The sequence below is a fragment of the Staurois parvus genome, unplaced genomic scaffold (assembly GCF_062004578.1).
Source record: "Staurois parvus isolate SC_StPar_1 unplaced genomic scaffold, SC_StPar_1.0 ptg001152l, whole genome shotgun sequence".
In the NCBI taxonomy this organism is placed as follows: Eukaryota; Metazoa; Chordata; class Amphibia; order Anura; family Ranidae; genus Staurois; species Staurois parvus.
The window spans coordinates 116,450-260,628 of NW_028318948.1; the positions used below are offsets into that span (position 1 = coordinate 116,450).

General features: G+C 44.3%; 1 protein-coding gene and 1 long non-coding RNA gene across 2 annotated transcripts; one reads left to right on the forward strand and one right to left on the reverse strand.

The window, feature by feature from the left end:
- Nucleotides 1–47,099: 47,099 nt before the first annotated feature.
- LOC149439145 (pyruvate dehydrogenase (acetyl-transferring) kinase isozyme 2, mitochondrial-like) lies at nucleotides 47,100–104,954 on the reverse strand. The gene is made up of 13 exons (XM_089659403.1): nucleotides 104,760–104,954; nucleotides 101,712–101,857; nucleotides 81,342–81,483; nucleotides 72,386–72,457; nucleotides 70,170–70,354; nucleotides 65,286–65,375; nucleotides 64,879–64,956; nucleotides 63,932–64,008; nucleotides 60,635–60,733; nucleotides 57,361–57,471; nucleotides 54,777–54,890; nucleotides 49,164–52,645; nucleotides 47,100–48,916 (listed from the first exon to the last, which is right to left on the reverse strand). Exons 2-12 carry the CDS (start codon nucleotides 101,827–101,829, stop codon nucleotides 52,517–52,519), a joined length of 1,215 nt encoding a protein of 404 aa, XP_089515529.1. The 5' UTR covers nucleotides 101,830–101,857; nucleotides 104,760–104,954; the 3' UTR covers nucleotides 47,100–48,916; nucleotides 49,164–52,516.
- Nucleotides 53,076–73,278, forward strand: LOC149439146 (uncharacterized). The gene is made up of 2 exons (XR_016307853.1): nucleotides 53,076–53,199; nucleotides 73,009–73,278. It is a non-coding gene; the product is annotated as an uncharacterized LOC149439146 (long non-coding RNA).
- Nucleotides 104,955–144,179: the final 39,225 nt, after the last annotated feature.

A 144,179-nucleotide genomic window follows, 5' to 3' on the forward strand; every position in this document is an offset into this window, starting at 1 on the left:
CCAAAGACATGCTGGTAGGTTAATTGGATCCTGTCTACATTGGCCCTAGTGTATGTATGTATGAATGTGAGTTAGGGACCTTAGATTGTACACTCCTTGAGGGTTAGGGACTGAGTGAATGTACAATATATATGTAAAGCGCTGCGTAAATTGACGGCACTTTATAAGTACCTGTAATAAATAAATACAATTGTTACCCTGGTGCAGACTATAATCAGCTACTGCAACTCACATTATGCAGGCATGAACCACTATTGTGACCATCAGAAAGCCGATCCAGAGCAGTAATGTGCAACTGACAATAAAAAAAGTGCATGTAGATGTGAAGTGGCTGTAAAGAGGCAGAACTGAGCTGGGAAAAATAATTAGAAGGGTAAAAACAAACATTTTTATGATCAACATGGCACTTGTTTACTATACACAGTGTTTTGGCAAACTAAGTATCATCAACTTTTTAAAATATATATTGAATAACTCAATAGCTAACTATGGTGAAAAAAACAAAAATACAATATATTGCTGTAGCCGCTAGTGCACACAACCCATGTCTCAGTGGGGCAAATATACAATCAAAAAAATTAAATAAAAAAATGCTGTGCTACATAAACCAATGGTACCATTACCAAAAAACAAGGTGCAAAAATGAATCATTAATTAGTAGAAGAGAGATAGTAGTAGAAAAAATATTGCTATTAATATTGAAATATATATATATATAATAACCACAAACAAAATAAATATATAGAGAAATTTCAAATCAAATGACAGTATGAATCAAATGAAAGTCAATCAAAAATCAAGTTCAATCAATAAAGTGTTCATTCAGTGAACCCTCCTTTGGATAACGAAAATATGTGTCATCAATTCCCGTGCACAGACATCCTCCACCATGTATCTGCTCACCTCACGCAGTGTGACATCACATTATACAGTGTTACGGTCTAACTGCACTTTTGGTCCCATATGGACTCAGAAGATCAGCTTGCTGAATGAAGACTCCAAATGAAGCTCCCTCCTGATGAGCATCTTTGTATCAGCCGTATTCCTCATTAATAAGAACTTGACATAGTGCTTTATCCTTATAAACTTTTATTCATCAATTAAAACATATAAAATACACTCACGTTCCGGAGGTGTATTTTGCACCAGGTATGATGAAGATCCAGTGATGTGCTGAGTAAACACAAGATGGCAGTATCATCTCAGCAGAGTCCTGTACATGCTCAAAACTGACACAATCCATAATATAATGCAAGGCAGAGCACCCCCACTAAATGAATGCTATTGCCTGCTGTAATGCCATTTCAAGAACAATTTGTAGAGTACTACAGGCTGCTATCCCGATGAACAGCAATGTCATGACGTCATCCGCACACTCCTCCCCAAAGCGTTTCGTCACTGGTCACGTGACTTTATCAAGGGGATACAATTGGACCGTCCGACAATCAATCAATTTATATAGTAAACCGGCGCCATTTTGTTGCGGACAAGCGCAGGGGGGAAAAGCTGATCAGCGCAATTTTAATGAAGACCAAACAGGGAAAAAAGAAGAACAAACGTCGTTCATTAATAAATAACATGGGATCTATATTGCATGAGCTGTGGAAACGTCACCCTTTAACTATCCACATCCCTCAGTACAAATCATACAGGATGCTCATCAAACTAGCTGTAAAGCTTCACACTAATAAAATATATCATTAATACAACAAAAAAGGAACTATAACATATAAAAAAAAATTAAAATATTGTGCTCTGCCTTGCAATTTATTATGGATGGAGTCTGTTTTAAGCTTGAACAGGACTCTGTTGCTGAGATGATACTGCCATCTTGTGTTTAATCAGTACATCGCTGGATCTTCATCATACCTGGTGCACAATACACCTCCGGAACGTGAGTGTATTTCATATGTTTTAATTGATGAATAAACGTTTATAAGAATAAAGCACTATGTCAAGTTCTTTTTAATGAGGAATACGGCTGATTCAAAGACGCTCATCAGGAGGGAGCTTCATTTGGAGTCTTCATTCAGCAAGCTGCTCTTCTGAGTCCATATGGGACCAAAAGTGCAGTTAGACCGTAACACTGTATAATGTGAGGTCACACTGCGTGAGGTGAGCAGATATATAGTGGAGGATGTCTTTGCTTTGCACGGGAATTGATAAAAGGAGGGTTTACTGAATGAACACTTTATTGATTGAATTAGATCTTTGATTGGCTTTCACTTGATTCATACTTAAAATATTTTTGATTTTTTATATATTTTTTATTTTGTGTGTGGTTATATATATATTCATACATCTGTGTTTCTATTTCAGTATTAATATTTTTTATACTACTATTTTTCTTCTAATAATTATTGATTTATTTTTACACTTTGTTTTTTGGTAATGGTTTGCACCATTGGTTTATGTAGCGCAGCATTTTTTAATTTAATTTTTTGACTGTATCATCAACTTTTTGTTTGAATGCATTTATTTTGCTCATTTTTATTGTACAGACGTTCCACAACTCTTCAAAGAGAACACTGCAATATTCACACTAGGCCTTTAGGAGTTCGCTATCTAACATCCCCTACCCCAGACATATTATGTGCACACACACACTTAAATGTTGCATGATGCAGCTGTGAATAAATTTGAGGGTTGATGTGATTGTACTATATGTACTACTGTATAGATATATATATATATATATATATATATATATATATATATACACACACACACATACACAGTGGGGCAAAAAAGTATTTAGTCAGCCACCGATTGTGCAAGTTCTCCCACTTAAAAAGATGAGAGAGGCCTGTAATTGGCATCATAGATAGACCTCAACTGTGAGAGACAAAATGAGAAAAAAAATCCAGACAATCACATTGGCTGATTTGGAAAGAATTTATTTGCAAATTATGGTGGAAAATAAGTATTTGGTCAATATCAAAAGTTCATCTCAATACTTTGTTATATATCCTTTGTTGGCAATGACAGAGGTCAAACGTTTCCTGGAAGTCTTCACAAGGTTGGCACACACTGCTGCTGGTATGTTGGCCCATCCTCCATGCAGATCTCCTCTAGAGCAGTGATGTTTTGGGGCTGTCGCTGGGCAACACGGACTTTCAACTCCCTCCAAAGGTTTTCTATGGGGTTGAGATCTGGAGACTGGCTAGGCCACTCCAGGACCTTGAAATGCTTCTTACGAAGCCACTCCTTCATTGCCCGGGCGGTATGTTTGGGATCATTGTCATGTTGGAAGACGCAGCCACGTTTCATCTGCAATGCCCTTGCTGATGGAAGGAGGTTTGCACTCAAAATCTAATGATACATGGCCCCATTCATTCTGTCCTGTACATGGATCAGTCGTCCTGGTCCCTTTGCGGAGAAACAGCCCCAAAGCATGATGTTTCCACCCCCATGCTTCACAGTAGGTATGGTGTTCTTTGGATGCAACTCAGCATTCTCTCTCCTCCAAACACGACGAGTTGTGTTTCTACCAAACAGTTCTATTTTGGTTTCATCTGACCATATGACATTCTCCCAATCCTCTTCTGGATCATCCAAATGCTCTCTAGCAAACTTCAGACGGGCCCGGGTATGTACTGGCTTAAGCAGGGGGACACGTCTGGCACTGCAGGATCTGAGTCCCTGGCGGCGTAGTGTGTTACTGATGGTAGCCTTTGTTACGCTGGTCCCAGCTCTCTGCAGGTCATTCACTAGGTCCCCCCGTGTGGTCCTGGGATTTTTGCTCACCGTTCTTGTGATTATTTTGACCCCACGGGGTGAGATCTTGGGTGGAGCCCCAGATCGAGGGAGATTATCAGTGGTCTTGTATGTCTTCCATTTTCTAATTATTGCTCCCACAGTTGATTTGTTCACACCAAGCTGCTTGCCTATTGCAGATTCAGTCTTCCCAGCCTGGTACAGGTCTACAATTTTGTTTCTGGTGTCCTTCGACAGCTCTTTGGTCTTCACCTTAGTGGAGTTTGGAGTGTGACTGTTTGAGGTTGTGGACAGGTGTCTTTTATACTGATAAGAAGTTCAAACAGGTGCCATTGATACAGGTAATGAGTGCAGGACAGAGGAGCCTCTTAAAGAAGAAGGTACAAGTCTGTGAGAGCCAGAAAGCTTGCTTGTTTGTAGGTAACCAAATACTTATTTTCCACCATAATTTGCAAATAAATTCTTTCCAAATCAGCCAATGTGATTGTCTGGATTTTTTTTTCGCATTTTGTCTCTCATAGTTGAGGTCTACCTATGATGCCAATTACAGGCCTCTCTCATCTTTTTAAGTGGGAGAACTTGCACAATTGGTGGCTGACTAAATACTTTTTTGCCCCAGTATATATATATATATATATATATATATATATATATATCTGTGTGTATGTGTGTGTGTAAAGTGCTGCTTAATTGACGGCACTATATAAGTAACTGAAATAAACAAAATAAGTCGCAGAGTTTCTAAACATCCTTTCACAATTAAGCACACAATTATATATTAATCCACTAGGTGGCAGTGTGGTAGAGCTGGTCTACTTGTCTTCCAGCCGCATTAATTACCATCCCCAGTTACATTTTATTTCACTTTGTATTTTATATATTTATTACAGGTATTTATATTAAAGCGGAATCACTGCATCTGAGCACCACAGACCAAAATTGCTGTTTAATTTTTTTATTTTCAAAGCAAACTCACCCATCTATCCACGTCTCCATGATTTAGTTTGCTGATAAATAATGTTGAAAAACACCCTCTAGCATTTCTGGTCATGGCCATCTTGAGTAAAGGGACATAATTCATGCAGCATTTACTTCCTGGATTCTATCTGCCCTTAGCTCAGGCATGCAGACAGGAGGGAGTGCTTAGTTGAGAAAATCCCTCCTCCCCTCCCAAACACTCCTGGGATGTATGGCATCATTTGCTTAGACATGGAAATTAGAAAGTAACTGAAAAACTGTCTCAAACAGGTAAATATAATATACTTTCCTATCTATTTACTAAGGCTAACAGTATAAGGATTAAAAATAGTCAGTGTTGGAGTGTGAAGTTCCGCTTTAAGCTGACAATATAACAGCATTTTTCATACTTTTCCAGTCACATCAGTCCCTGCCTTCAAATATCTTACAATCGAAATTTCCTGTCTCATAGGCATATCATTATATATAAGTAATACAAAATTGTGCGCTTGCAAATGATTAACCCCCCTGGCGGTATTCCCGAGTGTAGCTCGGGGTAAAGTTTCAGTACCAAAAGCGGTAACCCCGAGCTACACTCGGGCTTACCATGCGACGTTGCTCAGGAGTCCCTGCAGCACTTACCTTGTCCTTCGCTCCCACGATGTGTCCCCTGCAGAGTCCCCGGCCATCTCCTCCGGCCGATGCCGGCATCCGGCTTCCATGTTCCGGTCCCTGTGACATCGGGACGTACGGCGGGCGTAACTGGCGGCAAATTTAAAAATTTTAAAAAGTCATTTTTTTGTAAACTAATATTTCATAGTAAAACATTGCTGTTTCAAACCATTTCACATATATTTTATCCCGAGTGCTTTGTCCGGCGCCCTGTCTGCATTTTCACTATTCTTTCTGCCTGGAAACTTAGAAATGTCCATGGCGTCCAAAAAGCGTCCCTTTAGGTCAAAAGTGGTTTTAGACCGGCTAGAGAACAGCGATATTAAATCAGAACCACTTGCAGAATTGTGTGATAATGATTTGTGGGGGAAATTCATCATCAGACACTGAAAACAATTTTGTGACTTTGCTTAGTGATGTGCGAACTTGGCGCTATATTTCAAATTTCAGTGTTTTTGGTTTGATTATATTATTGATATAAATTTATTATTCTATTATTTTTTATGATTATTTATTAAATTATAATTTATGATTTCAAGTTTTATCATACCCGGGATGTTTACTAGACTCTTGTTCAGACAGATTTCAGTGAGTTATTCCTAAAAATTACAGCCTACAATAAAAAAAACAAAAATTTCCATGCAAAACAATGGTACCGCTTTCAGCACCAAAAATCTGAAATAATCATACCGCCAGGGAGGTTAAATAAATGGTGAAATAATGTATACAAGTTGCTGCTGCAAACACATGAAGTGTGTGCTCATCACATATGAAATACCAAACAAGTGTGTAGTGCTGCGCTGCTCAAAGACACTGAAGCATAAAATAAATCCAAAAACATGCAAAAAACTAAACAATATAAGTCCAAAGGGGAGAAGATGAGGAAGTCTCTACAAAAATGTTAGTGGGAAGAACGTATTCCTGCTGGAGAGTATCCCTGATGAAGTCACGTGGTTCGTGATGAAACGTGTGGGGGCGAGCCAGGTGACATCAGAGCCAGAACACCGCCAGCATGGTTGGAGATGCTGCATAGTGTCTATTACAGCTTTTGTCACACTGCAGTTTTTTTACTACTGTAATATGTGAGTGCATTTTTTAATAAACTGAGGCTTTAAGAAACATGACTATGGTCGCTTTATATGGTAGTGAGTTCTACCCACAGAGCCAGCTATACCGGTAAAGGGTTTACCTGGACGATACAGTGGCCATGTGAGAGGCGGACTTTCCACAGAGGAGAGGATAATAGTTTACCCCAAATAGGAGGGGAGATGCCTATCTGACCTGTCTTCCATACGTGAGGGTCCAACTTTTTAACTCCTTGCCCTCCTGAGGATTTCCCCCCTTCCTGACCAGGCCAGTTTTTGCGTTATGGCGCTGCGTTACTTCAACTGACAATTGCGCAGTCATGCAACGTTGTACATAAATGAAATGTTCTTTTTTTCTCACGAATTGAGATTTCTTTCGGTGGTGTTTGATCGCCTGTGCGGTTTTTATTTTTTTTGCTATAAGCAAACAAAAAGACCGACAATTTTGAGAAAAAAAAACAATATTTTGGACTTTTTGCTGTTAAACATGTCCAGTAAAAAAATGAAAAAAAAATCAAATTTCGGCATAAATTTAGACCAACATGTATTAACACGGCAATAACGCATTAAAAATGCAAGTGCAAAAATGCTTCAAATGCAACCTGCATAGGTGTGAACCTAAGGTTAGGTTAGCCCCAGGGACTCCTATGTGAAAAAAAAGTTTGCATTGTAATTAGCTGTACCTGACAGACGGAACAGCTAAAACTCCCAGGAGTCAGGAATTATATCAGGGAGATCTTACTGTTTCAGTGCTAAAGATATATGAGAGCTGACTCGGCTTGTTTACACTGGCATTACACTGGTATTGCTCACTGAAGAGCAATCCACATTCAGATCGCTCTTCAGAGAGCATTTGACAAGCTGTGACTAAGCATTGTATTGCATCCTCATTACTTGCTTTAACCCCTTGAACTCTGCACTAGTGTGCTGCAACCACCACATCCATTGCACGCTGTTGTAGGATGCCCCCATGCAGTTGAAGCGGGGCCTATTTTTTTGCCTCACGGCGATGCGAAGCATCCTGTCTGCAGAGCATTTACACACCTCTCCGCTGCCTTTGCTGTGTAAGATCCCGTAAATGTTTCTAGCTGATTATGGGGTCTTTAACTGCACCCCGCAGATATACTGTGACACGGCCGCACGGGTGTGTAAAATCACGTATATATAAGTGATTTTGAATTTCTGGGTAGGGGGTACACGCGAGCCCCTACCCGTGCTGCCATTCGCGGCTGCGGATGTCAATCACCGGGTCCCGGCCCATGATTACCCTCCGGCGCCTGGTGATTACCGACAATCACCAATGGGGAGGAATCTTCCTCCCTGTCAGCTCGGGCACACTGCTCTGGATGGCAGAAGCACACCCCGCCCCCTAGTAAAACACAGTTAACCCCTTGATCGCCCCTCACATTAACCCCTTCCTGGCCAGTGCCATTAGTACAGTGTCAGTGCTGTTTTTCAGTACTGATCACTGTATTGGTGTCACTGAGGATGTCAGTGACACCAAGTTAGTCTCCCCCCCCCAGTGTCAGAATGCCCACCGCAGTCCCGCTATAAGGCGCTGATTGCTGCCATTACTGGTAGGAAAAACAAAATCCCAGTATCTATACCGCCATTTGTAAGCGCTATAACCTTCATGTAAACCAATTATTTTACCTGTATTGGGATTTTTTTTTAGCAAAGACATGGAGCAGAATACATTTTGGTGTAAATTTATGATGAAATTTGATTTTTAAAATTTTTTTACTGGACATGTTTAATAGCAAAAAGTCCAAAATATTGTTTTTTTCTCAAAATGGTCAGTCTTTTTTTGCTTATAGCGCAAAAATAAAAACTGCACAGGCGATCAAATACCACCGAAAGAAATCTCAATTTGTGGGAAAAAAGGACGTAAATTTAATTTGGGTGCAGCGTTGCATGACCACAGAATTGTCAGTTAACCACATGCCACCCAGCCACTGTATAAATATGGCGGCAGGGCGGCACAGCTGGGCAAAAGCACGTTTTAAAACGTGTGTTTTGTAAACAGGTAGGAGGCGCGCTGCCGCCCTACCTGTCCCGCCGATCACAGCTGCAGATGTCAGTCGCCGGGTCACAGCCGGTTGTTACCGGCTATGTCCCAGCGATCGGCGGCAATCGCTGACAGAGAGCACAGCTGCAGTAGCTGTGCTTTCTGTCAGTTCCCCGACAGCTCCAGGTCACGCTGATTGGGACAGAAGAGTTTCTCTCTCCCGATCAGCGGTGTTCCCTGCAGTACACACCCCCGCCCCCTAGTAAAACACTCCCCTCACACAGTTAACCCTTTCCTTGAAAAATAAAGTTAACCCCTTCCTCCCCAGTGCCATTAGTACAGTGTCAGTGTTTTTTTTTTGCACTGATCACTGTATTGGTGTCACTGGGGATGTCAGTGACCCCAAGTTAGTACCCCCCAATGTCAGAATGTCTGCCGCAGTCCCGCCATAATTCGCTGATTGCCGCCATAAGTCGCTGATCGCCGCCATAAGTCACTGATCGCCGCCATAAGTCACTGATCGCCGCCATAAGTCGCTGATTGCCGCCATTATTAGTATAAAAAAAAAACTAAAAATCCCAGTATCTTTCCCGCCATTTGTAAACGCTATAACTTTCACGTAAACCAATTAATTTACACGTATTGGGTTTTTTTTTAGCAAAGACATGTCGCAGAATGCATTTTGGCAGAAATGTATGACTAAATTTTATTTTTTTATTTTTTTTTACTGGACATGTTTTATAGCAAAATGTCCAAAATATTGTTTTTTTACCTCAAAATTGTCAGCCTTTTTTTTTAGCGCAAAAAATAAAAACTGCACAGGCAATCAAATACCACTGAAAGAAAGCTCAATTTGTGGGGAAAAAAGGATGTAAATTTCATTTATGTACCGTATTGCATGACCGCGCAATTGTCCGTTAAACTAGTGTAGCGCTGTAAGCAAAAAAATGGCGTAAATTGCAGTATCTATACCATAGCTGGTAGACGCTATAACTTCCACACAAAGCAAATCTCTATACACTTATTGGGATTTTTTTTAACAAAAACATGGAGCAGAATACATTTTGGCCTAAATTTACAACTAACTTTGAGTTTACTATATATTTTTTATAGCTGAAAGCAAAAAATATTGTTATTCTTCAAAATTTTTGGCCTTTTTTTGTTTATAGCGTGAAAAATAAAAAGCGCACAGGTGATCAAATACCACCGAAAGAAAGCTCTGTTTGTGGGAAAAAAAGGACGTAAATTTTGTTTGGGTGCAGCATTGCATGACCGCGCAATTATCAGTTGAATTAGTGCAGCGCCGAGTAGCAAAAAGAGGCCTGGTCATTAAGGGGGGTAAATCCTCTGCAGGTCAAGTGGTTAAAGTAACACAGCGCCGTATCGCAAAAAATGGCCTGGTCAGGAAGGGGGGTAAATCCTCTGGAATTCGAGGGGTTAAAATGTTGAGCACTTCTGTAGTAGGTGTACTCTTACAGGCACAGTAACAAACTGTCAATACTGAGTAAAGCCACTAGATGGCGGTAAGAGCTTTGATTACTCAAAGCTTCTATATTTTCAGCAAATAAAACACACAGAGCAGACCTCTTCAATGATTCTTACCTGTGATTTCAAGGATTATTATTATTATTATTATTATTATACAGTATTTATAAAGCGCCAATAGTTCACTTAGCGCTGTACATTACAAAGGGGGACAGAACATGTGACAGAACAATACCAATACAATGCAAAACATGAGGGGATCGAGGGCCCTGCTCTTTCGAGCTTACAATCTAGAAGGGATGGGATAGTGGTACAGGAGGAGATAGCTGTGGGGGATGGAGTGGTAGGAAGAGTGGAGGAGGTCAGCAAGTTAGCAGGGGGTGAGGTAGGCTTCCCTGAAGAGATGGGTTTTCAGGGTGCGCCTAAAGGAGGAGAGAGTAGGTGATAATCTGATGGGTTGGGGAAGGGAGTTACAGAGGATGGGTGACACCCTGGAGAAGTCCTGGAGGCGGGCATGGGAGGAGGAGACCAGGGAACTAGAGAGAAGGAGGTCTTGTGAGGAGCGGAGTGTGCGTGTTGGGTGGTACTTGGATATTAGGTCGGTGATGTAGTTCGGGGCAGTATGGTGGACAGCTTTGTACGTCAGTGTTAGGATTTTAAATTTGATCCGTTGCGCAATCGGAAGCCAGTGGAGGGATTGGCAGAGGAGGGTGGCGGAAATGGAGCGGTTGGAAAGGTGAATGAGTCTGGCAGCCGTATTCAGGATGGACTGAAGCGGGGATAGCCAGCGGCGAGGCAGGCCAGTGAGGAGGGAGTTGCAGTAGTCGAGTCGTGATATGATGAGGGAGTGGATGAGCTGTTTAGTGGTTTCTGGGGTTAGGAACGTGCGGATTTTGGCGATGTTGCGGAGGTGGAGTCTGCACGAGTTTGTTAAAGATTGGACTTGGGGCTGGAAGGATAGGTTGGAGTCCAGAATGACACCAAGTACTCTGACCTGCGGGGCGGGTTTGATGGTGGCGTTGTTGGATGTGACGGAGAAGTCAATGGGGGGTGGTGTCCGGGCTGGGGGGAAGACAAGGAGCTCGGTTTTGGAGAGATTCAGTTTAAGGAAGTGGAGCGACATCCAATCTGATATGTCGCTCAGTAGGTGTGTGATTTGGGCAGAGACCGAGGTGGTGAGGTGGGGGGTTGAGAGATAGATTTGTGTGTCGTCGGCATAGAGGTGGTAGTTGAAGCCGTGAGAGTGTATGAGTTGGCCAAGGGAGGAGGTATAGATGGAGAAGAGAAGGGGCCCAAGGACAGAGCCTTGAGGGACCCCAACAGAGAGGGGGAGTGAGGGGGAGGTGGTAGCATTATAGGTAACGCTGAAAGAGCGTTGTGACAGGTAGGATGAGAGCCAGGAGAGAGCAGAATCTCTGAGGCCGAGGGAGTGTAGTATTTTGAGGAGGAGGGGGTGGTCAAGGATAAGTTCACATTTAAAAAAAAAAAAGCATGTTTTGCAGTTAAAAAAAAATAAACACAACAAACACTTTTCTCCTGCGCTAGGAAAAGACTCAGTAGACCCAATAGGAGTGTTCTGGAATTTTCTGGAATATGCGCTGCTTGCTGCCCTCAACAGTCCGGAGTGGTCCAAATACACTGGATGCAAATGGAGAAACATTTGCATCCAAAAAAAAATAAACGCAGGTAAAAAGATGTGAATTTACTCATTTTATTTGTAGGAGCCCAGAAAGCATTGCCCCAGCCATCAGCAGATCGCTGTTGTCATGTAGGACTCGGTGTCAGTGTAAGCTGGCTGCCTGTACATCGTATGGACAGGCAGTTTCACAATGACAGGGAGAATCAATGCATTACCAGAGCGTCTAACAGCGCCAACAGCCGCAAACGCTGTCAGTAGTTGTAGTTTCCCACCCACAGAACTCTGTGAATGAATTATGTGTCTGGCCGTCGGAGCCCCACATTTTATTAAATTGTGACAGGGAGCAGGGGGAGAAGATCCTCCACTAGCTGTCAAAAGGACGTATCGAGGGTGTAAGGGGGCCGGAGCTACAGTAACATGTTGCATGTTACACAGTGAAAATGGGTGTAGCATGTAACGTGTTATGAAAGGTGAACTTATCCTTCAACTTGTTTTGCGGTTTATGCTGCAGGTGTGACGTGATTTTTTACTGCTTCTTAAGGTGGGAATACACGATTAGAAAATCGACTGATTGGTCATCCGACGACTGAGAGGCGTTCGTTCGTTGGTCGAAATCATGGCCCACATTAACTAATCATAAAAAATCGTTCGTAATACGTAGTGTTGGCGTCTTCCGTACAAGTGGAAGTGATGTGCGCGTGACCTTGTAGCCACGCCCTTCCAGCCAGAAGGAGCGATATACACAACAATGACCAGCAATGAGTATAATATCGTTTATTACATGACCTATATACATAAATATTGATACATAAAATATAATACGCAGAATTCTGGGTTCATTATCTCATTAGGCCAATCTAATTTCTGTTGGTTATGTGTTAGAGAAGACACTAGTAGCTTGTGATGAGGCAGAACTTGGTTTACTTGTGTGGCTTAAGTTGCAAACATACAAAACATTTCAGCAGACTGTAACAGCAGACATCTTGGTTTTGAAGAGAGAGAGAAGAAAGAGAGAACCAACAAGTTTTCAGATAAGCACAACTGGTAACCTTAGTGTACAGTGCCATCTACTGGTCAAGTGATACTAACACACAATACTGTATATAGTACATGCTGTTGCATTCCCAACAATTTCAACATTTGGATTTTTCGTTCGTAATTACGAAGATTCCTTGGACATAAACATCCGGGTCATCTTCTGTTTCCGCTCATAGATAGATTTTTTTTGTACGATCGTCATACCATCACATAGAAAATCGGTCGTTCGTATGCGAAACGACATTTTTCACTGTTGTTCAACTGGATTTTTCCATTCACAATATCATTATCGGTTAAAACATCCTGCTCATCAATGAAGAGAAAATCGTTCGATCAATGGTTTCGCAAAATTTTTTGTACGATTTTCTTATCGTGTGTACGAGGCATTAGTCTGAACTGAGGGTGGCCTGCCGAAATAAATACATTCAGCACTGGTATACTAGGGAAATTTCCATTTTTACCATTATCACTTTCACACTCCAGAAAAGATATAAAAATGAAGCTTTCAGAAGCATACAAGGATCACAGCCTACTTGTAGAGTCTTTCTTCACAAATAGCTATAATGAATCAATCCACCATACTGCCTTTTATAGGTAATTTGGTGATTCGGCACCCACTGCAGCCACAAATCACATAGGGGGTTATTTATTACAACTGCACGGTGCAAAATCTGGTGCAGCTCTGCATAGAAACCAATCAGCTTCCAGGTTTTATTGTCAAAACTTAATTGAACAAACTGAAGTTAGAAGCTGATTGGCTACCTTGCACAGCTGCACCAGATTCTGAGCGTTCCAGTTTTAGTAAATCTCCCCCTGTGTATCATAATGTGAATACAAGAAATTGCTCACAGCCACCAATCTGATTCAACCTTCTTGTGAAAGCTTCAGTCTAACCATACCCATTCATTAGAGACCAGTGACATCAGTGACAATGTAGCCTATCCAGTCACTGGAAACAGGTGCATCCCTAAGAATGCAGCCTATCCCTTCACTAGAGATCAATGACCTCACTGAAAATATTGCCTGTACAATGTAGCCCAACCATTCACCAAGAAAGAACCAAGGACACTTAGATTTCGGTCTATTCATTGATCAGAGACCAGAGGTCGTCACTGATGATGCATAATTCTCAACAGACCATTGACATAGCTTAGAATACAATCTATCCCATGGCGTAACTAAAGCCATAGCATCCCACATGGCTGCTATAGGACCCGAGGGTGGGAAGGGGGCCACTAGTGAAGTTGTTTGAGGTCTCCATTCCAGAACAGCTGACGTCAGATGCTTTAGGATCATGATGTCTCCTTTGCATCCTCCCTACCTGTAAGTAGAATTATTGACCTTAGAGCTTTCAGTCATCCCGGCCAGGATTCCCGGGACCAAAAAAATCCCAGAGTGTCTTCTCAACTAAGGGATAACATCTGAGGTTTGTAATTCTGAAACAAAATACAATTTGAAGAGGTTTGTATTATGTTTATGGAGTTATTGTGCATAGAAGCATGTAATAATACAAAAAATAAAATAATATATGTAGAGCTCACTCCCGAAAGGGCTGCTGGATTGCACAAGCTCTTCTCCCAAATGAGTGCAAAGACAGCCAGGCACACTGCAGAGGTCCACTCACTCTGGCTCAATGATCAGTCTGGGTATTGGAGATGTCTTTTGCAGTTTTATTACAGAAACTGGAAACTGGGGAGGATAGTGGAGTATGGGATGCTCTAAAATATCTGAGCACAAAATTGCAGAGGACACTTCTCTAATTCTAAACAACTGCAACCACAGTCTTTCACTCCCAGCTGTGGACCATGAGAATTGTAGAACCTGAGTAGAGCACAGAGGTAGGTAGACTGAAACAATCTAAGTTTCCTGAGCTGAGGACCACAAGATAGAATAGCACACGGGGCACACAGGAGAAGGTTTGAACATCCACAGCTGGAGACTATAGATAAACTGCAGCTCCGGAGGTTGGGCTCTACTGACAAACAAACAACCTCCTGCACTTGACAGTGGTACTTAGATGATGTAGGCTCTTATTTCTATATTTTCATCCCGGCTTGTACAGATATACCACGCTTTGCTGCCTTCTCAAGATTGGGTTAGTCTGGACAAACTGCAACCATAAAACAAACAGAGGGCACACCAGCCTAGTGCATTATCCTTAGATATCCTCTAATAATAAAATCTAGTCATAGGTGATATACACACACACCAACATGAGCATGAGCTTTTAAGAAGTAATCTAGCTTCAGACACTCGATACATCTTATCACACAGAGGAGCAATGTAGATCCGTAAGGTGGACATGTTTCGACCAACTTGCCTTCTTCTGCAGAGCCGTGAGACCTATCCTTTAACATGTCATTTAAATACCTAAATGGTATGACAAATGGAAACCCAACTCTCCTCCCACCTACCAGGTGGGCAAAGACTGGCATATTAGATCCTAAGGTGTGACCAATAGCAACCATATCATAACAAATAAATACACATGTGCACGGTTGAAATCATCTTTATACAATGCATGTGGTCTAATACAAATACGCATGGTAGCAATGTCCAAATATGACCTAACATTTTAATACTCACATGTGGATCCAAAAAAACCTTACTTTGCTCATCATACTATGGGGCAATTTTACAGAGGCACTTCCACCCTAGAGACCCATGGGATTGCTATAACATGTAAAGTGGGGAAAATTGTGGCCAACAATGTAAGGAGTGCACACCAGAGGAGCCATACTGGAAGTGCGGCTATTCCTGCAACTAATACTAATGATAGGGCACTATTCTTCCCACTGATACCAATGATGGGGCACTATTTCTCCCACTGATACCAATGATGGGACACTATTCTTCCCACTGATACCAATGATGGGGCACTATTTCTCCCACTGATACCAATGATGGGGCACTATTCCTTGCACTGATACCAATGATGGGGCACTATTTCTCCCACTAATACCAATGATGGGGCACTATTCCTCCCACTGATACCAATGATGGGGCACTATTTCTCCCACTGACACCAAGGATGGGGCACTATTCTTCCCACTGATACCAATGAGGAGGCACTATTACTCCCACTGACACCAATGATGGGGCACTATTCCTCCCACTGATACCAATGATGGGGCACTATTCCTCCCACTGATACCAATGATGGGGCACTATTCTTCCTACTGATACCAATGATGGGGCACTATTTCTCCCACTGACACCAAGGATGGGGCACTATTCTTCCCACTGATACCAATGATAAGGCACTATTCATCCCACTGATACCAATGATGGGGCACTATTCCCCCCACTGATACCAATGATGGGGCACTATTCCTCCCACTAATACCAATGATGGGGCACTATTCCTCCCACTGACACCAAGGATGGGGCACTATTCCTCCCCACTGATACCAATAATGGGGCACTATCCCCCCTCTGATACCAATGATGGGGTGCTATTCCTCCCACTGACACCAATGATGGGGCACTATTCTTCCCAGTGATATCAATGATGGGCCACTATTCCCCACACTGATACCAATGATGGGGCACTATTCTTCCCACTGATACCAATGATAGGGCACTATTCCTCTCACTGATACCAATGATGGGGCACTACTCCTCCCACTGATACCAATGATGGGGCACTATTCCTCCCACTGATATCAATGATGGGGCACTATTCCTCTCACTGATACCAATGATAGAGCACTATTCCTCCCACTAACACCAATGATGGGGCACTGTCCCCTCTCTGATACCAATGATGGGGCTCTATTCCTCCCACTGATAACAATGACGGGGCACTATTCTTTCCAATGACACCAATGGTTGGGCACTATCACTTCCACTGATAACAACAATGGGGCACTATTCCTCCCACTGACACCAATGGTTGGGCACTATCACTTCCACTGATAACAACAATGGGGCACTATTCCTCCCACTGACACCAACTATGGGGCACTATTTCTTGCACTGACACTAAGACATTTTCTACTCTGGCTGGCCACATTACGGCCCACCCTAAAGTTTGAAGGAGATTAAACTGGCCCTTTGTTTAGAAATTTTGGAGACCCTTGCACTAGAGACATGAAAAATACAGCCTATCCATTTTCTGAAGACTATGACATAAATGAGAATACAGACTCTTAGTCTTACTGCTGCAGAGCGGACATAGACACAGCCCATTGTCCTTTTTAGGGTGGTTAGATGAAAAAGGATCGCCTGTCCATTTCCATTCGACTACCATCCCATCCGATCTGATGAATGGAAGGGGAATGGATCCCCATCTGTCTCTTTTCGACGGATCGCATTGGATGTTGGCGGGAGTAAATGGACACATATCTGTTTACACCCGCCACTCCATAGAGGAGAATAGAGGTTCCAATCATGTCCATCTTAAAACAGGCTGGCAGACCCGATCAGAAGGTACATGTGAGAGGGGCCCTATTTTGAGAAATACTCCCTGAAAGCTGGCTTCTTCTCCTCCCGCTGGTTTTCATCTGCTGGAAAGAGAGCCATACAGGGGACAGGTTCCAGTAATTCCTCCCTGGCCGCACCTATCACCCTCTCTGTGCACTCTACATTTCCCTCTGCTGCCCATGTTCCCCCGTGTGCCGCCACCCCTGCAGTGCTGCCGGCTTACCTCTTCTCCTTTCCACCGGCAACTGCAGTCACGCAATAGGATCCTTCAGCATGGAGAGGGAAGAGTCCGGTAAATATGTCACATTTACCAACCCCTTCCTTTTCTGAGTAAACACAATGAGTGATTGGAACCAATCACTCGTTGTGTTCATTCATGACTGAAGCATAGTAAACTGTTTTTTTTTTTTTTTTTTATGGGGCCCTGTCAGGTTGGCTGTATGGGGCCCCGTGCTTTCTAACAGCAGCCCTGCGCCCAAACACCCTGCAATTGCATGCAATGTACATAGTTGCGACACGGTGGTGCAGGCTTTTGAGGGTTAACACAGGCAGTGCAGCAGTGACTTATCACCTCCTAGCCGCCATTTAACAGCCCTTTGAAAATAGATCCATCACCACATGTGTAAGTGAGCCCTAAAATGTCTTGATTAGTGGCCAAGTTAACAAATAATGGCTGTCTAGTCGTCATGTCAAAGTTTTTTTTTTCCTGTAACTCTGTAAACTAAACATTGGCAATTAGAATGAAAAAAGGCACCATGGGAAAGTTTGTAATTCTGCTTAAAGTTTCAGGCAAGCAGCTGTTGGATTACAGGGGAGGTGGACTGTGATAATGTGTTATCCTGGGTTGATAGTAATTATAGTGATGCGATCCACAGGCTGAAAGACCGGCGCGCAGAGCTGTCACTAATGCTTCACACTCCACCGCATGTTGAGTACACACCATTGTCTGTCTCTATCTCTTCTCCCACATGCAGAATGCTCTGTGAAGGCTCAATCCTGCCCTCCACACCTGGCATGGAAATCTCTGCAAAGCAAGCCAAGCAACAGTTTAAAAAGCAGAATTTTTTAAAATTAAACCCAAAGTGTTCAATTTTTTGTACCCAATGGAGCCACTGATGTTTGGTGTCCCCTGTTCCTGGTTAATGACCCATTAGTCAGGCCCATTCTCCCTGACACCCCGAGGCTGGAAGAACAATTGTTTACTTGGCCATTATACAAAGCAGGGTAAAACTGTGGCAACAATACTGATAAGCAGTGTATATAATAATACAACTTGCAAACAAGATAGTGCCAGAATCCTGCATAATGGGTACATTCCGTCCAAACAGTCCCGATTTGTGCGGGACTATTCTGCATTTCAGCTTAGTCCCACTGTCCTTTATAAAAGGGATTTGTCCCTCTGTACATTGTGCCCACTGTGCGTTCATATGCAAGTTGCAGTGGGATTTGGATATGAATATGGTTGTAATTCAACTGGCATATAGCTATAGTGGCTCTTTCATACAAATCCAGCCTCCGGTTCATACATATGCTGAGTCCAGGGAGGCTACCTGGGGTCAATTCCATATTGAGGAGATGACTTTCTTCTGCCACTGCACGTCAGGTTTCCAACATCTAATGAGTGAATTTAGGGGGGAAGGGTATGGACTAAGAGGTGGTCTGTACTGGGGGTCTGTACTGAGAAGGGACTAGGAGGATGGTCTGTACTGAGGATTTGGATTAAGGGGGAGGTCTGCTTTGGAGGGCTCTGTACTGAAAGGGTGGGCTGAGAAGAGTGTTGTGCTGAGGGGGATTGAGGCTGGGAGGGGGAAAACTGAATTGGTGGGGAATTGGGGCTGTTGAGGAAGATCTGTATTGTGGGGGATATGGGTTTGGGGGGAAATTTGTACTGGGAGGAGGGGGTAATATTTAGTTGTACTCCCTGTGCATTCCATACTTCTGACCCCTGCACTCTGTATGGTACACACTCCAGGCCCCTGCACTGTGCCACACAGTCCTGACCCTGGGACATTGTGTCATAAGCACTCCTAACACCTGCACTGTGTGCAATATACACTCTTGCTCCCTACACTGTGTGCCATGAACACTCCTAAATCCTGCATTCTGTGTGTCATGCACTCCTGACCCATACACTCAGCATAACACACTCCTGAGCCCTCCTCTCTGTGTTACACACTTCTGAGCCCTACAGATTGTCTGATAGCTACTCCTGATCCCTGCACTTTGTGCACCATGGACTCTTGATCTCTGAACTCTATGTGTCACACACTCCTGACCCCTGCACTCTATGCATCATGGGTGGGGGGGTCTGTATTGAGAAGGAATCAGAAGAGAATCTTTACTGAGGTTATAAGCTGAGGGGTGGTCTGTTTTGGAGGGGTCTGTAGTAAGGGATTGAGCTGGGGAGGGGATTTGTGCTGAGGGGTTGGGCTGGGAAGGGGATTTGTGCTGGGAAGGGGATTTGTGCTGAGGGGTTGGGCTGGGAAGGGGATTTGTGCTGAGGGATTTAGGGCTGTGGGGTGGAATATGTATTAGGTGGGGAATTAGGGCTGTTGGGAGAAGATCTTTACTGTGGAGGATATGGGCTTGGAGGGAAATTTGTGCTGTACTATACCAATGTAATTTGATTTTTGATGAGTGTGCTGAGGTTTGTATGTGCCTATTAGAATTTCATTTGTGGCATATTTTTTGAGTAAAAGGACTGTGGCATATGTATGCTGTGTATACAGGGATCAGGCTCAACAGGTGTCACGGTACTCAGCAAAAAGGTCAGTGTCAAAGTCAGATTATGTTTTATATATATTTTATGCCAAATTTGTTTGACGTGTTTTGTTTTGCACATGCCTCTTTATTACATGCAGTGCCTTATCCCACTCTGTGATATACAGCTTCTCAAAGCTTTCAGCTACATTCAGTTATACGGACAAGTTGTTCCTTATAACTCTATTTCAAGCATCCTCATCCCTGTCTATGACTCTAAGTGCCTGATAGGTGTGTATTACATGCAGTTTCCCATGCTTCTCTATTACACACAGTGCCTCATTCCACTTTATTTAGTACTTTATCCTTCCCTATATAACACAGTGTCTCATTAGTGTATAATACATGCAATGCCTTATAATGCTTCATTACACACAGCGTCATATGCATCTTTATTACATGCAGTGCTTCATACCTCTATTTTACTTATAGTGCATCATAATGCCCTATTACTTTTTATGCAAAGTAGAGATGGAGCCAGGGGCGGACTGAGAACTCATGGGGCCCCTGGGCAATAGGGGATCATGGGGCCCCTGTGTCCTTGCCCAAACTCAAAAAAGCCTATGAAAAAGGTACCAGGGGCATCTCATGGGGCACCCTACTGACTCCGGGCCCTCAGGTAGTGCCCGAGTTTCCAAATGGTCAGTCCGCCCCTGGACAGAGCCATCTAAATTAGTCAGGGTCAAGGATATAACCTATATTAAAGTGTTACTAAACCCCGGACCTTGCATTCACTATATCTGTTCTTCCAGGACCCTGCATTCACTATATCTGGTCTCCCCGGACCCTGCATTCACTATATCTGTTCTTCCAGGACCCTTCATTCACTATATCTGGTCTCCCAGGACCCTGCATTCACTATATCTGGTCTCCCAGGACCCTTCATTCACTATATCTGGTCTCCCCGGACCCTGCATTCACTATATCTGGTCTCCCCGGACCCTGCATTCACTATATCTGGTCTCCCCGGACCTTGCATTCACTATATCTGGTCTCCCCGGACCCTGCATTCACTATATCTGGTCTCCCCGGACTCTGCATTCACTATATCTGGTCTCCCCGGACCCTGCATTCACTATATCTGGTCTCCCGGGATCCTGCATTCACTATATCTGGTCTCCCGGGATCCTGCATTCACTATATCTGGTCTCCCCGGATCCTGTAATTCACTATATATGGTCTCCCCGGACCCTGCATTCACTATATCTGTTCTTCTAGGATCCTGCATTCATTATATCTGGTCTCCCACAGTACACAGAACATGGAAATACAATTATTTTAGTAAATACAAACACCTTTTCTCATCAAAAGTTAGAGCAGTCTTGTGGCTTCTATCAGTGTTCAGCCATGCACTAGCTAAAGCTTGTAGGAGGAATTTTCTTTCTGCTCTAGGAGGTTGCAAAACCCCTGACCTCTGTCTGACTAGTGCCGATTGACCCTGTGCTAATCACATGCACTCTCTCAAGAAAAAAAAAACCCTCTCTAGCAATACACACCAAACTGAGCAGGTGCAAAATGCCTACGGTTCAGTCTGTCTTATCAGGAGATAAGAGGTGGTCGCTTAAACAAGGGGAGGAACAGAGCAATCAGGATCAAACTACCTTTTTACACAATGCAGAGGATTAACCCCTTAGGTCTCACAGTGACTATAACAAGCATGCTTTACTACATATACAGACTGATTTTACTGCTGTGGGTTTAGTAACACTTTAAATGTTTACTTGTAAATACTTGATACAAATATAGTGCTACCCCCAAAGGAGCTGCTATTCTTTTGGTCTATTTCCCCCTTACAATACCCACAGCCAGGCAAAGGTCATTCTCCACACACTTCCAATTGGCTCAGTAAACAGTCTAGGGGTTTGGGTTTTTGGTGTTTTTATTGTAGAATGTTGAACTTGGATGGGGAATGGAGAGCATGGGATACAGCTGAACTAGGTACAAAAAGCTGAGGACTTGCTAAGGCTTTGGCTGCTCTGTTTCAGGATGCAAGCTCTGTATCTCACAACTGTGGGAGTAGTAGTGCAGAAAAAGGAATAACAGCTCCAAACAATGTTGCAGTAAAGACACAGCACCTGGCTGTATTGCACGGCACCTGGCTGTATTGCACGGCACCTGGCTGTATTGCACGGCACCTGGCTGCCATAGTACCAATGTTGGAGAAATAGTCCTGCACTGTACTGGACCACACTTAGTTCCAACATGTGAGGTATTGCACTCCACTGTTGTCTACCTCCCTTAGGGGTGATGGCTGGCTTGATACTCACGCATTCCCACTCAAGGTTCCCAGACTCCAGAACAGCTGCTGTTTTGGCCTCTGCTTGACAGTCTGGCTTCTAGCTTTGCTGCTGGTCTTCACCTTTACTCACCTGGGACCTAAAGCTGAGCTAACTCCTGAGCTTCGGCTCCATGCACACTGGGGGGCATTTTAATAACACTGGTAACATTAGCTGTGTAAAGTCACGTTAAAAACATGCATTTTTCAGTGGTTTTTAGCTTTTTTGTAGCGTTTAGCGGCATTTTTTTGGATCTTGCGTTTGTGTTTTTTAGAGTTCTTTTTGGTCAAAAAAAATCCAGTTTGCCGCGTTTTACCACGTTTTGCCACATTAGATTGCTTTTACAGCTAAAAAACTCCTCTAGAAACCTACTAGTTTTAGTTTCCAACCAAAAAACATTGATTCCAGTTTATGTGTGCATGGACACATAGGATAACATGCTGGGGGGTTTACTGGCTGTAGAAAAAACTGTCAATAGCCAAAAACAGGGTGTGTCCACTCTAGTTGGAGGAGCATTGGAGACACTTATGGGCAGCAGCATTGTCAGTCTTTGGGAAGGGTAGGGTTAGACAAGCAGATTTATATGGACTTGACTAATAGTACAGTTGCTTGCTCTCACTCTCTTCTCTGTACCAGGGGCACAGCCCCCAGCACGGGGGTCCCACCCAGATGACCGGACCCTGGACCAGTGGCATCCCTAGGCAGGTGCGGGGGGTGCGTGCCGCACCGGGTGACACCTATCGCAAGGGGTGACACCGGACCCTTTCCACGAGCTCCACGAAAAGTTTTAAAGCAAGCCGACGATCCCCTGCGGATTGAGCATAATAGATTGGAGTCCGACCCATTATGCTCCCCAATCCGTAGATCCGATCCATTTTACGGGGATCGTTGGCTTGCAACCTATACGGGTTAACTGATCTAGGTAAGGCTGTGCAAGATCCGGGACTTGTCTGTAACCAGGAAATGCGGCCGTGATAGCAGGAACCTCCTCCATCTGACATCACTTCTCAAGCATGTGCAGACCAGACCGGTCAGTTAACCCCGTATAGGTTGCAAGCCAACGATCTCCGCAAGATGGATCGGATCTGCGGATTGGGGAGCATAATGGATCGGACTCCGATCCATTATGCTCAATCCGCAGATCTGATCCATCCTTCGGGGATCATCGGAGGGATGACACCAAGTGTTACCGAAGCGGGTGACACCAACCCTAGGGACGCCCCTGCCCTGGACTCTGCTCTCAGACCGCCAGGCTTCTGAGTATTTATGGATTGTTTCCCCATCCCCACCTTCCGGGCATGCCTTTCCAGAACAGCTGCTGTTTTGGCCTCTGCTTGACAATTTGGCTTCTAGCTTGGCTGCTGGTCTTCAACTTTACTCACCTGGGACCTAAAGCTGAGCTAACTCCTGAGCTTCGGCTCCATGCACACTGGGGGGCATTTTAATAACACTGGTAACGTTAGCTGTGTAAAGTCACGTTAAAAACTTGCATTTTTCAGCGGTTTTTAGCTTTTTTGTAGCGTTTAGCGGCATTTTTTGGGATTTTTCGTGTTTGTGTTTTTTAGAGTTCTTTTTGGTCAAAAAAACATCCAAAAACGCCAGTTTGCCGCGTTTTACCACATTTTGCCACGTTAGATTGTTTTTACAGCTAAAAAACTCCTCTTGTTTGTACTTGTTTGTAGGTGACAAAATACTTATTTTCCATCATAATTTGCAAATAAATTCTTTCCAAATCAGCCAATGTGATTGTCTGGATTTTTTTTCTCATTTTGTCTCTCATAGTTGAGGTCTACCTATGATGCCAATTACAGGTCTCTCTCATCTTTTTAAGAGGGAGAACTTGCACAATTGGTGGCTGACTAAATACTTTTTTGCCCCACTGTATGTGGATTCGAAGAGTCAGATGTCCTTACATACATACTTGTTCCAGGTCAGAAAAACTAATTAGCCAGGCAAGGTTGGTAACGGCAACTTCTATGTTTTACTATTAAAGGATTCCTTTAAAGCAAAGCTGAAGCTAAAAGTTTTTTTATAAATCATTTTTGGATAGAGTAGATAAGGGTTAAAATGTGTATCAAGGTTTATTTTTCACCATCTGTGTCCCAGTTTGGAAATTTTGTCCCATACGTGATGAAAAAAAGAAAAAAAAAAGTTGAGTAAAAAAAATGTTTTGTTTAAATTGTAAAAAATTAAAGCTACACCCAAGCATATAACCCCCCCCCCAAACAAAAGTTGAGTTCCCCCCCAAACCCCACATACGCACGTACAAACGTAAAAGCACACACTGGGGCGCCTATGCATGATACATATCACCGCGCACGCCAAAATGAGAGTGATAATTCTAGCACCTGATCTCCTCTGTAATGCTAAACTGATGACCTGTAGGGGTTTTAAAAGCACCACCTATAGAAAATATAGGGTACTAAAGTTTGTCGCAATTTCAAAAGTGTACGCAAATTTAAGGTTTGACATGTTGGATATCTGTTTACTCGGTGAAAACTCATCTTTTATATTTTACAAAAAAAAATAGGTAATTTTATTACTTTTTTGTGCCCTAAAAGTGTACTTTTAACTGAAATTTTGCATATTTTTGAAGTTTGACATAAAAAATTGGAACTACCATTGGTTTATTCTCTAGGGTCTCTGCTTTTATAAACTATAAAATGTTTGGGGGGTTTTTGTGTAATCTTCAGGCCTAAAATTATTTTTTAACTGTGTGCAAAAACGCAAAAACAGATCTGACAGTGAAAGGGATAAAGGATAAGCCTGACACTCCCCTTTCCTGACGGGCACTCAATTGGTGCTCATTAACCTGCAAGGTCTCTCTCCTCCCTTTTAGTCTCGGTGTGCGGTACTGGAGAAAGGCAGGGAGGTGAGGAGATGATAAACAGCGCAATGTTAAAAATATTAAATGTTTTAGTCGCCATGAAGCCCCTTTTGTTTTCAAAAGCCCCAGACATCCCTAAAAGCACCTCAGATTTAAATTTTGCTGAAAATGGGTCACAGGAGTGCAGAACGAACTGCACTCCTGTGATCCACAGGAGAAGTACAGCCAAAAGAGCTTTGACTGTACTTCTCTTTTAAGATAATTTGTGTGGCCCTGTTCAGGGGTGAACTGACAACTCATGGGGCCCCTGGGCAATAGGGAATCATGGGGCCCCTGTGTCCTTCCCCAAACTCAAAAAAGCCTATGAAAAAGGTACCAGGGGCATCTCATGGGGCCCCCTACTGACCCCGGGCCCTCGGGCAGTGCCCAAGTTTCCAAATGGTCAGTCCGCCCCTGGCCCTGTTACAGTTTAAGCTGATTGGTAAAACCTGGGCCCAGTTACTTGTAATTATCCTGTACTTTAAGTGTATCACTACCATTGTTTTCATTTCACCCCTTATCTCTGTCTACCATTACATACTTTATTTTATGACAATACCTTTAGTTTGTTTTACTAAATGGTCTGATGCTTAAAAATTGCAATATAGCTGGGTACTAATATCACTGTCAGTGATTTCTCGGTGAAATTCTGTGTTGGGGTACTCACCCCAGCCTCTCTAACACGCAGGCTATTTGGGAAGGTTGAGGCCAACAACAGAGGACCCATCTTAACTAGCAGCTCATACAGGGTAGCCCTACATCTAGTTCTAGGGATGACCAAGGAGATTTAAAGGAAGGATCCAATTGGTCTCTGTGTGCAACTGGAATATAACCTCTAGTCCAGTTCATTCCCATTATTGAAGAACATTCTAGTGACCAGGGGCGGACTGACAACTCATGGGGCACCTGGGCAATAGGGAATCTTGGGGTCCCTGTGTCCTTGCCCAAACTCAAAAAAGCCTATGAAAAAGGTACCATGGGCATCTCATGGGGCCCCCTACTGACCCCGGGCCCTCGGGCAGTGCCCGAGTTTCCAAATGGTCAGTCCGCCCCTGGCCCTGTTACAGTTTAAGCTGATTGGTAAAACCTGGGCCCAGTTACTCGTAATTATCCTGTATTTTAAGTGTATCACTACCATTGTTTTCATTTCACCCCTTATCTCTGTCTACCATTACATACTTTATTTTATGACAATACCTTTAGTTTGTTTTACTAAATGGTCTGATGCTTAAAAACTGCAATATAGCTGGGTACTAATATCACTGTCAGTGATTTCTCGGTGCAATTCTGTGTTGGGGTACTCAGCCTGCGTGTTAGAGGGGCTGGGGTATTTGGGAAGGTTGAGGCCAACAACAGAGGACCCATCTTAACTAGCAGCTCATACAGGGTAGCCCTACATCTAGTTCTAGGGATGACCAAGGAGATTTAAAGGAAGGATCCAATTGGTATATGACCTCTAGTCCAGTTCATTCCCATTATTGAAGAACATTCTAGTGACCCTTGTTGTTTATTACATTGGCATCAATATGCCTTCTACGTAAATCTCCTGTAATCTTGACCATCACATTTATTTCAGGCATTTCAGCTGACGTGACCTACCAGTCTCGAGTCTGCTCATATAATCCCAGCACTAACGTATGAACACCGAATATAGAAGTGGCCAAGGAGAGGGACGTTTGCCCACTGGGATAAAGGTAATAAGTACAGTGCACTGATAGTAAACAATACGGATTCAGCTCCTTCCGTCAGCAACAGCTGGTTCACTTATCAGCCTCTCTAGGCTATTATCGTGGTCAATTCAGGGAAAACACATCCAGAAAAGTCACTTGATGATCTTTCCACCACTGAGCCGATGTTTGGGACTCTGGAGGGGAAGACGGTGTTCTTTACGTACAACAGACGACTGAAAAAAGCAATCTGTTCAGGCAGAGAGGTTATGATAACGCTTGTTTGTCACATAATTCTGGTTACATATTTTCCACGTGTTATTACTCCAAAAGATTACATGGAATAACATGCACACCAAGCAAATGATGGCTCATACGAAACTAACAAGCCCTGTTATTATCATAAACAAGGTCATTGAGTAATGGAAGTTGCATGTCTGAGGGTGTGTGGAGCAAATTACCTTGTTTTCCTCTGTCCCCAAGCACAGTAGAGAGCTGGGAAATGGAACTAAGCCCCTGTTTACATGGGTGGTCCGATCAGGTCCAATTGTCAGTTCTTTGGGTTGACCTAACTGGAAGCTCCATGTAAGTCTATGGGAAGACAGATATAAACAGATACAGTGGATATAAAAAGTCTACACACCCCTGTTAACATGTCAGGTTTCTGTGATGTAAAAAAAATGAGACAAAGAGAAATCATTTCAGAACTTTTTTCACCTTTAATGTAACCTATAAACTGTACAACTCAATTGAAAAACAACTTGAAATTATCTATTCTATAATAAAATTCTTTGTAAAAGAAAAACAACCTGAAATCTTTTAGTGAGGGGGAAGTAAACATAAAAAAGTAAAATAATGTGGTTGCATAAGTGTGCACACCCTCTTATAACTGGGGATGTAGCTGTGTCCGGAATTAAGCAATCACATTCAAAATCATGTTAAATAGGGAGCAGTACACATCTGCCATCATTTAAAGTGCCTCTGATTAACCACAAATAAAGTTTAGCTGTTCTAGTAGGTCTTTCTTGACATTTTCTTAGTCTCATCCTACAGCAAAAGCCATGGTCCGCAGAGAGTTTCCAAAGCATCAGAGGGATCTCATTGTTAAAAGGTACAAGTCAGGAGAAGGGTACAAAAGAATTTCCAAGGAATTAGATATACCATGGAACACAGTGAAGACAGTCATCATCAAGTGGAGAAAATATGGCGCAACAGTGACATTACCAAGAACTGGACGTCCCTCCAAAATGTATGAAAAGACAAGACGAAAACTGGTCGGGGGGGCTGCCAAGAGGCCTACAGCAACGCTAAAGGAGCTGCAGGAATATCTGGCAAGTACTGGCTGTGTGGTACATGTGACAACAATCTCCCGTATTCTTCATATGTCTGAGCTATGGGGTAGACTGGCAAAAGGGAAGCCTTTTCTTACAAAGAAAAATACCCAAGCCCGGATAAATTTTGCAAAAACACATCTGAAGTCTCCCAAAAGAATGCAGGAAAATGTGTTATGGTCCGATGAAACCAAGGTTGAACTTTTTGGCCTTAATTCCAAACGATACGTTTGGCGTAAAAACATCACTGCACATCACCAAAAGAACACCATACCCACAGTGAAGCATGGTGGTGGCAGCATCATGCTTTGGGGCTGTTTTTCTTCACCTGGAACTGGGGCCTTAGTCCAGGTGGAGGGAATTATGAACAGTTCCAAATACCAGTCAATATTGGCACAAAACCTTCAGGCTTCTCCTCGAAAGCCTAACATGAAGAGGAATCTTTCAGCATGACAACGACCCAAAGCATACATCCAAATCAACAAAGGAATGGCTTCACCAGAAGAAAATTAAAGTTTTGGGATGGCCCAGCCAGAGCCCAGACCTGAATCTGATCGAAATTCTGTGGGGTGATCTGAAGAGGGCTTTGCACAGGAGATTCCCTCACAATCTGACAGATTTGAAGTGTTTTTGAAAGGAAGAATGGGCAAATATTGCCAATTCAAGATGTGCCATGCTGATAGACTCATACCCAAAAAGATGGAGTGCTGGAATCAAATCAAAAAGTGCTTCAACAAAGTATTAGTTTAAGGGTGTGCATACTTATGCAACCATTTTTTTTGGTTTTGTTTTTTTACTTCCCTCCACCTAAAAGTTTTCAGTTTGTTGTTCAAGTTGTACAGTTTATAGGTTACATTAAAGGTGGAAAAAGTTCTGAAATGATTTATCTTGACATAGGCAGCACCTCGGACAGAGGCAGCAGCAGAGGCAGCAGGATGAGCAGGATGCAGGGGAGGCCAGGGGAGGCCATCATCTCTGGCAGCAGCTTGTTCCCGGCCATCAACAGGACAGAGCAAGCGTCCATCGTGCAGCAGGCAGCACCGTGACAGTGACAGGACATTTGGAGGGGTGGGGGGAGGAGGTCAGTGTGGGGGTGAGGACACTTACTGTGTGTTCTATGGCCATCAGACCACCGCCCCCCCAGACAGGATCAATACCAGAGGACATTCACCTATGATCTCCTGTGCAGGCACCCACAAAAGGGGCTGCATGTGCTCACACACGCACACATTCCCACTGTACACACATACACACAGGGAGAGAATGAAGAAGAGATAGAAACAACAAGAAAGGTGGATAGAGAGAGAGAGAGAGAGAGAGAGAGAGAAAAGGGAAAGTAGACAGAAAAAAAGAAAGAAACAGGAATAGAGAGAGATAAAAGGGAAAGAAAGGAGAACAGAGAGAAAAAGAAAGTGAGAGAGTGAAATAAAGAGGGATTAATTGTGAAAGAGAAGAAATATATATAAAACATGGGGGAGAGGGGGAAGAAGAAAGAAACAAAGAAAAAAAGAGAAATATAACAAGTCAATGATAGAGAAAGGACAGTGAAACAGAGGAGAGTAAAAAAAAGTAAAAAAGGAGAAAAAGAGAGAGAGAGGAAAAGGAAAGAAGGACATAGAAAAGGGAGAAAAGAGCGAATAAATAGTAGAGAGGGAGCGCGAGAAAGAAAAGGAATGAGATGAAGCAATGGAATTACAAAGAGTGCTAGGGAAAGAGGGAGTGCCAAAAGTCCATGGGTTAGAGGGCTCAAATGACTTGCCTTGCCCCGGGTGCTGACAATCCACGTTACACCACTGTGTCCAGGTCCAGAAAAAGGTCCGTTTTCTCTGACCTAAGCTTGATGAATTGAAGGTAGCCTTGTGTAAATGGAGCAGGTTCATGTACAGTATATCTGGCTGCCTATAGATCCAATTTGGGTTCCCGCAAAGTTCCCGCAGCCAAAAAGTGAATGGACACAGAGGTCAAAGAAGTGACATCTGTTCTATTCAGCTTCTATTCAGCAGTGGATCTGTCCAAGGGTCTCCTGCTGATCAAGCCTGACACGGCCCTTGTGATAGGAACCTAAATTTGAAAAACTTGAGACAGTCCTTGAAAAATCAAGAACGGGCACGAGTATTAGAGCAATAAGCTCTTGAGCAACAAGTTCATTTTAAAACAATGCTTTCACCTAAAAAAAAAAAAATAATGACGTTTGCAAAGAAAACGTAGAAAACTTACCTCTCCTGATATTCACACTGCTGGAGTAATGAAGAACAACTACCGATTTAAAGAAGAACTCAACTCTTGAAACTGTGACAAAAAAAGGAAGGTGGCAAAGGGCAAAGGACTAGTCATCAGTCACTGCAGCTAATCCTTTCCCCATTACTGACTACCAATGCCTTGTTCTGCAGTGTGTCTTGGTGTTGAGTTGGCCATCTTGGTGGAGACAAGGTTTTGCTTCTTCATGTTAAGGCCTCCAGAAAGTAGAATAATAAACAGCACAGTAGTGACTTTACCAAATCTTACTCCAAATGTCCTGAGACTAGCAGTCAGAGGCAGCCGTACCTTAGATCCACACTGCAGATATAAAGCAATGAGGTAGGAGGCACAAGCCTGGACACTCTCACATAGCAGGAAGCTCACTGCTATTTTTCAGGAGAAATTCCAGACAAAGGGTTAATTTTAATGGCTACTCATCCACTTAATTAACATTTTTAGATGCCCCCTATAACATATGTACAGGAAGCTGGGGATGGATGCTGAGTGGGAGGTTTGTGTCTCCTTTGGGTTGTGGAGAGGAAGCACTTGGAATACTCAGGAAATCTCACCCATGCAGGGTTAGGGATTCTGGCATGATCGAGTAAAGAGGGTAATTAGGTCCTGATATATGTCCTGGAATTTGGAGGCTCTGAGAGTTCTAACCTGCCTACTAGAGGAGGCAGAAAAGGGCAGGAGGCAGCCAGCTGGTGTCCATGACCTGTTGGATGGAACAGGACACATTTGTGAGAGGGCTGTTAGTGGTCTGGCTACTGAGATGCTCTTGTGACTTTTCTGAACCCCTGGTGCAGATGGGGACTTTATACCCTGTTGGACAAGTGTATGCTGGTGGTGAGCTGAAGTTTTGTTTTGTTCAGTGATGGACTATTTTGTTTTATGCTGAAAAGGAGCTGTTTTTGTTTTCCTTTTTGAAAAATAAAGACTGTTTGTTTACTCATACACGGCTGGCTGGGGATCTGGATCATCAATTATCTCACATAGCAAATGATAGCTTTTTGAGTTCAAGCTCTCTTTAAGACCATGCAGAATCTGAAACCTCTGAGAATGTTTGTTTCTTGTTCCCTATTGTGGTTAGTGGTTTGACCCTTTGTCCCCTACTGAAACCTCTTGTGATATGGGGCCTGCGGGGAAAACACCACAGCAGGCTTCCTGTAACCATCAATGAGTTTCTTCCACCTCTATACTGGAATTTTGGACCACTCTTCTTTCGCCAACTGCTCCAGGTCTCTCAGATTGGAAGGGTTCCTTTTCCCAACTGCTGTTCTAAGATCTTTTCACAGGTACTCTATGGGACTGAGATCTGGACTCATTGCTGGCCAGTTCAGTCCTCTCCAGCGCTTTCTCTGAAACCATTTCTGGGTGCTTTTTTGTGCTTTGGGTCATTGTCCTGCTGTTAGACCCATGACCTCTGTCAGTAACCCAACTTTCTGACACCGGGCCCTACATTGCACCCCAGAATTCTTTGGTAGTCTTCAGATTTCATAATGCCATGCACACGGTCAAGACATGCAGTACCTGAAGCAGCAAAAGCAACCCCAAAACATCAGTGGCCCCCCACCATGTTTGACTGTAAGGACTGTATTCTTTTCTTTAAAGGCCTCATTTCTTTTTCTGAATGATGGGCTTTACCAAAAAAGCTGTAATTTGTTTTGTCTGTCCAATGCACATTCTCCAAAAAGGATTCCTCAAGTAAGTTTTGGCAAACTCCAATCTGGCTTTTTTATGTTTCTATGTCAGCAGTGGGGTCCTTCTGGGTCTCCTACCATAGCGTCCCTTTTCATTCAGATGGCGACGTATAGTGTGAGCTGACACAGTTGTACCCGGTGCCTGAAGGTCGGCTTGAATTTGTCTGGAAGTTGATCGAGGTTCTTTATCCACCATTCAAGCAATCCTTTGTTGCAATCTTTGTTCAATTTTTCTCTTTCGTCCACATCCAGAGAGATTACCTACAGTGCCATGGGTTGTAATCGTCTTGACAATGTTGCACACAGTGGACACAGGAACATTAAGATCTGTTAATTGATACTGGTTAGTGTAATTACAAATTACAGGAGTATTACAAACTTGGATTGCAATTATTTCTTACAATTTTGAGAAGGTGCCAATATTTTTTTCCAGTCCATTTTTGGGGTTACGTGTGGGATGTGTCAGATTTGGCTTTTTGCTTCTCCATTTTTTTCTGTCACCAATACAAACAAAAGAAATAAACATGAGAATGCCGAAACATTTGTAATTGAAACAATTTTCTTGGTGAAGTGGTGCATTATCTGACAGAAATGCAGGGGTGCCAATATTTTTGGCCATTACTGTATGCTTGGAGTTCTGCTTTGAAATAATATTCCAGCAAAAAGTGAAACTTTCCTAAAAGCCCATTGTTAGAGGGAAACACCTCCTTTTCAGCCCTGCAAAAATTGTTACTGTTTACCATGTAACTATAAATGTAGTTTTAAAAAATGCCGTAACGTAAATTTATGAATACCAGAAGGACAATGTAAAAAATGATGGATTTACTTGAAATAGTGATCAGTGTACGAATATGTCCAAACCAGGATTTGCAGGAGCTTTTATCTGCCTGCAGCCAATCTGCTCACCGCTGAACCTTTAAAGCAGGTTTGGGGTTTCTTACCAGTTCAGTAAAATGATAAAGGCCACCTTACCATTTCAGAGCACAATCTCTTACTTAGTAACCAATCAGCACCTTGGATTTATTAAGATCCTGCAGTGCTTGGCCTGTGGGTGTGCTGCTTCGTCTGTTTCCTTTAGTTATACTATTGTCCATACAGGGACTTGATAAATAAATCCAAATCTAGGCACTAATTGAAACGAAATGTGAGTTCTCCAACAATGGAAGTAAAGCAGTAGGGCAGGGGTCTCCAAACTTCATAAACGAAGGGCCTGTTCACTGTCCTTCAGACTTTAGGGGGGCCGGACTATGGCCAGTGGGAATAGAAAATGTCCCGGCATCAGTGGAAGTAAACAATGCCTCATCATTGGTATTACCAGGAGATATAGTGCCCCATCACTGGTATCAATGGGAGGAATAGCTTCCCAATGTTGGTGTCAGTGGGAAGAATAGTGTCCCATTGTGTGGCGTCAGTGAGGAGGAATAGTGCCCCATTATTGGTGTCACAGGAGGCATAGTGTCCTATCATTGGTGTCAGTGGGAGGAATAATGCCTTATCATTAGTGTCAGCAGGAGGAATAGTGCCCCATCATTGGTGTCAGTGGGAGGAATAGTGTCCCATTGTTGGTGTCAGTGGGAGGAATAGTGTCCCATTGTTGGTGTCAGTGGGAGGAATAGTGTCCCATTGTTGGTGTCAGTGGGAGGAATAGTGTCCCATTGTTTGTGTCAGTAGGGAGGAATAGTTTCTCATTGTTGGCGTCAGTGGGGAGGAATAGTGCCCCATCATTGGTGTCAGTGGGAGGAATAGTGCCCCATTATTGGTGTAAGTGGAAGGAATAGTGTCTTATCATTAGTGTCAGCAGGAGGAATAGTGCCCCATCATTGCTGTCAGTGGAAGGAATAGTGCCCCATCATTGCTGTCAGTGGAAGGAATAGTGCCCCATCATTGGTATCAGTGGGAGGAATAGTGCCCCATCATTGGTATCAGTGGGAGGAATAGTGCCCCATCATTGGTATCAGTGGGAGGAATAGTGCCCCATCATTGGTGTCAGTGGGAGGAATAGTGCCCCATCATTGGTATCAGTGGGAGGAATAGTGCCCCATCATTGGTGTCAGTGGTAGGAATGGTGCCCCATCACTGGTATCAGTGGAAGAAATAGTGCCCCATCATTGGTGTCAGTGGAAGGAATAGTGCCCCATCATTGGTGTCAGTGGAAGGAATAGTGCCCCATTGCTGGTGTCAGAATAATGTCCCAAGGGCAAGCAAAGAGCCGCCTCCGACCCCCTGGGCCACAGTTTGGAGACCACTGTAGTAGGGAGTTTACTGGGCTCCATATTGGTTCGTTTTGCTCCCCCACTTTGCAGGGCTTGATTCAGATAGTGGGATAAACAAGGATTTCTTATCTCGGATTGTTATCTCTCATCGTCCCCCTCACCTGTTTGTTTCACAGCTTCTCCAATCCAGGTTAGTTGAAAAGAACATTATATTCTCAGTTATTCATTTGTGGAGTTAGAGTTAAAATGCATTTGGACCACTTAGTTATCCTCTAATGATCAATTTAGCTAATAGAGGGACAAAAGTTGCCGCTGTAGATTACAAATGTGACTTCCATTAAGGGCTCTTTCACATGAATGTTCCGATTCGGTCCACCTGCCCGTTTCTTAGGTGGACCCGATCGGAACCTCCATTCTCCTCTATGGAGCGGCGGGTGTAAATGGACATGTGTCCGTTTACACTTGCCAACATCTGATCCAATAAAAAGGGACAGGTGGGGATCCAATTCCCCTTCCATTGGATTGGATGAAAATGGACAGACGGTCTGATTTCATCCGACCGGCCATTGAGGAGAGCGAGCTGCTCTGTGTCTGCTCTGCAGACACAGAAAGGGTCAGGGTCTTTTTTAAACGCAAAATGTTGCGTTTTTTTGTTCTATAGACTTCAATGGAGACGCTGCAGAAAAGCATGTAGTGCATTTTTGATGCGTTTTGTGTTTTAATCTGCATAGCAACAAGAAAAAAACCCCGCAAACTTAATAAAAAATGCGGCAAAACGCATGGGCAAAAATGCACCGCAAAAAGCACTGCAGAAATGGATCAAGCGCAAACTGCATAGGTCTGAACTTAGCCTTGAATCCTCATGCACACTGGATGTTTTTACAGCGGCTGCTTTTGGCTTTTTTTTCTACAGCCAGTAAACCCCCCAGCATGTTATCCTATGTGTCCATGCACACATAGACTGGAATCAGCATTTTTTGGCAGGGAAAAAAAACTCAGAACTAGTGGGTTTCTAGAGGAGTTTTTTAGCTGTAAAAACACGAACACAGAAAAACGCAGCAAAACGCAGTAAACCAGTGTTTTTGGACTTTATTTGAGCAAAAGAAAAACATTTTTTTTGTAAAAAAAACCCACAAACGCCAAAAAATGCAGCAAAACGTATGTAAACGCTAATGCAAAAACACTGAGAAAACTCACGTATTTAGCTTTACACAGCTAACGTTACCAGCATTATTAAAACCCCACGTGTGCATGGAGCCTTATGCAGGCCATACATGGTTCGAAATCCAAACGATTTTCGTATGAAAATCAGACCTAAGAATAATCGGCCGGTTTTCGCTCTGTTAGTTGAGCAATGGCATTGGCTGATTTTCGTGGTTCCTCCACATTTTGTTTATTGAGCATGCTGGAAAATTCGTGAAAAACAACTGATTTTCAAAATCATTGGTGGCACCATCGGATTACAGAATGAACGTTTTGATTTTTGAATGAAAAATCGTTCGGAATTTGAACCATGTATAGCCTGCATAAGTGCTGTCTGTGGCCCTGTTAGGAGACTCCCCATCTTTGGTAACCGTTATCACCAAACGTAAGAGAAATGAGCAAATTTTGAGCTATCCCCAAAACAGGAATAGAGTGAAAATCTTCCAATACGGATACTTGTACCCAAAGAACCCCCAGTGGAACTTTAATGCAGCAATAGGATCATACATAGATTGAAAGAAACATTTGGTTAAAAAAGATTTTTATCAACTTTATTACATACACATTTCCATTGTAATATAGAATACATCATTTCTAAAAACAATATTGCTCTGACAGTATTCTTACAAGAGAACTTTTAATACAAGAATATGAAACCACACAGAAATGAGCGATGAAACGACTGACGCGTTTCGATCATTCCACATTCTAGATCTTCCTCGGGGCATGAGAGACAAAGGATATTAACCACTTCCCGTAAATGTCCTCTCCGCCCCCTGCTTGTGCGCGCTTCCTGGGAGCGCTCAGCACCGCGATCCGATACCTGCTGTGTCCTCCGGACACAGTGGAACACCGATCGTTGTACGGGACCTCTGTGTGAGGTCCCGATCATGTGATCACTGATTGGCCAATCAGTGATCACATGCAGAGTAGTAAGCAAGATGTCACTTCTGACATCATTGCTTACTACATGTGAAATCTGTGAATGATCACAGAGATCACATAGTACAGGGCTATTCACAACAGCCTTGTACCATGTGACAAGCTGTGATCAATCACAGCTCTCATAGTATTTCTCAATGGCTGCAAAAATGCAGCCAGAGAGAGGAGAAATGATTGCTTTTACAGCCTTTATGGGTGTAAAAGCAATCAGTGTAAAAAAAAAAAAAAAAATCTTCATAACCCCCCACAAGTAGTACAGTGTCACTATGGTGACACTGTACTGCTAGGGGGACAGTATTTAAAAAAAAAAAAAGCAATCAGTGTAAAAAAAAAATAAATCTTCATAACCCCTCACAAGTAGTACAGTGTCACTGTACTGCTAGGGTGACAGTATGTAAAAAAATAATAATAATAATATAAAAAAAAAAAAAATTTAAAAAAATATTGAAAAATTATAATTTTTGGTTATAACTAATTTGGGGTATTTTCTTTTCTTTACTAAAAAGATAACTGAATAAATTTTGGCCAAGATTTATGAAGAAAGATTATTCATTTAAAAGTTTTTAAGAAAAACTTTTTTGCTAAATTTTTAGATTTCTAGATAGCAAAAAACAATAAAAATCCCAGTGGTGTATAAATACCACCAAAATAAAGTTTTATCTGTCTCAAAAAAAAATCAAAAAAATTCATATGGGTACAGTGTTGCATGACCGCGCAATTGTCATTCAAAGTGTGATAGCGCTGAAAGCTGAAAATTGGCCTGGGGAGGAAGGGGGTAAAAGTGTCCAGACTGGAAGTGGTTAAAAACACGTCAGAGCAAAAGAGAGGATGACTTCCAAGATGAGAGGCTGGTCACCATGTTCTAGCGGGGTGCACCATCCAAGAGGGCAAGAGTGGTCAGATGTAAGTCACCAGACAGTAAGGACTGACAAAGGGGAACCAAAACATTCCCCCTATGGGACGTGTCTTGAGCAGGCCACTGTATGGAACAAATAGGCCACTGGATGTAACAACTCAAGGAAATAGACTGGTAAGTTTGAGATATTAATTTCTCCAAGGAATGGAAGTATGTCAAATCCCATGGAACAAAGACCAAAGTGGCACCTAAGACAAATCTGCAAGGAAGCACAAAAGAAGGTGCTGTAGGGAACAAATCCACCAAATCCCAAATCATCAGAGTGCAGCACAGACAGCCTGTGAGTCAGAAGACCAATAGGGATACTAATTCTGGTGACAGCCAGGGATTTCCTCACTTTGAAGGGATTTCCTCTCACTTCCTTTTTTGGTTATGGTACAGGAAGTAAAGCTAAATCTACTGAATCGGGACACAGATGGATTTAAAAAAAAAAAAACAGACAGGGGTTATAACTCTCCTTTACTCTGTTTGAAATGAAAAACTACTTTAACCCCCCTGGCGGTATTCCCGAGTGTAGCTCGGGGTTAACTTTCAGTACCAGAAGTGGTAACCCTGAGCTACACTCGGGAATACACTGCAGCGCTGCTCCGGGATCCCTCGAGCACTTACCTTGTCCTGCGCTCCCGCGATGTCCCCCCTGCAGTGTCCCCGGCAATGTCCTCCGGCCGATGCCGGCATCCGTTCCCTGCGAGTGTTGTTACATACGGGACGTACGGGGGACGGAACTGGCGGGAAATTCAAAAATTTAAAAAAGTGACATTCACTAATACACTAAAATCACATAGTATAACATTCCTGTATCAAACCATTTCACATACATTTTGTCCCGAGTGCTTTGTCCTGCGCCCTGCCTGCATTTTTACTGTTCTTTCTGCCTGGAAACTGAGAAATATCCATGGCATCCAAAAAGCGTCCCTTTAGGTCAGTATCGGTTTTAGACCGGCTAGAGAACAGCGATAGTAATCAGAACCACTTGCAGAATTGAGTGATAATGATTCGTGGGGGAAATTCGTCATCAGACACTGAAAACGAATCTGCGACTTTGCTCAGTGATGTGCGAACTTGGCGCTATATTTCAAATTTCAGTGTTTTTGGTTTGATTATTTTATTGAATTAAATTTATTATTATTTTTTATGATTATTTATTAAATTATAATTTATGATTTCGTGTTTCAAGTTTTATCATACCCGGGATGTTTACTAGACTCTTGTTCAGACAGATTTCAGTGAGTTATTCCTAAAAATTACAGGCGTACAATAAAAAACTACATATTTCCATGCAAAAAATGTACTGCTTTGAGCACAGAAATATGGACATAATCAGACCGCTAGGGAGGTTAATACAGACTGCCTGGGCTCTTTATTCATGTGTATGAGATTACAGAACGTTGAGTCTTGCCAAGCGGACACAACACCTACTATGGGTAAGGCTCATTGCCAGCTATTTATCCATCTCAATGTAGAAACGGTAATAACAAGCACTTTGCTGGTTTGTTGTTTGGCTTACTTATGGGAATTGACTGATAATAATATGTGTTGATACAAAGGCTCTCTATTATACACATTATGTTCATCATAAACACCCATTAGGCTGATTGGTGGTGCTGACGTAGCATTCTCCATACTGGCATGTGCCTACAATAGCACAGAATGAAGGAATTCCCTCTCAATGATAAATCAAATGTTGTTATGCAGAGCGGTGCGGCAATCACTGATCGTTTTGTAATCTGTAGTTGCTGCTTATGCATTTCTCAGAGTGACACGAAATGATATTCCTATACTCCAGGAATGATCCATACACATCCACAACTTGCCCACTTACCCTCCAGAGGACTTACCCCCCTTCCTGGCCAGGCCAATTTTTGCGTTATGGTGCTGTGTTACTTTAACTGACAATTGCACAGTCATGCAACACTGCACCCAAATTCATTGTTTGACCTTTTTTTCCCCACAAAAAGAGCTTTCTTTTGGTGGTATTTGATCACCTGTACGTTTTTTATTTTTTGCGCTATAAAAAAAAAGACACTTTTGAGAAAAAAAATATTTTTTGCTATTAAACATGTCCAGTGAAAAAATTAAAAAAATAAACTTTCCTCAAAAATTTGCACCAAAATGTATTCTGCTACATGTCTTTGCTAAAAAAAAAAAATCCCAATACGTGAAAATGAATTGGTTTGCGTGAAAGTCATAGCGTTTACAAATGGCGGTATAAATACTGGAATTTTTCTTCTTATTCATTCTTAGTAGTAATGGCGGCGATCGGCGAATTATAGTGGGACTATGGCGGACATTCTGACACTGGTGGGAAATGACTTGGTGTCACTGACATCCCCAGTGACACCAATACAGTGATCAATACTTAAAAAAAAAAAAAAAAAAAAGCACCAACACTACTAATGGTACTGGGCAGGAAGGGGTTAACATGAGGGGCGATCAAAGGGTTAAATGTGTGCTGGGTTTGGTTTACTAGGGGGTGGGATTCACTGTAATCACACTGCTGTTGATGACTGGCATCCAGAGCAGTGTGCCCAAGATGACAAGGAGGACTGTTCATAAACAAAACAGTCCTCCTCCCCGTCAGAGATCCTCAGAAATCACCGGGTGTCGGTGAGTAATTACCAGCCGGGGCCTGGTGATTGATAGCTGCGGCCACAAATGGCGGCGCGGATAGGGCTCGTGCGCCCCCCACCCAGAGAGGCAAAATCAGGTATATATACACATGAGATTTTGTGCACCGCTGCCACCCTGTAGCAGTATTTCTGCTATAAGGCAGTCGGCAAGCCGTTAATGTTCCAATCATCTATTTTTCATGAAATGGTTTCGTACTTCATTTTTCTGCCTCCTTGTAACATCTTACATGAGCTCCCGAACCTCTCCTTTTACCTCTTGCTTCCCTTTGTTTGGTGCCCATTAGTGGTAGTCATGTACACTACCCATCTTATAGTCTATCTCTGGAGCAAGCAAGAGAGGGAATTTAGAGGAGGCTGCGAACAATACAGTTGTGCTCAAAGGTTTGCACATCCTGGCAGAAATCGTGACATTTTAGCATTTATATTGAAAATATGACTGATCATGCCAAAAATGTGTTTTATTTAAGAAAAGTGATCATAAGAAGCCATTTTTAATCAAAAAAGACAGCGTGGTTGTTTCAAGAAGCACAATGTGACTGTACTTGAGCTGCATGGTTGGGTTGGCAGAAAGAAGCCTGTACTGCACACAGACATAAAAAAAAAACAGCCCAGTGAGGCGTCAAGGTGCTGTCAGGTATATTGTGACTGAGCTATTTTGTAGCATTGGCCCAGTAAAGGCTTCTTTCTGGCAAAACAACCATGCAGCTCATTTTTGTTCAAGTATTGTTACATTGTGCTCCTTGAAACAACCACAGCAGCTTGTATTTCTCATAAGGTTAGCTGTGGGTTTTTCTTTGTATTGCAGTTGTGGCTGCAATCCTTCTTGGTCTACTTGAATTTGGCTTGGTATCAAGAGATCTTCAAATTTTACATTTCTTAATAAGTGATTGAACAGTGCTGACTGGCATTGGATATGTTTTTATATTCTTGTCCAGTTTTATAAAGTTCCGTTACCTTGTTACGCAGGTCTTTCGAGTTCTTTTCTGCTCCCCATGGGTCAGCATCTAGTCTGCTCAGTGCAGAAGGGAGCTAACAATCTGACTATTTATACACTGACCGAATTGCAATTTAAATACTACAGATGTGGGAAATTAACTTTTAATTGCCATTTGAACCCGTGTGTGTCACCTTGTGTGTCTGTACCAAGGCCAAACATTCCAGGAGAGGGAAACTTTTGATCCGGGCCATTTGGGTGATTTCTGTCATCATTAGGATTTAAAAAGGAGCCAAACAACTATGTGATAATAAACGGCTTCATATCATCATGATCCCTAAATAAGAGTTTTTTGGCATGATCAGTAATTTTCAATATCAATGCCAAAATGTCACGATTTCTGCCAGGGGATGTAAACTTTTGAGCACAGTTATAGAAGGGACTTTGAGTTAGGAATACTTACATGAATAGAATTTTATTTGTAAATAGTTTATTTATTTCAGGTACTTATATAGCGCCGTCAATTTACACAGAGCTTTACATATATATATATATTGTACATTCACATCAGTCCCTAACCCTCAAGGGGTATACAATCTAAGGTCCCTAACTCACATTCATTCATACACATACTAGGGACAATTTAGACAGGAGCCAATTAACCTACCAGCATGTCTTTGGAGTGTGGGAGGAAACCGGAGTACCCGGAGGAAACCAACGCAGGCACAGGGAGAATATGCAAACTCCAGGCAGGTGGTGCCAAGGTTGGGATTCGAACCAGCAACCCTAGTACTGCCAGGCAGAAGTGCTAACCATTTAGCCACTGTGCTGTCCAGTTTAGGTCACTTTAGACTTGTACATTAAAATGTGTGAGTTCAACAGCCTCTTGTAGAGCGTTTGAGACATGGCGATAACCTACCGCCGGGGTGTGGGCCGCACCAAATCAGGTAAGTAAAAGCACCGGTCTCATTAGAAAAAAACAAGTCGTTTACCTTAGAAGTGCTTGCAGAGCCCCATACCTAAGGATTATTATAAAACATTTCCTGGAGTTGCGCTTTAAAGCGGAATTAAACATCTCCCAAGGAAGCTGCCATCTTTACTCAAGCCATAGATGATGCAATTTTCTTGCAACCCCTGGTTGCAGGAAAGAAAATAGCTTAATTCCCCCATCAACAATGGCTTTTGATGAGGGAATCTCTCCTGCAGAGCTATTGTGTCCTGCTGGCGGGGAGCCTTCTCTTGCGGCAGAACACAATGATCACTGCTGGCAGCTCTAGCCGCCGGCAGTAATCACATGAAAAAAAAAAAAAAAAACAGGCAGGCTGGTTTTGCTCAAGTTGATCGATGAATCGACTTTAGTACAACCAGCCTGCCCATGGATGTGCCGAATCTTAGCTAGTTCCTGCTGAACCAGCCAAGATTAAAATCCACCTATGGCTGGCTTTAACCTCTGTTTGACCTGCAGTTGCCATGGGGCTGCACATGTGATCAGTTATGACAACTAGTCAATGGCTTGACAGTTCAGTTGAGAGCACAAGCAACTGTGACAGTTATTCATGGCAAGCTTTGAAATTTAACGTTTATGAGAAACCATTCAATCTGTGGGATTAGATCCGCTTTATTGAATGGTGTCCGATATCGGTTAACTGGCCATTAAAAATAAATACATATTAGGGTCCATAAGGATGCAAGGGTGGCCCTCCTGCATTGCCCAATTTTGGGTCTGTCTAGATCTCAGCAGAAATTGACATCCTACCTATTCATTTCCACAAAATGTGCCATAGCTCAAGCTTGGAGAACCCCTTCGGTTGTTTTCCAGGGGGTGAAGACCCAGATGAATGCTATGCTGATCAACGAACAGATGTCCAGCGTTCTTCAAGATTCTCATCCGAGGTTCCTTAAGGTTTGGGAACCTTGGATACGTTATTCCTTGCCGTCCCTGCCTCCTACTAGCTATGGCCTCTTATAGTCGCTGCCTGTGCTAATCCTGGATCCATGACTCTTCTAATCTTCCTCTCTTCCATGTTTTCTCCCTCAAGCTTTCTTTCTTCCTTACAGGTGAAACTCGAAAAATTAGAGAATCGTGCAAAAGTTCATATACAGTCATGGCCGAAATTGTTGGCACCCTTGATATTTTTCCTGAAAATCAAGTATTTCACACAAAAAAGGTATTGCATTAACACATGTTTTGCTATACACATGTTTATTCCCTTTGTATGTATTGGAACAAATATAAAACAGAGGCAGAAAAGCAAATATGACATAATGTCACACAAAACCCCAAAAATGGGCTGGACAAAAGTATTGGCACCCTTAACTTAATATTTGGTTGCACACCCTTTGGAAAACATAACTGAAATCAGTCGCTTCCTATAACCATCAATAAGCTTCTGACACCTCTCACCCGGAATTTTGGACCACTCTTCCTTTGCAAACAGCTCCAGGTCTCTCTTATTGGAAGGACACCTTTTCCCAACAGCAATTTTAAGATCTCTCCACAGGTGTTCAATGGGATTTAGATCTGGGCTCATTGCTGGCCACTTCAGAACTCTCCAGCGCTTCTTTGCCATCCATTTCTGAGTGCTTTTTGACGTATGTTTGGGGTCATTGTCCTGCTGGAAGACCCAGGATCTTGGACGCAAACCCAGCTTTCTGACACTGGGCCCTACAGTGCGACCCAAAATCCTTTGGTAATCCTCAGATTTCATGATGCCTTGCACACAGTCAAGGCACCCAGTGCCAGAGGCAGCAAAACAACCCCAAAACATCATTGAACCTCCACCATATTTTACCGTAGGTACTGTGTTTTGTTCTTTGTAGGCCTCATTCCGTTTTCGGTAAACAGTAGAATGATGTGCTTTACCGAAAAGCTCTATCTTGGTCTCATCTGTCCACAAGACGTTTTCCCAGAAGGCTTTTGGCTTACTCAAGTACATTTTGGCAAACTGTAGTCTTGCTTTTTTATGTCTCTGTGTCAGCAGTGGGGTCCTCCTGGGTCTCCTGCCATAGCGTTTCATTTCATTTAAATGTCGACGGATAGTTCGCGCTGACACTGATGCTCCCTGAGCCTGCAGGACAGCTTGAATGTCTTTGGAACATGTTTGGGGCTGCTTATCCACCATCCGGACTATTCTGCGTTGCAATCTTTCATCAATTTTCCTCATCCGTCCACGACCAGGGAGATTAGCTACAGTGCCATGGGTTGCAAACTTCTTGATAATGTTGCGCACTGTGGACAAAGGCAAATCTAGTTCTCTGGAGATGGACTTGTAACCTTGAGATTGTTGATATTTTGCCACAATTTTGGTTCTCAGGTCCTCAGACAGTTCTCGTCTCCTCTTTCTGTTGTCCATGCTTAGTGTGGCACAGACAGACACACAATGCAAAGGTTAAGTGAACGTCTCTCCTTTTTATCTGCTTTCAGGTGTGATTTCTATATTGCCCACACCTGTTACTTGCCCCAGGTGAGTTTACAGGAGCATCACATGCTTGTAACATTCTTATTTATCCGCAGTTGTGAAAGGGTGCCAATACTTTTGTCCAGCCCATTTTTGGAGGTTTGTGTGACATTATGTCGAATTTGCTTTCTTTCCTCCCTTTTTTTGTTTTGTCCCAATACACACAAAGGGAATAAACATGTGTATAGCAAAACATGTGTTAATGCAATACGTTTCGTGAGAAATACATGATTTCCTGGAGAAATATCAAGGGTGCCAACAATTTCGGCCATGACTGTATTTCAGTAATGCAACTTAAAAGGTGAAACTAATATATGAGATAGACTCATTACATGCAAAGCAAGATAGTTCAAGCTGTGATTTGTCATAATTGTGATGATTATGGCTTACAGCTCATGAAAACCCCAAATCCACAATCTCAGAAAATGAGAATATTGTGAAAAGGTGCAATATTCTCGGCTCAAAGTGTCCCACTCTAATCAGCTAATTAAGCCATAACACCTGCAAAGGGTTCCTGAGCCTTTAAATGGTCTCTCAGTCTGGTTCAGTAGGAATCACAATCATGGGAAAGACTGCTGACCTGACAGTTGTGCAGAAAACCATCATTGACACCCTCCATAAGGAGGGAAAGCCTCACAAGGTAATTGCAAAAGAAGTTGGATGTTCCCAAAGTGCTGTATCAAAGTACATTAATAGAAAGTTATGTGGAAGGGAAAAGTGTGGAAGAAAAAAGGTGCACAAGCAGCAGGGATGACCGCAGCCTGGAGAGGATTGTCAGGAAAAGGCCTTTCAAAAGTGTTGGGGACTTTCACAAGGAGTGGACTGAGGCTGGAGTCAGTGCATCAAGAGCCACCACACACAGACAGATCCTGGACATGGACTTCAAATGTCGTATTCCTCTTGTCAAGCCGCTCCTGAACAACAAACGTCAGAAGCGTCTTACCTGGGCTAAAGAAAAACAGACCTGGTCTGTTGCTCAGTGGTCCAAAGTCCTCTTTTATGATGAGAGCAACTTTTGCATCTCATTTGGAAACCAAGGACCCAGAGTATGGAGGAAGAATGGAGAGGCACAAGGACCCCGAGTATGGAGGAAGAATGGAGAGGCACAGACTGCAAGATGCTTGAAGTCCAGTGTGAAGTTTCCACAGTTTGTGTTGATTTGGGGAGCCATGTCATCTGCTGGTGTTGGTCCACTGTGCTTCATTAAGTCCAGGGTCAACGCAGCCGTCTACCAGGGGATTTTGGAGCACTTCATGCTTCCTTCTGCAGACGAGCTTTATGGGGATGCTGACTTCATTTTCCAGCAGGACTTGGCACCTGCCCACACTGCCAAAAGCAGCAAAACCTGGTTCAGTGACCGTGGGATTACTGTGCTTGATTGGCCAGCAAACTCACCTGACCTGAACCCCATAGAGAATCTTTGGGGCATTGCCAAGAGAAAGATGAGAGACATGAGACCGAACAATGCCGAAGAGCTGAAGGCCACTATTGAAGCATCCTGGTCTTCCATAACACCTCAGCAGTGCCACAGGCTGATAGCTTCCATGCCACGCCGCATTGAGGCAGAAATTGCTGCAAAAGGGGCCCAAACCAAGTACTGAGTACATATGCATGCTTATACTTTTCAGAGGTCCGATATTGTTCTATGTACAATCTTTGTTTTATTGATTGCATGTAATATTCTCATTTTCTGAGATTGTGGATTTGGGGTTTTCATGAGCTGTAAGCCATAATCATCACAATGACGACAAATCACGGCTTGAACTATCTTGCTTTGCATGTAATGAGTCTCTCATATATTACCGTATTTTTCGCCGTATAAGACGCACCTGACCATAAGACGCACCTAGGTTTTAGAGGCAGAAAACAGGAAAAAAAAAATTCTGAACTAATGGACTGCAGAGACAGTACAGGAGATGACCAGAGACTGCGGACAGCACAGGGATGACCAGAGACTGCGGACAGCACAGGGATGACCAGAGACTGCGGACAGTACAGATGACTACTGACCTTTGGGGAGGTGGGGAGCGGGTACCTGAATTTGACAGGTACCCGCTCTTACTTCCGCAGAGTTTTTGTTTGATCTTACCTGTTCCTCGATCCAGCAGCGCGCTGTCTTCCTGGCTTCTGTAATGGCGCTCGGCATGACAGCCGGGTGCCTAGTGCGCATGAGCGAGAAGCACTTGCGCTTTGTGATTGGTCCGGCGGCTTCTGGGATCTGTCATGTGTTCCAGGTACAGCCTTACCATTCACAAAAAGCACCGCTTCTTGCACATGCGCACTTGGCACCCGGCTGTCATGCCCAGTGCCCACACTACAGAAGCCGGGAAGACAGCACGCCGCTGGATAGAGGGACAGGTAAGGTCCCGCTGCAGAGCTGAGCGGCCGGCCCGGTATTCTGACACGGCCGCGGTGGAAATACCGGACTGGCAGCTCCATATTCGCTAAGATGCACTGACATTTTCCCCCCCAGTTTTGGGGAAGAAAAGTGCGTCTTATACGGCAAAAAATACGGTAGTTTCACCTTTTAGGTTGCATTACTGAAATAAATGCATTTTTGCACAATATTTTAATTTTTCGAGTTTCACCTGTATTTCTATGTTCTTATATTTTCTTTTTTCCTATCAGTTTTGGGGTTTTTTTTTTTCCCCGTATGTTCTGAGATGATACTTTTTAATAGGGGTTTTACTTTTTTTTTTAATTTCATTTCTGGTAATATGATGGATTGCTGCTGCTACTATTTGGTTCGGCTATTGGCCGTCCCTCCTTGGTGTCATTGGACATTCCAATATTTGGCTAATACACCCTGCAGATTTGTATCGGCTAATGTATGCTCTTGTTCCGCTCTGCCCCTGCGTGGTCATATTATGAGCTTGTCGTATTATAAAAACAAAAACTTCTTTAATAAAAATATTGAAATAGAAAAATAAATAGACTTCTTAGGTTCAGATAACTTTTATTTTCTATTGAAAACATCCTAACAAATCGCATAACACAACATAAAACAAACTTAACAACACAGTAAGCATATTAGCCAAAAGAAAAAAAAATGTTATGCAAGATGGAGGCAGACGTAGGATGCTGGATGTAATACCTTTAATAAATAAAAAAATTAGAGACACATCTGGTCATAAAATAATTAAACACTTGAAAAAATTTGAAAAAAAAAAAAAGAAGATAAAAAGTTACATAATGGGGCACTAAAAAGGCCATCTGAAATGACAAGGGTATTGAATCAACAAATACATAAGGCTTTTTTGTGAACTGGGAAATACTAAGTCTGAACTGGTTCCATTGTTTAACTAGTTTTGAATGAATGAAAGATACAGTAATGCGATTGGCAACCTGCTTTACTATAGCTGCTGCAGAACTACAACTCCCAGCGTGCCGTGCTAGCTGGAAGGAAGACATGGTGGGGCCTACGTATTCTACAACTGCTGGTGAGGCACAGATTGCTCTAGTATTGGATAGTGTACAGAGAATTCAAACTCTGATCACGGCTGATAAGCAACATTGATCTATTATATAGAAGTGAATATGAACTTTCTAAATACTGTTCAGCTCTATGAACCTTTGACATCGGAGTTACTCTTAGCCAGCTAATGAGAACTGAGCGCCAGATCATAGTGATGTTCAGCTACAGTTTAAGGAACCGCTAAACCCAAAGCGCAGGATTGTTCATAATGAAAGAGCAGCGAGTAGAATTTACAGACTTGATTGTAACATAAGAGACTCGTATAAGTATTAGGGTGGAATCATGCTGCCCCTCTACGCTTTGGTCACAGCGCAGTGCACCCGCAGTTCTGGTGTGGGCTAGCTGTGCTTTGCCATAGACTTCTATAATGTCCTGCGATTTTGGTGGGTTTTCTGCATGCGCACAAGAAGTCCTGCATTCAGGACTTTAGGTACGCTTTCAGAAAAGCCATCAAACCCAGGAGACATACAAGTCTATGGCAAAGTGCAGCTAACCTGCACCAAACCTGCAGGTGCAATGTGCTGCGGCCAAAGCATAGAGGGGCAGCATGAAGCCGCCCTTACATATGTGTTCATTAAAGTATATCTAAAATCAAGGGAAAAAATTTAACAATATTACAGTCCTTCGATTTGATGCCTGCATTCATTCTGTTTATATATCAAATCAGGAAAGAAGCCTGGGATGACAACACTACTTCCCCATAGATATAGTACAGGGAGTGTTGTCACCTTAGCACAGGATGTGTGTCAGTGGCAGGATCCACAAGCAAAAAATAAGAAAAAAAAAAAAAAAGAAAGGTCTTTCAGAGGCAGCAAACACACTGGAAGAGATGCAGCTGATTACTTCCCCCCCCCCCCCGTCCCAATAGGGATTTTACATTGAAATATTAGAGCATTTGGAACTCAGTTGCAGCATGGCCCAATTGACTTTAATGGGCACCTTTCGTATGCAGAGTGCCTGTTACATGTGACATAGCAAGTTAATTTGCAGCACCGTGAAGTGAATCATCATGTCTGCAACAATGTTAAAGAACCTGCGCTTCCTCCAAGCAATTTAATAGATTGGCAGTCAGAGGGCGACAAAAATCAGTTGTCAGGTTTTACTGCCCTTTTACCTCCTGTTTGAACTTATCCATGCAGCCACCACATCTAAGGACTGGTAAGATGCAATGTTATACATTTTTTTTTTATTAAAGTGTTACTAAACCCAGGACGGAGCCATCTAAATTAGTCAGGGTCAAGGATATACCCTATATTAAAGTGTTACTAAACCCAGGACCTTGCATTCACTATATCTGGTCTCCCGGACCCTGCATTCACTATATCCGGTCTCCCCGGACCCTGCATTCACTATATCTGGTCTCCCCGGACCCTGCATTCACTATATCTGGTCTCCACGGACCCTGCATTCACTATATCTGGTCTCCACGGACCCTGCATTCACTATATCTGGTCTCCCCGGACCCTGCATTCACTATATCTGGTCTCCCCGGACCCTGCATTCACTATATCCGGTCTCCCAGGACCCTGCATTCACTATATCTGGTCTCCCCGGACCCTGCATTCACTACATCCGGTCTCCCCGGACCCTGCATTCACTATATCTGGTCTCCCCGGACCCTGCATTCACTACATCCGGTCTCCCACAGTACACACAACATGGAAATGCAATTATTTTAGGAAATATAAAACTGCTAAATACCATTTCTCATCAGCAGTTTGAGCACTCCTACAAGCTTTAACCAGTGCTTTGCTGGACACTGATAGAAGTCACAAGACTGCTCTTTCTCCTCTCACTGTCCTAGGAGACTGCAGTACCCCTGTGTTGAGCACATGCACTCTTCCACGAAAAAAAAAAAAAAAAAAAAAAAAAAACCTCCCTAGCAATACACACCAAGCTGAGCATGGACAGCTTGCCCCCAAGGCTCTGTTCCATCAGGAGATGAGTTGGGGACAGTGGAAAAAAGGTAGGATCAGAGAAGACAAGATCAAGACATCCTTTTTATACAATGCAGAGGATTAACCCCTTAGGTTCCACAGTGAGTATAACAAGCATGCTTTACTGCATATACAGACTGATTGTACTGTTGTGGGTTTAGTAACACTTTAAAAGTTGGATCCAGAACTCCAGGCACAAATTATAATAATGATAAACACTCAACGAAGGTTCTAGGCTTTCCCTAAAAATAATTGTCTGGGTCATTTGCTGGGGGGATTTGCCCTCGCTCCCCCCTTCTGGAGATCGTATAGAAAGTAAATAAATCTTCGCTCTGACAGTGGTCATCATATCAGCACACAGGGAGTTTTTTTTTCTCTTCTTCCAGAAGGGAGAATCAATGTGCTCAGTGGGGATGCCGGCATTGGTAGCATCATAAGATTCAAAACTTTCTCCCCGTGTGTGGAGGGTCTCAGATCACTGAGGTGTCACTTTGGTTGTCATTTGAATGCCAGTAAATGATATGAGGAATATTCTTGGTGCAGTCATGCTAGGCTTCAATTGGCTTTCTGCTTTTCTTAACAGCAACAGGGCCGAGCAATTTACATGCACCAAATAGAAGGCATTCTGTAATACAGAATCTTCAGCTCAAGTAACCCAACTGAGAGGTTCCGGGCTCATTCACACGAATTTGGAGATCCACGCAGGGTGTGGCTGTATGTGCCCAGGAAGAACAGATGTTCCATGCAGCAGCCACCGGCAGCCTGTTCAGAATCAGCCACCGGCAGCCTGTTCAGAATCAGCCACCGGCAGCCTGTTCAGAATCAGCCACCGGCAGCCTGTTCAGAATCAGCCACCGGCAGCCTGTTCAGAATCAGCCACCGGCAGCCTGTTCAGAATCAGCCACCGGCAGCCTGTTCAGAATCAGCCACCGGCAGCCTGTTCAGAATCAGCCACCGGCAGCCTGTTCAGAATCAGCCACCGGCAGCCTGTTCAGAATCAGCCACCGGCAGCCTGTTCAGAATCAGCCACCGGCAGCCTGTTCAGAATCAGCCACCGGCAGCCTGTTCAGAATCAGCCACCGGCAGCCTGTTCAGAATCAGCCACCGGCAGCCTGTTCAGAATCAGCCACCGGCAGCCTGTTCAGAATCTGCGACAGGAGCTGCTGTAGAGCTCTTCCAGCATACCGGAGCATTTGCATCCCTGGACACAGAAAGGCTGCCTCTGGCTGTACAGAACATCGGTCACTCCTGTGCGCATAAAAACAGGCTCCTGAGCCCATGTGAATGAGCCCTTCTAGGTCTGGCAATGAACACATTCAAGGCGGGCATATAGGTTACTTGTGTCTTGCAGTACTTCAGAAACATACTCTAGACCAGGGGTGTCAAACTGGCGGTCCCCCAGCTGTTGCCAAACTACAAGTCCCATCATGCCTCTGCCTTTGGGAGTCATGCTTGTAACTGTCAATCTTGCAATGCCTCATGGGACTTGTAGTTTGGGAACAGCCAGAGGGCCGCCAGTTTGACACCCATGCTCAAGAACATCACAGAAATCGAAATCAAACTTCAAGAAAAACATCAGTTCTAATTCTTTTTGCACACTTCCATGTGGTTGTAGCCCGTCTCTATGAACATCTGAAAGAAGAATGACTAAGTCAGGGGTAGACAAATGAATGTGGAATTCAGGAGCCAGTCTAATACAGAAGGCAGCAGGGTAATATTTTATAGCAGCCAGCTGAAATGACAACTAGGCCTCGTCCACATGGGGTTATGGGTTGTACTAAAGCATATGCCCATATACCTGCATTGAGAGGAATAGGCGTTTCATGCATCCCTGTGTAGGCCATCACATTGATATCAATTGGGACACAGACAAAGATGATGCTCCCATTCTGACATCCATGCGAGTGCACAGACAGTCCTCCATCAGGGCCGTGTACCTGCCCCCCCAGTCAGATTGGGAGCAGTGACTGTGTCCATGCAGCTGCTGTGTCCAGATTAAGATCAATGGAACTGCCTGCATAGGGATGCATGGAACGCCTCTGCATCCCCGTACATGTAGGCACCGGCCATTTTAAAGAGCATTGGCTACCTGTTTTCTGGGATTTGTCCAGCCCTGGGCTAAGTGAATGGGTGCCGTATTTGACCCATGGCAATCCTCAATTGAGTATTGACTGTGCACTGAATAAACATACCAGTCATTGCTTGATGTTCAGAAGATGTAAAGAAAAAGGAAAACGGACGTTCCTAATTTAAACACCTGTGAGATCTTTTTCAGCCTATGAAAACATTCAGATTGTAGATTTTTTTTTCTTCTTTTTATCTTCACATTCCACATCGTTCTATTTGCATGGTGGTGACCTAACTGGAGCCCTACATACAAATAGTCTTCCTGAGAACTTTAGATTCGTTTTGGCAATACTGAATACCTCTCCTTCCAGCACTTCTAGAGGCCGTCATATCCCATTATGGACAGGTAATGGCATCTGGTAAGATAGCCAGGAAAGGGAATGACTATCAGTTCGAGAAGGGGTAATGTGTTCAGAGTGGTCTGCGGTTTGTCCACACCTCGTGTTTTGTGGAAAAGTTGCCGAAGTGGACAACAAAAATGGATGCCATCAATCTCATGGCACAAACAGTCCTCTTGTTTCTTCCATGCTTTTTTTTTCCTCTTAAAAGGCCATTTTCTTTGAGAATATGAATGCACAGTGGTACGCCTTGCTACTATTCTGACTTCTGGACAATGAGTTGCCAAAAATGGGCATAATTGATCTGCATAAAATATACAACTATGAAAATGTTTTCATCCTCTTGGCTGTCTCTCCTTATTGCATCCCTGGCCAGCTCCAGCACAGTACAGTTTGCCTCTGTCTTCTCTGACACCCGCAGGTAGTGGTCCTGAGAAATTTAAGTGCTTGATCCCTTTCTCCGGCTCTGTGTACTTCTACCTGGCCAGGTTCTTTGGCTCGCTGCTGGGAATACACCAGTCGTCCGCTTCTGTGCAGAACTTATAGTGCTTCCAGGCGGACTTGTTGAACACCGGTAACCGCTCGATGGATTCAGAGGACAATGCCTGTGACAATTCAATGACAGATCTGTCAGTATTACAATGTTGGCAACTTTAAGTCAGTTAAAAGTAAAAATTAGAATTTAAAGCGATTCTAAAGCTTCCATTTTTTTTTTTTTTAATTAAAATAATAAACGTCATACTTACCTGCTCTGTGCAATGGTTTTCACAGAGAAGCCCTGATCCTCATCTTCTGGCATCTCCCAATGGTGCTCTTGGCCACCCCCCACCAAGTGCCGCTCTGTCTGCATCTATTAACACAGACAGTGGGGCTCAGCCCCGCCCCACAGTCTGCGTCTATTAACAGACACAGCGGGGCTCAGCCCCGCCCCACAGTCTGCATCTATTAACAGACACAGCGGGGCTCAGCCCCGCCCCACCGTCTGCGTCTATTAATAGACACAGCGGGGCTCAGCCCCGCCCCACCCCCTAGGATTTGAATGGCAGCAGCAGAAGCCAACAACTCCCACTGCTATCAATCGAACTAGTGAGGAGGGAGTCGATGGACAGAGCTAGACCTGCTGCTCTCATGCACAGTGCTGGGCAAAGATGGGGCTCAGGTAAGTAGAAGGGGGCGCTGGGGGGATCCTCTACAACAGAAGCTTTTTTACCTTGATGCATAGAATGCATTACAGTAAACAACCTTAAGACTTTAGAAGAACTTTAATTTCAAGAAGTACAACTTTTCAGTGATTGTAAATGTTTAGCGCAAAGTATATTTTTCTTATTAATATTTGTATCTAAAGCTAGAACTTTTTTTTTTTTAAAGTCAGGTAAAAATTTTTCTTAATAGCTGCAAAGGATATAAATCCACTGTGTGCACCAAATTCCTTTGAAAACCCAGCTACTGCCTTGTAAAAAAGAGCAGTGACACCATCAGAGCCTGTGCAGAGAGCAGAGCTGTGGGAGAGACTCAGGGGAACCACATACTACAGGCTGCCTGAAGCAAAATAGAGAAAGTGGCGGAGGCAAGACCAGTCCCCCCGCACAAGGAGAGAGAGCAGCAGTGAGCGGTCTTTATTACAGGAAGCTCTGCACAGAGGGAAAGTCTCACACTGGATTAACTCACAGATCTGGTAGAAATACACAAAGCACACCAAGATACATATAATACATGTAGGTCAGTGGTTCTCAACCTATGGGTCGCGACCCCTTTGGGGGTCAAACGACCCTTTCACAGGGGTCCCCTAAGACCATCAGAAAACACATATTTCCGATGTGTAAAGAGCAGCTACTGTGTTGAAAGCAGCTACTGTGTTGAAAGCAGCAGTATTGGAGGTAAAACAACACTCATGAATTATAATTACTGGGTATATAATTTTATGGTTGGGGGCAGGGGCGGACTGACCATTTGGAAAATCGGGCACTGCCCGAGGGCCCAGGGTCAGTAGGGGGCCCTATGAGATGCCCCTGGTACCTTTTTAATAGGCTTTTTTGAGTTTGGGCAAGGACACAGGGGCCCCATGATCCCCTATTGCCCGGGGGCCCCATGAGTTGTCAGTCCACCCCTGGTTGGGGGTCACCACAACATAAGGAATTGTATTAAAGGGTCATGGCATTAGGAAGGTTGAGAACCACTGATGTAGGTGATAAAAGTGCAGTGCTGCACTTTTATCACACGTTTATATTGGGACTGCAGCCTATATCCTGAGTGCCAGCAGCTATTTTTGACCATCTTTTACCCGTAAATAACTAATCATTAATATTCAGAACTATTCTTCAGCGCTCGCTTATATACTTTCTATTTATACATGACCCTTGCATTTTGGACAATATTTGCCTATCCCAAAAGTTCAGCTCTACCCTCCGTTCACATCAAGCCCAACTTTGAAATCGTGCAGCTTACAGTGAAGTCGCACGATTCCAAAGTCGGATAACATGCCGATTTCAGGTGCAATTTGCAACACATCTGAAACAGATGTCTATGCAAAAATCACACCAAAAGTACTGCATGTACTACTTTTGAAATCGGTGCGGATCCGACCAAGTTGGAACCGCACCAATATGACTTGGTATGCAATTTGCAAGTCGCAGGGCATGCAAATCGCATCCAGTGTGAACCAGAGCTTAAAGAGAAAATACACACACACACACACACACACACACACACACACACGATGTTGAATATACCAATTACCTTTAAGTAAATGACTGCATCTGTTCCAAAACCTTCCATCGAATGTAGCATTAAGTCACCTTGGAAATACTTGGCATAAAGACGAGAGATGGGTAACCCATATCCGAAACCCGCCTAGAGGATTAGAAATAAAAACAGGTCTAATTTCGGCCTTCAATTTGTAACAAAAAGGGTAATTTGCACCCAGTCTAGTATAACTTATTTTTCTTGTCTTGTGTACAATTTATTCACATTTTCTAACATTCCCTGGCAGTAACATCTGTATATTTATGGTTCAGAGAAAAAAAAAAAAAAGTTGGATTTAACCACTTCAAGTCCGGACACTTTCACTCCCTTCCTCCCCAGGCCAATTTTCAGCGCTATCACACTTTGAATGACAATTGCGCGGTCATGCAACACTGTACCCATATGCATTTTTTAAGCATTTGTTTGAGACAGATAAAACTATTTTGGTGGTATTTATTCACCACTGGGATTTTTTTTTTTTTTTTTTTTTTACTATATAAATGAAAAAGTCCAAACATTTTGAAAAAAGGTGTTTTTCCTATAGAAATTTGGCAAATAAATAATCTTTCTTAATAAATCTTGGCCAAAATGTATTCAGTTTTCTTTTTAGTAAAAAAATAACCCAAATTAGTTTATAAACCAAAAAGTATAACATTTTTTTTACATTTTTTTTATTATTTAGGTTTTCTTTTTTTTTTTTTTTTTTTTTTTTTTACATACTGACACCCTAACAGTGCAGTGTCACCATAGTGACAATATACTACTTGTGGGGGCTTATGAAGAATTTTTTTTTTTTTTTTTTTTTTACACAGTTTGCTTTTACAGCCCTGTAAAAGCAATCATTTCTCCTCTCTGGCTGAATTCTTGGTTGCTGTGGTTGGTCACAACTTGTCACATGGTACAAGGCTGTTGTGAATAGCTGTGTACCATGTGACCTCTGTGATCATTCACAGATTTCACACGTAGTAAGCATGTTAGAAGTGACATCTTGCTTACTACTCTTCATGTGATCACTGATTGGCCAATCAGTCATCACATGATCGGGACCTCACACAGAGGTCCCGTACAATGATCGGTGTTCCGCTGTGTCTGGAGGACACAGCGGACACTGGATCGCGGTGCTTTTCGCTCCCAGGGAGCGCGCACAAGCAGGGGGCGGGGAGTCCGTTTATAAACGGCCACCCGCCCCTGCACTGCTCCCGTCCAGCCGTTTATATACACATAATCACCTCTTGCTGATGAAAGCCAACAGTGACAGAAACGGAGGGGGAATCTCCCATGTAAAGATGCCGGCTGTAACTTTTCTCATTCTATTCAGAACCAGGTAAAACCCCAAAAGTGGCTTCAGTGTAGTACCCACTTCCTGTGTGCTCAATGATGTAAATGCCCCCATAACCACACAAGGTGTAGGATTTTACTTTTCTTGTGACCACACAGGAAGGGAAGAGAAATCTCTCTGATGGAGACATGGTCCATATTAGAGAGATTTATCTTCCCTTCCTGGTCCTCTGACCCCTGCCACCAGGACTGGAAGTGAGGAGAAATGTACCAAGGGTGACACGGACAGCATAGTTACAGCACAAAACCTCCAGCCAGACATGCCTGGACTAAATCCTCTCCCCACCTCAAGGAAAAAGAAAAAAAAAATATCATCCAATGGTGGACAAAATCAGGGAGATATTTTTTCACAATAAAAAAATTGATACAAATCTGTTTCAATATATATATATATATATATATATATATATATATCCCTGGTGCCCAACCTGTGGCCCGAGGGCCACATATAGCCCATTCGTAAACGATGTGCAGCCCTTGGGCCTCAGCAGTCTGTAGTGGGAACATTGATGAAGGTAATAGCATTGATCTCTGCAAGCCTCGTGTTACATGTTCCCAGTTCTATATGGTCTGCTGCAGCATATCCCCAGGCAAACATGTAGCATGTCCGCACTCTCTGACCCTCACTTCCTCTATTAGGTCTGCAGTTTCTGACAGTCCTCCCAAGCATTACATATATTGAACATTATGTGCGGCCCCTTGGTGATGTCAGGGGCTGCATTTGTTGCACCCCTTAGCACATCAGTTGGCAACCGCAGCTATAGGTTACTGACAATCACATGGAGAAAAAAAAAAAAAAAAAAACACGATCCAAAACCTGGACGATTTATACCACCTCCCTATTGTTCTCTAAGGACTGAGGAGAGGGAAGCCAGCGGACGTGCAGGTACGGAGGGCTCCCCCCACATGTACTGCGCTGTAGGACAGCACGTGAGACAAGGCATATTCCGAGGATTTCATCACAGGACCGATTCCCCGGTGTCAGCTCAAGCCTTACACACTAGCACAGCAGCCTCTGACCAGTTCTCGGCCCACATCCCAGATAAACAATTTATACTTCTTAAATGTTCCTTGTCAACAAAAGGGCAATTCATTGGTGTTGGAACAGTCTGCGCACTTTTGGGAGGGAGTTGAGGAGCAGCTGCATCCCCGCACAATCACAGCTTCATTCATCAAACCATGTAAACAAAATCGGGATCACCAGCGTGTGCGAGGAGAAGGCAAAATAACCATCGCTCACCAGTGGTGCGTTCCGAGCATTGTCCATCATGGGCAGTGGGGCTGTGGAATACATGTAGCTAAAAAGACGCTCTATTTTTCTTAAAGGAACACCTCCCCCGTTGTCAGAGATCTAGAAAACAAGGCGTGCATTAGTTATTCATTTATTATAGATATTTACAGTGCCAATAATTTACTCAGCACATTACTGTAGATAAGGTCCCTATCTTGCATGCATACATTCTACAGCCAAGTTGTTTTGTAGAAGAGCCAAATAAAGTGGATGCAAACTTCAGACATGAAATAGGAACAAAGCATATCCCCTGTGTAGTGTGTACTGGTCTCAATCAAGAGCACCAAGTGTCATTTCTCTCAGCTGCCTCATTCCTCTGCTGTTTGCATGAGTCACTTCTGACAAGTTTTCCTGACACCAAGAGGAAAAACAGGAGTTGAGGGGCCTCAAGCACACAGCCTGTGATTGCCAGCCTCAGCTCTGTTCCTTTGTGCTGTGCAAAGGGGGGGGGGGGATAATGTCCCTTCCCTCCAATTAGCTCTCCTCACTGAGCTCTGAAGAATAACTTCATCTCTCCTTTTCTGAAAGCTCAGACAAGCTGTATAAATTTTGGACTTTGAACAGCTGTAGAGAAGAGATAGCTACAGATAAACAGTTTATGTAGGAGGATTTGTTTAATCTCGGTTTATCACATGAGACCAGTCACTTGACTAGGTATATGTACGGGTTTACAATCACTTTAGCTCTGTGTCATGCAGATAGTGTCCTGAGAGGCCTGAAAGTTAAAGTGCTAACCACCAAGAAGGGGCGGACTGACAACTCATGGGGCCCCCGGGCAATAGGGGATCATGGAGCCCCTGAATTCTTGCCCAAACTCAAAAAAGCCTATGAAAAAGGTACCAGGGGCATCTCATGGGGCCCCCTGACCCCGGGCCCTCGGGCAGTGCCTGAGTTTCCAAATGGTCAGTCCGCCCCTGCCACCAAGATAGATGAGTGTATTATATCTATCTCTTTGGCCGTATCATCCATATCCATGAACTGACCTGGCCTAAACATTTCTAATATAAATGGCTGGTATACATCATTTTTATCCATCTCTCTGGTCACATGATGAACAGGGTTCTATTCTTCTCTCCGGCGGGGCTCACAAGAAGTGGGTTGAATAGTGCATGGCATCATTCAACCTGGAATAGCAGCAGCTGGAGGATGATATTGCTGAACAGGGAGGTGAATAATGCAGCAAAAGTAGCTTTTTTTTCCCCCAGAGGCACTGGGCTATTTAGTTATTCATTTTCTACAATTCTTGGAGCTTTAAAGCCACAATCAACTTTCAATTTAAATAAGCTGAACACATTCCAAGTGCATCAAAACACAAAATGTTACAATCTGACAGTTTGTTTTCTTCAGAAAGCAGTCACAGCTTGGGGGGGGGGGGGGGGAAGGAGCCTGATCCCTGCCAGCATGCTGCCAGGAAGTATCCTTGCTCCCTGTGGGTAAGCAGTGGTCCCAATGCAAGGGTCCAACAAGCCCCTCCTGAGTCAGAGATGGAGTTCTCCAGTCAGCAGGGAGCAGAAGCTTTGCTGATTGCAGAGCTATAGGTCTGACTTAGCAGTGGATGGGCTGGATCTCTGCAGAGAGATCACTGCTTACACACAGATTACAAGGGTCCCACCATGCAGCTGCTGACAGGCAAAGGTTTACCTACTAAATCCACTATTCTGAAGCACAAGAGGAGGCCCAGTACCGTAAGGATCACAGTAAATGGTGCATTACCCAGGAGAGTTACCATCAGATAGATGAATCCAGAAGCTCCATAGAAAAAACAGCGCTGTGGTGGTGGTAATAAAAACCCCACTAGGGGGAGTATCTTTATTGGAATAAGCAATGGAACATAAGAACACTTGAGACTGTGGCTTGGAGGAAGTGCCTGGGTCAGGTGGACGGCCGTCCGTTTGGGGATGATGTGCAGTGGTGATGAATGGAGTTGAGCCTGTCAGATGCAGGGACCATGTGATCGCAGCGTCCCGGGATGATGTCACCTGTGCTTTCTCAAGTCCTGGAAAGGGAGAGGTCCTGGAAGGCCGACCCTTGGCTGGTCGGTCTCCTATAAAATGGCCGATTACCTCTCCATTTTCAGGACTTGAGAAAGCACGTGTGTGAAACATGTCATCCTGGTAACTGGCCATACCTCCCCTGCTTGCGGCAGTACGCTGGGCTTCTCCTCCGTCTCCTGGCTATCGCGGTGACATCATCCCAGGACGCTGTGATCACGTGGTCCTGCATCTGACAGGCTCAACTCCATCACCCACTGCACATCATCCCCGAGCAGACGGGCCGTCCACCTGACCCAGGCACTTCCTCCAAGCCACAGGCTCAAGTGTTCTTATGTTCCATTGCTTATTCCAATAAAGATACTCCCCCTAGTGGGGGTTTTATATTACTACCACCACAGTGTTTTTCTATGGAGCTAAAGGTTCATCTACGTAGGTTGTAGCTCCTTCAGAAAGGAAGAAGAAAAAAAAAAAAAAGACTTTGCACACCTTTAACTCTGCAAAGTACATTCCAGGTGCATTGAAGCAAAAGTGATTTTAAAAGCTGAAGGTATGAAACGTTGATCCAGCGATGTGCGGCTCTCCTAGCTTTCTCCCTCCTTACTGGCTCAGAGACAGCAGTGGGAGCTGTTGAGTATGAGCGCCCCCCCTTAGTAAGCAGCTTTGGGGGGGGGGGGGGTCACTCAATATGATGGGGGGGGGGGGGGGGGGGAGAAGAGGAGCCAGGAGCTCTGGAAGGGGACCCAACAAGAGGAGGATCTGGGCTGCTCTGTGCAAAACCACTACACAGAGCAGGCAAGTATAACATGTTATAAAAAAAAAAAAAAAAAACCTTTAGTGTCATTTTATACTAAAGATTTAAATGGACTTATGTACCACCAACACCACTAAGCGTCACTCCTGTCATTAAATGTCAAATGTCAGAGCCCCTACAGCCAATTGAATTATGGACATTTAACAGCTGACAGGTGTGGGATGCTTCATGTCGGGAGAGGCCGATGCTATGTCAGCAAAGTGGATACCTTAGAAATGTTTTAGGCCAGGTCAGGTTCGTTTAAAATAATTGCGTGTTAGCATTCTAAAGTTAATAATAACTCCACTTATTTCTGATCACGGTCATAGTAAATGTTTGCTCAGGGATCTGCCCATTAGTAAAGCTGGGCTGATAATGCACAATGTGCAGGGATATGGAACAGATGTGTTTGCCTAGTGTCATTCTTCCAGTCACTTACCTTAATTGTCAGGTCTTCTTTTCCTAGAACAATATTGACTTTAACAGATGGGAGAGACAGACTGTTTTCATGGCTCTCCACGGTGGCTCGCATGGCATTCTGCAGGGAAAAGAATATTCCTGTTTATTGTATACATACAGCGGAGCTGCATTAAGAATACTGAAAGCAAGAAACCTGCCCATGCCAAACAGACTCCACAGGGTACATATATATAAAGATTTAATATTGGTTCAACCTGGCCAAAGCTTGTGGAAACTGGAAAATCACTCAAGTACACACGGCTACTTCAGTCATCTCCGCTTCCTGCAGGGTCCTGTGCAGAGGAGCTGGCCGGATGCATTCTGAACACAGGAGGTTGCCTGCTCTATATGGGCGCCATTCATACAATGCTTTGCATTTTCTCAATGATAGCAATGTGTTTTCTGATTGGACAAGGTGGAGAATGGGATGTCACTGCCCTGCCTGTCCACCTTGTCCAATCACAGAACGCTTTGCATTCATTCAGAAAATGCAAAGCATTCAGTAAATGGTGCCCGTGTTGAGTGGCCGACTTCCTGTGTTCAGAAAGTGTCAGACTGGCCCCTGAGCACTGAACCCCGAAGCAAGTGGAGATTACGGAGTAGTGGTATCTGCTTCAGTGATTTTCAGCTTTCAGGGAAATCAGCCAGGCACAGTATACACTTAGTTTCACTAATCCAAGCTGGGCCAATGTAACTAAAACCTTTTGTGAAATTCATCTTTAACCACTTGCCTACCGGGCACTTATACCCCCTTCTTTACCAGGCCAATTTTCAGCTTTCAGTGCTGTCGCATTTTGATTGACAATTGCGCGATCATGCAAGATTGTACCCATATGAAATTTTTATAATTTTTTTCTCACAAATAGAGCTTTCTTTTGGTGGTATTTAATCACCACTGGGCACTTTACTTTTTGCACTATAAACAAAAAGTGTGCAAAAAATGTGTAAAAAAAAAAAAAAAAGTTTTTGTTTCTATTATAAAATTTTTCAAACAGGTAATTTTTCTCCTTCACTGATGTGCGATGATGAGGCAGCACTGATGGGCACTGATAGGCGGCACTAATGAGGTGTCACGGATAAGCAGCACTGATAGGTGGCACTGAATGGCATCACTGCTGGGCACTGACTGGCGGCACTGCTAGGCATTGACTGGTGCAACCGCTGGGCACTGACTGGTGGCAGCACTGCTGGGCTGCATTGATGGGCACTGGTGGGTGGCACTGGTGGGTGCACTGCCGAGCACAGGTGGGCGGAGCTAGTGGGCAGCACTGCTGGGCACAGGTGGGCAGAACTGGTGGGTGGCGCTGCTGGGCACCGATCATCAGGACACTAATCATCAGTGCCCTGATGATCGGTGCCGATCCCTGCTCTGACAACTGCTGGTTCTCGGCAGTACTTTCCTCGTGCTCCGACAGCGTGAGGAAATTGCAGCCGAGAATCGGCAATTGCATTTCCCGGTGATCAGCGTGTCATTGGACACGGCTGATCACGTGGTAAAAGGCCACTGTGATTGGCCTTTTAGCACATCACGTGATCAGCTGTGTCCGTAGGACACAGCGATCACGGAGATCGCCGGATGCGCGCCCCAGGAGAGCGCGTTCTGGGAGGACGTCATATAACGCCCTCCCAGAACTAGCCAGCTGCAGTGTAGCTGTCATTCGGCTATCTGCGGTTGGCAAGTAGTTAAATACACCATTAAAAAACAGACTACACATAGGAGCCAAATAGCAAAAGATTTCTATATCCATTCATTAAATCCTTAGATTTAAAATGGCCATACACGGAGTGAATATTGGCCAGTTCCTCATTCGTTTTCCCTGTCCGCTGCCTCCCACCTGACACCCCTCGACTGAAAAATTGAAAGGAGCAAAATGGACAATTGTCAGCAGCAGCCAATCAGATGCAGGCACCATTCATGTCTTTCGACAGATAGAGGGTCCAGCTGCCAAAATACAATAGCTGCAGTGGGACATTCATCCATCCACACCGTGTAACATGGATGGAGAAATCTGATTGTTTTCTATTCAGCACTATACGTGTATGGAGTCAGCTTTACACAGCCCAGGCAGCCTTGTAGCCAGACTTTTCTGATGCCGATAAGAAAAAAGGCTAGGTCACCTCCCTGCCCCCAGCCTGTGAATGGACAGTGGTGCAGCAGCAGCAGACTGATGAGGTCATCTTTCTGCCCTACCTTTCTGTCAGCATGTACTTTGTCAACACATGTGAACGCTAGACACCTGAATGGCTCCCAGTGCCACTCCTCCCACCTCCAGTCTGAGTGCTGCTGTACAAGCGATTACAAAAGACTGATACCAAGTCAAATTAAAAACATTTAATGAATGAGGTTTGATACATCCAGAAATACAGTCACGGTGTTTAATGCCTGGAGTTCAGTTTTAATCTGGGCTCTGAAAATACACTGAACTCAAGTGTCCTCAGTTTGGCCCTACTATGCCACTATGAACCGCCAAGTATGAAAGGCAACGCACTAAATTTAGCTGGAGGCAGCAAGTTACAGGACAGGGCATGTGAATTGTGGTGGCGTTACTCTAAGGACGATATGTGATATGGAGGGATCTGTGAAAACATCCCCGACAGCTGACAGATATGCCAATATGCAGGAGGAAATTGTACTGAGCACACAAGCCCAAAAGGTTAGCCACAAACCTGGTTAATTCCAACCAGACATACTGCATAAATTATAAATATTCCATGTACAGAGCGAAGACACAAGGATACTTCGTTTTAATCTGATTTTTAGCATATTTAGACTATGGTTATATTTAAGGTTGGACGGATGGGTATATACAGGGGTGGACTGACAACTCATGGGGCCCTGGGCAATAGGGGATCATGGGGCCCCTGTGTCCTTGCCCAAACTCAAAAGCCTATGAAATAGGTACCAGGGGCATCTCATGGGGCCCCCTACTGACCCCGGGCAGTGCCCGAGTTTTCAAATGGTCAGTCCGCCCCTGGGTATATATTTATGTGTAGTTATGATGAATTGTAATAATGCTGCAGTACAGAGTATTATGAGACATTGTATGTATACGACAAGTATTTTATTTTGCTTATTTTTATATTGTTTTATGACAGTTATTTTCAACTGAGTCTAATGAGAATAGAAAATTGCAGTCACATGGCAAAATAAAAAAAAGAAGAAGAGGGATACTTGACTTTGGTAGTTGACAAGTTACTGAGCACACAGTATACATCTACTTCAAAATATATTCTTTTCTATGTAAAAGAAAAAAAACATTACTCATTGCATCCTCACCTTGAAAAGCTCAAACAGCATGTGGTAGAGGTGAGAAGGAACATACACCATACTTATAGGCTGTCCAGGCGATTTTGCTGTTGAAAAATAAAAGGATTGATTGAAAAGATTATAAATATATGTAGAACAGGGGCGACCTGACCATTTGGAAACTCGGGCACTGCCCGAGGGCCCGGGGTCAGTAGGGGGCCCAGTGAGATGCCCCTGGTACCTTTTTCATAGCCTTTTTTGAGTTTGGAAAAGGACACAAGGGCCCCATGATCCCCTATTGCCTGGGGGCCCAATGAGTTGTCAGTCCGCCCCTGATGTAGAATATGCAATTTTATGTAATTCTAATGATCAAATGTGTACCAAGAACTGCAGAAATGACAGCACCGTGTAATCCAGTTACGTAGTCAGTAAAACAGTCACTAAATCTAACATTCAGCTTGTAGAAGGTGAATTTTGTCTTTATATCAGCTTTTTGTAATCCTCCATACAACACCAGAGAGGTGAGATGACACTGAGCCAAACAGGGATTTTTCTGCATTGCACAATGCTGTCAGTCTAATAATTTGAACACTGCTACAGGAAGGAGGAGTACAGGGATGACCTCATCAACATGCTGCTGCTCCACTGTCAAATCAGCAGGCTAGGGGTGGAGTATCAGTGACCCAGCTGTTGGGCATATCTGCGCCTTGAAGCAGGAAGCTGGCTAGGCTAAAAAAGGGTGTCTGGATCAAAAGTCTGGCTGAGCAGAATTACAAATCCTTTTAACAGAGTGTGTGTATCTATCTATATCTATCTCACACCTAAAGTTTTATGAGAAATCTGCCTTGAGATAATAAGCGTTCATTGTGCTATGTGGCATGCACTAGGTCTGGTACCTTGCCTACAAAACAGCAGTTGACCCCCCATTTTTTTTTTTATTCCGATTTCTGTTTTTAGCACTCTGTTCTTTAACTCACCATTTGACTGTTTTATCTGCAGATCAGGAGAAGCCAGATAATATTGCTCACAGAGCATTTTGGAATTCTCAAAGGCATCTGAAACATAAGAGAACCATAAATCATTTGCTGAAATGACATTTTATAATCAACAAAAATAATAAAATAAGCACAATGTAATCCCTCTCCACCAACCACCAGAGTTCAGCTTTAGAGAAATATTTATTGACTCTTAATACATCTCTATATATGTATGTTCTCAACCAGGATTTGTATTTTGCATTCTTTAATTGTATTGTTGGCTGATGAATACATGATTTCCATATTGTTCTAGATTTGTTGCAGTGTGGTTAGTTTGTTTAGATGGAATTAGAATGAATACCCCAAACTATCTTTGAACATTAGCACACAGGTCTGCTTCTACTAACCATGCACTACTTCCACTACATCGCAGTTGGGGTCGATACTTCCAATATGTTTTGGATGGGCAGGGTTGGTTCCACCATCGAAAAGAAGAGCTAAAATAAAGAATGAACAGTTAGCGTGGCCAGCTTTATATATTTATACAAACAAGACAAATATCATTGCCTAAAGTGCAGACTCCAACAGCAATCAGGAATAATAATATTTCACGGATCAGAAATGTGGATAAAAGAAAAAAAAAACAAAAAAAACAAAAAAAACAAAAAAAAAAAAAAATCGAGATGTCAGTTGGTGGCAGAAATGAGTGGCTGTTTAGGATTACGTTACACCTTGGTGCCGGTATGAGTGAACCCGTGTGCACATGGGTGGGAATGGAGTCATCCCACCCCACTGAGGACCCTGAACATGCAAGAAGCCAGGGATAAGACCGGCCCTGACATGGGAGCTCACACACACTGCATCAATGAAGCAGGAAGGGGGCGAGTATTTGCACATAGGCAGGAGTTACACCATCCCAGCCAATCAATACGGCTAAAGACCCTGCACCCAAAAGAAGAGAAGATGTTGGGTCCGGCAACAGAGCTTGCAGATGGTGCACTGCTGGAGCCAAAGTAACTGCGGACTTTGGTTCCACTTTGAATACCATGAAGTCAGCTTCATATAATCAATGAACAAGGTTGTTTCAGATTAATTATGCATAGTGAGTTCATAAAGTCAAAATGGCTCTTTCCCCCAAAAAAAATTAAAAAAAAAAAAATTAAAGGAAGGCGTATATGAATGCTCAAAATATATCAAAACCCAAAATATGACCGTCTTATACCTGCCTACTGTTAAGACTTGTTTTGCACACAGAATCAGGCACTAAAATAAAATAGTAATACTAAGCAATAAAGCCACCCCCGGGTTTCCTAGAAGGATATGCACTTTTAGCTGAAAACAAAGTAATTAAACTTTGTACTATGCTTAGTCTTGAAAACACCCTGCTGAACTCTTTACCATCCGACACAATAAGGGCCTGGTATATGTACGGATATGTAGCGTGATCCTACAGAGTGCCGATGCCATTTCCCCACCAATAAGATTTAAGCTTCTAAGGCCGTCCTTAATTTGACTGGTAGCTGAGTGGAAGTAACTAGTTCTTACATAACTAGTACACATAAATCTAGATAGATATAATATCCTATATGGCAAAGGGCATGTCGTTTTACAAAGGGGTATTGACTTGTTAGAAGGCTTAATGCCTCTTGTATTGAATTGTATTGTTGCTGTATTGTCTCCCGTTATATTGTAAAGCGCTGAGCAAACTGTTGGTGCCATATAAATCCTGTATAATAATAATAATAATAATAATAATAATAATAATAAATAATGCAGTTCTTCACCCTGTTTGAAAAAATTAAGTCAGCAGCTGCAAATACTGTAGCTGCTGACTTTTAATACATGTACACTTACCTGTACAGGAATCCAGCGCCGTCCTCACCCGAAACAGTTCTTGGCCAGTCTTTGGGGCCCCGACGCTGCCACGTTTACTGTGGGCAGTCGGCTGTGATTCCTGCACTCTGAATGGTTCAGCGGGAGGAGAACTTTCGGTGGATCTGCCGCAGCGATCCAACCCAAAGTGGGAACGGTTACCTGTCAAAACCAGGTACCTTCAACGCCACCTCCCCCCCTGAAAAAAAGTACCAAAAATAGAAGAGGTGGAGGGAGGATGGTGTTTTAGGGTGAAGTTCTGGAGTTCTGGTTTAACAGCAAATCGTGCTACATTGCCAGCAATACTAATAATTTCATTTGCAGTACAGGTGTACTCCTGGGATAAGCTGCCTAATTATAGAGGCCCATTAGGGCTACATTCAGACAGCAATTAGGATTGGAAAGTGGCATCCTTCAGCAAGAAGCAGCAGATTCCTGCAGCAGGATTTACAGGTGTATGTGAATAGCCTGTAAGCCCATACAAATTATTCACTCACTGATAGCAGGTGCATACGTTCACATGTAATTGCACATGGAGCAACTACCTGAGGTTAGAGATAGATTATTGGCCCTGGACACAGATACAGTTGCAAGAAAAAGTATGTGAACCCCTTGGGATTACATGGAGTTTTGCATGAATTGGGCATAAAATGTGCTCTGAACGTCATCTAAGTCACAGCAATAGAAGAACACAGTCTGCTGAACATAATACTACACAAACATTAGATGTTACCATGGTTTAATTGCACATAACATGTAAACATTCACAGTGCAGGGAGGAAAAAGTATGTGAGGCCCTAGCTTAATGACTTCTCCCAGAGCTAATTGGAGCCAGGAGTGAGCCAACCTTGACTCCAATCAGTGTGATGATATTGGATGTGTTGCTGACAGCTGTCCTGCCCTTAAAAAACACACACCTGTTTTGGGTTTACTGGTTTCAAGAAGCCCTGTCTGATGTGAACCATGCCTCGAAGAAAAGAGCTCTCAGAAGACCTACCATCAAGAATTGTTGACTTGCATGAAGCTGGAAAGGGTTACAAAAGTATCTCCAAAAGCCTTGATGTTCATGTGTCCACGGTAAGACAGACTGTCTACAAATGAAGAAAGTTTAGCACTGTTGCTACTCTCCCTAGGCGTGGTCGTCCTGTAAAAATGACTGCAAGAGCACAGCGCAGAATGCTGCATGAGGTAAAGAAGAATCCCAGAGTGTCAGCTAAAGACCTACAGAAATCTCTGGCACATGCTAACATTTTTGTTGACACATCTACAATAAGGAAAACATTAAACAAGAATGGAGTACATGGGAGGACACCACGGAGGAAGCCATTGCTGTCCAAAAAGAATATTGCAGCACGTTTGAAGTTTGCAAAAGAGCACCTGGATGTTCCACAGCACTACTGGCAAAATATACTGTGGACAGATGAAACCAAGATTGAGTTGTTTGGGAAGAACACACAACACTATGTGTGGAGAAAAAAAGGCACAGCACACCAACATCAAAACCTCATCCCCACTGTGAAACATGGCGGAGGGAGCATCATGGTTTGGGGCTGCTTTGCTGCCTCAGGGCCTGGACGGATTGTTGTCATTGATGGGAAAATGAATTCCAGAGTTTATCAAGACATTTTGCAGGAAAACGTACGACCATCTGTCCACCAACTGAAGCTCCGCAGAGGATGGGTGATGCAACAGGACAATGACCCGAAGCATACAAGTAATTCAACAAAACAATGGCTGCAACAGCACAGAATATGCCTTCTGGAGTGGCCCAGTCAGAGTCCTGACCTCAACCCGATTGAAATGCTGTGGCATGACCTTAAGAGAGCGATTCACACCAGACATCCCAAGAATATTGCTACACTGAAAACAGTTTTGTGAAGAGGAGTGGTCCAAAATGACTCCAGATCGTTGTGCAGGTCTGATCTGCAACTACAGGAAACGTTTGGTTGAGGTTATTGCTGCCAAAGGAGGGTCAACCAGTTATTAAGTCCAAAGGTTCACATACTTTTTCCTCCCTGCACTGTGAATGTTTACATGTTATGTGCAATTAAACCATGGCAACATCTAATGTTTGTGTAGTATTATGTTCAGCAGACTGTGTTCTTCTATTGTTGTGACTTAGATGACGTTCAGAGCACATTTTATGCCCAATTCATGCAAAACTCCATGTAATCCCAAGGGGTTCACATACTTTTTCTTGCAACTGTAGATTGCATCCAGCGCCATTCATCTTTCCCCAACTTAAATGTCTAAGACATATCCTCATGGGTTACCAATGCTTTACATAGAAATGGGGCTGTGATGCAAGAGAAGCATTTTTTGCTATAGGAACAAGGTTAAAGAAAAAAAAAAAAAAAAAAAAAAAACAATTCTGGACAGGGGCGGACTGACAACTCATGGGGCCCCCGGGCAATAGGGGATCATGGGGCCCCTGTGTCCTTGCCCAAACTCAAAAAAGCCTATGAAAAAGGTACCAGAGGCATCTCATGGGGCCCCCTACTGACCCCGGGCAGTGCCCGAGTTTCCAAATGGTCAGTCCGCCCGATTCTGGAACATCCTCTTACGGGAAAGAGGGAGCTTTGACAGTAAATTAGGGTAATGTCTTCGCACACGCTTTAATTATGGAATAAAGCGTAAAAACAATAAAAAAATTAAATTAAAAATACTTTACAAGTACCAGCAACTCAGTAAAACATGGATTTTCCTGCCCCTTAGCACTTTCAGTAATGACTCACAAAATCACTGCCATATATTCATGTTTGCAAAACAGAATCATGTGTTGTGATTCTGCTGTGATTCAGCAGTCTGGGAACGTCTCAGGCAAGCTGCAAGCAATAAAAAATGATTTGGAAGGCAATATCTGGACCACAGCATGCAGCCACATAGTTTAGCTCTTCAGTAAAGCAAAAAAGACAACTTCCATAACTACCAATTGCTCCTATGCCATTCATTCAACCCCATCCTGAGATACCGGCTTTTTCAATATGCAGCAAGCCGCTACCATTTATACAGAGATATGTGGCTCTAAGGAAACCATTACTTTAAGGGCCACGAAACAAACGTCATTAACTTTAACTAGTTACCAGTGCGCCCACAGCCAGAAGCACCTTAGAGGACTGGTCACACTCCACTGGAACGAGGAAAAAGGTAAAAATATGACTTCTTATTCCTGCAACCCCAGATATAACAACTAGTTAACCCTTTGCAGTGCAGAAGGTCCCCCTGAAAGGGTAGATTCTGTCAGATTACTGGAGTAGGGCTTTAAAAGTACTGAGCGCAATTAAACAGGAGTGTGGGACATGTGCCTAGATGGAAACAAAAAGTCAATTTTTTCATCTACAATACACGGCCATCGATCAAATGTACCGCTGGGAAACTAGGTCAGCAGTGATCTCCGGACAGAGTGTACAGATCCTTACTGTGTTGGTTAATTAGCATCCTGATGGAGATTCGGCTCATGTAGAAACGGTCTAGAAAGTACTGGACATTCTGATTGGTCACGGGATCCACCCCAAAGGCTTCTTTGTATTCGATAACCCCTTGGGCCATGGTGGGGACGACGTTGTTGTGCCGGTTCCGGATGTGGACCAGAGTCTCTGTAAAGCTGGAGGACAAACATTGGCATTTAGTGGAATTTTACAAAAAAACAAAAAAAAACTAAAAAACAAAAAAACTAAAAAAAAAAAAAGAAAAAAAACAAAACAAAACTAAATACAATATAAAATGGCAGCTGTTTAACATTTAGAGATGAGACTCCCTAGTAGATTTTAAGCTATTCCACATTTTGTATCCTTCCTCGTACCCCAACAGACTAAACTCTTCCAACTTTTAAACCCTACTTCACCCTAAAAGATTTGTAAACTTACACCTTCTGTATCCCCCCTTATACTCTTTAATTTATTTCAGGTACTTGTATAGCGCCGTCAATTTACACAGCACTTTACACATATATATTGTATATTCACATCAGTCCCTAACCCTCAAGGGGTGTACAATCTAATATCCCTAACTTACATTCATACATACACATACTAGGGGCAATGTAGATGGGAGCCAATTTACTTACCAGCATTACTTTGGAGTGTGGGAGGAAACTGGAGTTTCCGGAAGAAACCCACGCAGGCACAGCGAGAACATGCAATCTCCAGGCAGGTGGTGCCGTGGTTGGGATTTGAACCAACATCCCTAGTACTGCCAGGCAGAAGTGCCAACCATTTAGCCACTGTGCTGCCCTATTTTAATGACTGTAAGCTCCTCTCCATTCTATGTCCTCTCATGTCCCATTAGATTTTAAAATTTCAGTTCTTAGCTGAGTACGGGGCTTAGGGAGGTGGAGGTGGAGAAACAGCAGAACACAGAACTTCCCAGCTGCACAGGGAGGGCATGATATCACAAGTCTGATCATTGGAGGACAAGCAAGCTGTTCTCCCAGCACAGCTAGAAAACTGACCTTGCTGTGCTCTCATGCACATAGTCACTGAAATAGGATTTCACACAAATGAAGCAATACAAAGAGAACAGGATATTTTTGCCACAAGTACATGGTAGAACAGGCACATAGCAAGAATGTGAAATGTTGGGGTAACAATCTTTAAACCCAAATAGACTAACGTTCCCACCTTTTGAATCCTCCACATACTCTGATAGATGGTAAACCTTTCGCATTCTGTATACCTTCCTTATACCTCAACTAATTCTTAGCATATAAGGATACAGAAGGTGGAAGAGCTTACAACCGGGTTGTAAGGAAGATTCAAAAGGCTGAATGGGGCACTATTCCTTCCACTGACACCAATGGGGCACTATTCCTTCCACTGACACCAATGGGGCACTATTCCTTCCACTGACACCACTGGGGCACTATTCCTTCCACTGACACCACTGGGGCACTATTCCTTCCACTGACACCAATGGGGCACTATTCCTTCTCTTACTGACCACACTTACCCCAGTTTTTCCTTCAAACCCGCCACCCAAGTCTACATGAGAGTAAACTAGCCCTTTGATTAGAACATTTGGAATTCCCTGTCCTAGAGGACTGTACACTCACCCTTCAGCAACCTCCCTTATACCTTAATAGACCGTAGGCACATTCACATTTTCAATTACTCCCTTCTGATCAAAAGCTCTTGAAACAAATTGAGAGTCATAAAACACAGGCAGTCCCAGCATTGGGCAAATTACAGTCTACTGTATTGTGCTGCATAGTATGTACAGTATTCGTAATGGTAAAATTAAACTAAGAGCTGATAAAAAAACAAAAAACAAAACAAACAAAAACTAGGATTTTGAATCACACTATGTACCTTTACCTAGCCATTTTACATGGTCTATCTGACACTGAAAAAGGTCATGGATTACCCTGTGTCAGTATTGTGAACTTGGCTTTCAAAAACCCCTTCTTAAACCTTTCATATGACACCGCCTTGGGGAAAACAAACGGGAAGTGCTACAGCTACATGGAAACAAGTCTGTCTTGTTGTGTATACACTCCGCTTTCTCTTTCTGAACTGATCCAATCATTCGGCTGATCAGTGCACTGTTGTGACAAAGTGCCGTGACATTTCATCTCCTGCGCCTTCGGCGGTGACATTAAAAACAATTTCGTCTTAATTTGCAAAAACAAGACACTTACTCAGACAGAACCCTCTGGTCATCTGGGCACTTTTCCACAAATTCTATTAGCTCCATCAAACTCTGGATGTACCTGAAAAAGAGAAGACCTCATGAAATATGAAAAGGGGGGCAAAGCAGTGATTTAAAAAAAACAAAAAAACAAAAAAAAAAAAAAACTTAAAGGAGAACCTGTCAGAAAATTAAAACAGGAGCTGCCATTATGGACTTGTATATGAATAAGGACCCTTGCATACGGTGCTGTCTAAGAGCAGTATGTCTGTCCTGGTGTTGTAGTGCTGCAGGTAACCTATCAAAGTTTATGTCAGGCTGCGGCTGGATGGGACTGAATGCTGTACCAAGTGTATTCGGGGACAGAGCCTTGGAACACAGAAGACCTGCATTCGGGACCTTTGTCCATGAATGCACAGGACCCTAGACGTGGGTACCTCTCAGTACAGCGTTTGGTGCAGGCCAGCTGCAGCCGGCATGGATTCTGACATACTGCCTGTAGCGGGGCTGGACGCTGCTGTAGTGGATTGTGATAGACAGTCCACGTTTTATTAGATGATCAGTAAAATAACAATTTTATAGTCTTGCTACTTTCTGCTTCTTGCTCTTAAATTCCTTACTCTCAACAATCAGATATAGGTTGACAGAACAATGGATGATAATTAAGATGGCGCCTTCATCCAGAGTCTCACCCTAGGTGACTAACAAACAACCCCCATAAAAAGGGAATGATTCGTTTTGGGGACAATGATTGGAAGATATCAACACGGATGGAAGAACACGCAGAAACCCAGTGGACTTTTCACCCAATCAATGTATATGCTTTGCCTGCATCATAAGACCTATAAATGATACTGTTAGTTTCTCAATGAAACAGAATTTTAGGAAGTTGGCAAACTGCAACAGTGTCAGTGTCTTGCTTCCACGTGCACGTAATTCTATATTAATTTGGCTCACTGGTAGATCACGGTAAATGGTCTGTAGGTGACCGAGTCCAAAACACTGCACCTCTCCTTCCCAGGCGCACTAACATGCCAGAAGGTACGCACTGCTCCTAGATGACGACCAAGTGCAAGGGGCCTTAAGGGGATATTTATTTTTGGAGAGTCTTTTTTAGAAAAAGCATGCGTATAAATCAAACATCTACACACCTGGTGGTCACATACATGTTGGAGGCCAGTGATGGACCAAGTAGATAAGAAAGGATAAAGATGAGAGCCCTGACACCTCCATAAATAGGTCATCCTTACTGAGTTCGCTTTACAAAATTCTCATTTTCATTTGAAAGTCAGTCTTATGCTGGCCATACATGCACTGACAGAATACAAAGACTTCATCATAAAGCCAACATGTTTCGAGGGTCAAGAAATATCCCCCTTCATCAGGGCTTAAAATGAGAAGTAGTTATTAAAGACTGGACTAAATACAAAACAAAAGTTTTGGCTATAGATACATTGCAAGACTGATTATCAATGATTTGCTCAAGCCCAATTCTAAATAGTTCTCTTTAATGTCAGATTTTATAAGAGCAATGAGACAGCATGGCTGGGGATATACCCATGGAAAAGGGAACAGAATCTAGCAAAATCTTAAAAAAACAAAAAAAAAAAAAACCCCACAATAATGAATCAGGAAATAGGGCTATATAAACTGACCTATGAAGTCCGTGGCTTTAATAAGTTAGGACACTTACTGTTAAGCCGGCTATAGATGGATCAAATCTCAGCTGGTTCAGCAGAGACCGGCCAGAATTTGATTCATCTATGAGCAGGCTGGTTGTACTGAAGTTGATCCAATCACTTGAGTTCAGTACAACCAGCCTGGTTTTTTGCTGCAGCAGTGATCAAGGTGTTCTGCAGGACCAGGTGGTTTCCTGCAGGCAGAATACAATAGAGCTTCGGGAGAGATTTCTATTTTCAAGCCATTTTCTTTCCTTCCACCCATGGAACAATCTATGGTTTGCCTTAAGCCATCCATAGGTGGTTCGAATCTTGGCCAGCAGGTACCAGCTGAAATTCTAACCATCTATGGGCAGGCTGATTGTACTCAATTCGATTGTTGTATGACTTGGATACAAACAGCATGTTGGATTTTTACACGCAACTATAGCCACTAGCAATAAATCACTGTTCTCCCAGAAGGGACGGCACCCCTGCCTGGAGAATATAAATGGCTCAACGGAAGGTATTCCCGGTGTTGATGGGGGAATTAAACCATTTTTGTATCATCTATGGCCTGCTTTACACTGTTCCCTAGATATTATATTATTATTATACAGTATTTATAAAGCGCCGATGGTTCGCTCAGCGCTGTACATTACAGAGGGGGACAGAACATGTGACAGAACAACAACAATACAATGCAAAACATGAGGGGTTCGAGGGCCCTGCTCTTTCGAGCTTACAATCTAGGAGGGAGGGGATGGTGGCACAGGAGGAGATAGCTGTGGGGGATGGAGTGGTAGGAAGAGTGGAGGAGGTCGGCAAGTTAGCAGGGGGTGGGGTAGGCTTCCCTGAAGAGATGGGTTTTCAGGGTGCGCCTAAAGGAGAGGAGAGTAGGTGATAATCTGATGGGTTGGGGCAGGGAGTTCCAGAGGATGGGTGACACCCTGGAGAAGTCCTAGAGGTGGGCATGGGAGGAGGAGACCAGGGAACTAGAGAGAAGGAGGTCTTGTGAGGAGCGGAGTGTGCATGCTGGGTGGTACTTGGATATTAGGTCAGTGATGTAGTTCGGGGCAGTATGGAGGACAGCTTTGTACGTCAGTGTTAGGATTTTGAATTTGATCCGTTGGGCAATCGGAAACCAGTGGAGGGATTGGCAGAGGGGGGTGGCGGAGATGGAGCGATTGGAAAGGCGAATGAGTCTGGTAGCCGTATTCAGGATCGACTGAAGCGGGGATAGCCAGCGGTGAGGCAGGCCAGTGAGGAGGGAGTTGCAGTAGTCGAGTCGTGATATGATGAGGGAGTGGATGAGCTGTTTAGTGGTTTCTGGGGTTAGGAACGTGTGGATTTTGGCGATGTTGTGGAGGTGGAGTCTGCACGAGTTTGTTAAAGATTGGACTTGGGGCTGGAAGGATAGGTTGGAGTCCAGAATGACACCAAGTACTCTGGCCTGCGGGGCGAGTTTGATGGTGGCGTTGTTGGATGTGACGGAGAAGTCAATGGGGGGTGGTGTCCGGTTTGGGGGGGGGGGGGGGGAAGAGACCAGAAACTCGGTTTTGGAGAGGTTCAGTTTAAGAAAGTGGGTGTTGTAAGACCCCTGTAATGCATGTACACACCCATGTACACATGGACAAGGGACAAAATACACAGAGATGTTGTTGGCATATACGGTCTTTACACCCCGGTCACATCAAAGCCGATTTTAAAATTGTAAGACTTACAGTGGTAACGATATGACCGCTCTAATAGCGGACAATAGGGTGCGACTTGGCATACGATCTCATGGCATGCAAATCGCACTCGATGTGACCGGGGTGTTATTGATCTACTTGTGATAGGAGGAGCTCATCTTTACTGTAAATATATATTGTAGAGAATACACACTGTACACCTTTTGTGGACAAGTGGATCAAATGTCAATAGTTACATAGTCCTGTTTACATTGGGATGGACACTTCTGATGCATCTGGATGTTAGGATATGCACCCTTTGCAACATTCCATGGTTTGTTATTTGCAACCACTATTAAAAAAAAAAATAGTGTGTACAAAAATAATTTTTTTTTCCTTATTATATATATGTAATAAATAAAAAAAAGTGTGTACAAAAAAAAAAATACATACATACATACTTTTTTTTTTTTTCCTTATAAATGCCAATTTCCTTGAAGAAAGACCTGGCAAAGCATGCCACCACGGCACATGCAATTTCAATCTGCTAGCTCATATGAAGCCAGTCTGCTCCTGTGAGATTTCTGGAAATGTCCCAGCTTCATTCAGAAGCTTTAGATAAGGAGTTGGGAACAAACTGTTCAGTACCACCTGTGCCCGTGTGCCAGGTTAGATATGGTCTACACTACACAAGCTGTTTACATAGAGACGGCCTCATAGCTGGGTGTGTGCCCTTATTACGCACTCCGTCATGGAACAATTCCATTCTGAATTACAGGCCAGCATTAGGAGGCGGCCAGTTCAACGAGTCTACAAAGAAAGATGAACAGTGCATGCTGGTTTATGATCACCAAGTGGTGCCAGCCTAATACAGGTTTCTTCTGACACTAGAAAATCTTTGGTTAGGAAAGCATAAAAATATTAAATAAAAAACAACAATGCTTATACCATCCCGCACGTCCCCTGTGTATTTTTAGATATGCTGCAAGTACAGGTTAGCAGTTGATCTGCCAGAAATCCATTGAGCTCCTAACTTCCTGTTTGGCCTGACAACACTGTGGGGTTATTTACTAAAACTGGAGAGTGCAAAGTCTGGAGCAGTTCCGCACAGAAACCAATCAGCTTCCAGTTTTTTTTTTGTTAAAGCTTAATTGAACAAGCTGAAGATAGAAGCTGATTGGCTACCATGGACGGCTGCACCAGAAAGACCAAGCAGCGCTGTCAACATTGCCTGCTGGACTACAGAACTCCACCTATACCTCACCCCTCTCTATAGCTATACAATACAAACAAAGAAATTCTGCTACCCTGACTACCAAGAGCCTGCGTACAGTGTGCAGAGAAAAAGGCTCTTGGGAACTGTCGTTCTGGGGCTGGTGTACCTTTCAGCCCTTGCAAGGGTTTCACAAGCCTGGTGACGTCATAGGGAGTAATAAAACAGTTTTCTTGCTACAGCACCAAGGTAACAGAAAAAACATTGCTCTAAATAGGGAGACTGATTACTCAGTGTAAAAGTATCATCAATGTCTTGTGCTGTTTATCATCATTATATAATCTGTGCCTGTTTTGCTTGGGCTATGACACTATTCTTCTGGGATCTTTGTACAGAGAATGTCTGTATTCATTTGTTACTTTTTGAATGCCATCAGATCTGCCCAGGGGCAGACTGACAACTCATGGGGCCCCCGGGCAATAGGGAATCATGGGGCCCGTATCCTTGCCCAAACTCAAAAAAGGCTATGAAAAAGGTACCAGGGGCATCTCATGGGGCCCCCTACTGACCCTGGGCCCTCGGGCAGTGCCAGAGTTTCCAAATAGTCAGTCCGCCCCTGCATCTGCCTAAACATTAAAGATTTATTTAGCGAAGGTGTCTGTCCTCCCAGTCTGAGTACAGGATAAAACAGAGGCACCACCACTCTGATAAATGTCTGGAATAAGACTTTATTTGCAATCACCAAGGAAAGGCCACCATGCTTCACAGTTCAAAGTTCTCTTCTTCAGGGCTGAATATGAGAACAGATCAAAAGCATTAAATCTGGACCAGACAGCGGCATCAGAAGGATGGGTGTTTAATAAAAATGACATTGGGGGCTTTATACCCACTGTAGTTCTCCTGCCAAAATAGAGCAAAGCCTCCAATGTGAAGACGTAAAAGAAAGTTTGGCCAAATCTTTTTTAAATCATACTTCTCTTCTGGGTCACAGGCGTGCACTTATTTCTGCTTTTCTGTGACCCAGATTCAAGTGACAGTGGGCTAAATGGTGCTGTTGGCTGACAGACACTCCAGCCTCTGGAAGGATCCCTGCAATGTTGGGATCCACCCAGATGCCCAACTGATATTCAGTTCCAGCTCTTACAGCCAAAAAGACAGTTGCGATCCCCCCCCCCCTCCTCTCCAGGACTCCAAAGCACTGGAGGGAAGAGCAGAGAGTGGTGACTGACAATCATTGCTCTCTGCTCAGAGCAGACCAAGAACTGAGTGATTAGGGGTCATGCGATTGCTCAGTTCTCAGGTTTAGAGCAGGTGGGCGGCAGCTGCAACATCACAACAATGCTGCAGTATGGAGATGAGTATGGACTTTTTTTTTTAAAACCCCAAACTTGTCTTAATTACCAGTCTTTATGATACCATTGTCTGGACAAAATGCATGTCTTTTGATCTTATTAAGGCCTTTAGAGGAACCTCTACATCCCACTGGCTCCCGCTGCTGTCAATCACGGCCAGTAAGCAAGTGAGGAGAGAGGGCAGGGGGCGGGGCCGTGGCTCTATGTGCCTTATGGACACAAAGAAGCAGCTCGGGAACAAGTGCACAGCTGTGCCCCCAGAGCAAGCAGCTTTCTCTGGAGGCACTGCTCAAGGGGGAGGAGCCAGGAGCGCCAGTGGGAACCAGAAAAGGATCAGGGCAGCTGTGCGCAAAACTACTGCACAGAGCAGGTATGTTTGATATGTTTTTATTTTATATTAAGGAAAAAGGAAGCTTTAGTTATCGCTAAGTAATCCAGAGACTATCACCACCACAAAACATCTGACTTCCATTCTGAGTGGCAGACATTTAAAACTCAAAATTCTTCAAATACATTTCTTTTTTTAGCACTTTCAAGGCTACGTGAAGATTTTCATACTGCAAGTTTGCTCTCTTTGTGCCGGACTCCGAGAAACGCAGCAGGTGTAGAAGTGTTTCTGCTCAAGCAAAACACCTTCAGAGTCATCAGTTGAGTATTTTGGATGGATGGTCTGATCTAATGAGTAACCAGAAGGTCAGAGAGGCGGTGGCTCGGAGCACCCGTGTGCCTGAACCCTGCTTGTCAAACATTAAAGGGATCTGGAAAAACAATTTACCTAGAAAAGAGTTTTGTAAGAGGCAGCAGGCCATGTCAGGTTATGTAAAGCTGAACTCCAGACAAACCGCCGAACCTGTATAAAGGAACAGACTTATCTGCCAATTAACTTGTATTTCTCTACATCTAGTCTATTGAATAAAGTGATACTAAAGGTTCAGATTTTTGTAAAATAACAAACCTGCTCTGTTCAAAAGTTTTGCACAAAGCAGCCCAGATCCTCCTGTTCTCGGGTCCACCGCTGGTGCTCCTGGTTCCTCCCCCCTGCTGAATGTCCCAAAAGCAAGCTGCTTGCTCTGGGGGCACTCGTGCGTGCTTGCTCCTGGGCCACCTGTGTGTGTCTATATGGCTCCCGCTGCTGTGTCTCAGCCAATGAGGAGGGAGATACCCAGGAGAGCCGCCGCTCTTGTGCACATCCCTGAATCAAGATCGGGCTCAGGTAAGTATTAGGAGGGGCTGAGGGGGGAAACTGCACACTAAAGGTGTTTTTTTACCTTCACGCATTCCATGCATGAAGGTCAGGGCCCTGGATAAGGGGGTAGCACCAGTCGTCCTGTATGGGGCCCAGGCCAACAGAGGGCCCAGGCAGATGGGTGAATTGGATGTGGGCAGGGAGGGTGATCGGCGTGGCCGGGGGAGCAATTACTGGAACAGATCCCCTGTATGGCTCTCCCTGCAGCAGCTGAAAGCTGCTTCTCTCTCCCCAGTGACTTTCAGCTGAAGCAGATAGTGTCAGACTGGGGATCGGTTCCAGTAATTGCCTTTTCTACTGCACGCATTACCCTCCCTGTGCGCCATACATATCCCCTACTGCCTTGGCCCCCCCTGTGTACCCCAACACCCACAGTACTGCCACCTTTCCTCCTCCCCTTCCCACCGGCAACTGCAAGCTCACAATAGGATCAATCAGGATGGAGAGTGGGGGAAGGGTCTAGTAAATGTCACATTTACCAGCCCCTTCCTTTCCTGAACACGAGTGATCAGTACTGATCACTCACTGTGTTCATTCATAACTTTAATGAATTTTTTTTGGGGGGGGCTTTCAGGTTAGCTGTATGGGGCCCCGTGGGTTTCTAACAGCAGCCCTGATGAAGGTAAAAAAAAAACCTTCAGCATGTCAAATTACTTTAAGGTCTCATTTACACTAGCATTGCCTTCAGAAGAGTGATCCACGTGGATTGCTCTTCAGAGGGTGTTTGACAGGCAGCGAAGAGAGGTTTTAACCCTTAAAAGCCCCACTCCCTTGAATAGGTCAATTTCAGCAGGCTGTACTGCCCACCAAATACAACAGAGGGGATAACTTTTGCTGCATTACAATACAAAACATTGCGTCTCAGCATGCTTCTAGCCCCATCTTGCTGCCATTGCAGCTTGGTGGAGGTGGTGGCTGTTGGGGCGCAGCAAAAATGTGGCTAAACCCAGTGTTTTACCCCCCCCCCCCCCCCCAGCAAATGCAAGTGTAAACAAGACCATACAGCCCTACCACACAGCACAGCCAGCCTAATGACTATTTTTCAATCCTGCAATTAAGTAACACTGCTGGGTCACAGCCTTGTGGATGGACAGTGGCAGAGCAGCAACAGACTTCATAAAATCAGCTCTTTGTCCTCTCCCACTGTCAGCAAACTCCCTGTGAACACGTGTGAATAAAGCATACCTGAATGCTATTGCTCTGGGCTCTCCTATTCCTTCTGCATTGAACTGTATTGTAATTGCACTGCCCCCCCCCCCCTTATATTGTGAAGCACTGCGTAAACTACCGGCGCTATATAAATCCTGTATTATTATTATAGCAAGAATTAAAAAGAAAAAATATATAAATGTTAATAAAATATTAATTATTATTAATAAATAATAATGTTATAATTAATAATAATAAATTATTGGTACCCCTCCTACTCACAGTCAGAGAACTGCTGAAGAGGATTACAAGTGGCTAAAATATATATATATATATATATATATATATATATATATATATATATATATATATATATATATATATATAATTTTTTTTTTTTTTTAATCATTTACGGAGTATTTTCCTCATCACTGCTGGGAGCTTAGCAATGGCCAGCTCAGAGGTTCCCATTAAACCAGAACTCTCCTTTAGGAAATTCTAGTTGCTTGGCTTTAATGCGGACTCCTCTGTGCTTTCTCTAGCGTGTTTCACCACCCTATTGAGTCTGACAGAGTCAGTGTCTGTTGAGCAGCCTTAGCCATTTACTGACCATTGGACATAAGCAGAATGTGATGGGACAGCCGGGGCTGGGGCATGCACCCTCAAGTTACTCACCAGCTCTGCACAAGCTGAACAGACGGGGTCCCCAGCAGGGGATCTGGGAGGATGTAGATCTCACGCATGATATTGGCCAGCCTCACCGGTAACTCCTGCCGCAGGAAGACAAAGGAGGTCTTCTCACATCCATTGGCAGATCCTACAGAAATAGAAAACAAATAGGCTTTAATATGTTTAAAGATGTTAACATGCACCTACATATCAAAAGTGTATGTAAACCCAAAAAGAAATAACATAATATATTGCAGCTTACCAGTCCGTAGACGTGGTGACTGTATTAGTTTTCTTTTCCCAAGTCCCCCCCCCCCACCCTTTACATTTTAACCTGCTGATCCTGCCAGTAACACTCGTTCTCCAGAGTGACAACGCTCACTCCTGCACTTTATCTAAGGAGGAGCAGCATGATTACCCTAGAATAGGAAATGTGTTGGGACTACACTTCTCATCTCAATAACATGGGGGAACCTGTTCTGTAGTCCACAGAGGGAGCAGAGAACACGGATAACTGGCATCAAAGGAGTTTTTGAGCTCGCTGGATTTTTAGAGGGATCATATTATTAATCTTCTTATATAGGATTTATATAGCACCAATAGTTTGCACAACAATTTACAATATAAAGGGGGACAGTACAATTATAATACAGTTCAATACAGAAGGAATAGGAGGGGCCGGCTCATGGAGCTTACAGTCTAAAGGAAGGGGGAGGTGACACAAAAGGCGATAGCTGTGGGGGATGATCTGATGGAGGTGACTCAAGTACAGTTCTTAGGTGGGGGTGGGGTAAGCTCCCCTGAATAAGTACGTTTTCAAAGATCACCTAAAGGCAGACAGGGTGGGGTCTGACCGGACATACTGTGGTAGGGAGTTCCAGAGAATGGGAGAGGTTCTGGAGAACTCCTGGAGGGAAGCATTGAAGGAGGACTTTTTTCCCCACTTATCAAACGGATACAAAACCCCTCCAATGGTATATTTCACAGACCAAAAGTGAGGAAATTACAATGAGAATATCTGACGAATGATCTCAGTTTTTCTTTTTTTTTTTTTTTAATGCTAGTCTCCATATTGATAATGAAAAGGTTAGCAAGATTCTTGTATGACAAAATAAAAATTCGGAAGTGATGTAATGTATTTGTATCGTATTTGCGGACGAAGACTGTACTGAATAAACAAAAATCGTACAAGAAAAATGTTTGTGCTTGTCCCTTCGAATAATTTTGGACCAAAGCTGCGCACAAACGATCAGATTATCATACGCTCACTTAGAAATTGGTATTTTTCATCGAATTTTCTGATCATGTGTCCTAGGCTTTAGGTTCTACATACAAACAAGTGTAACTTACCATCTATAGACCTCTTAATACATCTCCTTACAAATGTAGATCTCTCTATCTCTTTGTAAACCAGAAACTATATATATATATTCTGGTTTACAAAGAGATATATATAGTTTCTGGTTTACAAAGAGATATATATAGTTTCTGGTTTACAAAGAGATATATATCTCTCTGGTTTACAAAGAGATATATATCTCTCTGGTTTACAAAGAGATATATATCTCTCTATCTCTTTGTAAACCAAAAAATATATTACACACACACACACTATATTTTCTGGTTTACAAAGAGCATCATCTCATACGGTATGATATGGAACTCTGGAAAATCTGGATAACAGCAAATTCCTGGAGATCCCTTCATACAACATGGCCTTGGAAGTCAGAGCTGCACTTACAACCGCTGTCCAAACTTCACCCAGATAAGGCGTCAGCCGAGTGTGTCCAGGGCAGGGACTGAATGCCTACAAACTACACTTCATTTAATCACATCTGTTGCTTTAGAGCTTCAGTTCACATACCAATTATTCATGCCAAGTCCATCTCCAACAAGGGTAATCCAGACTAATTAAATTCATAAGCAGAGGCATATCAAACCTAGTGAGAAGTACACATCAAAATAATCAGTATATCCAAAGCTGTGAAATTAAATGCAGATCCTGAATTGTCCTGTAGAAGTCGAGCTAGGTCTTGCCCAAATTTCTGCCTCATCCTCTCAATTTGTCCTTCAATATAATAGGTGGCCTAAATGATAAATCGGGTGTGCTTTGTTTACTTTACTTGGTATGTCCCTCTGGCCCCCCCCTTCTATCTTTGGTTAAACACCCTTGCCTCTACTGCTCAGTTAGTTTCACTTTCGAACCAGAAAGTTCTTAGAAAAGTTGTTTTCTTAGTCCTCATGCACACGGGACGTTTATACAGCGGCTGTTTTTGGCTTTTGACGTTTTTTTCTACAGCTAGTAAACCCCCCAGCATGTTATCCTAGGTGTCCATGCACGCATGGACTGTAAAAAACGTTTTTATGGCTGGGGCGGTTTTTGGATGAAAAAAAAAAAAAAAAGAAAAAAAAAAGACCCAGGATTAGTGGGTTTCTAGGAGGAGCTGTAATAACGCTCTAAGGCTGAAAAACGCGGTAAAATGCTGCAAACCGGCATTTTTGAACCGTCTAAAAAACACCAAAAAAATGCAAACGCAGAAAAGTGCCACTAATTTTTTTGTCAAAAAAATGCTAAAAAAAAAGCTAAAAAAAAAAAAAGAAAAAAAAAAGGGAAACATGGAAAAATGCTGCTAAACGCGAATGCAAAAATGCTTAAAAAAAAAAAACAAAAAAGCTGAAAAACCCACATTTTAAACGTGACTTTACACAGCTAACGTTATCAAAACACCCCATGTGCATGGTCTCTTACACTTTAACCTCCCTAGTGGTCTGATTATGTCCATATTTCTGTGCTCAAAGCGGTACGTTTTTTTGCATGGAAATATGTATTTTTTTTTATTGTAGGCCTGTAATTTTTAGGAAAAACTCACTGAAATCTGTCCGAACAAGAGTCTAGTAAACATCACGGGTATGAAAACTTGAAACACAAAATCATAAATTATTATAGAATCATAAAAACATTATAATAAATTTATTTCAATAATATAATCAAACCAAAAACACTGAAATTTGAAATAGAGCGCCAAGTTCGCACATCACTGAGCAAAGTTGCAGAATCGTTTTCAGCGTCTGATGAGGAATTTCCCCCACAAATCATTATCACTCAATTCTGCAAGTGGTTCTGATTTACTATCGCTGTTCTCTAGCCGGTCTAAAACCGCTTGACCTAAAGGGACGCTTTTTGGACGCCATGGACGTTTCTCAGTTTCCAGGCAGAAAGAACAGTAAAAATGCAGGCAGGGCGCCGGACAAAGCACTCGGGACAAAATGTATGTGAAATCGTTTGATACAGTAATGTAATACTATGTGATTTTAGTGAATGTCACTTTTTGTCATTTTCAAATTTCCCGCTGCTCTGTCCCTGTTCCTCCCGACGTCGCAGGGGACTGAATCCGGAAGACAGATGCCGGCATCCGCCGGATTACATTACAGGGGACACTGCAGAGGGGACATCGCGGGAGCGCAGGACAAGGTAAGAGAAGAACAGACCCCGGAGCAGCGCCGCATGGTAAGCCCGAGTGTAGCTTGGGCTTACCACTTTTGGTACTGAAACTTTACCCCGAGCTACACTCGGGAATACTGCCAGGGAAGCTACCAGACTGAAAAAGATACTCTGTACATCACCTATCTGAAGTAAAAGTGCGCAAAATTCAACTTGCATACCTTAGGCCAGGTTCACACTTGAACGCGATTATTACTATTTTACTGGATTTATATAGCGCCAACAGTTTGCGCAGCACTTTACAAAATGAAGTCAGACATTACAGATAAAATACAATTTGGTACAAAAGGAATCTGAGGGCCCGGCTCGTTAGAGCTTCCAATCTAAGAGAGGGATGCAGGAAACCCACAATTTGTGCACATTTCCTGCACCACATGCAAAATGCACTGCATTTCTGATCTGCAATGGGTGTCAAGTTAATGACATCCCAAATGCAGGTCGCAAATGCAGTGCGTTTGCCTGCATCGGATCACGTTACAAAAGTACTATGCCATCCAGTTGCGGTGTACTTGGCGCAAAACAGTGCAATTTGAGCACATTCAAAATAAAATGGGCTCAACTCGCACCGCAGTGAATCACAAGCAAATTGCACAGGAGTGGCAGAACGTTCCTGTGCGATTCATAGTGTGAACTGGGGCTTAAGCTGTATTGTTGCTGTATTGTCTCCCGTTATATTGTAAAGCTCTGAGCAAACTGTTGGCACCATATAAATCCTGTATAATAATAATAATAATTAATAAAGAGTAAGGCTCCATGCACACTGTTTTTTTAGCTAACAAAACACTGGACAAAAAATGCTGGTAATACAGTTTTAGTAGTGTCAGCATTTTTTTAGTGTTTTCACAGTACATGTTAAAAATAAAAAACCTGCTGTTAGGAGTATTTTAGTAGCTTTAAGGAGTGCTTAGCATTTTTTCTGCTGGGGAAAAAGAAAAAAAAAAAAAAAAACTCTACAAAAAGCAATTTTTTTTTTGTTCCTAGATGCCGATGCTCAAAAAATGCTAATGGACTAAAGTGTACATAGACACATCCAATAACACTATTTAGCTTCCAGGAGCTTAAAAAAAAACGCTAGTGTGCATGGAGCCTTAACCTGACTAGATTCTGCCAGGTCAGCAAGTGTCCATACCGTCCACACAGACTGGGTGTAAGAAGGTTCATCATTGCATATATTGGCATTTATAAAAAGAACATAAGAAAACTCGAAAGGTGGTAGACAGTGGGGTCAGCTTAAACGTTTAAAGAGAAAAAATTTGAGATTTGCATATAGCCTACCGATACTTCCCTAATCTAATGACTTGTGGACTTGGGGTTATACACTGCAGACTGCCTGTGTGTTGTAACCTGGGACAATCATATTGGGCCTGTTTATGTAAATGTTAATGTTAGATAAGGCCGACATACAGAACAGACTTTTCCTGGAAGCATAGCGGACCTCAACTCCCGCTGAGGACTATACCTGACTAAGGGGATTTTAGTTGCATAATTGCACAGTTTTCATTGAGCAAAGATTGCACCTTATCTATGTTTATTCTCCATATTGTGGATCAAAAGGTGTAGCCGCTGTTAGGCTGTTTTGGTCCCTGCACTTGCTGCATAGAAGGCATCAGCCTGCAGGGTCATTTTGTTGTGATGTCCCCAGTCTCTGACCATCTCCTGCAAAACTATAACTATGTATGCTCACTTATTAAGGCTTCAGTATCCAAGCCTAACTCAGCCTTGCAGCTAGGGTACCATGGAATGCTAGGATTCCTCCAGAGGTTAAGGGGCATTCTTTCCACTGACCACCAAGAAAAAGAGCATTCTTCCCAATGATCACCAATGTAATTCGGCCCGTCTCACATTGACCGCCAACGCAAGGGGCGCCCTTGCCACTGCCCGCCAACGCAAGGGGCGCCCTTGCCACTGCCCGCCAACGCAAGGGGCGCCCTTGCCACTGCCCGCCAACGCAAGGGGCGCCCTTGCCACTGCCCGCCAACGCAAGGGGCGCCCTTGCCACTGCCCGCCAACGCAAGGGGCGCCCTTGCCACTGGCCGCCAACGCAAGGGGCGCTCTTGCCACTGGCCGCCAACGCAAGGGGCGCTCTTGCCACTGGCCGCCAACGCAAGGGGCGCTCTTGCCACTGGCCGCCAACGCAAGGGGCGCTCTTGCCACTGGCCGCCAACGCAAGGGGCGCTCTTGCCACTGGCCGCCAAAGCAAGGGGCGCTCTTGCCACTGGCCGCCAACGCAAGGGGCGCTCTTGCCACTGGCCGCCAACGCAAGGAACATTCTTGCCACTGACCACTAACGTAAAGAAAGCTCTTGCCACTGACTGCCAACATAAGGAACATTCTTGTCATTGACTGCCAATGCAAGGAGCATTCTTCCCACTGACCGCCAGAGTAAGGAACATTCTGCCCATTGACCACCAACATAGGGAGCATTCTTCCCACTAACCAACAATGTAATGGGGCCTACTGACCACTAATATGAGGAATATACTTCTCAATGACCATCAATGTAAGGAGCATTCTTCCACCACACTAAACTGTAGATATGATGAATACCTGAGGTTCCTTGGGACTGTAAGTCAAGGGTTCATCGAGGTTGGTCTAACCCATCAACTTGAGATTCAGGTGGCCTGACTTTTAAACACAATCACCCTGCCCCTGGAAAGGGACTGCCCAACCTTAATTCAACACTAAATAATGGAATTTAGCATCCTCCTTAAAGATTAGTGGTCTCCTATTGATGATCGCCACAAAATGCTGCTTGGCTGTCATGCTGATCCTCTAGTTTGTGAAGGAAGCTCAGCTGCTAGTGCTGTCATGCATTCATGATAGGTGTGCTTATTGAAAGGACCATCACCATACACAATGGTGTATAGTGTGTGGTGGAACGCTCATTGGTGATAATGCATCACTTATAGCTGTTGACTCAAAATGACCGGGAATGCACTGGTAGGAATAACAAATCTTTTTTGCATTTCTTCCAGGGGTTAAAGGTCAGCTGAAGATAGCAGGCTCTCATATCTGAACTGCAACCTTATGGGATGTGAACGTTTTTATCAAATGCATAGCACTGGATTTGAACTCTGATCTCGCTTATCTCCGGTCAGTTCTTACACTTGTGAACCAGAACAGTTTACGTAAATGGTTTCGACAGCCGGATGAGCATCTCAGACAGTGAGGTAGAATCTGTGGTGCTCAGCAATATAAAACAAATCACTACAGATGTGTGAAACTTTAAAAGGGCCAAGATCACTTTCTAGTGGTCAGACTCAGGGCAGAGGCTAGATTCTTGTATCCACATCTTTAGGGGCTAAATAAAGGGGCTACCTCGAAATATTCACACCTGAGAACTGAAGGAGAGGAATTAAAACTATACACTTTGTTTATTTTTATTATGTTCATGTTAAAATAACTTAATGGGACCAATTGCTTTGTAACATGGATGAGGTCCCTTTTGACTCTATGGAGCATTCGATTTCAGCTCTTTTACATCCCATCCTTCCGGGGACCCCTGAATTGAGGGGGTTGAAGAGAATGATTCTATTTGACCCGGTGTACAATGCCTGTGCATGAAATAGATCATTTTCTTCCTTTATGGTCTTCTGCACTACCAGGGAGCTGTGAGGTGTCTGGCATCTGGGTAGTAGTTGTGTTCTGAGTTCTAAGCTCACCAAGGACACCAACTATGAAGAGTTTACATGTTCCCCGTGTTTGGGTGGGTTTCCTCCTACAAACTAAAAAGCAGCTGATCAGCAGACTTCCAACCAGACTGGCCCCACAGTACAGTTTGGTAAAGCTAGTAGCGGATAGTCATGTACAACTGGACGGCCCAGTGAGCGTCAGGAAGATATCCCAGCATTTACACCTACATGGTTAACCCAATAACCTTTATCCAATCACCATTTAACAGGTCAAGGCAAGTGTTGATTGTCCAAGAACATGATGGTAGAGGTGATAACATCTTGCTCTTACATAATCCCAATTCCATGGTGCCATGAAGTCTGGGATAGCTGATAATTGTACAAGTTAACAGGGCTGAAAGTGTGATGTTCCTGACAATCATTACAATCAATCAAGGAAGGAGCTAGACAATGGAAGAAATGTCTTCAGCACTACAGACCAAGTGCACTTGAATGTGATTGATGCAGATCCTGAACCATGGTAGGCCAACAGACTAACGCAGGCCATAGATCATGCGATTTTCTTATCTGCAACCATGGGTCACAGGAAAAAATAGCTTGATTTTCCCATCAACACTGAGGGAAATCCCTCCTGCAGAGCCATTGGGGTTGCTTTACTAAAGGCAAAGTCTATGCACTGCAAGTGCAGTTGCTCTAGATCTGAGGGGAATGCAAGGAAAATAAATAAAAAAAAAAAAAAGCCCAAACTCTAGAAATCAGCAGCGTTTGCCTTCATTTCAGAGCTTCCCCTCAGATCTAGAACAACTGCACTCGAAGTAGACAGAGTATTTGCCTTTAGTAAATCCACCCCAATGTGTTCTCCCAGCGGGGCTATGGCCACTGCCAGTAATCGCATACTAGAAATCAGACATGCTGGCTGTACCCAAGTCGATCGATGGCCTGACGGGTACAAACAGCCTGCCCATGCATGGATCGAATCTCAGCCGGTTCCTGCTGAACAGGCCAAGATACAAACCATCTATTGCCAGCTTAGGCTTGAATATTGAGGATGGAAAGACTAGAACGTTCTGATTGTTTTCTTAAGGAATTGGATAGTGGGGAAGGCGCGGATCTTATATCTGGTTCTTACTGCTCTCTGGGCTGTGAGATTCCTCTTCACGTCCTGTCCTGGAGGCACAACAGCAACGGAGTGGAAACCTCTCCTAAGTGAGGGGAAATCCCACATCACATCATCAGTCTGTATATGCAGTAAAGCATGCTTGTTATACTCACTGTGGAACCTAAGGGGTTAATCCTCTGCAGTGTGTAAAAAGTATGTTTGATCCCGACTAATCTGATCCTCCCCTTCAAGTGTCCCCCTCTTATCTTCTGATAAGACAGTGTGGATACACTCTGAACATGCTCAGTTTGGTTTGTAGTGCTAGAGAGGTGTTTTTTTGGGGGGGGTTTCTTGGGAGAGTGCATGTGATCAGCACAGGGCCAATCAGCACTCTAACTTCTGATGAGAAAAGGTATTTAGCAGTTTATATTTACTAAAATAATTGCATTTCCATGTTGTGTGTACTGTGGGGCACCGGATATAGTGAATGCAGGGTCCGGGGGACACCGGATATAGTGAATGCAGGGTCCGGGGGACACCGGATATAGTGAATGCAGGGTCCTGGGAGACCGGATATAGTGAATGCAGGGTCCTGCGTTTAGCTCTTTATCAAGATCTTTTCCCACCACCTTGATAAAGAGTGTTCACGTGCCTTTAAAACACTGGTGATTTGTACAGATACGGGACATCAGGCAAGTGTCTCCCTGGATTTCATGTTGGTGTGCTGGCTATTTCCTACATTCAGATCTGTATGGTGCCAACATTTAACTGCACACCCACCCATAGAAGTGCATCTACACAAATCTTGTGCGAGAGGGTTTGATGTGCTGCAAGCCAATAAATACTTGACAAAGGCTCCAACCCTTTTTCATTTCCCTCAAAACTATTAAAAAAATGGAGGGGGGGGGGGGGGAAGGTTTTGGCTAGAGGTCTGCTTTAAAGTCAGAATGGTATAAAACAGCTTCCGACTTGGTGTCATAAGGAATGTACGTTTCTCCTTTTGCGGTTTAATGGAGGGATCTGGAAGGATCACACAACTTGGGCTATTAAATTACAAGGCAGACCTCTTGTAAACAAGCTACGCAAAACATACAGAGGTTCATTTATCACAACAAGGACATTCAGATAACTGCGGCAGCTGCAAAACACATCTGCTGTTTTTCAGCGAGCTGTATTCCCTAGAATACTTGGTTTGGACTACTGGCGAAATGTCAAGTCATTCCGCAGACATCAGACTAGAGAACAACTGCCCAAAAGTTTTCTAAGAAATATAGAGAAACAGAACACGCCAGAACTCATAATTACACCCATACTTCTTATGACATTAACAGAATTTGTCACAAAGTAAAACCCCTGAAGAATTAGGCTGTGATAGGAGCAGTCGCTCTAAAGCCAGCCATAGATTGATCGAATCGCAGCTAGTTCAGCTGAGATTCGCTTCATCTATGGGCAGGCTGGTTGCACTGAAATTGGTCTATCAATTCATTTCAGTACAACCAGCCTGTAATCTATGGGCTGTTTAACCACTTCCAGTCCGGACACTTTTACCCCCTTCCTGTCCAGGCCAATTTTCAGTTTTCAGCGCTATCACACTTTGAATGACAATTGTGCGGTCATGCAACACTGTACCCATATTAATTTTTTAGCATTTTTTTGAGACAGATAAAACTTTATTTTGGTGGTATTTATTCACCACTGGGATTTTTTTTTTTTGCTATCTAAATGAAAAAGTCCAACAATTTTGAAAATAAGTGTTTTCCTTATGAAAATTTACAAATAAATAATTTCTTCATAAATCTTGGCCAAAATGTATTCAGTTATCTTTTTAGTAAAAAAAAAAAAAAAAAAAAAAAAAAAAAAAAAAAAAATAACCCAAATTAGTTTAGAACCAAAATATATAATTTTTCAAAGATTTTACATTTTTATATTATTTGTTTTACATACTGTCACCCTAGCAGTACAGTGTCACCATAGTGACACTGTACTACCTGTGGGGGGGTGATGACGATTTTTTTTTTTTTTCTACACTGATTGCTTTTACACCCATAAAGGCTGTAAAAGCAATAATTTCTCTTTCTCTCTATCTGCATTCCTGCAGCCATTGAGAAATACTGCGTGAGCTGTGATTGGTCACAGCTTGTCACATGGTACAAGGCTGTTGTGAATAGCCTTGTACCATCTGACCTGATCATTCACAGATTTCACACATAGTAAGAAATGATGTCAGAAGTGACATATTGCTTACTACTCTTCATGTGATCACTGACTGGTCAATCAGTGATCACATGATCGGGACCTCACACAAAAGTCCCGTACAACAATCAGTGCTCCACTGTGTCCGGAGGACGCAGCAGGCACCGGATTGCGGTGCTGCGTGCTCCAAGGGAGCGCGCACAAGCAGAGAGGACGTTTATAAATGGCCACCCGCTCCTGCACTGCTCCCGTCCGGCCATGTATATACATGAGCTGGACGGGAAGTGGTTAACCTATATAATTGTCCAGGGGTCAGGGAAGCTCATCTATTCTTCTATTGCTGCCCTGGAACTAGGATGTCACATTTGAAAGAATGTCGCTTTTGAGAATGCAATATCAAATGGGTGTTTTGTGACAAGGTCTCCAAGAATGTCACTTTTTGGAATGCAAGTAATGCATAGGATTATTTGCAAAGTTATATTTTCACTTGTAAAAATAAGAGATGGTTACATAACTGCAGGGTGGGATGAAGGATTACATAACAAATCTGTTTTCTTTCGAAAGGTGAACAACCGAAGGTGTGGATAGCACAACCCTATGGGAGTTTAATCAATAGAACAGACGTAAGAAGCAAAGAAAAAAAAAAAATTCAGGGTCAGAGTGCTGATTTCTAGATCTACTTAAAGTTAGCCGGAAAAAAAACTATACTCCTCAGCCTCTACATTCTGCCACTGGGAAGAGAGGAAATAGTACTTTTGGGTATGAGGAGCATGTGAGTCAAAAGGAGAAGTTCACCTTAAGGCCCCTTTCACATGGGTGTACAGTTTTTTTTTTTATCAGTTTACATCAGTTTATCATCCGTTTACATACTTTTTTTTTTTAATGGAAGAAAAATAGGGTATTCTTCTGTTAAAAAAAAAAAAACAACAACATGGATGTTAACGGATGCAGACATTAACAGATGTAAACAGATTATCCATTTACATCCGCTAGTCCATAAAAATACATGGGTGTCCGTTTTTCATCCATAAACGGACAGATAAAAAACAGACATACGGAACACCTGTGTGAAAGGGGCCTTAGGAGCATGTTGCATCCATATATGCTTTAGGGGGCAGACTTTTATATGGGTACCCGCTCCCACAATTCTCATCTGGGTGAGCATTGCGTTCCCTGCACCCCCGACCCCCTCCCTCCCTTCCCCACCTCACAGCCTCCTGTGAAACATCACCTGTCCCAGGAGGTTGCAGGGACAGTCACATAGCGTCAGGTAAGACTGTTCATTTGCAGCAAGTTCCTCAGTTAGATGCAGCAAGCTACGATATCCAAGATGGCGGTGCTTGGGACCCACGTCCTTAAGATCCACCAGCTGCAGGAAGACAGTGCTGGACCCCAGGCACTGGTAAGTACCTTATTTTTTTAAAAAAGTCAGCAGCTACAGTATTTGTAATCCAAATCATTAGGATATTCTAACTTTCTTTTTAAATAAAATCTACACAGGGGCTTCCAAAATCCCAAATAAATTACAAGAAATAGGTAAATTAAAGTAGCTGTAAAGGCTTCTACTTTTTAATTTAAAAGTGATATTAAAAGACAAGTTTAAGAAAAAAAAAAAAAAAAAAAAAAAACACAGAACGACAACATCTAATGGCAGTGGCTTTGCACAGAGCAGCCCTGATCCTCCTCTTTTCAGGTCCCCCACCGGTGCTCCTGGCTACTCCTTCCTGCCAAGTACCACCATGAGCAAGTAGGCTCTGGTGAAGAAGAGATCGCTCCTCGAATTGCATCAGTATTTCCAAGTATCCTTTTCACATGTGGGACTTGTGTACCTTTTCAGACCATGGACCATTGTTGGTCATGATATGCCTCTTTGCATTTGTGAGTATACATCTACTATTTTTTACAATTAAAGTTTTTATTGAGGTAATGCGAAAGATTGTGTGCCCCCTTTTCTTATTTTCCAGTAAGCAGCTTATGGTGGCACCCAAGCAGGCTTGCTCCCGAGCTGCTGCTCTGCGTGTACATTCACGCACAGAGCCACAGCTCGGGCCCCACCCCCTCTCTCTCCTCATTGGCTCAATGGCTGTGATTGATGAGGAGGAGGGAAGAGACCCCGGAGAGCCAAAGCTCTCGAGCACATCACTGGATTGTGATGGGGCTCAGATAAGCATAAGGGGGGGGGGGGGGGGGCTAGGAGAAGCTGCTGCACACAGAAGTATTTTCACCTTCATGCATAAAAGGTAAAAAGCCTTGATCCTTTACAACCACTTTAATAATGCATCGTCTGAATTAAGGTAAAAATCCTTTACGAGCCGCTACCTTCCCCCCCCCCCCCCCCAACTCCCGTCAATACTTACTGGAGCCAGATTCCAGTCTGGCACTGCTCTCTCTCTCATCACTGAACTCAGTGAAAGCGGTGGGAGTAATTGGCTCCTGCTGCTGTCAATCAAATCCAGTGACGAGGGAGTGCGGGGCGGTGCTGAGCTGCACTGGGTGTTTGTCAATAGACACACATAGCTTGGCTAAGGATTGAGTCTGCACGAGTGGGGGCAATCAGGAGGGGAAAGAACCAGCAGAGCCAGCAGGGGACCCCAGACGAGGAGGATCGGGGCTGCTCTGTGCAAAACCATTACACAGAGCAGGTAATTGTAACATTCTTTAAATGCACACAAAAAAACAGACTTTACAATGAAACTATTGCACTTCTTTATGCTGCAGAAAATTAAATAAGGTTGAAATAGAGAAAAAAAAGGAAATATTTTGGGGCAATCAATGAAAAACAAGTTGTGTGAATGTAATCCCAGTATCATGGCTGGTATCGAGTATCTCTTGTTAAGTAATGAACAAATGCCAGCACCCAGAGAGAGACTTGTTTACTCCACAAAGAGTGGGAAAAAAAAAAGTTTGGCGTAGAGGAAGCTCCAGGTATAGCAACTGAAGCAAAAAGAGAAAAACAACCTGTGTGAGCAGAACATGCTGAGACAGCGACGAGGTCCCCGCTCTACACCCAGCAAACAGACTGGAACAAATACATCCTTCTTTCATCTATGGAAGGTTCCGGAAAAGATACAAAAACAACTTTAAACCTAAAAACATAGGACTGTGCTTAGAGTCCCTCTATGAACAGCTGGATACAATGTAACACCCAAGTATTCATTTGTACATCGATTAGCAGTGTGTAACGATATATTGTTGCAGTCAAGGGACATTCAATGAGGGACATTTATCTGCTCATTCACACTCGCCATACGCATGTATCTGCTCATTCACACTCGCCATACGCATGTATCTGCTCATTCACACTCGCCATACGCATGTATCTGCTCATTCACACTCGCCATACGCATGTATCTGCTCATTCACACTCGCCATACGCATGTATCTGCTCATTCACACTCGCCATACGCATGTATCTGCTCATTCACACTCGCCATACGCATGTATCTGCTCATTCACACTCGCCATACGCATGTATCTGCTCATTCACACTCGCCATACGCATGTATCTGCTCATTCACACTCGCCATGCGCATTTATCTGCTCATTCACACTCGCCATGCACATTTATCTGCTCATTCACACTCGCCATGCACATTTATCTGCTCATTCACACTCGCCATGCACATTTATCTGCTCATTCACACTCGCCATGCACATTTATCTGCTCATTCACACTCGCCATGCACATTTATCTGCTCATTCACACTCGCCATGCACATTTATCTGCTCATTCACACTCGCCATGCACATTTATCTGCTCATTCACTCGCCATACACATTTATCTGCTCATTCACTCGCCATACACATTTATCTGCTCATTCAATTCCGATATAACTAAGACCGTGTAATAGGAGGAACTCTGAAACGGGCTATTAATATACTTTGACCCGAGCCTCTTTCTAGGTCAGGTTAGGAAGATCAGAAGAGCTGCGGTTTTCGAGGGACTATAAGGTACAGCACACCTCTTGCTGTGAGGGCATGCCGATATCTGTAATGCCCCTGCAGCCAAAGGGTTGCAAGTAACACGCAGGAGTTAAGCTGGCCACATGCGACACAATCTGATTGTACAATCTCCTTAACATCTTCTTTAGCCCCCAATGTGATTTTTCATGCGATTTGACAATATAATAATTGCATAACAAATTACCCCTTTTTTGTGCCTATAGAACCGTTCAAAATCAGGGCGACTGACTTTTGAAAAGGTTCCTGTAGTATTTTTGGTCATTTCATTCACGACTTACATTGATATCTGTGCATGAAGTCACAGAGATGCCGGCAAGCTGCACACAAAATCGCACTGATCGGCGGCTTTGAAATCAAAGTAGCGCAATTTCAAAGCCGCATTTGGTGTGAACCAGGGCTTAGAGCTGATCCACACTAGAGGTAGAGAGGCGGCAAATCTCAGCATTTTTAATCGCCCTCCGAAATGCTCTCCCTTTAGCGGCAGAGGCAGCAGCCAAGGGTTTACACGTCGCGGCCACGGCAGGAGTTATATCCCCCTGAAGCTTTCAGCCGGCGTGGCACCTGCTGAGCATGACCCATTCAAGTGAATGGAGCGGTTCTGCAAGCTCCCTGCGAGTGCATGCAAAGCATGCGGTTTCAACGCGGTAGTGCTGGGTTCAAGCAGGCGGTAAGGACGCGATATAATTTTATTTTATTTATTTATTACGCAGCACTTTATCTACATACACACACACACACATCCCTAACCCTCAAGGGGCGTACAATCTAAGGTTCCTAACTCACATTCATACATACACATACTAGGGCCAATTTAGACAGGATCCAATTAACCTACCAGCATGTCTTAGGAGTGTGGGAGGAAACCGGAGTACCCAGAGGAAACCCACGCAGGCATAGGGAGAACATGCAAACTCCAGGCAGGTGGTGCCGTAGTTGAGATTTGAACCAACGTCCCTAGTACTGCCAGGCGGAAGTGCTAACCATTTAGCCACTGTGCTGCCCTATTTTAATGACTGTAAGCTCCTCTCCATTCTGTATCCTGCATATGCCTTCTCACCACTTGTCAAATGCTTTCTGAAGAGCAATCTGAATGCAGATCGCTCTTCAGAGATCAAAACAAGTGCAAACGAGCCCTTAAGGTTACCAAAACTATGTAGTATGAGGACACACCTAAACAACGAATTCAAGTAGTTTTGAATGATACACAACAGGGCCACTTTGGACACAAGCCAATTAACCTACTAGCACGTCTTTGGAGTGCAGGAGAAAAACACAAGCCCAGGGAGAACAAGCAAACTCCATGCAGATATTGTCCTGACCAGTTTTGACTTGGGAACCCAATACCACAAGGCAGAAGTGCAAACCACAAACCTACAGCGCCGTTCTGAATCTTCCGACTTTGTTGGCTAAAGGTCACTAAGCCAGAGATGAGAAGGGTTTCCTTTGTAGGGCTTATTTGAGGTCAATGTGAAATCATGTCAGGAGTCAAGGGATAGACCTCGATTATAGGCCGAGCTGCTGGTAGAGAAAGTTCCAAAGAACAAAAAGAGAAGAGTTTCCTTCTGGAACCCTCCAACCCTCAAAACACAAAAATTATTACTGAAAAAAAAAAAAAAAAAAAGTTTCTGCTGATCAAAAGCACTTTTTACATCAAAGGCCAATTTACACTTTTGCTGTGCATTGTGGTTCAGAAGCCTATTGAAAAGAGCAGGCTGCCAACACACTGCAATCTAGACATACACCACGTGGCCTCATGCACATGGGCATACTATAGCGTGTGCTTTTGGAGCCATGCACACAGCTAACAAATTAGGTGCAGCGACTGTTCATGCAGCAGTTGCATCCCAAACTACGACACCACCTGCCTGGAGTTTGTATGTTCTCCTTGTGCCTGTGTGGGTTTCCTCTGGGTACTCCGGTTTCCTCCTACACTCCAAAGACGTGCTAGTAGGTTCATTGGCTCCTGTCTAAATTGTCCCTAGTATGTGTATGAATGTGAGTTAGGGGCCTTAGATTGTACACCCCTTCAGGGTTAGGGACCGATGTGAATGTACAATATATATGTAAAGTGCTGCGTAAATTGATGGCGCTATACCTGAGATAAATAAAGAAGTACCTGAAATAAATAAATAATCCCAACTGAAATTAATGGGACTGGCTACATGGGGATATATGGGACACATGTGCATCCCTATGCAGGCACACAAAGCTCTCGCATGGGGGTACACTATAGGCCTTTTTGCAATACACTACCACATATTCAAAAAGAACAGCACCACAATGCATGTTGCAGGTAACCCAACGCAGATACGCAAATGGGTCCTTGTGTATTAATTCTCATTTATTTGACCAATTTTATGCTTTAGGACAGGGGTAGGCAACCTCGGCACTCCAGTCTCAAGAGGCACTGCAAGACTGGCAGACACAGGAATGACTCCCAAGAGAAGAGGGATGATGGGATTTGTAGTTCCAGCAAAGCTGGGGTGCCAAGGTTGCCAACCTCTGCTTTATAATGTTTTTCCCCAAACTGTCCTTCAGGGGTCTCTCAGCCATGTACGACCCTCCCCTCATTAAACAAGTTGCTGGGACTTGCAGTTCTAGACAAGTTAAAGTAGAGCTCCACCCAAAAGGGGAAGTTCTGCTTTAAGCCTTTGTCCCCCACTCCCCATCAAGGACTGGCACCTTTGGGAAACGGGTACCTGAATTTGACAGGTACCCACTTCCACTGCAATCACCTAGGTGATTGGAAGCGGAAGTTGTTGTCCCCCCCTCACCCACGTAGACCTCTGGGACTACAGGGCCATTCACCAAGTGCAGCGCTTCATGCACATGCGCAGTGGGCACCCGGCTGTGAAGCTGCAAGCTGTCACAGCCGGGTGCCCACACTGAAGATGGCGGCAGCAGGGAGAGAAGACGGCCGGTGAAACTAGCCATGGTGAGGACACCGCTGGACCGAGGGACAGGTAAGTGTCTGTATTTCAAAAGTTGGCAGCTAGTTTTTATAGCTGCTGACTTATTTTTTTTTTTTTTTTCGGTGGAACTCCGCTTTAAGTCTATGTGGTCTCACCATGTGGAACTTCCACTGGTAACACCTCCCTCCCCCTGTTGTACTTTGCAGTGATTTGTATATATGTGTTATACAACCCTATATACTTCTTTATAATGTGCTTGTCTCATCTATATCATTCATGCTTGTCTGACATGAGCAATAAAAACTATGAATCATCGTCATGGCAATTTAATGTTTCACAAGCACCAGCTTACAAATCAGATCACAATAAATTTGTTGCCGAGATGGAAAAAGGCTGGACTGAGAAATAAACAGAATAATCATCATTGTTGCAGCTTCAACTCATCCCAATGACAGGCGAGGCGTCATATATAAAATACACGGGGTGTACTGCAACAGTAACAGGAGTATACAGTAGTAATAGTGTGGCATTCACATTCTGTCCATCAGTCAAGTGTCTGAATGCTGAATAACCTCAAAAGTAATCTCCTGGAGCACTGCATAGAAGTGCCTTAAAGTGTTACTAAAACCTGGACCCCGCATTCACTATATCCGCTCTCCCCGGACCCCGCATTCACTATATCCGCTCTCCCCGGACCCCGCATTCACTATATCCGCTCTCCCCGGACCCCGCATTCACTATATCCGCTCTCCCCGGACCCCGCATTCACTATATCCGCTCTCCCCGGACCCCGCATTCACTATATCCGCTCTCCCCGGACCCCGCATTCACTATATCCGCTCTCCCCGGACCCCGCATTCACTATATCCGCTCTCCCTGGACCCCGCATTCACTATATCCGCTCTCCCCGGACCCCGCATTCACTATATATGGTCTCCCACAGTACACACAACATGGAAATGCAATTATTTCAGTAAATATAAATTGCTAAATAGCTTTTCTCATCAGCAGTTAAGGCAGTCTTTTGACTTAATTCAGTGTCCAGCAGAGCACTGGTTAAAGCTTGTAGGAGGAGTTTTCATTCTCCCCTGATTGTCCTATGAGGCTGCATGACCCCTGACCCTCTGTCTGGACAGTGCTGATTACATGCACTCCCAAAAGAAAAAAAAAAAAAAAAAAAACTACTATCTAGCAATAGACGTCAAACTGAGCATGTGCCGCTTGCCCCCAAGGCTCTGTTCTACCAGCAGATGGATTGGGGACAGTAAAAGGGGAGGATCAGAGAAGACAGGATCAAAAAGCCTTTTTACACAATGCAGAGGATTAACCCCTTAGGTTCCACAGTGAGTATAACAAGCATGCTTTACTGCATATACAGACTGATGTTACGGTTGTGGGTTTAGTAACACTTTAAAGCTGAACTCCAGTATAAGAAAATATTGTCTAAATTCACATTCCGCCCCGGCAAAAAAAATGATGCTGCACTTTAGGAGACGTATGGGGGTGCCATTAATTCTTAATAGCACCCCCACGCATCAGCACCCATGCCGTGGTTCTGTGCGGTGCAATTGAAAAAAAAATGTAAAAATATAATATATATATACAGGCATACTTCGGTTTACGAACGCCTCGGTTAACATAATTTTTGTTTTACGAATGAAAATCCATTGAAAAGAACGCCTCGGTTTACAAATTTTATTTGCAATACGAACAGATTAATTGGTTTTCAATGCATTTACAAATTAATTTTTAATCATGTCCCTGTACAGTATTTATGCCTTTAAAGTGCACTTTTTATAAGAATTTTGAACAGATAAAATTCTTTTTTTACTTTTCTCTGACCTCCGGAAAGAATTGGTTTTCAATGCATTCCTATGGGAAACCGAGTTTCAGTTTACGAGTTGTTCGCAATACGAAAAGTCCCGCAGAACGCATTAAATTCGTAAACCGAGGTACGCCTGTATGTGTAGATATGATTGGGGACATCTTCCCCGACATTTCTGAAATGAATGGACTGCTCTATCCGTGATGCGCACGTGGAAAGGCGCATGAACAAATCTGAACCAGGCTTTAGAAATGAAACCAACCAGAAAACTGAAACCAGTTAGAAGCCAGAATGCCTGGTATGTGTTAACCACTTCCTGTCCGGACACTTTCACCCCCTTCCTGACCAGGGCAATTTTCAGCTTTCAGCGCTATCACACTTTGAATGACAATTGCGCGGTCATGCAACACTGTACCCATATGAATATGTTACCATTTTTTTGAGACAGATAAAGCTTTATTTTGGTGGTATTTATACACCGCTGGGATTTTTATTTTTTTTGCTATGTAAATGAAAATGTCCAAAAATTTTGAAAAAAAGTGTTTTTGCAAATAAATTATATTTCATCATAAATCTTGGCCAAAATTTATTCCGTTATCTTTTTAGTAAAAAAAAAAAAAAAAAAAAAAAGCCAAATTAGTTTATAACCAAAAATTATAATTTTTAAACTTTTTTTTACATTTTTATTTTTTTTTTGTATATTATTTTATTTTTACATGCTGTCACCCTTCCACTACTTTTGGGGGGGTGATCTTTTTTTTTTTTACACTGATTGCTTTTACACCCATATAGGATGTAAAAGCAATCATTTCACTTTCTCTCTGTCTGCATTCTTGCAGTCATTGAGAAGTACTGAGTGAGCTGTGATTGGTCACAGCTTGTCACATGGTACAAGGCTGTTGTGAATAGCCTTGTACCATGTGATCTCTGTGATCATTCACAGATTTCACACGTAGTAAACAATGTTGTCAGAAGTGACATCTTGCTTACTACTTTGCATGTGATCACTGATTGGCCAGTCAGTGATCACATGATCGGGACCTCATACAGAGGTCCCGTCTGATGATCGGTGTTTCACTGTGTCCGCGGGCACCCGATCGAGGTGCTGCGCTCTCCCGGGGAGCGCGCACAAGCAGGGTGCGGGGAAGCGGTTTATAAACAGCCACCAGACCCTGCAGTGCTACCGTCCGGCCATTTATATACCATGGCCGGTCGGGAAATGGTTACAAAGGAAAGTGATGGCGCTTACCGAAGTCAAGGAACTGCTTCATGGAAAGAGGAGATGGCGAGAAGCGGCTGAACCTCTCGATCTGTTTGGGCGCATTGGCCAGCGCTGCGTTTTTCAGCAGGAACCTGGCGAACTTCATGGTGCGACACCACTGCGGTTTATTTCACCTAGAGGAATAAAGAATGTTTATATAATTAGAAGATACATTACTGAGCGAGAACGCACTCCAAATTATTGAACACGCAATATGCAGCGATCTATAGCAGCCAATCAGAGTTCAGCACTCCGACTGATCAGAGCCGAACCTCTCTGCTGTGGGTTCCATGTATTCGGCACATCACCGGGACCCTTGGCACCTTCTATGTCTCCTGATCGGTGACCCTGATGGAGCGCACTCAGCATTGCGACACGGCGCTGAGACAATGTCACGGTAATTAGGAAGTGATTGGGACACGCACATAAAATGAATGAGGCGTAAAGTTCAATGTCAAAGCTGCGCTCCGTACAGAGCAAAGCCAATGATTGATAGGCCGAGGCAGAATACGGACCATGTGATTGATAAAGAGACGCAATACACCACAGCCCCCCCCCCCCTAATGAGTGATGGGGAAGGGGCAAAGTGCGCTAATAACTAATTTCTTTCTGGGAGATACCAGACGCATCAGCCAACCAATGGGAGGGGGGGAGCTGATCTTCATGGGTGAAAAGTTTCACACATGGATGTCAGTGTGAGCAGCAGGCTGCAGATTGGCAAGGGGGGGGTTCTGGATCTAGAGTTGTTTTTGCATGCCCCCCCCTCATAATGAGGACATCTTACCACCAGGGGTCAATGCATTTTTTTTACCTCCAAAGATTCCCCCCTCATCCAAGCATGGATTCTGTGTACCCCAATATCTGAAGTTTATTTTGCTCTCAGGGGTCCCTCTTGCAGAACAAGGCCGTTTTTTTTTCACCCAGAAGCCCCCAGTAATATGCAAAGGTCTACAGCCTATTGCACCCAGGGGCATTTATATCTGATACACGTCATTCATACGTATTCTCAGTGACCCCCCCCCCCTCCCCGATTTTCAACCCTCTAGATAATAATCCTATTCCAGGACCCCTCCCCCGCTCCACCTGTATACTGGGGTATTTCAGTGCCTTGATTTTAGACATTATATATATAATAACTATTCTGAATATACCTCCACCCCCCCCCTACCACCTTCATTGCTTTCATCCTAATCATTCTCAGCCCCCCCACACACACACTGTATATTGGGGTATTTCAGTACCAGTATCTGCAATCCCCCACATAAGGACTATTCCCAGGAGCCCCGTCCTCCTGTATATTGGGGTATTTTAGTATCTCAACCTGTAACCCGCTATATAATTATTCTTCTCAGTGACCCCCCCCATCTGTATAATATGGGGGGGGGGTCATAGTCACACCATGGTGGGATGGTTTTGCCTAGTTGTAAATCAAGGTTGTGCACCAAAATGTCTATCCCTAGAACACTCGAGTGTATAATATGCTGTGGCCCCCACACCCCATCTTTTGCTGACCCATCACGTCACTCCACTTTTGCATGCTTATTGGGGGTACACTGCTCCCCAAAGACAACCTCCCACCTCCATGCACCGGTGACACTGAAATCCCACCCCCTCCCCTGCACCAGTGATGCTTAGGACCCCCACTTCATGGGTAACACTGAAGTTGTCCCTTTTCTGCAACAGTGACACTGAGCCCCCCTGCACTGGTAACACTGAGGTTGTCCCCCTCCTGCACTGGTGCCACTTAAGCCTCCCTTGCACTGGTGACACTGAGGTCCCCCCCATCCCCCTGCACTGATGACACTGAGGTCCACTCCACTTCATTGGTGACACTGAGGTCCCCCTCTGCACTGGTGACACTGAGAACCCCCCCACTTCCCTGCACTGATGGCACTGAGGTCCCCCCCACTTCATTGGTAACACTGAGGTCCCCCCCACTTCATTGGTAACACTGAGGTTTGGAGGTTCCCCCCTGCACTGGTGACACTGAGGGTCCCCCACTTCATTGGTGGCAATGAGGTCCCCCCCCACTTCACTGGTAACACTGAGGTTTCCCCGCCAATGCACTGGTGACACTGAGGGTCCGTCCGTCCCCTGCACTGATGGCACTGAGGGTCCGTCCGTCCCCTGCACTGATGGCACTGAGGGTCCGTCCGTCCCCTGCACTGATGGCACTGAGGGTCCGTCCGTCCCCTGCACTGATGGCACTGAGGGTCCGTCCGTCCCCTGCACTGATGGCACTGAGGGTCCGTCCGTCCCCTGCACTGATGGCACTGAGGGTCCGTCCGTCCCCTGCACTGATGGCACTGAGGGTCCGTCCGTCCCCTGCACTGATGGCACTGAGGGTCCGTCCGTCCCCTGCACTGATGGCACTGAGGGTCCGTCCGTCCCCTGCACTGATGGCACTGAGGGTCCGTCCGTCCCCTGCACTGATGGCACTGAGGGTCCGTCCGTCCCCTGCACTGATGGCACTGAGGGTCCGTCCGTCCCCTGCACTGATGGCACTGAGGGTCCGTCCGTCCCCTGCACTGATGGCACTGAGGGTCCGTCCGTCCCCTGCACTGATGGCACTGAGGGTCCGTCCGTCCCCTGCACTGATGGCACTGAGGGTCCGTCCGTCCCCTGCACTGATGGCACTGAGGGTCCGTCCGTCCCCTGCACTGATGGCACTGAGGGTCCGTCCGTCCCCTGCACTGATGGCACTGAGGGTCCGTCCGTCCCCTGCACTGATGGCACTGAGGGTCCGTCCGTCCCCTGCACTGATGGCACTGAGGGTCCGCCCGTCCCCTGCACTGATGGCACTGAGGGTCCGTCCCCCCCTGCACTGATGGCACTGAGGGTCCCCCCCCTGCACTGATGGCACTGAGGGTCCCCCAACTTCAATGGTGACACTGAGGTCCCCCCTTGCACCGGTGACACAGAGGTCCCCCCCCCCTTGCACCGGTGACACAGAGGGTCCCCCCTGCACTGGTAACACTGAGGTCCCCCCCTGCACTGGTAAACACTGAGCCCCCTGCACCCACACACACAGGTTACCTCTGGCACAGTGGAAGGTCAGCAGTGTCCACTTTCTTGAAGTCAGAGCAGAATCCCCCGTGCAGGACAGGACAGCGCGGTGCTCCCTGTGTATGGTGTCACCTCTCCCCCGGATGTCAGCTCCTCGGTCCCCCTTCCTAGCAGTTGCACACAATGCAACCTCTGTAGCTCAGCTCCCTCTGTTCACTCTCCCTCTCACACTACTCACTCTTATTATCTACTTCCAAGAGGTGTGGCTGTAGCTCCGGGCCCCGCCCAGCCCATTTGCAGGCCAATCAGGAAGAAGCCGGGAGATGAACCATCTGCGGACTGAACAAACAAGTACGGGCTGTGTGTGGGGGTCGCCTGGAGGGGGGCGGGCTGCGGGAAGATGTTGCCGGGCGCAGTGTCAGCGGCGGTACGCTGATTGGCTGGTGGGAAAGGAGAAGGCGGGGACTCAACGACAGAGGTTTCCTGATATACGGCATCTCACCCCGGTGTGTGGGGGATGGGGACTGTCGTGAAGTATGATCCAGGCCTGAGCTGAATGTTAGGTTCGTCTTACTGAAGTCTGTACTAGAAATGTGAAGGAATGGCGAATGTGTGAGGGAATCCTGGAGTGACGTCACCGACTGAAATGTCATTCCTGAGGTGAAATGTCCCCACAGAACTCAGCACTATGAGGGGACTGCGGGTTCATGCAGACTCCATGCAGACTTTACCTCATATGTCGTCTGTGGGGCACACTCCACTTCTAGAAATTGTATGAGGTCATGTCTGCATGGAGTCTGCCTACATACTCCATGCAGCTACAATAATTACAGTTTAGGGCCTCCAGAACGCGTTTGAAAAAGCTGTGTTTTTGTAAAGACGTCAAGCGTTTGGCCATTAATTCATTTCATTTGCCAGAATAATAATTGTGGACATTGAGACGCATGAAGTCCATCGCGCCAAGCGTCCGTGGGTGCGTCAGGTGTTTATTCTGCCACAACGCCCCTCTCATGAACACCCCGGAGGTGGGGGGTTTTCTTCTCTCTCTCTGAGGCCCCGAGCACATCTGGAGATGTCGGATCACAGGCAGAATCGCTGCAATTCCAAATCACACTGCAGTCACGGCAAAACGCGTGTTTGGGCGCCATTTATTTTTATTGGCAACTTAAACGCAGTGCGGTTTAGCCGCGATTGTCGCTTTCTGTCCTCTCAGTGCCGGGGTGACAGTACGGCTAGATGGCTTGTACCCCCTTCCAGTCCGGACGCTTCCCCCCACCCCCCCTTCCAGTCCGGACGCTTCCCCCACCCCCACTTCCAGTCCGGACGCTTCCCCCACCCCCACTTCCAGTCCGGACGCTTTCCCCCCCCCCCCCCCCCACTTCCAGTCCGGACGCTTCCCCCCCCCCCCCCCCACTTCCAGTCCGGACGCTTCCCCCCCCCCCCCCCACTTCCAGTCCGGACGCTTCCCCCCCCACTTCCAGTCCGGACGCTTTCCCCCCCCCCCACTTCCAGTCCGGACGCTTTCCCACCCCCCCACTTCCAGTCCGGACGCTTTCCCACCCCCCCACTTCCAGTCCGGACGCTTCCCCCCCCCCCACTTCCAGTCCGGACGCTTCCCCCCCCCCCCACTTCCAGTCCGGACGCTTCCCCCCCCCCCCACTTCCAGTCCGGACGCTTCCCCCCCCCCCCACTTCCAGTCCGGACGCTTCCCCCCCCCCACTTCCAGTCCGGACGCTTTTCCCCCCCCCCCCCCCCACTTCCAGTCCGGACGCTTCCCCCCCCCCCCACTTCCAGTCCGGATGCTTTTCCCCCCCCCCTTCCAGTCCGGATGCTTTTCCCCCCCCCCCTTCCAGTCCGGATGCTTTCCCCCCCCCCCCCCCCACTTCCAGTCCGGACGCTTTCCCCCCCCCCCACTTCCAGTCCGGACGCTTTCCCCCCCCCCCACTTCCAGTCCGGACGCTTTCCCACCCCCCCACTTCCTGTCCGGACGCTTTCCCACCCCCCCACTTCCTGTCCGGATGCTTTCCCACCCCCCACTTCCTGTCCGGACACTTTCCCACCCCACTTCCAGTCCGGACACTTTCCCCCCTTTCCTGCCCAGGCCAAGTTTCAGCTTTTAGCGCTGTCACACTTTGAATGACAATTGCGCGGTCATGCAACACTGTACCCATATGGATTTTTTAGCATTTTTTTGAGACAGATAAAGCTTTATTTTGGTGGTATTTATTCACCACTGGGATTTTTATTTTTTTTACTATATAAATGAAAAAGTCCCAAAATTTTGAAAATAAGTGTTTTTCTTATAAAATTTTGCAAATAAATAATCTTTCTTCATAAATTTTGGCCACAATTTATTCAGTCATCTTTTTAGTAAAAACAAAAATAACCCAAATTAGTTTATAACCAAAAATTATACTTTTTCAAAAAACAATTTCACATTTTTATGTGTTTTTTTTTTTTTTACATACTGTCACCCTAGCAGTACAGTGTCACCATAGTGACACTACTACTTGTGGGGGGTTATGAGGATTTTTTTCTTTTTTACACTGATTGCTTTTACACCCATAAAGGCTGTACAAGCAATCATTTCTCCTTCTCTCTGGCTGCATTCTTGCAGCCACTGAGAAATACTGTGAGAGCTGTGATTGGTCACAGCTTGTCAAATGGTACAAGGCTGTTGTGAATAGCCCTGTACCATGTGACCTCTGTGATCATTCACAGATTTCACACACATAGTAAGCAATGATGTCAGAAGTGACATCTTACATACTACTCCGCATGTGATCACTGATTGGCCAATCACACAGAGGTCCCGTACAATGATCAGTGTTCCACTGTGTCCGGAGGACTCAGCGGGCACCGGATCGCGGTGCTGCACGATCCCAGGGAGCGCGCACAAGCAGGGGGAGGGGAGGCAGTTTATAAACGGCCACCCACCCCTGCACTGCTGACCAATTAACCACTGCCTGTTCGGCCCATGTATATAAACAGTCGGACGGGCAGTGGTTAATTGACCAGCACTGCCACGGCGCTGACCAATCAGAAGCCGTCTACCCCGTACTAAAATGACCTCTGAAAAGGTGCAAATGCCAAGCGCAATGAGGTTCCAGGGGATAGGTGGACAACCTCAGTATGGGGAGCTCCAATGTCTCATCCCACCAGTAATGAGACGTGAGAACAAAACTACAAATAAAGGAGCTCCCAACCCTGTGAAAGTCAATAGAGTCACAGGAACAGATACAGTCCAAATTCACTTTGTCCACTTGCCCTCCAGAGGATTTCCCCCCCTTCCTGACCATAACATTTTTTGCAATACGGCGCTGTGTTACTTTAACTGACAATTGCGCGGTCATGCAACGCTGCACCCAAATGACATTTACATCTTTTTTTCCCACAAATTGAGATTTCTTCGATGGTATTTGATCGCCTGTGCATTGTTTTATTTTTTGCGCTATTAAAAAAAATGACCAACAATTTTGAGAAAAAAAAACAATATTTTTGACTTTTTGCTATTAAACATGTCCAATACAAAAATGTAAAAAATCTAATTCCATCATAAATTTAGGCCAAAATGTATTCTGCTCCATGTCTTTGCTATAAAAAAAAAATCCCAATACGTGTAAATTAATTGGTTTAAGTGAAAGTTATAGTATTTACAAATGGTGGTATATATACTGGGAATTTTTATTTTTTTTAAATTTTTACTAGTAATGGTGGCGATCAGCGACTTATAGCGGGACTGCAGAGGGCATTCTGACACTGGGGGGGGGGGGAACTGACTTAGTATCACTGACACCCCCAGTGACACCAATACAGTGATCAGTGCTAATAAAAAGCATTGACACTGTACTAATGGCACTGGGCAAGAAGGGGTTAACATCTGGGGTGATCAAATGGTTAACTGTGTGCTGTTTTTCTGGGGGGCGGTGTCTGTGTGCTTCACTGTAAGCACACTGCTTTGTATGGCTCTTCTATGCACAGCCATGCAAAGCAGCGTGCGGGAGCTGACAGGGAAGAGAACTGTTTTGTTTACTAACCGTTCTCCCCCCCCCCCCCCCCTTGGAGATCCTCAGCAATCACCTGGCGGTGGCGAGTAATCACTGCCCGGGACTCAGTGATTGACAGCCACATCCGCGTATGGCTGTGCTGGTAGGGTGCGCTCCCCCTTCCCGGAAATGATTTTGCACACCTGTGCCGCCCTGTAGTAGTATATCTGCCATAGGGCAGACGGGAAGCGGTTAATGTTGGGTCGTAAATCACGACATGTAAGAGCGCCCAGATTGATACAACGCCAGGCCGGTGGAGAGGGGAAACACATATTCCCAGAAGCTGGAGGGTGACACATGTTCCTGGACCCAACAGTAGGTTGCTCAGATCAAGACAATGGGAGGAATGTGTGGATGGTGGCTGCCGGGATCACGGAGATGGCGCAGCCACCGGAAGTCACGTGTCCCAGATCATACACCTGGTGAGAGGCCTCCTGAACAAGGGCTGGTGGGGGCAAACTGGAATTGCAAAAATAGCCTGGCCGGGGGGGGGGGGGGGGGGGGGAACTCCTCTGGTGGGCAGGTGGTTAGTAAATCTCCCCCTTACAGGATGTGTAGTGTGCCTAGAGCAGTACACATGATCTCTGCTGCTCATTTCAAACAAACAGCAGTGAGGGGGAAAAGAAGAGGTTCACAAGCTAACAGAGAATGTTACAAGGAGGCAGAAAATCTCAGTAAAAATTATTTCATGCGAAATAGATTACAGGGCCAGTCAGTATTGGATGTGGATGGATTATTTTTGAAGAGTAAGGACATCCTTTAGTGTCACTAAGCAGACCGCCAACACACAACAATGGACCCACCATCACGCCTGCACCATTTTGCAGACGCAGCATAGCAGAGCACCTGGCAGGTGTTTGGTTTAGTACATATCCATGCCAACATGTCACCACAACACATACATCTGAAGCCAGCCAAATTCTGCAAGCTTCTCATAACAATCTTCCTGTCCCCTGGCCGGTGTTCTCCTCCTCAGGTCCAGCAGTTGGAGAGGCCAGCCATCTGCTGTTTTGTTTTAAGCAGTGATCAATTATCTTTGGTCATTCTAGTGCATCCATTGTTTTTGCATTCCCTCAGGTCTGGGTTTTTTTTCCACTGACCAACTGCTACCCTCAGGGTAAAAGATGGGGCACCGTATAGGATGGTCCTAGTATCAGCCAGCCACCATATCAAACAGCGGGGATGATTTATCAAAGGCAAATAGACTGTGCAATCTGCAAGTGCAGTTGTACTCCTTTCCTTAGTAAGTCTAGGTTCACGCTTATGCATTTTTTGCAGCGTTTTGTGGAAACGCACAGCAGTCCATTTAACATGATTTCCTATGGGACATGTTCACATCTCCGCGTTTTCATGCTGTGCATTTTTTGGAAAGCGTCAAGGACTTTTTTTAATCGCAGAAAGTTGCGTTTTTGGTTCTATAGACTTCAATGCAGAAAAGCGTGTAGTGCGTTATTAATGCGTTTTAATCTGCCTAGCAAGAAGAAAAAAATTAAAAAGTAAAAAAAAGCATATTAAATGTGGCAAAAACACACTGCAGAAACAGATCAAATGCAAACTGCATAGTTGTGAACCTAGTCTAAGGGCCAGTTCACGCTACATGCGTTTCAGTTGCTTTTTGTGCTGCATCCAAAACGCACAGAAAGTAAGCGATATGGTTGTCAATGTCATAGTTCACATCAGTGCTTGCAATTCCAGTGTGTTCCGGCTGAAGAAAAAAAAAAAAAAAGTAGAACAGACTGCATTTTTCCTGCACAGAACTGTACTGGAATGCGGTAAAATGCACTGGAATGCACCAAAGATGCACTGAAACGCACATGCTCATGTTTATATTGAAGAAAAGAGGAAAAATGAACTGGAATGCATAAAAAATGCGATGGAACTCGTAAAATACGCACCAGAATGCACCAAAAACGCGTATGCAAAAAATGCATATGGACTGCGTTTCTATAATGTGAACCAGCATGTAATGTGGTAAAGCTTCACTCTGTAAAGAATACCCATTCTGATGGAAGGAAAATAAAAAAAAAACAAAACAAAAAAAAAAAAAAAAACACATTTTTGCTCAGATATGATTGGGTGATGGAAATCAGCAGAGTTTCCCCTCATTTACTAAGCTTTGGGGACAGTGAATGCAACTGCACTTGCAGCGTGTGCAGTCTATGTGCCTTTAGTAAAATCCACCCCGGATTCATATGTAACACAGTATGCCTCCTCCTGCCAGCAACACACCATACATATCCATGCTGCTTTGAATATAAAGCTTTATTGTTTGGGCTTAAAGCGGTGGTATTAAACTCAAAAACAAACATTATTAACCTCCCTGGCGGTATTCCCGAGTGTAGCTCGGGGTAAAGTTTCAGCACCACAAGTGGTAACCCCGAGCTACACTCGGGAATATCCTGCAGCGCTGCTCCGGGATCTCTTCTTCACTTATCTTGTCCTGCGCTCCCGCGATGTCCCTCCTGCAGTGTCCCCGGCAATGTCCTCCGGCCGATGTCTTCCGGGTTCCGTTCCCTGCGATGTCGGGACATACCGGGGACGGAACTGGCGGGAAATTTGAAAGTTGTAAGAGTGACATTCACTAAATGCACTAAAATCACATAGTATAACATTCCTGAATCAAACCATTTCACATACATTTTGTCCCGAGTGCTTTGTCCTGCGCCCTGCCTGCATTTTTACTGTTTTTTCTGCCTGGAAACTGAGAAACGTCCATGGCGTCCAAAAAGCGTCCCTTTAGGTCAAAAGCAGTTTTAGACCGGCTAGAGAACAGCGATAGTAAATCAGAACCACTTGCAGAATTGAGTGATAATGATTCGTGGGGGAAATTCATCATCAGACACTGAAAAAGATTCTGCGACTTTGCTCAGTGATGTGCGAACTTGACGCTATATTTCAAATTTCAGTGTTTTTGGTTTGATTATATTATTGAATTAGATGTATATTATTTTTTATGATTTATTAAATTATAATTTATGATTTCGTGTTTCAAATTTTATCATACCCGGGATGTTTACTAGACTCTTGTTCGGACAGATTTCAGTGAGTTATCCCTAAGAATTACAGGCCTACAATAAAAAAATACATATTTCCATGCAAAAAAATGTACCGCATTCAGCACACAAATATGGACATAATCAGACCGCTGGCGAGGCTACTTTGCAGCTTACCAATTCTTAGATGTGGTGGCTGCATTCCTTTTCTTTTTTAGGCTTTCTTTCTTATGGTTTTTAAACCTGGTGATCCCGCCAGTAAGTCTGTTTATTAACAGAACAAGCTGTCCTGAAGTTAGAGGGTAGCAGTTTGAGGGAAGAGGCAGACCATTAACCACTGGCAGGGGTGCTTACAATGCTCAGCTTTTATTTATTTATGTAAAACCTTTAGGAAATAACGGTTTGCTGCAACTGCTTATAAAGTGTTTTGGCTTCAATTCAGTGGCGTAACTAAAACCTTCAGGGCCCCAGTGCAAGAAACCATGAAGGACCCCCCTGACCCTCAAGCCCTGTGGTGGAACATCAGAGCCTGGTCGCAAATGCTCCTTTGTAAACCTAGTAGTTCCATCATTGGTGTCAGTAGTTTTTTTTTATTTTTGTTATTTTATTATTTTTTTACCCCTTTTTTTATTATTTTTTACGTTTTTAGGAGCCCCGTTGGGGGGCTTTGGTGAGATATCAGGGGTCTAAACAGACCTCTGAGACAGAGCAAGGAGATTAAGGACACAGCCCTCACTCTCCATCTCTGCAGCCTCAGCTGCACTTAATGAATGGACAGGAATAGTTCTGCACAGAGATTCCCCTCATTCATGAACTGAAACATGGTAAACACAGTTTACTATGTTTCAGGTATGAATGAACAGAGTCAGTGATTGGTACGGATCACTGACTCTCCATTCAGAAAAAGAAGAGGTCGGTAAATTACATTTACCAGCTCCTTCCCGGTCTCCATCCTGACAGATCCCACACAGAAGCCAGTGGGAGAGGAGAGGGGGAACCCGGCAGAGCTAGGGGGGATGGGGGGGATGGAGAGCAGGGGGGAAGCCAGAGAGTATGGGGGGGGCAGGGAGAGAACAGAGGAAGTCAGAGCACAGAAACCTGAGAGCAGGGGTGGGGGGGGGGTTGGACAGCAGAAAACTGCTGAATAGGAAGAGTGGTGGGGGCGGCATATTGAGGAATTGATACCTGCATGCTCCTCCTGCAGCCGCTGAATGCCCACTTCTTCTCCTCTCCCTCCCTCGGGCATTCAGCGGCTGCAGGAGGAACATGCAGGGATCGATTCCTCTATATGCAGTCCCCACTGTCCCTCCTATCCAGGCATGCACAGGCCCCCGCAGTATGGGTCGACCCCTGTAGGTACACCACTGCTTCAATTGGTTAGTGTATTCGTGCAGAGATCTCTCACGCTACAGCTATTGTGTTACCCTGTCAGAATACACTGATCAGCACTGCAGCCACTGGCTGTAAGTACTGATCGAATGCTGGTTTTCCAGCAGGGCCATTTGACAGAACCTGGTCGTTAGACCGGCTTCTGTTGAACAGACAGCAGTATACATGTACCAAAATTTGCTGCGTGTATACCCAGCTTTAATCTGCTAGTCCATCTAACGCTCTATGCTAAAGACCAGGGGCGGACTGACAACTCATGGGGCCCCCAGGCAATAGGGGATCATGGGGCCCCTGTGTCCTTGCCCAAACTCAAAAAAGCCCATGAAAAAGGTACCAGGGGCATCTCATGGGGCCCCCTACTGACCCTGGGCCCTCGGGCAGTGCCAGAGTTTCCAAATGGTCAGTCCGCCCCTGCTAAAGACCAGCCTCTCTCAACCAGGGTGCCTTGAGGATTCTTCAGGGGTACCTTGGCAAATGTCTAAAAATTGCCCAAAACATCAATACAAGCCAGTGGGTGGAACAAGCCGGCCTTTAGTTACACAAAACTACGGGTTTTCATTGTGCACCATTACCACCTTCTAGCCGCCAGCATCCTGACAACCAATGACATCATCAGTTGATAAGGAGCATGTTAGCTGCCTTCACAGCATCCAAGTTTGACCCTCCCCTGCCCCTTTCTGTCAGTGCTGGGGTCACATTAGCTCAGTGATGGAGAAAAACTGAGGGAGAAGAGAAACAATGGAATAATGTTCAGTATCAATGTGCAAAAGTGTATTTGGTTTGGAAGAATAAATCACCTCTTGTGTTGGGTGTCCTACATGTGTGGATGTTGCTGCGTTATAGAAAACTATTAGAATCGTTTCTCACATTTCAGAATGGGGTGCCTTTTTAAATTATGAACAGTCTCCAAAATGGGGTGCCTCGGGAATATCCATCATTTTAAAGGGTGCCTCGGGAATGTCCATCATTTTAAAGGGTGCCTCAAAAAACTGTCCATAATTTGAAAGGGTGCCTCAAAACTATCCATAATTTGAAAGGGTGCCTCGGGAATGTCCATCATTTTAAAGGGTGCCTCAAAAAACTGTCCATAATTTGAAAGGGTGCCTCAAAACTATCCATAATTTGAAAGGGTGCCTCGGGAATGTCCATCATTTTAAAGGGTGCTTTGACTGAAGAAAGGTTGAGAAAAACTGCTATAGATAAAATGTAGAACACAGTAGATGCTATCATGTATTGTTTAACATATTTACCATTTGAGTGCTGACATCCCATAAGCAAAACACAAAAGGGACATTTTTTCTACGACAGCATTCAAAACTTTACAGGTTTTTTTCCCTCATAAAAATCACAAAGATTTATTGGTCACATAAAGTTGTTTTTAAATACAAATAAACTGCACAGCAATAAAATGGATACCCTGGTACATTGTGTGCAATACATTGTTATTGGACACATCAATAAACATTTTGAATGGCATTTCACAAGTTTAAATAAACTGATATCGATACGTTTTACAAACCAGACTAGAGAAGGCTGCAATTCTCAGATATTGGCAGTCAGTGGACTTTACATATACTGTATCTAAAGTAAGTAAGCAATGTGGTTTTCTATTCAAGTATGTGAACCCTTTGGAATTAACTGGTTATCTGCAGTAATTTGCCATATATTGTGATTTATGTCACAATAGACAAACAAAATTGTGCTTAAAGAGGAGTTCCTGATTGCCAATCAGCCAATCACATGGCAGAAACTCAATGCATTTAGGCATCTAGATGTGGTGAAGATGACATGCTGAAGTGTAAACCGAGCATCAGAATGTGGAAGAAAGGGGATTTAGGTGACTGTGAACGTGGCATGGTTATTGATGCCAGAGGGAGCGTTTCAAAAACGGCTGATCTAATTGGATTTTCACACACAACCATCTCTAGGGTTTGCAGGTAGAGTCAGATTTTGTCGTAAACATGAAAGCATGGATCCATCCTCCCTCGTATCAACAGTTCAGGCTGGTGGGGGGATTTTGTCTTGGCACTAGCAAGGTGTACTTAATAAAGAGGTGTGTGTGTGTGTGTGTGTGTGTGTGTGTGTACAGGGGCGGACTGATAACTCATGGGGCCCCCGGGCAATAGGGGATCATGGGGCCCCTGTGTCCTTGCCCAAACTCAAAAGCCTATGAAAAAGATACCAGGGGCATCTCATGGGGCCCCCTACTGACCCCGGGCCCTCGGGCAGTGACCGTGTTTCCAAATGGTCAGTCCACCCCTGTGTGTGTGTATATCTCACCCAAATTTGCTGGTATAGTAATGTTGCATTTCATGTAAAGGTTGTGACCTAGTTATGATGAGTAATGTTAGAAATATAGTAATCTTACCCTAAAGACAAACCCTGCCCGGAGGTACAGCTGGAGGCTGGTAGGTTTGGATGCCGAAGATTTGGGGTCGGAGGACGTTTACGGCTTTGTACGCATCGTATCTCTTCAGTGTGCAGGGTGTATAGAGCTGAACTGGCATCACTAGTCAGGTTCATTGGACAGTGACACAGTCATTGTAAAAGGAGAATAAAGGCAGTCATAGATAGTGGATTGTTAAAGCTTGTCACACACAGATTTTTCTGGATTTGATGTGATAGATCAGCAAAATTTTCCAACAATTAAGTTCTGAATCCTGTTCAGCTTACAAAAATCACATTTGGGTACCCCCCATGTATTTAAGTGGACCTTCACTCTCAAAACAGACCTTTCCCCACTGCAATCCTCCCCCCTCTGCTATTTGAAAAATCAATATTTTGTTTGTTTCATGGGTTCTTTTTTAACCAGCCAGCTGCCTCCATTCTGGTTCAGCAAGAATGACTTGTCCCCATCACATTTCCCAAGAAGCTGCAGGAGTGGGGACACACAGCGGCTGGAGGGCAGAGATTCAATTGGGCATAACGTAGTAAGGTTAAATTGTATCTAAAGGCAAAACTTTTTTTGTTTTGGTTTGGATAGAGTGGGAATGGATTAGAACCACTGTCAGATTTTTATTTCTGTCTGGGTTCCCATTAGGGAGATTCAGCCTCCCTAGTTGTCCTGTTTACTATTATCATTGAAAGTGAAAGTAAAAGAAAATCCTAGGCTTTAGATTGTCCCCAGAAAAGTTAGAGGGGAAATCTTCCAATGGGGACACTAGTTCTGGTGACCTGGGGACCCCAAGGGAGTCCCTTAATTTCCAGGGATTTCCTCTCAATTCCTGTTTTGGCTGTGGGACAGGAAATGAAGGAAAATCTCACCAATGGGACGCATCTGGCAAAAACAAATTGAGAGGGGTTATAACCTGTTAGAGATTCTGCATATACAGTAACCCTACAGAACAGACAGAGCACAGTCCACATGTGTTCATCTGCTGCTTCTCCGCAAACAGGAACTTTATTACAGAGAAAAGACAGTTTTTCATAGATAAACACTGTATTCCAACATAATCCTCCTTTTTTCAGTCCAACATGAAAAAAAAAAAAAAACATCTTTAACCTATAGCTCTACTTTAAAGCGGAGTTCCACTCAAAAGCAGAAGCTCCACTTATTTGCCTCCCCCCCCCCCTCCACTGCCATATTTAGCACCTTTTTTGGGGGGGGGGGGGGGCAGGTACCTGGTTTTGACAGGTACACACTCCCAATTCCACCTCACTTCGCCGCAATGAAGTGAGCCGGAAGTTCGGCCCCCTTCTTGTTCCTGCAGTCTCCTGGGAACTTTCACAGGTCCCAGGAGACTGCCGGACCAATCAGGAGGTACGGCACTACTCAGTGGGCACCAGGCTATGAAGCCGCAAGCTGTCACAGCCTGGTGCCCACAGTAGAGATGCCGATGCCGTGGAAGACAGATGGAGAGAAGAGACTGCACAGGTGAGCACAACGCTGGACTCTGGAACAGGTAAGTGTCTCTTTATTAAAAGGCAGCAGCTACAGCTTTTGTAGCCGTTGACTTTTTAAACACAAAAATGGCTGGAACTCCTCTAAGCATTGAGTGGAAGTTAGGTGTTATAGCAAACCTGTGCTGTGCCTGTTAAGGACAGTCACAGGTTCAGTGGATGGCAGTTTACTTGCCATGTGCTTTACCTTTTATCCGATCGACCCCTGAGTATACATGGTACTTCTAGTTATGGCCAAGCAGATGACTTCCCCTACCTCCCACAATGCAGCACTTAGTGTCTTAGCCTGATCACTTCATCACATGCCTGACGAAGAGGTCCGAAATGTTGCACTTTGTGATGTCACCATTCTTCAATAAAACTTTTGGATAACACTAGATGATCTGTTGTGTGCTGGAAATATGATTGATTACCCTGAGCAGTGTCACATGGGGACAAGGGGAGTGTGGCGGAACCGTTCTGCCTGGGCTTCCTCGTGCGGAGCGATGCATCTCACCCAATGGTCCCCATTTCCAGCAAGTCTTCCAGCACTCTGCCAAGGCAGGTATTATAGCTCAAAAACAGTCCTTCCCTGCTCTCCCAAACCACGAGTCGGAACTTCATGTAGGGTAAAAATTAAGACTCCTTTATTAAAACACAGCTCAGTATATACAGCACATCCTGGCAGTAATCCCTGCCCCTTCAGTCCCACCAGACAGCCTGGCACCCCACCCACAACAAAACCCTACAACCAGCAATACAGTATGAACTCTATTAGAAGTGAAAGACTACAAGGTCACATTTCCCTAAACAAACCGTGTAGAATGTCTGAAACATAAACAGCTTTACAAAGCTCTTCAGAGTAGCCATCCCCCCTTTTTCAAGGGACCAAAAGTAGTTGGACAATTGAATATAATCATAAATAAAATGTTCATTTGTAATATTTTGTTGAGAATCCTTTACTGGTAATGACTGCCTGAAGTCTGGAACACATGGACATTACCAAAGACTGGGTTTCCTCCTTTCTGATGCTTTGCCAGGCTATAACTGCAGCTGTCTTCAGTTCTTTGTTTGTGGGTCTTTCTGCCTTTAGTTTTGCCTTCAAAAAGTGAAATTCATGCTCAATTGGGTTGCGATCAGGTGATTGACTCGGCCATTGCAGAATATTCCACTTCTTTTCCTTCAAAAGCTCCTGGGTTGCCTTTTCAGTGTGTTTTGGATCATTGTCCATCTGTACTGTGAAGCGCCATCCAATCAACTTTGCTGCATTTGACTGAATCTGGGCTGACAGTATATCTCTAAACATTGCAGAATTCATCCGGCTGCTTCTGTCTTCTGTCACATCATCAATAAACACCAATGACCCAGTGCCACTGGAAGCCATGCATGCCCATGCCATCACACTGCCTCTGCCATGTTTTACAGATGACATTGTGTGCTTTGGATCATGAGCAGCTCCAAGCTTTCTCCACACTTTTCTTCCCATCATTCTGGTACAGATTAATCTTAGTTTCATCCATCCAAAGAATGCTTTTACAGAACTGGTCTGGCTTTTTAAGATGTTTTTTGGCAAAGACTAATCTGGCTTTTCAATTCTTCAGGTTTATGAATGGTTTGCACCTTGTGGTGAACCCTCTGTTTGCTCTCGTGAAGTCTTCAATTGATTGACTTGATTGTAGACTTTGACAATGATAGGCCCACCTCCTGGAGAGTGTCCTTCGCTTGTCTGGATGTTGTGAATGGGTTTCTCTTTACCATACAGAGGATCCTGCGATCATTCACCACTGTTGTCTGTCATGGACATCCATGCCTTTTTAGGTTTCTGAGCTCACCAGGGCGTTCTTCTTTCCTCAGAATGTACCAAACTGTTGATTTGGCCACTCCTAATGTTGCTGCTATCTCTCTGATGGATTTGTTTTGTTTTTGAAGCCTTACAATGGCCCGTTTCACTTGCATGGACAGCTCCTTTGAACGCATGATGTAGGTTCCCAGCAATAGATTCCAAATGCAAATACCACACTTAGAATCAACTCCAGACCTTTTACCTGCTTAACTGATGAAGAAATAATGAAGGAGTAGCCCACACATGACCATGAAACATCTTTTGATTCAAGTGTCCAATTACTCTTGGTCCCTTAAAAAAGGGGGGATGGCTACTCTTAAAAGCTGTAATTCCTAAACCCTTCCTCCAATTTGGATGTATATACCCTCAAATTAAACCTGAGAGTGTTCACTTTCAGCCCATATCCATTATATAACTAGCTTGAATATGTTTTGGTAAAAACTTGAAAAATGTTTTAATTGTGCCTGTGTCCAAATATACAGTATATGGACCTAACTGTATCACGCTGGATATCTTTACTGATATGGATGGGTAATGTGATAGGAATGTATAGATGCCCCATCATTTGATGAAAATTATCAACCTACAGAGGACTGAATTCAAAGGCCCCCCCCCCGAAATTCAAAGTGAAAGAATGATGCAGCAGGCTAGTCCATATTCCTGAAATTTCATTGCATTAACTCAGAATGGTCCTCAGTAGTTTGTATGGCCCCCACATGTTTGTATGCATGCCTGACAACGTTGGGACATGTTCCTAATGAGACTATGGATGGTGTCCTGGGGGATTTCCTTCCAGATCTGGACCAGGGCATCACTGAGCTCCTGGACAGTCTGAGGTGCAACCTGGCAGCGTTGGATGGACCGAAACATGATATCCAAGGAACTGCCTGTATACACTCCCCACATGAGGCCGGGCATTGATGTGAACAAGGAGGAACACAAGACCCACTGCACCAGCGTAGGGTCTGACAATGGGTCCAAGGATTTCATTCCGATACGTAATGGCAGTCGAGGTGCCATTGTCTGGCTTGTAGAGGTCTGTGTGTCCCTCCATGGATATGCCTCTCCAGACCATCACTGACCCACCACCAAAACAGTCATGCTGAACGATGTTACAGGCAGCATAACATTCTCCATGGCTTCTCCAGATCCTTTCATGTCTGTCACATGTGCTCAGAGTGAACCTGCTCTCATCTGTGAAAAGCACAGGACACCAGTGGTGGACCTACCAATTCTGGTTTTTAATGGCAAATGTCAATCGAGCTCTATGGTGCCGGGCAGTGAGCACAGGGCCCACTAGAGGACTTTGGGCCCTCAGGCCACCCTCATGAAGTCTGTTTCTGATTGTTTGGTCAGAGACATTCACACCAGTGGCCTGCTGGAGGTAATTTTGTAGGGCTCTGGCAGTGCTAATCCTGTTCCTCCTTGCCCAAAGGAGCAGATACCGGTCCTGCTGATGGGTTAAGGACCTTCTATCGCCCTGTCCAGCTCTCCTAGAGTAACTGCCTGTTTCTGGAATCTCCTCCATGCTCTTGAGACTGTGCTGGGAGACACAGCAAACCTTCTGGCAATGGTATGTATTCATGTGCCATTCTGGAGGATTTGGACTGCCTATGCAAACTCTGTAGGGTCCAGGTATTGCCTCATGTTACCAATACTGACCCTAGCCAAATACAAAACTAGTGAAAAACAGTCAGAAAAGATGAGTAGGGAAAAAAATGTCAGTAGCCTCTACCTGTAATACCATTCCTGTTTTGGGGGTCATCTTATTGTTGCCCATCTAGTGCACCTGTTAATTTCATTAATGCCAAAGCAGCTGAAACTGATTAACAACCCCCTCTGCTACTTACCTGACCAGATCAATATCCCAGGAGTTTAACTTGACTTGATGCTAGACTGATGAAAAAGCGTTCCTTTAATTTTTTGGATCAGTGTACCTCTTAGATTGTAAGCTCCAAGGAGCAGGGCCCCCCTTGCCCTCTTGTATTGAACTGTATGGGTGCTGTATTGTCTTCATTTATATTGTAAAGCACTGAGCAAACTGTTGGTACTATATAAAACCTGAGCAAACTATTGGCGCTTTATAAACATTGTATAATAATAATTTTATATATATATATATATATATATATATATATATTTATATATTTATTTATTATTATTATATGTTTCTAAAGCGCCAATAGTTCGCTCAGCGCTGTATAATATATACATATATATATATATATGCATTCACATTCTATGCATTAAATATTACTGTACTGTTTATGTTCCTCTGACATCAGAGTTGTTTACTGAACAATTCTGAAGGATTGAGGTATGTCCAGCTCCTGATCATTATAAGTTTGAACTGGTTTATGAATGACAAGCATGCAGCACACAAGTTCACAGGGGCAGAGTGAGGTAGACGGTCAAGTATCCCGCATGTCATTGCCATTCCTCCTGCCTTTCCCTTGTCCTTAGGATTTCCAGGAACTCCAAGTAATATTTGTACAGAAACCAATAAACAAGCTGATGCCCAGAGCCTCATCACTCAGCCCTCATGTCCAAATGAACCAATGAAATGCATCCTGGCAGGACAGACAACCTGATTGGATACAAAAAGCCAGTAAACATCTTTCATAGCACACACCCCCTTCCTTCTCGCAAAGGGAAAAAAGTATCAGCACTGAGCAGCACATGTAAGGAAAGCAGCAAGTATATTGGAGCTCACGTGGCATTAGGTAGACGGCTAACAAGGTTTTCAGTAATGCCACGGTGAAAGAATTCACCTTACTTAGTTAATAAGTGCATGATTAAAGAACAACTGTAAGTAAAACATCATTGTGTAACAAACATGGAAAGTGGAAAGCATGTGGCTGTTTTTTGGTTTCAGATGAACAATTTGAAAACAAATTAATGTTCTAAAATTGTGGACATTCAGCAACAAAAATAAAAATGCAATATGATGCTGCTATAATTATATTCTAATCCAGGCAATGCACACAATGCAACTTTGCCAGTGTACCCCAAATGTTATCTTGAACAAACTGGCATGGGTATCGCACTCAGCGACACACAAACTTTGTTTAAATCCCAATTAATAGCTCTTAATTGAAGTCCTGTTGAAATTTTGCATATTAATACAGTAATGTGGTTACTGCATGAACTAATAAATGTGGGCATGGTGTTTCCCACCATAAACATGGAGTTCAGGCACATCCTGCTCACACTTTGATCTTGGGATACACCCTGGAGAATCTGCATTAACCGTTTAAGGACCACCCTATAGTAGATTTAATGCTACAGGGCGGCACCTGTGCGCAGGGTCATGTATATATACGCGATTCTGCATTTCCGGGAAGAGGGTGCGTGCTCCCTACCCGTGCCGCTGATTGTGGTCTGGGGTGTCAATCACCGGGTCCCGGCCGATGATTACCCGCCGGTGCACGGTGATTGCCGGCGATCACCGGCAGGGAGGAGAGCTGCTTTGGGCACACTGCACTGGATGGCTAAACAGAGCCATTCAGAGTAGTGTGCTTACAGTGAAGTACACCCCCCCGCCCCCTAGTTAAACGCTCCCATCACACAGTTAACCCTTTGATTGCCCCTCATGTTAACCCATTCCTGCCCAATGCCATTAGTACAGTGTCAGTGCTTTTTTTAGCACTGATCACTGTATTGGTGTCACTGGGGATGTCAGTGACATCAAGTCAGTTCTCTCCAGTGTCAGAATGCCCACCGCAGTCCTGCCATAAGTCGCTGATTGCCGCCATTATTAGTATAAAAAAAATTCCAGTATCTATACCGCCATTTGTAGATGCTATAACTTTCACATAAATTAATTAATTTACACTTACTGGGTTTTTTTTTTTAGCAAAGACATGGCGAAATTTGATTTTTACATTTTTTTACTGGACATGTTTAACCGTTTCTCGCCCGGCCGCCATCTGGCTATAGCAGCTCGTCCCTCCGGGTGGACGCAATATGGTGTCCTTTCAAGCATGAACAGTTTGCCTGCCCGCAGAACCACGCAGCGTAGCGATCTGTCACCAGCCATGTACTTCGGACACGGCCGATGACAGATCTGTGTACCGGCCCCATTGCCAGTACCATGTGACCTGCTGTGACCAATCACAGCAGGTCACATGACAGTTGTATACAATGGATGACTTATTTTCATGCCATCCATTGTATACAAGTGTGGCTAGCTGTTAATGGTCACAGCGATCACATGCACAAACTGGGCCAATCACAGCCCAGCTGTGTCATGTAATTAGCTGTGGCCAAATCACAGTTAAGAAAAAAACAAATCCTGAATGAATCAATTTCATTCAGATAAAATGCTTGCTTATAGCAAAGTAATTTTTTGCTATAAGCAAATTGTGTAAAAAAAAAAAAAAAAAAATACTGATCACTTCCCCAAAGTAGTACAATGTTGCTATGGTAACATTATACTACTTTGGTCATAGTGAAATATGAAAAAAAAAAATCTTAAAATAAGAGAAAAGTAATAAAAAAAATCAATTTTTTTATTCATACTGTCACCAGTCAGTGTCCCTGATCACCGCCATGCCAGTTATACGACGACGCTGTACTGCACTGGTGACAGTATGTAAAAAAAAAAAAAAAAAAAAAAAAAAAATTGAAAATCATTTTTATTCATTTCCGAAAAATGACAAAAAAATGACAACTTCAAAAACTCGCCATGTCTGTTATGAAATACGTCGGACTATCTACTTTGCAAAAAGGGGTCATTTGGGGGATATCTGTACGGTTCTGAAATTCTTGGACCTCAAGAAACTAGATTGGCTGTCAGTACTTCAGGATTGATCAATTTTCAGATCTATACCATAGTTTGTGAACTCTATAACTTTCCTACAAACTAAATAATAAATACTAATTTGGGTTATTTTCACCAAAGACATGTAGCAGAATACATCTCAGCCTAAATTTATGAACAATTATTTGGAAACTTTTATAACAGAAAAACTTGTTTTTTTTTTCAAAATTTTTGGTCTTTTTTGTTTAGCAAATACCACCAAAAGAAAGCTCTAGTTGTGTGAAGAAAATGATAACATTTTAGTTTGGGTACAATGTTGTATGACCGCGCAATTGTCATTCAAAGTGAGAGCGCTGAAACCTGAAAAATGACCTGGGCAGGAAGGGGGTAAAAGTGCCCGGTATGGAAGCGGTTAATAGCAAAATGCCAAAAATGTAGCTTTTCTCAAAATTGTCTGCCTTTTCTCTTTATAGCGCAAAAAATAAAAAAACGCACGGGCGATCAAATACCACCGAAAGAAAGCTCAATTCGTGGGAAAAAAAAAGGACATAAATTTAATTTGGGTGCAGCATTGCATGACTGCGCAATTGTCAGTTAATGTAACGCAGCGCCGTAATGCAAATCACTTCTTTAACTGCTTCCTGACCGCCCTATAGCAGAAATGCTACATATATATATATACGTGATTTGCGTTCCCGTGGTTCTCCCAGACAGCGTCAGATTGCCCGTTAGTACACCAGTAATCACATTTATTGCCAGGAACACGGTCATACACAATAAACCTCCATTGCTAGTATAGTGTCTGAACAGATCAATATCTTTGATCAGATCAACACTATACCAGCGTTCACATTAGTATAGTGTCCCCAAAAACACAGCGTTAGCGGGATCAGCCCCACCACCTGCCAGCACCTGCGTTTAGCCCCTACGCTTACCCCCCCCCTTCCCCAGCAAGTGCACTGTCAGTAGGTCACTGTCACTTGATACATTGCACACAAAACCGCAGTGTTCGCAGAATCAGGCCTGATGACTCTCATATGCAGCAGAGTGTCAGTACTAGTGCCGCTCCACCTTTTGGTGAACTGGCGAGCACCAGCGGCCTAGTACATCCTGGTCTTTCACATATCAGCACTGCAGTATAACTTGGTGACGTGGTGAGTCCCATAAATGCAGTACAAGCTGGTGCGGTGGCGAGCACAAGTATTGTCCCGCAACCACCAAGAATTCGCAAACAGGCCCATAGAGCCCCTAGTATCATTCCGGATGTGCTTACAAATCCCGATTGTCAGCCCACTAATTCTGCAGCACCCGTACTTCCCCCATTCACTGCCCAACCCGGAATTCAGGTGGAAACAGCAACTTTAACTACTCCCCTTGATTTTTGGAGCTGTTTTTCACGGAAGATCTGTATGCATTGATTGTGGATCATATGCACAACAATTTATTGCTGCCAACCCAAATTCAAACCTTGCCAGACCATTCGCATGGAAACCCATTACAGTTTCTGAATTTAAATTTTTTTGGGCCTAACCCTCAACATTACTAAACAAAATGAATTGCAGTTGTATTTGTCCACAGACCTGATTCATCATATGTCCATGTTCTCTGCTGCATGGACAGGCATAAATTTGAGAGTTGTTTTATGCATTTCAATGACAATACACTGTCATATCGTGGTGCAATTCTCAGTTAAACTAGTGTAGTGCTTTATAGCAAAAAAAAAAAAAAAATGGCATAAATTGCAGTATTTATACCATAGTTTGTAGACGCTATAACTTTCACACAAAGCAATCAATATACACTTATTGGGATTTTTTTTTACCAAAATCATGTAGCAGAATACATTTTGGCCTAAATTTATAACTAACTTTGAGTTTACTATATATTTTTTATAGTTGAAAGTAAAAAATATTGTTTTTCTTCAAAATTTTCAGTATTTTTTTGTTTATAGCGCAAAAAATAAAAAGCGTACAGGTGCTCAAATACCACCAAAAGAAAGCTCTATTTGTGTGAAAAAAAAAGACGCAAAATTTTGTTTGGGTGCAGCATTGCATGACTGCACAATTATCAGTTGAATTAGTGCAGCGCCGAGTAGCAAAAAAAGGCCTGGTCAGGAAGGGGGGGGGGGGTAAATCCTCTGGAGGGCAAGTAGTTAAGGTAAAAAGTGTAAAGATCTACCCATAATGGGAACAAGTTTATTTGACCTATCTAATGTATATTAGCTTGGGTCAGTTTTAGAAAGTGCGTATGGACTTTTTGATGGAAGCTATTGAATGAGGAGAGTCTGGTGCACTATTTGAGTGAACAGTGTAGACACTTGCAGTAAATTTCAATATCACCTCCATCATCCAAAATGGATATTATTGGTTTATCTATATACAGTCATGGCCAAAAATATTTGCCCACAAAATTGTTGCAATTACAAATGTTTAGGCATTCTCATGTTTATTTATTTTGTTTGTATTGGTATGACACAAAAAAGTGGAGAAACAAAAAGCCAAATCTGACACATTCCACCCACAACTCCAAAAATGGACTGGACAAAATTATTGGCACCCTCAATTTAATATTTGGTAGGAGACCCCTTGGAAAAAAAATAACTGAAATCAATGGCTTCCTGTAATCATCAATGAGTTTCTTATACCTCTCTACTGGCATTTTGGACCCCTCTTCTTTTGCCAACTGCTGCAGGTCTCTCAGATTGGAAGGGTTCCTTTTCCCAACTGCTGTTTTGAAATCTCTCCACAGGAGCTCTATGGGATTGAGATCTGGACTTGTCTTAAACTATTTCTGGGTTCTTTTTGACTTGTGCTTTGCGTCATTGTCCTGCTGTAAGACCCATGACCTCTGACGGAGACCCAACCTGTGGTGGGGAAAGACTGCACTTTGATTGTATTTAATATTTATGTAAGGAATTTACAATGTTTATGCTTATGTAGTTATGGGCTATGATTTTTGTTTAGTGCTGTGCTTTATAAGTATTTCTTATATCTGTTGACTGTTTGGGATTTGAGTACTAGCTACTTTTAAAGGTTAGTAAAGTGGTGAGCATGCAAATAATAAATAATTTTTTATATGTATGTTTTATTACTCATTTTAATAAGAGTTAAAATTTTAGTGCTTGCAGTACATTGGAAAGCTGGACTACTGCTTAACACAGAATGCAGCACTCTGGGTCTCTGGCAGGCCAGCACACCCCCTGCACAGAGCTGCTCAGGTCTCCAGGGGATCCAGCACACCCCCTGCACAGAGCTGCTCAGGTCTCCAGCACACCCCCTGCACAGAGCTGCTCAGGTCTCCAGCACACCCCCTGCACAGAGCTGCTCAGGTCTCCAGCACACCCCCTGCACAGAGCTGCTCAGGTCTCCAGCACACCCCCTGCACAGAGCTGCTCAGGTCTCCAGCACACCCCCTGCACAGAGCTGCTCAGGTCTCCAGCACACCCCCTGCACAGAGCTGCTCAGGTCTCCAGCACACCCCCTGCACAGAGCTGCTCAGGTCTCCAGCACACCCCCTGCACAGAGCTGCTCAGGTCTCCAGCACACCCCCTGCACAGAGCTGTTCAGGTCTCCAGCACACCCCCTGCACAGAGCTGTTCAGGTCTCCAGCACACCCCCTGCACAGAGCTGTTCAGGTCTCCAGCACACCCCCTGCACAGAGCTGTTCAGGTCTCCAGCACACCCCCTGCACAGAGCTGTTCAGGTCTCAATGGGATCCAGCACACCCCCTGCACAGAGCTGTTCAGGTCTCTAGCACACCCCCTGCACAGAGCTGTTCAGGTCCCAATAGGATCCAGCACACCCCCTGCACAGAGCTGTTCAGGTCTCCAGGGGATCTAGCACACCCCCTGCACAGAGCTGTTCACATTTCAATGGGATCCAGCACACCCCCTGCACAGAGCTGTTCATGTTTCCAATGGCACACCCACTCAGCAGCCCTTCTCAGGGAACCTGAGCACTTCACAGCAGGTGTATGTATCAGAATGCTGGAGACCCGGACAATAGGGCTTTCCACCATGCTGCCAACACAAGGAGGGGATATTTCTAAAACTGGAACAGCTAGAATCTGAAACAGTTGTGCATGGCAACCTAACAAAGTCTATCTTTCATTTTCAAAGCTTCAATAACCAAGCAGAAGTGAGAAGCTAAATTGGTTGCCATTCACATTTGCTCCAGATTCTGTCTGCTCCAGTTTTAGTAAATTTCCCCCATGGTATTTCAACCCTTGCTGTATCAAACAAATTTAGTTCCCGGAATGGACTGTAAAAAAAAATAAATCAAACACCTCTGCATTCTACCAAAAGATCGGATGAAATTTGAAGACGGTGTTCTTTCTGATCTTCTGTCAAGATTTGCGGCACCATCTTTGCAAAATCTTTCTCATTCCCAAATTCTCCGTTAGAATCTTCTGCCTGGTTTTCCTGTTCATGTTCAATTCTTCTGCCATCATTCGCACACTCAGTCTTTGATCTGAGTTTATGAGGGTTTTCACTCTGTCCACATTTGTATCCCTCCTTTGAAATTTTGGCTGCCCACTTCTTGCTTCATCATGGACATCTTCCTTCTCTCCTTAAACGGACTATGCCATTCAAAAACACTCAAATTATTATTGTTATTATTATACAGGATTTATATAGCGCCAACAGTTTGCTCAGCGCTTTACAATATAAATGGAGACAATTCAACAATACAGTTCAATACAAGAGGGTTAGGAAGGCCTGCTCCTTGGAGCTTACAAATGCAAATGGCTGCCTGGCTCACCACCATAGAGCTACATTGAAAAAGGTATTCCAGGAATTAAATTGTCACCTCGTGTATGTAGCAAATAGGGCAGTTAAAAAAGCAAAGTGTAAATGTCCTTACTAGTTCCTCTTCTATATTTTAGAGGAAAAGTGTAATACATTACACCAATAGGAATAACTTGGGCAGTGGCGCTCATGTGCACTTCGAAGAGGAGCAATGCCTGGCAAGGCCACACAGTAAGACACATGAAGTGCCTGTGTTCCTGGAACATGTATTTAACAAAGCGCTCTACACTGAGGCTAGGTTCAGAGCTGTGTGGGTGATTGCCACTGCGGGACCTGCACCTCTTACTGCAGTCACAACCATCCGCACAGTGAATAACAGGAGATGCGGGAGGGTGTCATTAATCCTAATGGCACTCCACCCACACTGGAAATTTTACCCACACTAGGAACTGTACTGTACTTGTGGTTCCAGTGCGGGCAGCGATTCCAAAAATGGTGCAGAGACCTTTTCGCTGCGTTTCAGGAGGCACGATAGCCCATTCAAATGAATGGGCTGCCATGTCCGTGTAAACTGTGGCTGTCAGAACCACACGTCTGCAGGGCTGCTGTTAGAAATCTCAGAGCCCCATACAGCCTGTCAGGGACCCTGTTGCCGTGCAGCCGCGCGACGGTGACAGATCCCTTCGGGTCACGGCGGTGCGAGTGCGCGGGAGCGTGTGGGCGCACATGCGCAGTAGAGTCCACGTCACCGCCAGGTGGGCTATTTAAACCTGCAATACAGTACAATCAATGCCTTCTGGTCTACAACGTCCCTGCACTATTACCTGATCCTGTTGCTTATATTCTGATCTGACCCTGACTAAGAAAGAACTCCGCCTGCACCGACCTTGGCTATCCCTGACCATCCGCTTGCCTGCTCCCTTGTACTTTATCTGCCTGCTTAATACTGACCTGGCTTGTCTGACTCTGTTGTATCTCCTTACCTGCACCTGGCTCGCATCCTGACGGCTGCCATACTTACCTGCTGCTGCACCCTCAGTCCTGCACCTGGCCTGCATCCTGGTCACTGCCATACCTGCCTGCTACCGCATCCACGCTCCAGTGTCCAGTCCCAGTAAACAGAGTTTACTATGCTTCAGTTATGAACAGGGGCGGACTGACAACTCATGGGGCCCCTGGGCAATAGGGGATCATGGGGCCCCTGTGTCCTTGCCCAAACTCAAAAAAGCCTATGAAAAAAAGGTACCAGGGGCATCTCATGGGGCCCCCTACTGACCCCGGGCTCTCGGGCAGTGCCCGAGTTTCCAAATGGTCAGTCCGCCCCTGGTTATGAATGAACATATTGAATGATGACTCCTTCCTCTGCTCTCCTGTATATCCCTGTGTATGTCTGCAGCAGCTGGCAAGGAGAGGAAAGCTAGCAGTGTTGCAGGGATGCACACAGCAACCTGCAGGGGAAATCAGGTGTCAACAGGGAGGGGAATCGGTACCATGGGGGGGCTACTACAGGAATGGTGCCCTGTGTGTCTCTCCATCCAGCAGCTGAAAGCTGGTGGGATGGAGTGGAGGAGAAAAACAACTTTCAGCTGCTGCAGAGAGCCGCACAGGGAGTCGTTCCTGTAATTGCCCTGGTACCTATCTTCCTCCCTGTCCTGCCCACATCTGATCTCCCTGCTGCCTGGGCCCCGCACAGGGGGACAGGTGGTACTCCCTTACCCTGCACATATGTGAACCTAGGGTCAGAGGAATGTTGGAAATTATTAAAGGACTATTTTACTAAAAGATCATTTTTTTCGGTGAATTATTTTCCTGACTGCAATTTCTCTTCTGCTGGAGTCCTTTAGGGGTTAAAAGAGATATCAGGCAGCAGTTTCTTGCAGTTTCCAAAGCATTTGTTGATTTTTTTCAGCGTTGAATTCCATCTATGTGCCCAACCTTCCTTTCTCAGCATGTGCTTGGGTTCTGCCATTGCAGAGTAGAATTCACACAGTAACTATTATTCAAATATCAGTGAAACTACCAGTAAGTGTTTGGGCTAGGCGAGGAAAGATGCAAACACTGGAAAACTAAAGAGTTGAACCCTGGCATCAAAATAATGGTTAAATGATTTGCAGCCAAGAATATGTAAACCCAATATTTCCTATTCCTGATCTGTGCCTGCTGTACCATGTATTTGTATGAAAAAGTCTCCTGTTCTCTTTGTATTGCTTCCTTTGTGTGAAATCCCTGATGTTCATGCCAGTCCCTCTGCTTTCCCATCAAAAACTGAGGACACTAGGCATGAGAGTTCAGGTCTCTAGATATGCTGGGAACTAATCCTGCTCCCCTCCAATGATCAGACTTATCCTGACATGCCCCTATAAGCACAGCCCCCCGTTCCTGCACAGCCATTCACTAAGAAGTTAAGTGTTCTGCTGTTTCTCCTCCCCCAGCTTTCTGTTCTAAGCTGCATAATCACTTTATAGGGGTATTTGATCACTTATAAAAACGGGGAAAAAAGTATTTATAATTTTTTTTTATATCTATAAACAGTTGTTTTGCTTTTCATTTCTATTCCTAACTTATTGGGTTGATTTACAAGGTGAGAGTTTACATATACTTTAATTCAGACCTTTCAGTAACTGAGCAGGGCTTGGAGTCTTCTTGTGAGAGCTAGAGATGAGCGAATCGAAGTAGGCGAAGTGGAATTCGTTTCGAATATTAGAAAAATTTTCGATTCGCGCCGAATCCGAAAATAAGCAGACTTCGGATGCGCGAATCGAAATTTTTCCTAAAATGGCGGCGACATGTGCGGCGACGGAGCGGGGATGTCTGGGAAGGCGCGCAGACAAGGCGCGCTGACCCATAATGCATTCATTCATGACATGTGATCGCATTAGCCAATCAGCAGCCAGCACTGTGTAATGGTCGAGCTATAAATGGCGGCCATTTTAGAATTCTACATTTGCCTCCAGTCATTCAACAGAGGCAGACCTGGCTGTATTCAGGGAGAGAGTTAGGGACACAGAAACGTTACTGAGGGCCACAGAAACGTTACTGAGGGCCAGACACAGAACCGTTACTCAGGGACAGACACAGAATTGGTACTCAGGGACAGACACAGAATTGGTACTCAGGGACAGACACAGAATTGGTACTCAGGGACAGACACAGAATTGGTACTCAGGGACAGACACAGAATTGGTACTCAGGGACAGACACAGAACTGTTACTCAGGGACAGACACAGAATTGTTACTCAGGGACAGACACAGAATCGTTTAATTAAAGAGTATGTCAGACAACATGCAGAGGAGTGGCAGAGGAGGCAATGTTTTAGGAGCGTGCAGACATGGCAGCAGAGGAAGGGGTCGAGGCAGCACTAGTCGCAGCCAGAGGCCAGTGCTCCCGGTGTCATCCAGCGGTCGTGTCTCCACCGACAACCCTGCCGTCATCGATTGGTTGGCTCGGTAGTCTTCCTCTTCCCAGGTCACCTCTGACACCTGCAGCCAACGGTCGGTGGGTACGTCAGACACAACCGTTAGTTGGCATGGCCCGGGAACAAGCCCACTGAAATCACGTGTCCTCGACCTGCCCCTGTCCTTTGGTGTTCCCTCACCAAGCGAAGTATCGTATGCTGTGGGCTCAGCCCCACTGTACAGTGAGGAAGAGCTAACAGAGGGCGGTCAGGAACGGGGGGAGACATCCGCCTCTTCAGCAGCCAGGCGAAGAAGTAGTGGCGAGGAGAGTGGCTCGGTAGCCGGTCTAGAGACAGGTCTGTCTCCTGACCCACACGCAGCCGAGGGGGCTAGTAGTGAGGCGGAGACCCTAATTGATGAGGCTGATCGCACTTGGCAGCCTCATCGTCATCAGGCTATTGCTTCCGCATCATCAGGAGAAGAGGGTGGCAGCTTGGCAGCGAGCAAAACAGTCGGTGGGTTGCCCAGGAGGCAGCAGGGTCGCAGCAGTGTCAGTGGAGGCAAACGGCCACGGAGTAGAGCACCAGCTCCACTGCAGCCTACCACCACGGCCAGTAGTGGTGCCGGTGTGCACGGAGGAAGCAGCAGTCAGCCAGTGAGGAGTATCGGGGGCAAAGTTTCCTACTAGGCGGTGTGGCAATTTTTTGTCAAGCCGCCCGAGGAAGTAAACGTAGCCGTATGTCGACTATGTGGCCAGAAAGTCAAGCGTGGCCAGGGGGCCCATGTTGGGACTACAGCGTTGCGGCAGCATATGCAGCGTCGCCATTTGGTGGCCTGGGAAAACCGTGATAAGGATACGGCGGTTCTGCCTGCCCCAGCCCAGGGTTCCATTTTGTCATAGGGTGCTGGCAGATTACGGGCCTCCCATTGCTGCTGCCAGGTCTTAATCTGCCATGGGCCCCTGTACCGCCTCCTCATGCTGCTGCCAGGTCCACAGTCTCTCATGGGTCCCTGTACGGCCTCCCATTGCTGCTGTCTCCATCGCCACACTCTGCCATGTGCCACTTTTAGGTCTCCTCACACACTGCTGGTGTGTTCCATTTTTTGTCATAGGGTGCTGGCAGATTACGGGCCTCCCATTGCTGCTGCCAGGCCCGTAATCTGCCATGGGCCCCCGTACCGACTCCTCATGCTGCTGCCAGGCCCGTAATCTGTCATGGGCCCCTGTTGTCGCTTGTTGGCATATTCCGCTCGTTCAGATGCTCCTTCTCCTGCTACTCCTCTTCACGGATTCCGTCAGCAGTCTTTCTTGGAATCCGTTTCCAAGAGACAACAGTTTGCGAGCACGCACCCAACGGTGCAGAAGCTGAACGTCCTCCTGTCCAAGTTGCTGCTGCCAGGCTCGTAATCTGTCATGCGCCCCTGTACCGCCTCCTCATGCTGCTGCCACGTCCAGAGTGTGTCATGGGCCCCCGTACCGACTCCTCATGCTGCTGCCAGGCCCGTAATCTGTCATGGGCCCCTGTACCGCCTCCTCATGCTGCTGCCAGGTCCAGAGTGTGTCATGGGTCCCTGTACGGCCTCCCATTGCTGCTGCCAGGCCCGTAATCTGCCATGGGCCCCCGTACCAACTCCTCATGCTGCTGCCAGGCCCGTAATCTGTCATGCGCCCCTGTACCGCCTCCTCATGCTGCTGCCACGTCCAGAGTGTGTCATGGGCCCCCGTACCGACTCCTCATGCTGCTGCCAGGCCCGTAATCTGTCATGGGCCCCTGTACCGCCTCCTCATGCTGCTGCCAGGTCCAGAGTGTGTCATGGGTCCCTGTACGGCCTCCCATTGCTGCTGTCTCCATCGCCACACTCTGCCATGTGCCACTTTCAGGTCTCCTCACACTGCTGGTGGTTTCCATTTTTGTCATAGGGTGCTGTATGGCCTCCCATTGCTGCTGCCTCCACCGCCACACTGTGGCTCCACACTCTGGTTTTGGCCCCGTGACTGCCCAAATGAGTGAAGTGTGCGGTGATTCTAAGATCGACGGCACTCATCTGCATGTCATACTGACTGTCAGTATTATTTCTCTTCCCCAGCAGACTCCAAGGGCATTTAAATTAAAGGTACAGTGTTCTGCACTAATATAAAGGCTCTCTGAAGCCTAGAAACACCCTTTTATAAGTTAAATTCGCAGCGAATATATTCAACTCGAATCAAAATTTTTTCACGATTTCGCCGAATCAGTCGAATCGAATTTTTGAATAATTCGCTCATCTCTAGTGAGAGCTTTCTGCTAATGATAGGTGATCTGAATCTGGCGGAGTATGAAGTATTGAATTGCACTGCATCACTGGATAATTCTTGGCCATGTATGAGAGGTTTGCATTCATGAACACCTCACTATTACTAACTGTCTTTGGAGGATGCTCCTTCTTCCACATTTGGTGGTGATCTGGGTTGAAATAACTCTATCAGCAAAAATCAGTTAGAATATTATCTTTTATGAAACAGACAGCATTATTTTTGTTTGCTGGATCCTAGATGAAGCCGGTCACTCATGGGGTGTGGAGGAGTTGTTTTTCACAGACTTTATTAGGCCATTGCCAGTTATACACAGCTTGGCATAGGGAAGTAGGACAAAGGTGAAGCATGTAAAAAATGAGTGCAGTACTCCAGTGTGATTCAGCATCCTTCAACCTTACAAATATGACAGCACTGCCAAAAATATATACACCGCATGGCCAAAAGCATGAGGACATCCCTCCTAATGATTGAATTTGAGTGTTTCAAGGGAAGGGTACAGTTAATACAGCATAAAGAGCACAAGCATGTTAGACAAATGTGTACTTCCAACTTTGTGGGAACAGTTTGGGGTCCTTTTCTGTTCCACCATGACGGTGCCCCTGTGTACAAAGCCAGCTCCATTAACAATGGTCTGGTGTAAAGGAACTTGAGCAACTTGCACAGAGCTAACCTCAGCCCCACTGAACACCTTTGGAATGCCTATTGCAAGCCATGTCCTCTCGTCTAGCATCAGTACCTCACAAATGCTCTCTTGGGTAAACAGACACAAATTCGCACAAACACTCCAAAATCTTGCGGAAAGCCTTCCCAGGAGATGTTATAGCTGCAAAGTGGAGGAGGCAACTCTAAAGGAATGCCCTTGGTTTTTGATGCTCAGCAAACCATGGATGTGATGTTCAGGTGTCCACAAATCTTAGACAGCTGTCTGTGGTTGTGTTCTTTGTAAATAGCGGATTGGAGGATTTGACATGACACCAATACCAGTGTCCAATGGACGTGCAGCAGGGATTTCATAGCAAACCAGAGGTACAGCTACTGTACTGTCCAGTAGAACTAAGATAGGAATTGACCTGCATAGTACAATGAAGCTAATATAAAGACACCCTTACAAATCTTATCCCAATTAAATTATTGTCTCTAGAGTTCAACTTTAACCTTTCCTCATAGCTGAGATTCTCCATGCACCTTATTTTTCTATGTTCCCCTCTCTGCCTTTTCTAGTTTTGTTAATTGGTGCTTACGGCTGAACTTCATATTAAAGATGAAATCTTACTAATATTTTCTACAGGGTCATGATTATGTCACTTGACAAGAGGGTTTCCCTTGTGGCTCTGGTCCGAGCACCCCTGAATGTGGCGACAGAGGTACAAGGTTCAAGAAGCACTGGTGCCGGTAGCTTGATAGCAGGTGACTACCACAGTCAGGGATGTAGTCAAGGTGAGCCAGGGTCATACATGGTGAGACAGCAGCTTGGCCGGGAAGAAGGCTGGGGTCGGTACAGGGAAGCAGGCAGAGCAAGGTCCAGTAGCAAGCAGAGGTCAGCACCAGGGAAGCAGGCAGACAATAGTCAGAGTCAAGCCTAGGTCAGAATCCAAAGAGCGAGCTCAGGAACAAGCTGGGTCAGCAACAGAAGATCAGTCAGCAAAAGCAGGAACACAGATCATGGGGAGCTGAAGAACATCCAGTGATTAGCACACAGCAGGATCTCCTTTAAATAGGCAGCTTGGTGCAAGTGTGTGAGGATGGGTGTGCTGGCACACACAAAAGCGCCTATGTGTCAGTGTGAGCCGAATATTAGCCCGAGCTTCTCTGTCTTGGTACATGTGCACGAGCATTAGGTGCAGGGAAATGAGCATTAGCTGCATAAGACTTAGCATTAGCTGTATTAGTTTCCTGACACTTACCCTAGAAGTAGCAGATTGTCATTATATGCTCCTCTAGAGATAAATGTAAACCGAAGCCTTTGTAAAATATAGCACTTCACAGCCCTCCCATCTTTTGGAAGTGTCCAGTTACATACATAAAACCTACTAAAAAAAACACATAGAATCTTATTGGAAGATAATTGTTAAAAAGAAGATCTGGAAGAATGGTGTCTTTAGAGTTAGCGGAGGTGTCTCCCTCATCCATTCGACTGACATGGACAAGAATTGCCATAGATGCAGAAAACCAGCCCATTCCCATTGTTTGTACTAAAATGACCCGTGTTATTAGACACCCACTATCTACATGTACATCCCATCCTTTGACGTGACATGCAGTTGTAAAGCTTTGACCATTTTGACTATTCTCCTGGTTTGCACAGGAGCATAAGGATTGTAGTTGGGCCCCCTGGACCTCCTCCCTAGATTGCCCTGTGGATGGTCAGACTCCTCTTCAGCCTAAACAGCATTTCTATCACTCAAGTGAACTTGTGATATCTTAGTGCCTTTTGCTTACACTGCACAATTATTGCATCGCTGGATAATTCTGGGCCATGTATGAGAAGTTTACATTTTGGTACACCTCACTCTTTGGAGGATGCTCTAGCTTCTACATTTGGTAGTGATCTGGGTTGAAATAACATTTTATCAGCAAAAATTGCCACAGTCAGAATATTATCTTTTATGAAACTGATAGCATTATTTTTGCCAGCAGGAGCCTAGATGGAGAAGGTCACACTCATTGGGTGTGGTGTTTTTCCACAGACTTTATTAGGACTTTGCCAGTTATACACAGCTTGGTATATGAAAGTAGGACAAAGGTGAAAGCATGTAATGAAGGCGTGTGATTCAGCATCCTTCAGCCGTCCCAATACGATGGCACTGCCAGCAACACATACACTTTATAGCCAAAAGTATGAGGATATCCCTCCAAATGATTGTGTTCAAGTGAAGGGTACAGTTAATATTAGAGCATAAAGTACAAAATCATGTTAGACAAATGTGTAATTCCAATGTGTACATCCCTTTCTGTTCCAGCATGACGATGCCCTTTGCACAAAACCAGTTCCATAAACAAGGGTTTGGTGTGGAGGAACTTGAGGGACCTGCACAGAGCCCTGACCTCAGCCCCAATGAACAGCTTTGGAATGAGTTAGAATGCCAATTGCAAGCGTCATCTCGTCCAGCATCAGTACCTTACAGATGCTCTAAAAAGATACAAATTCCCACAGACACGCCTTAAAATCTTGCAGAAAGCCTTCCCAAGAGAGTGTAGGCAGTTATAGCTGTAAAGTGGAGGTGGTGGGGGGGGGGACAACTGTTTAGGAATGTCCATGGTTTCGGAATATGATATTCAACAAACCCTCAATGGGATGTTCAGGTGTCCACAAACCTTTGACAACTACCTGTGGCTGTGTGTTTTGTAAATAGTGGATTGGGGAGCAGAGACATGACGTCAGTGTCCGATGGATGTGCTGTGATAGCTGTAGTGTCCGGAAGAGCAAAGACATCACTTAGAAGAAATTCAGCTGCATATAACTACAAAGCTGATGTGAAGACTTCCTAACAAATCTTATCCCAATTAAATTACTGTGTCCAGAGTTGAGCTTTAACCTTTCCTCATAGCTGAGGTCCTCCATGCCCCTTATTTAGCTAGTTGCCCCCTCCGCCCTTTCTACTTTTGTGAACTGGTGCTTACAACTGAACTGCATGTTCAAGATGAGCTCTTACTAATACTTTCTACAGGGTCAGGATTATGTCACTTACCCTAGAAGTAGTAGGTTGTCATTATATGCTCCTCTAGAGGAGAAAAATGTAAACAGAACAGTCTGTATAAAAAAATAAAAAACATAAAGATAACAGCTAGATCAGGGTTTGATGTAGGTGAGGGATAAGAGATCAAGGTCAGGCTCAGTGAGTTTAGGCCCCGTTTACACCAGAATGCAGTGCATGAAATTCACGTTCCATGCACGTTTCCCACACTATGTTCAAAACACACTGCGGTTGCAATCTGCAGCGCGTCAATGTTAACAACATCCAAATGTAGGTCGCATCCTATATGGGCATGCAGATATACTGACAGGTCTGCTGGAGACCTGCATGGTGTCAGCAATCTGCTGCTTGCTGGTGCAATGCTTTGGACGCTCCAGAAACAAAAAACAATAAATGCACATTTTGTTACCTGCAAAAAAAGTATTTTTTTTTGTAAAATGTTGAAATTATCCTTTAAGCATTGTTTAAACTTTTGTCATTAAGGGGTTAAGGGCCCATTCATACTACTGCAGTGTCAACGTACCAAAATGCACCAAATAAGGTACATGCAGTGAAACACACATAATGGGTTGCCATGCACTGAATTGCACATCCATCAACAAGGTGTGTTGGGACAATGACAATGCCATTGACAATGAATGGCACCGCATTAAACCAACAAATGTAAAAAGAGTGTGATTACCACAATTCAATAGCATGAATGGGCTTTTAAAGTGTTATGCCGGCTGTAGACGGGATGAAAATCGGCTAATTTTTTTTACCGTTCCTGGTTAGGTCGGCCGCTTGAACGACCGATTTTTTGTTTTTTTAAAGAAAAATCGGCCGGTTTTCTCCCCATCTATGGCCTGCATTAGTTCACCTTTGAAGAAAAAATGAAAAGGTGAACACTGTACACCCTAAACACCCCCCCCCCCCCCAGTTCTCTGCACATACCTCTCTGGGTGCTGGCTGAGCTCTCCATGCCCATGCAGCCCATGTAGCACTCCAGGGACTTCAGCGCTGGCACAGGGCACCGCTCTGATCCAGCCCGGAAGCACCGCAGGGAGAAGAGCGGGGGTTTCAAATCCCCAGACTGCTACAAGGGCTGCTTGGGCACTAACAGCTCATCACCCATGAAGGTAAGTACAGCAGGGATTGGAAGTGGGTAGGTTGTACGGTGTTCGTTCACCTTTTCAGTAGAAGTGAACTAACCCTTTAAGCATCTAACAGCATTTTAAGATCGCAATATTAATGAATTCTACAATTTCTGGAAAAAATATTCCTTCATTCACAGAAGTCACACAGAATTTGCTGCTGAGTCTTAACATCATGAGCACAGGCCGTATACTACTCTGTAGTTCTTACAAGGAGCTGATTCCACCCTTCCAGGCTTCATGCAGCCAAGTAGGTGAGAGGTCACCCAGAGCTGAGCTGTGTTTATGAAGAGACACAATGAGAAAAAAAAGCAAGCATAGCGCGTGAACATATTTCCTGCACCGCCTCAATGTGACTCACGAAAACAAAATACTATTATAATCTCTATCAGTTACCAAATGCTTCCAGAGCCATCTTAACTCTTTCTGGAAACAGATTCAAGGAATGTTCTGGGCTCTGCTGCATGTTTACAACAGAAGTTTCCATTGTGATAGCACAGCCTGAGTAACAACGTGTCACTTAAGAGACTAATATTTAAAGATGAGTTAACTACATCTGACGCAAACAAAGAGGACAGTGGGAGGTTTCTTCTGCATGATAAAATATGTATATTTGTAACAATACAGATGAAGATAACAACAAGCTTTTGTTGCATAGAAATCAAAGAAAACATTCTTTTGTTAAATGTATATTGAAAACTAGGCAAAATGACAATTCTTTTTATTACCAATAAAAAAATGAAACAATCCATTTCCATTAAAATCAAACTCTAGGCAGGTAAAAATACACAATTGAATGCTGCTTTGCATTCATTAATACATTATTAAACGTATTTGTAAATGCAAGCAATGTAATTACCTACTTTTGACTTTACAGCCTCTGTAACCAGAATTACCCCCCTTCATGATCAGGCCATATTTTTACTATATGGCACTGTGCTACTTTAACTGAATATTGAGCGGTCATGCAGCACTGTACACAAATTAAATTTATATAAATTTTTCACACAAATAGAGCTTTCTTTTGGTGGTATTTGAACATCACTGGGTTTTTTATTTTTTGCACTATAGATGAAAAAAGAACGAAAATTTAAAAGAAAAAACAGTATTTTTTACTTTGCTATAAAAACATATCCAATTAATAAAAAAATTCATTATAAATTTACATCAAAATGTATACAATACGTGTATATTAATTGGTTTGCGTGAAAATTATAGCGTCTACAAACAATGGTATAGATACTGGAATTATGGGCATTCTGACACTAATGGACAGTGGGTGGGATCTAACTGCCACTGATATTTCCAGTGACATTAATACAATGATCAGTGCTAATAAAAAGCAATGTCACTGTACTAATGACACTGGGCAGGAAGAGGTTAACATCTGGGGTGATCAAAGGGTTGACTGTGTGCTGGGCGTAGTTTACTAGGGGGCGGGATGTGTGCAAATCACTGTAATCACACTGTTGTGGATGACTGGCATCCAGAGCAGTGTGCCCAAGCTGACGAGGACTGTTCATAAATAAAACAGTCCTCCTCCCAGTCAGAGATCCTCACAAATCACCGGTGTCAGCAAGTAATTACCAGCCGGGGCCCGGTGATTGATAGCTGTGGCCACGAATGGCAGGGGCTGTGTTGCTGAGTGTCTACTGTGTGCTGTTTTACTAGGGGATGTGCTGGTCGTTATTCCCTGCTTTGCAGGGAGATAAAAACTGGCACATCACCGCTTACAGGAGAGAGATCTGTGTTTACATACACATATTTCTCTTCTGTTTCTCACTGGGTCCCAGACATGAATAGCTGGATGGGATCCAGTAACTGACATGTAAGGGAGCCAATGACAGCATGGGTAGGTAGGTGACTGGACCCAAGGAGGCTGAATATAGGTAAATAAATACATCTTTCCTACACAGGTTAGTCATCATAGGTGTTAGGAGGGAGCATTTTTAAGACTAGTTAGGTTTATCCCAGAATTCTAGTTTAACCTCTTGACACTGGCGGTATGCATAGAGGCACCGGCCTCTAAACGCATGGGCCTTAATGCTGAGAGGTCGCATATATGCATACCAGAATGTAAACAGATGTGCTCAGAGCACATGCCCTGTGCGCTCCCAGCATAGTTACCGGCGGGTAATGGAATGCTCTAGATCTCTACTTGCGATTGGGAGCTTTCCAATCATGTGACTGTTGTGACAGCCAATCATGGCAGTCACATGATCAGAAACTCCACCATGCCCCTTGGCATCAGAAACCTCTTAAAGGGCTGGGAGGCGCCGACATTAAGGGGTTAAGCTCCTGTGCAGAAGAACTCAGAACTGGAGGATTGGGAAACACCACAAGGAGCCAGTCGGTTGTGCTGCAGTGCTCATGTGCTATCAAAGGATATGCTGATAGGAGGAGAGAGCAGAGTGACAAGAGAGATGAGCTCATCATCCTGCTGCTTTTCATTCACTGCCCTGTCACAGTCTTTGAGAGGAACAAGGACCTACAACTGCAGCAGATTAAAATCAGGTCCCATGCCAGACAGAAGTGTGCTGTGTTTCAAAACTGTGTAAACCTTTAGATTGGATGGACAGAAATGCAAATTCTTAGGCAGGCAAAGCAGCTCCCATATATAGTAAATGTGAGAAAAAAACAGTTTTCTGTTAACATTCTGTTGATAATCTTGACAATAACTTTAGGTTTAGTTTGGCTGATTGTGACCTCTTTTCCAGGCAGAAATCAACCGCGGTCCAACCTGAACGCATCTTGCACCTGCTTGTACGTATGTCAGCCTATAAAAGTGTTACTCTGGAAAAGGTAATGCACTCTTGGACTATGAAATGCAACCTCACAGCAATGAACAGTCAAGGTCAAGAAAACAAGTCTTTCCATTCCAATCAGCACAGAAATATTTATTTAGGTTACTGGGGAAGTAAACAGCAGAGATGCACAGGCGGTGCAACTGCTAGACGCACCACCTCTGAGATTATGGTAAGGTTGGGTACACAGCTATGTGATTAACATACCGTGATTGGCGTTCCTAGTCACAAAGGTTTGTGGATGGCCTTGGTTTTTCTGTTTGATGTGCATTATTATTATTATATTATTATTATACAGGATTTATATAACGCCAACAGTTTGCTCAGCACTTTACAATATAAAGGGAGACAATACAGCAACAATACAGCTCAATACAAGAGGGATAGGAGGTCCCTGCTCCTTGAAGCGTGCATTAGAAGTATTCTGCAATCCTAAGTTTGCAGAATTCCAGTTACTTTAATTGTGAAGTGTGGATGACTGTTCGGCGGTTGTGTTTGACATGCTTCACGTTGTTTTGCACACAGTTGGTCTTATGGAGATCAGTTCATGTAGCAGGTAAATGCAGGTCAAACACAACCCCTGCCACACAAAAGCATTTGTATACATTGCGTTCTGTGAATGGGTGGTGAAGATCTTGTCATTCATCTGCTCCTCTTCCATTCACAGAAAGCAATGCATTGTGTGATAAATGTAATAGGAACTCCCTGAATGATGGAGGGGGCAGAGAGCAGCAAGGGAGCAGCTCAACATTTCAGAATAGCAGTGGTGGTTGTTAACTCTTACATTGCTGGAAGATAGCCACTCAAGGCAATACCTAGTGGCTGTAAAGGAGGCGCATAGGGGAAGATTTTTACAAAAGCAGAAGCCTACAGGTAATATAATACACACAATTACACATAACGAATGTGTTAGGTACCATATTCCTCCCCATTCATTACCGTAGATAAGTGAAAAAGCCTTGTGTACTTTCCAAGTACTACTTTCACACTGATTCGCCACAAAAACACAGCAAAAACGCATAGATGTTTTTACTGCGCTTTTTGAACGTTTTTAAAGGACACTTGACTAAAAATTGCACCAAAAACGCTTTTCAGAGGCGTTTTTTAGGCTCTTTTCATGTGTTTTTCAGGCATTTTCAGGCATTTTCCATTGATTTCAATAGAAAGAGGCATTTTTACTGAGTTTCTTGTCTTCCCCCCAGCCCGGACCCCACCCCCCATTGATTTCTCCATCACATCCAACAACGCCACCAACAAACCCGCCCCACAGGCCAGAGTACTTGGTGTCATTCTGGACTCCAACCTATCCTTCCAGCCCCAAGTCCAATCTTTAACTAACTCATGCAGACTCCACCTCCGCAACATCACCAAAATACGCACGTTCCTAACCCCAGAAACCACTAAACAGCTCATCCACTCCCTCATCATATCACGACTCGACTACTGCAACTCCCTCCTCACTGGCCGGCCTTGCCGCTGGCTATCCCCGCTTCAGTCGATCCTGAATACGGCTGCCAGACTCATTCACCTTTCCAACCGCTCCGTTTCCGCCACAGCCCTCTGCCAATCCCTCCACTGGCTTCCGATTGCCCAACGGATCAAATTCAAAATCCTAACTCTGACGTACAAAGCCGTCCACCATACTGCCCCGAACTACATCACTGACCTAATATCCAAGTACCGCCCAACACGCACACTCCGCTCCTCACAAGACCTCCTCTCTAGTTCCCTGGTCTCCTCCTCCCATGCCCACCTCCAGGACTTCTCCAGGGTGTCACCCATCCTCTGGAACTCCCTGCCCCAACCCATCAGATTATCACCTACTCTCCTCTCTTTTAGGCGCACCCTGAAAACCCATCTCTTCAGGGAAGCCTACCCCACCCCCTGCTAACTTGCCGACCTCCTCCACTCTTCCTACCACTCCATCCCCCACAGCTATCTCCTCCTGTACCACTATCCCCTCCCTCCTAGATTGTAAGCTCGAAAGAGCAGGGCCCTCGATCCCCTCATGTTTTGCATTGTATTGGTATTGTTCTGTCACATGTTCTGTCCCCCTTTGTAATGTACAGCGCTGAGCGAACTATTGGCTCTTTATAAATACTGTATAATAATATATTAATAATAATTTTTGGGGTGTTTTTTTTAACTCCCCAAACATGCCCCAAAGATGCTGCAAGCAGGAGTTTTTACACCGCACTGCAAGCACAATGCCTCACTGTGAAAACATACATAGATATACATTCACATACGTAGGGAAGCAGTTTTCTTGAGCTTTCCAGGTTTTTTTTGTAACGCAAAAACACTTGAAAAACTACTCAGTGTGAAAGCAGCATTAGGATACTTTCACACTGAGGAGTTTTTGAAGCATTTTTGTGTTAAAAAAAAGCACCTGAAAAGCTCAAGAAAAACCCTTCTCTATGTATGTGAATGTATATCTATGTATGTTTTCACACTGTGGTGTTGCGC

Coding starts and splice junctions, on each gene's coding strand:
- LOC149439145 (XM_089659403.1), bottom strand. CDS start 101,829: ATGAAGTTCGCCAGGTTCCTGCTGAAAAACGCAGCGCTGGCCAATGCG. Junction 72,458..81,341: donor GTTCAGCTTGTGCAGAGCTG/GTGAGTAACTTG, acceptor TCTCTTTTTCAG/GTACATCCAGAGTTTGATGG. Junction 60,734..63,931: donor TGCTGTTTGAGCTTTTCAAG/GTGAGGATGCAA, acceptor TTTTCCCTGCAG/AATGCCATGCGAGCCACCGT.